General features: G+C 37.7%; 1 protein-coding gene and 1 pseudogene across 6 annotated transcripts; both read right to left on the bottom strand.

Moving 5' to 3' along the window:
* Positions 1-77,286: 77,286 nt before the first annotated feature.
* Positions 77,287-114,745, bottom strand: TMEM144 (transmembrane protein 144). Of its 6 annotated transcripts, none has more exons than XM_036069737.2 (12): positions 114,371-114,744; positions 110,041-110,212; positions 107,752-107,874; positions 105,709-105,808; positions 103,997-104,077; positions 97,733-97,814; positions 95,777-95,853; positions 93,669-93,787; positions 91,148-91,267; positions 89,931-90,028; positions 86,622-86,675; positions 77,287-78,802 (listed from the first exon to the last, which is right to left on the bottom strand). In XM_036069737.2, exons 2-12 carry the CDS (start codon positions 110,147-110,149, stop codon positions 78,719-78,721), a joined length of 1,047 nt encoding a protein of 348 aa, XP_035925630.1. In that variant the 5' UTR covers positions 110,150-110,212; positions 114,371-114,744; the 3' UTR covers positions 77,287-78,718. The 6 variants fall into 6 exon arrangements, with proteins under 6 accessions (XP_035925630.1, XP_035925627.1, XP_077925487.1 ...); XM_036069734.2 differs by lacking the exon at positions 77,287-78,802 and adding an exon at positions 79,391-79,658 and having other exon boundaries at positions 114,371-114,745; XM_078069361.1 differs by lacking the exons at positions 77,287-78,802; positions 114,371-114,744 and adding exons at positions 79,391-79,658; positions 108,454-108,565 and having other exon boundaries at positions 110,041-110,198.
* LOC118521292 (eukaryotic peptide chain release factor subunit 1 pseudogene) lies at positions 100,914-102,327 on the bottom strand (annotated as a pseudogene).
* Positions 114,746-144,179: the final 29,434 nt, after the last annotated feature.

Here is a 144,179-nt window from a genome sequence, read left to right as displayed (position 1 = left end):
AATTGTAATGCGCATGACAATTACTTGGGAAACTTGTTGAAAATGCAGATTCTAGAGTCCCTTCAGATAATTCTGATGAAGGCAGTCGTGGACCACTCCCTGAGAAATATTGTTTTAGTTTCTTCTACATGTAAAACTATAATTTACTCATTCTTTACAGGCTACATAAAATATTACATTATCTTCCTATTCTCCTTGAGTTGATTAGTTGATAAAGTCCTATCTTGACCACTGCTGGGCCAATAGTTAAGCCTTGACACTGAGGTGGTTTTAGAATGTCATAAACACTGATAAGGAGTGAAAACTGCTAGTTGCCAGATAAATTAGATGTCACTTTGGATTATAGGCAGTGATGCCATTTTAGAGTTAACTGTATCTACTGCCAAATAGCTTTCAACAGATTTGTTGAAATGTTTCATATTTTCCTGTAATATGTTATCACCATCTCTAGATGACAGTTAAGTTTTCCAGTCCTAGATGGGAGTAAATGCTTCTGAGGCAAGATGGTGCCCATCTTGTTGGCCCATGATTCTATTTCATAAAAATAGCCCTCCAGTGAGATAGCTATAAGTAGTTTTGAAGGAAAACAATAAAATTTAAGAGTGAATCTTTAAAATTCAAAGAGCAGGAAGATAGAATAAAGCCTTTTTATAAAACCAGGCTTATTTTCTACTTAATAGGGTACAAGTAAACCTTCAATAAACAAGTAAGCCTACAGCTTCTTCTTGTCTATTTCTTTCTGATCTCTATTACAAAAAATTTGTTAAAATATACTACAGTATATTTCTTTAAAATAGCTATTTCAGATTATCTGTTCTTCAGGTTTATCTATACACTTCATGTCAGCAGGTCATGAGAGGCATACAACCATCCTATAGTCTTTTTTTCTTCCATCTGATTCTCAGTTCAGAATTCATAGGTTAAGGTTTTCATGCTAAAATAAAAAAATTGATATAAAATTTTCCAATTTCTTCTGTTCTTTGCTAGGAAAAAGTCTCATTGCTTAATGACTCATTTACTTTTTTCCATTTCTTTTCTATTGTTATATGTCCTACAGATTACATTGTTATCACTAACCAAGGCATTTGAAATTTAACTTCTAAAGATATATAATTTCTATCCAAATGAGAGAAAGGAATCAGTGATCCCACTTCAAGAAGGAATTTATTTAAGGACAGCAAAACATTACAGTTGGAATCACTTAAAATATGAATAAACCTGCTACACATACAATTTTGGAGTGAGGGAAGGGAAACAAAGATTTATGATGTTTGTTTTAGGCATAGAATGCGTATGTGGGAGAAATAGGTTCAGCTCTAAGCTTCATGAATATTGGGTTATGCTGAATAGGATAGTCTGATAATAAACAGTAAATGAGTCATTTATTCATGATATAGGAAATACGTGGGGGTAGAAGAAAAGGAATGGGTGAGAATGTGATTCTTAGTGTCAGAATACACAAAAGGAAAATTAACAATAAAATTTGTATAAAGAGAGGCTAAGTCTATACCTGCCCCTCCAGGGAAAGAGAAGTCAAGATGAGAAATGGAACAGGACCAAAAGGGAATTAAAAACATAAGCCTATTTAGCAAGTATATCAAAGATCAAAGGAATATTGATTCAAGAATTTGCCAAGATTGCCTAAACAAATGTTATTTAATCAGTATGAAATTGTTTAAAATTCTAAATGGCATTATGGTTAACATGTATTGATAGTTGGAATGATTTTAGCACATTTAGCACATGATTATTGTACATTGTATGCTTTTATTAAAAGTTAAAGATAATGCTTGATTTCTCTCATTATAGGTTTATATCAGTTCAGTTCAACAAAAGATGACAGAATAACTTTTGGGTTCTAGGTACTGCAGTGGCATTAGAAATACAAAACATTGTTGAGAAAAATTAAGGAAGACCTGAATAAATGGAGAGATATACTATGTTCACGGATCAGAGATTCAATATTTTTAAGATGTCACTGCACCCTTCTCCCACAGTAATCTGTAGGTTCAATGCAATTTCAATCAAAATCTAAACAGACATTTTTGTAGAAATTGACAAGCTAATTCTGAAATTTGTATTGAAATGCAGAAGACTAGAATAGGTCAAACCATGTTGGAAAGAATAATGAAGTTGGAAGACATACACTATGTGACTTCAGGACTTGTTATAAATCTATTGTAATCAAGACACTGTACTAATGGTGTAAAAATAGATGTATTATGGAACATAATAAAGAGTCCAGAAATAGACTCACATATAAATAGTTGAGTTTTGACAAAGGTGCCATGGCAATTTTGGTGTAGAAAACATAGTCTTTTAAACAAATAGTGTTGGAACAATTAAATATCCACATGCAAATGAATGAAATTTGATTCATAAGTGGTACAAGACACAAAAATTAAGTCCAAATGAGTTATAAACCTAAATATAAAACCTATATCTATAAAATTTCTAGGAGAAAATTTTGTGATCTTGGATTTATTGGGGTGACATCAAAGATGGTAATCAAAGATTTCTTAGCTACAACAAAAGTTCCATCTATAAAAAAACAAATTGATAAGTTGGATGTAATCAAAAGTAAGACTTCTACTCTCCAAAATATACCATTAATAGAATGAAAATAAGTCATAGACCAGGAAAAATATTTGCAATACACATATCTAATAAAGTACTTCTACCCAGAATATTAAAAGATGTTCAACACAATAATAAGAAACAAAGCACTCCAAAAGAAATAGTCAAAAATTTAATAGACTTCATCAAAGATTTATGGATGGCAAGTAAGCATATGAAAAGATGCTCACTATCATGTAAATTAAAACCACATTGAGATACCATTCTATAGCTGCTAGAATTGCTATAATTAAAGACTGCTCATATCATCTGTTGGCAAGGGTGGAACAATTGGGACTTCCATAAACTCCTGGTGGGAATGAAAAATGGTACAACCATATAGGAGAGTAGTTAGGCAATTTTTTTAAAAAGTTAAACATACCCTTACCTTATAATCTGGCCATTCCACTGCTAGGTATTTATGTGAGAGTGATGAAAGCCTATGTTCATATAAATATTTGAACACAAACGGTCATAACAGCTTTATTTGTAATAGCCAAAAACTGGAAGCAGCTCAAATGTTTGTCAGCAGGTGAACGGATAAACAAGTTGTTGTATGTCTGTACAATAGGATGATACTCAGCAATAAAAAGGAAAGAACTACTGGTATACACAACAAATGGATGAATCTGGAGGTCATTATTATGAGTGAAAGAATCCAGACAAAAGAGGTAATGTATTTCATGATTCTATTTATATAAAGTTTTAGTAAATAAAAATGAATCTATGACAGAAAGTGGATTACTAGTTGTCTGAGGAGAGAGGAAAAACTGTTGGAGTGGAACAAGAGGGTAGGATTACCAATGGGGCACTAGGAACCTTTTGGGAGTGACATATTCTTATGTTTATAGTGGTGATGTTAAGACATATGAAACGTGCACTTCAAACACCTTAATAAAGCTGATATAAAACAAAGAAAGAATATTAGAATTATCTTTGATGTAAACAAATATTTTGTTTCTCAGATTATAAATGGGTAAATTATAGTCCTATATTTTACTTAATAAAAAGTCTGTTAAAGTAACCTCCCCCTCCCTTTTATGTAAATGTTAGTATAGTCACCAAATTGGATTTCTAAGAAAATATCTAATTCTAGTTTTAAAACTCTTTACCCAGATATTTGTTTTCACAAGGAAAAATTTCTTCCCTTTGCATTTTTAAAAATTTTTTGTTGTTATGTTAATCACATACATTACATCATTAGTTTTTGATGTAGTGTTCCATGATTCACTGTTTGTGCATAACACCCAGTGCTCCATGCAGAACGTGCCCTCTTTATTTTTATTTTTTTTTTTTTTAAAGATTTTATTTATTTATTTGAGAGAGAGAATGAGAGACAGCACGAGAGGGAAGAGGGCAGAGGGAGAAGCAGACCCCCTGCTGAGCAGGGAGCCCGATGTGGGACTCGATCCCAGGACTCCAGGATCATGACCTGAGCCGAAGGCAGTCGCTTAACCAACTGAGCCACCCAGGCGCCCCAGAACGTGCCCTCTTTAATACCCATCACCATGCTAACCCATACTCCCACCCTCCTCCCCTCTAGAACCCTCAGTTTGTTTTTCAGAGTCCATCGTCTCTCATGGTTCGTCTCCCCCTCCGATTTCCCCCCCTTCATTCTTCCCCTCCTGCTATCTTCTTTTTTTTTTTTTCTTAACATATATTGCATTATTTGTTTCAGAGGTACAAATCTGTGATTCAACAGTCTTGCACAATTCACAGCACTCACCATAGCACATACCCTCCCCAATGTCTATCACCCAGCCACCCCAGCCCTCCCACCCCCCCACCACTCCAGCAACCCTCAGTTTGTTGCCTGAGATTAAGAGTTCCTCATATCAGTGAGGTCATATGATATGTGTCTTTCTCTGATTGACTTATTTCGCTCAGCATAACACCCTCCAGTTCCATCCATGTCGTTGCAAATGGCAAGATCTCATTCCTTTTGATGGCTGCATAATATTCCATTGTATATATACACCACATCTTCTTTATCCACTCATCTGTCGAAGGACATCTTGGCTCTTTCCAAAGTTTGGCTATTGTGGACACTGCTGCTATAAACATCGGGGTGCGCGTACCCCTTCGGATCCCTACATTTGTATCTTTGGAGTAAATACCCAGTAGTGCAATTGCTGGGTCGTATGACAGCTCTATTTTCAACTTTTTGAGGAACCTCCTTACGGTTTTCCAGAGTGGTTGCACCAGCTTGCATTCCCACCAATAGTGTAGGAGGGTTCTTCTTTCTCCGCATCCCCGCCAACATCTGTCATTTCCTGACTTGTTAATTTTAGCCATTCTGACTGGTGTGAGGTGGTATCTCATTGAGGTTTTGATTTGGCTTTCCCTGATGCCGAGCGATGTTGAGCACTTTTTCATGTGTCGGTTGGCCATTTGGATGTCTTCTTTGGAAAAATGTCTGTTCATGTCTTCTGCCCATTTCTTGATTGGATTCTTTGTTCTTTGGGTGTTGAGTTTGATCAGTTCTTTATAGATTTTGGATCCTAGCCCTTTATCTGATATATCATTTGCAAATATCCTCTCCCATTCTGTTGGTTGTATTTTGGTTTTGTTGACTGTTTCCTTTGCTGTGCAAAAGCTTTTTATCTCGATGAAGTCCCAATAGTTCATTTTTGCCCTTGCTTCCCTTGCCTTTGGCGATGTTTCTAGGAAGAAGTTGCTGCGGCTGAGGTCAAAGAGGTTGCTGCCTGTGTTCTTCTTTAGGATTTTGATGGACTCCTGTCTCACATTGAGGTCTTTCAACCATTTGGAGTCTATTTTTGTGTGTGGTGTAAGGAAATGGTCCAGTTTCATTCTTCTGCACGTGGCTGTCCCATTTTCCCAACACCATTAGTTGAAGAGACTGTCTTTTTTCCATTGGACATTCTTTCCTGCTTTGTCAAAGATGAGTTGACCATAGAGTGGAGGGTCCATTTCTGGGCTCTCTATTCTGTTCCATTGATCTATGTGTCTGTTTTTGTGCCAGTACCATACTGTCTTGATGATGACAGCTTTGTAATAGCGCTGGAAGTCCAGAATTGTGATGCCGCCAGCTTTGCTTTTCTTTTTCAACATTCCTCTGGCTATTCGGGGTCTTTTCTGGTTCCATACAAATTTTAGGATTATTTGTTCCATTTCTTTGAAAAAAGTGGATGGTATTTTGATAGGAATTGCATTGAATGTGTAGATTGCTCTAGGTAGCGTTGACATCTTCACAATATTTGTTCTTCCAATCCATGAGCATGGAACATTTTTCCATTTCTTTATGTCTTCCTCAGTTTCTTTCATGAGTATTTTATAGTTTTCTGAGTACAGATCCTTTGCCTCTTTGGTTAGATTTATTCCTAGGTATGTTGTGGTTTTGGGTGCAATTGTAAATGGGATCGACTCCTTAATTTCTCTTTCTTCTGTCTTGTTGTTGGTATATAGGAATGCCACTGATTTCTGTGCATTGATTTTATATCCTGCCACTTTACTGAATTCCTGTATGAGTTCTAGCAGTTTTGGGGTGGAGTCTTTTGGGTTTTCCACATAAAGTATCATATCATCTGCAAAGAGTGAGAGTTTGACTTCTTTGCCGATTCGGATGCCTTTGATTTCTTTTTGTTGTCTGATTGCTGTGGCTAGGACTTCTAGTACTATGTTGAATAGCAGTGGTGATATTGGACATCCCTGCCGTGTTCCTGACCTTAGGGGGAAAGCTCTCAGTTTTTCCCCATTGAGAATGATATTCGCTGTGGGTTTTCCATAGATGGCTTTTATGATATTGAGGTATGTACCCTCTATCCCTATACTCTGAAGAATTTTGATCAAGAAAGGATGCTGTACTTTGTCAAATGCTTTTTCTGCATCTATTGAGAGGATCATATGATTCTTGTTCTTTCTTTTATTAATGTATTGTATCACATTGATTGATTTGCGGATGTTGAACCAACCTTGCAGCTCAGGGATAAATCCCACTTGGTCGTGGTGAATAATCCTTTTAATGTACTGTTGGATCCTATTGGCTAGTATTTTGGTGAGAATTTTTGCATCCATGTTCATCAAGGATATTGGTCTGTAATTCTCCTTTTTGATGGGGTCTTTGTCTGGTTTTGGGATCAAGGTAATGGTGGCCCCATAAAACGAGTTTGGAAGTTTTCCTTCCATTTCTATTTTTTGGAACAGTTTCAGAAGAATAGGTATTAATTCTTCTTGAAATGTTTGGTAGAATTCCCCCGGGAAGCCATCTGGCCCTGGGCTTTTGTTTGTTGGGAGATTTTTGATGACTGCTTCAATTTTCTTGGTGGTTATAGATCTGTTCAGGTTTTCTATTTCTTCCTGGTTCAGTTTTGGTAGTTGATACATCTCTAGGAATGCATCCATTTCTTCCAGTTTATCTAATTTGCTGGCATATACTTGCTCATAATATGTTCTTATAATTGTTTGTATTGCTTTGGTGTTGGTTGTGATCTCTCCTCTTTCATTCATGATTATGTTGATTTGGGTCATTTCTATTCTCTTTTTGATAAGTCTGGCCAGGGGTTTATCAATCTTGTTAATTCTTTCAAAGAACCAGCTCCTACTTTCATTGATCTGTTCTACTGTTCTTTTGGTTTCTATTTCATTGATTTCTGCTCTGATCTTTATGATTTCTCTTCTCCTGCTGGGTTTAGGCTTTATTTGCTGTTCTTTCTCCAGCTCCTTTAGGTGTAAGGTTAGGTTGTGTATTTAAGACCTTTCTTGTTTCTTGAGAAAAGTTGTATTGCTATATACTTTCCTCTTAGGACTGCCTTTGCTGTATCGCAAAGATTTGGAACCGTTGTGTTTTCATTTTCATTTGTTTCCATGAATTTTTTAAATTCTTCTTTAATTTCCTGGTTGACCCATTCATTCTTTAGTAGGATGTTCTTTAGCCTCCATGTATTTGAGTTCTTTCCGACTTTCCTCTTGTTTTTGAGTTCTAGTTTCAAAGCATGTGGTCTGAAAATATGCAGGGAATGATCTCAATCTTTTGGTACCAGTTGAGACCTGATTTGTGACCTAGGATGTGATCTATTCTGGAGAATGTTCCATGGGCACTAGAGAAGAATGTGTATTCTGTTGCTTTGGGATGGAGTGTTCTGAATATATATGTGAAGTCCGTTTGGTCCAGTGTGTCATTTAAAGTCTTTATTTCCTTGTTGATCTTTTGCTTAGATGATTTCAATTGCTTAGATGATGTCCATTTCAATGAGGGGGGTGTTAAAGTCCCCCACTATTATTGTACTGTTGTCAATGTGTTTCTTTGCTTTTGTTATTAATTGGCTTATATAATTGGCTGCCCCCATGTTAGGAGCATAGATATTTACAATTGTTAGATCTTCTTGTTGGATAGACCCTTTAAGTAGGATATAGTGTCCTTCCTCATCTCTTATTATAGTCTTTGGTTTAAAATCTAATTTGTCTGATATATGGATTGCCTCCCCAGCTTTCTTTTTGTGTCCATTAGCATGGTAAATGGTTTTCCACCCCCTCACTTTCAATCTGGGGGTGTCTTTGGGTCTAAAATGAGTCTCTTGCAGACAGCATATGGATGGGTCTTGTTTTTTTATCCAATTTGATAGACTGTGTCTTTTGAATGGGGCATTTAGCCCATTTACATTCAGGGTAACTATTGAAAGATATGAATTTAGTGCCATTGTATTGCCTGTAAGGTGACTGTTACTGTATATTGTCTGTGTTCCTTTCTAGTCTATGTTGCTTTTAGGCTCTCTGTTTGCTTAGAGGACCCCTTTCAATATTTCTTGTAGGGCTGGTTTTGTGTTTGCAAATTCCTTTAGTTTTTGTTTGTCCTGGATGCTTTTTATCTCTCCTTCTATTTTCAATGACAGCCTAGCTGGATATAGTATTCTTGGCTGCATGTTTTTCTCATTTAGTGCTCTGAATACATCACGTCAGTCCTTTCTGGCCTGTCAGGTCTCTGTGGATAGGTCTGTTGCCAGTCTAATATTTCTACCATTGTAGGTTACAGATCTCTTCTCCCGAGCTGCTTTCAGGATTTTCTCTTTGTCTCTGAGACTCGTAACTTTTACTATTAGATGTTGGGGTGTTAACCTATTTTTATTGATTTTGAGGGGGGTTCTCTGTGCCTCCTGGATTTTGGTGCCTGTTTCCTTCCCCAAATTAGGGAAGTTCTCTCCTATAATTTGCTCCAATATGCCTTTTGTCCCTCTCTCTCTTTCTTCTTCTTCTGGGACCCCAATTATTCTAATATTGTTTCATCTTATGGTATCACTTATCTCCCAAATTCTGCCCTCGTGATCCAGTAGTTGTTTATCTCTCTTTTTCTCAGCTTCTTTATTTTCCATCATTTGCTCTTCTATATCACTGATTCTCTCTTCTGCTTCATTTATCTTAGCAGTTAGAGCCTCCATTTTTGATTGCACCTCATTAATAGCCTTTTTGATTTTGACTTGGTTAGATTTTAGTTCTTTTATTTCTCCAGAAAGCGTTTCTCTAATAACTTCCATGCTGTTTTGAAGCCCAGCTAGTATCTTTAAAATCATCATTCTGAACTCTAGTTCCGACATCTTACTAATGTCCGTATTGATTAGGTCCCTGGCAGTCGGTACTGCCTCTTGTTCTTTTTGTTGAGGTGATTTTTTCTGTCTTGTCATTTTGTCCAGAGGAGAATAGGTGAATGAGAGAACAAAATGCTAACAGGGTAACAAGTCCCCAGAAAATATACACTAAACAAATCAGAAAAGACCTGAAACCAGGGGAAAAGAAAGGAAAAGAAAGAAAAAAAAAAAAAGAAAAAGAAAAAGAAAAAGATAAAAACAAACAAAAACAAAACAAAACAAAACAGAATATGATGAAATATGATCAGGCTGGTGTATAGATCAGTGCCACACACTAGATTTTGGGTGTATTTTGGTCTGTTAGAAGAAAGTGTCTCCCAAAATTTTAAAGAAAGAAAAACATATATGTACAAAAATAAGGGTTAATACGATGAAGGGATGGAATATGACTGTAAAGATGAAAATTATAAAAGATGTTATAAAAGGAATTGATAAGATAAGAAGTTGGTTGAAAAAAGAAAGAAGAGGATTTAAAAAAAAAAAGGGAGAGATTGTGATCAGGCAGGAGACTAGAACAAAGCCATACACTAGAGATTTAGGGTATATTTTGATCTGTTAGAGGAAACTGTATCCCAAAATTTTAAAGAGAGAACAACTTATATATATATACCAAAAATAAGGTTAACTACTATGAAGGGATAGAATATGACTCTAAAAATGAGAAATAAAAAATATTTTTAAAAAAAAGGATTGATAAGATGTTGGTTGAAAAAGGGAAAAAGAAAAATTCAAAAAAAAAATTAACTTTGAAAGACTAAAGAATCATGGTAGAAAAGCCATGAATTCTATGTGCAGTATTCCCCTCTTGCTGGTGTTCTGCTGTTCTCATTGATCGGTAAACTTGGTCTTGGCTGGCTGTTCTTGCTGATCTTCTGGGGGAGGGGCCTGTTGCCGTGGTTCCCAGATGTCTTTGCCGGAGGCGGAATTGCCCCGCCCTTGCCCGGTCCAGGCTAAGTAATCTGCTCGGGTTTGATCTCGGGAGCTTTTGTTCCCTGCAAGCTTTCTGTTCAGCTTTGGAGGACGAGAGTGAAAATGGCGGCCTCCCCATCTCCACCCTGGAGGAGCTGAGAACTCGGGGCCCCACTCCTCAGTGAGCCCCCAGAGAAAAGCAGTCAGTCACTCCCGTCTCCCCGGTCTCCGGCCGCACTCTGTGCTCACCCGGCCTGTGACCAAGCATTTCTATCTCTGGCACACGACCCCGTGTGGAGTCTCCAAACCCAGCAGATCCCTGCGGTGAGCTCCCGCGCTGCTCCTCCTGGGGGAGGAAGGAGAGTCTCCCCAGATCTGCTGCTTGTTGGGTCCCTGCTGGAGGAACAGTGGCCCGACTGTGCTGTGGATCACGGTTTATGGCAACCCCGAGCTGAGAGCCTGCGCCTCGGCTCTGTCTCTGCAGCCGGCCTCCCCGCTCCGATACCTGGGAGCTCTGCCGCACTCAGGCACCCCCGGTCTTTCTGTGACCCCAGGGTCCTGAGACCACACTGTCCCAGAAGGGTTCCACCCCCCGTTTAGCCACTGGAGCGACGTCCCTCAGCGGAGCCGACTTCTAAAAGTTCTGATTTTGTGCTCCGTGGCTCTATCACTTGCCAGAAGCGGCTGACGGAGGCCCCCTCCCCTGCCATCTATCTTCCCGAATATCCCCTCCGATTCACTTCTCTGCACGTCCTACCTTCCAGAAAGTGGTCACTTTTCTGTTCAGAGAGTTGTTGCTATTCTTTTCTTCGATCTCCTGTTGAGTTTGTAGGTGTTCTGAATGGTTTGATCCCTATTCAGCTGAATTCCTGGGACCAGACGAAATTTAGGTCTCCTAGTTCTCTGCCATCTTGCTCCTCCTACCTCTCTCAAATGTTTTAAATTTTCTTGTTAGAAGCTTATTCTTGCAGAAGCCAATGGAATAGGAAAAGAGAAAAAAAACTGATTGAACCTAAAGTAATAAATTTAAAGTTGTTTTGCAGGGACAATAGAAGAGCGTGGGGAAGAAAAAAAATTATATGGTTGATAGAACCTAAAGCAATAAATTTCATGGTAGTAGAAGCCATTGGGGCTTTTTGGCTCTGTAGTAGCTAATGACTTCAGTATTTCCAGCAACATGAAGATCTTATGTTTGATTTAAATTTAATTAATTGAACACTTGATTTATATTTTTATCAAATAGTGTATTTCCTTTGAAAAGGAATATGCATAATAAGCACAAAGAGAATGGAGAGAAAAGTTAATATTCCACTATTTTTAGACTGTCAATTCCCTGCCCCTCAAACACTAGAAGCTCTTTCTTTGTGTAGCCTGGAAACTTTTACCTTTTAAAGCTTGAATCTAAGTATTTTGGCTATTAGCAGATTTCTCCCTGATTGTTTTCACAAAGAGTGTAAATCAAATCATTGGTCATGGCGACCCTGCCTGTGTGACATTTATGCACATTTTATTTTCTGTTTCATAGCAACAGGTGATGGAGGCAATAAAAATTAAGTTGGGTAAAATGTTTTATGTTGAATAACAATCCATTTTTATGTGGACTATATCCTGCCATGAATGTAAGCATTCTAGAGTGACGTCTGTTTTTTCCCCCTCTTGAAACAAATTGAGAAAAAGTATTTTCCAAGGTCTTTGCCTAGCTTGGAGAATTGCACTTTTTTTTTTTTTAAAGATTTTATTTATTTATTTGACAGAGACACAGCGAGAGAGGGAACACAATCAGGGGGAGTGGGAGAGAGAGAAGCAGGCTTCCCGCTGAGCAGGGAGCCCAATGTGGGGCTCGATCCCAGGACCCTGGGACCATGACCTGAGCCGAAGGCAGATGCTTAACGACTGAGCCACCCAGGCGCCCCGAGAATTGCACTTTTGCAATTGTCTTTTCATTAGTAGCATGCATACAAAGTGAATACTGTTTGTGTACTCCACACATATTTTTAATAGAGCCCTTTGTGTCATGCCACTTTCCTGTAAATAATGACATTTTTAAGAAGAACTAAAACCTGAAGAATGTGTAAATCCATTGAAATTTTTATGCTCAATTAAACCAAACAATTACCAAGTTACCAATCCTCAGACTTCTTCCTTGGTTCCAAATACCATCCACACCCTGATGACTCTGAAATTTATACCTTTGTTCTCAAACTTTCCAGAATCCCTTACATATAACTATCTACACAACATCTCTAGTTAGAAATATAATGAGCACTTAAAAAACTTATATGACCAAAATAACTCTTAACTTTCCCCCTAAAATTTTCCCCATTTCTATTTGTGGCAACTTGTCCATCCAGATGCTTTAATTACAAACCTTAGAATCATATTATTATTCATCATAATAGCTCCAAGTTAGAAACTACCTAAATGTCTATTCATTGGTGACTGGATAAACAATTGTGATAAATTTATATAATGGAATACTACTCAGGAATGAAAAGGAACCACACATTGATACACTTAACAACTTGCATGAATCTCAAAAATATTATGCTAAGTGAAAGAAATCAGACACAGAAGACTACTATTCTATGATTTCACTGATATATTTTGGGAAAGGCACCATGTAGTGATAGAAAGCAGTCTAGTAGTTACAGGGTTTGGCATAGTGGGAGGGGATTGACTATAAAGGGGCTCAAGGGAATGCTTTTTGAGGATGGAAATTCATGGTGTGTTCACTTACCACTGCAAAGCCATTAAGAAGGTATAGGGAGTAAGATAATAAGAAAGCATGCTCCTTGGTAGGTTATAATTTGTGTAGCAAAAGATGTTATAAAGTAAGTAGTAATAAGCTTTATATAAAATTTTTAACTCCGTGGTCATAAGAATTTTGCTCTAATTAATAATTAACAATTGCTTTCACTGCTTGCTGTGCAACTGTTCATTATAGATCTCGACTTTTGTATAGTATAAAGAAATAAGAGGATCCAGATTCTTTGCACTTTGGTTTTGTGATGATCAAATAATAGCCTAATTACTTCAAAGAGTAAATGCTTACTTTTTCCTATGAATTATGAACTGAGGAATATACTGTCACACAATGTCTGTTCAATATTTTTGAGATAAATTTATGTCATTTGTGGGTCCTAAATTTATACAGTATAAGTAATTTTAATTTAATGACATATACTTTAAAAAGGAAGGCATTCAAATATGTATTCAACCATCACAGTGGAACCAAGATTTTCCCTATCCATAAACTTCATTTTAATTGTATTTAATTTATTCTGACTGACATTTGGTTTCTCACAAAGGAGATGCAATAAAAATTTTTATTCTTTCCATCTTGAGCATATGGTTTTCATACTCAAAAGTAAATATTTACTGTATAATAATATGTAAAAGAAAGGAAATGAGAGATGGGGGAAGCTTTTTCAGGCATAGGCATTTGCTTTGATAACTGCTCTGTACTATACTAAATATGTTAGTTTGCCGAGTAAAAATACACTTAAACTTTTCCATCTAAATAATCACACATTATTTCTTAATTACTAAATCTAGAAGTGTACTCTTAATCAAGTTAAAGAGCCATAAAATTAAAATAATATTGAAGGATACCATAATAGAGGAAAGCACACCAGTCATAAGAGTACAGGTGGATGAATTTTCAGAAACTAAATGTGCTTGTAACCAGCACCAAGACCAAGAAACATAACACTACTTACTGGTACCAAGAAATTCCCTCCAAACCACTCCAAATCACTGCACCCCTCCAGAGAGAATTCACTTTTCTGACTTCTTGTAGCATAGATTAGTTTTGCCTGATTTTGAACTTTACACAAAAAGAATATGCACTTTTTTTTGTATAGCTTCTTTCATTCAATATTATGTTTTTAAGATTCATTTTTGTGTGCAGCTATAGTTTGCTCTTTCTCATTGTGTTTGTATCCACTATGGAAAAATAGCACAACTTATTCATTCTGCTAAAGTAGATTTTGGTTTCATTGCAATTATGAATAGCTCTACTAAGAACATTCTTGTCCATATCTTTTGTTGAATAGGTACATGAAATTCTGTTGGGTATGTGTAAAATTGCTAGATCATAAGGTAGGTGTATGTTCAGTTTCAGCAAATACTGCCAAAGAGTTCTCAAAGTGTATCAATTTATATTCCTACCAGCAATGTATAGCAATTCTGGTTGCTCCATAGCCTTATTAATCCGTGTTATTTTTTGACTCAAAAAATTTAGACATTCTAAGAGAAAGGCCTTATAGAATTGTGGCTATAATGTGTAATTTCCTATGTTTAATAAAGTTGAGTACATATTTTATATGCTTACTGGCCATTTGGATATCCTTATTTATGAAATACATGTTCAAATTTTTTGTTCATTTTATTTTGGAGTTTCTTTCCTTATCTCCTTTTTCTAACATACTGAATTTAGGAATTCTGAATATGAGATCTTTGTTGTATATGGGTACCACAAATATTTTACTTTCCATAAGATTTTATGTATTAAAGAATTTTCAGAAAACTATCTCATGTATTAGAATACTACTCTACAGTTAAATAGCTCATTACTTAGCTCTTAGTTTAGCTCTGATACTGCAGTACAAAACCGGCTGAAAACAATATATCAACAAATGAGTGTGGCCAGAGGACCTAGATCTGGCCAGATTTAGCCAACAGGCCAAGGCAAGATGGGAGAAAAAGAGGAGTAAGAGGGTAGATACAGTCTCAAATATTTTAGCATTATATTAACTGTAAATGGACCAAATGCTCTAGTTAAAATTCTTTCTCTATTCTAGGGAAAACACACTAGAACTAAGATTGTCAGATTGTAATAAAAAGAAACTAATCAGTAACACACCTTAAATATAAGGCCCAGGAAAGTTGAAAGCAAAAGGATAAAAGTCATTCTATGCAAACACCAACAAAAAGAAAGCTTGCAGAACTATACTAGTAACAGACAAAGTAGACTTTGGAGCAAAAATTATTACTAAAAATAATAACACTCCTAATTTTGTATACATAGTCTTCAAACATGTAAAACAAAACTGACAGAACTAAAAAAAAAAAAAAAAGTAGACAAAACCAAGATCATAGAAGAGTTAAAATACCTGTATCACGAACTGACAGAACAGACAAAATAATCAGTAGATATAAAAATTTAGAACAATATGATTAACTTTACTACATCTTTGTGCATAAAACATACTGCTAAATCATAGTACTCAGCATCTGTATTATACATATGCTATTCAAGTTCACATGGAGCACTTACCAAAATCACATACATATATTTGGACTACACAGGAAATCACAACAACTTTTCCATGTTAAATCAAAGTATGTTCTCTGATCATAGTGGAGTAAAGTTAGAAATGAATAACAAAAATAGAGTGAGAAAATCCCTAAATGATTAGAAAATAAGCGATACATTTCTTTTTTTTCTTTGGAAACTTCTTTTTCCCCCATGACCCTTATTTCCATTTTCTGTTTAAGAATTTGTGAAAGAGAAATACGATATGATCCAATAATTCCACTACTGGTTATTTATGAAAATGAAAACATTAGTTCAAAAAGATATATGCACACATGTTTATTTTAACATTATTTTTAATAAGCAAGATATGGAAGCAATCTAAATGTTCATAGATAGACAAATGAATAAGGAACATGTGGTGTATATACACAATGGAATATTATGCAGGCAGAAAAAGGATGAGATCTTGCCATTTTCAACAACATGATTAACCTACGGTAAGTGAAGTAAGTCAGACTGAGAAAAACAAATACCATGTGATTTCACTCATATGTGGACTCTAAAAAAACAAGACAAAGGAATAAACAAAAAGCAGAATCAGAGAATAAACTGCTGGTAGCCAGAGGGAAGGGGGTTGAGGGGATGGGCAAAATGGGCGAGGGGGAGCAGGAAATACAGACTTCCACTTATTGATGAATAAGCCATGGGGATAGAAGGTACAGTATAGGGAATGATATGTAATAGTGTTGTATGGTGACAGATGCTAGGTACACTTGTGGTGAGCATAGCATAATGTATAGACTTGTTGAATCACCAAATTGTACACGGAATTAATGTAACATATCAACTGTACTTCAGCATAAAAAAAAGACAAACAAAAAAAAGAATTTGTGAAAGAACAGCTCAAGACCACTCGGTTGTTGTTCCTACTAATGGGCTGCAGCCCAGTCTTCAATGGCAGGCTGAGCACTCCAGTCTTTAATGAGGAAATGCTGAGTAGGCATAGAGAACATCTCCAAGCCTTCAGACCAGCTAGTGAACTCGGATTGTATAGCAGTATATTTGTGAGCTGGAACAGTCTATTCACCCTGAAATTCCTCCATGGCCACAGCCTTTCCAGCAGCAGCCTGCTCTTCCTTTTTAATCTGTTCAGAATCTCTGTCAAAGTAGAGGTCAGGCATGGTCCCCTTGGGTATTCACCAGAGATGGTGCCACTCATGCACAGAACTTCCCTGGCTATCTTCTGCCACATCAGAGCACTGAGTGAGCTCCCTCAGTGCAGTGTCCACCTATTGCAGGTGAGAGTCTGTGTTGCATAGAGCAATGTTAGTCAGGTTAACATAAGACACCTTTCTGAGAGGCTGGTGGTCAGCCATGGGATCAGTAACCATTGGGAGGCTGCCTGGATCTCATTGATGAAGGTTCCAGGAGTGAAGTGACCAATGATAGGAGTGGCTTCAATGGCAGCAGGAAACTTCAGCACAGCGCACTGGCCAGTATTCCTGGAGGATGTGACACTGACATCAGCTGGGTTTTTTTAAACTGTGATAAAACAGGAACAACACAAACCTCCCCAAAAGAAAATTCCAGGCCCAGAAGAACTCACTAATAAAATCTTCCAAACATCGAGGTAAGACTCATTAATATCTTAAACAAAATCTTTCCTAGAATAGAGAAAAAAAAGGAAAACATCCAATTCATTTTACAAAGCCATTGTTAACACTGGTCCCAAACCCCATCCAGGACATTTCAAAATGGAAGTCCAGTTTGTCGCATATGCGTAGATGCAGGAAACCTCAAGGAAATAACCCAGCACATGTAAAGTTATTTTGGGAAGGAGTGCAGCATTGCTTTAACATACAGAAAATAATTCACTACATTCATAGCAAAAAGAGGAAAAAATCCAATAATATTTAGATGCAGAAAAACCATTTGATAGAATTCAATACCTATTTTTGACCTAAGAATAAATCTCCTGGGGGTGCCTGGGTGGCTCAGTCAGTTAAGCATGTGCCTTCGGCTCAGGTCATGATCTCAGGGTCCTGGGATCGAGCCCCAAGTCATGCTCCTTGCTCAGCGGGGAGTCTGCTTCTCCCTCTCCCCCTGTCCCTCCCACCACTCATGCTAACTCTCTCTCAAATAAATAGATAAATAAAATCTTAAAAAAAATAAATCCCTTGGGAAAGTAGGGCTCAATGGGGAGTCCCTTAATGTAAAAAAACCTGCAAGAAACAACACACTTCATGGTAAAGTGATAAAAGCTTTACCCTTACAACTGAGGAGGGGAGAACAATGCCTAATACCACCATTCCTATTCAACTCTTTATTGGTGGTGCTCCCCAATGCCAGCCCTCAGAAACTGGAATATTTCAGGATCTAGCAATATCTCTGGATTTCTGATGATACTAATTCTGCATCTACCAGGAAGAGCTCTCTTCTCTACTGAAAAACCACTGGGATTTATCTTGAAAGGCAGAACATTTGCATATAGTACAACCCAGCAGTTTCACTCCTAGGTATGCCATGGAGAAAATTTTGTACCTATGCACCAGGAACAATTAGAAGAAAGTTCATGGCAGCACAGATCATGATATATATCTTTTTGTATTATGAAAATGGTAGTTGGGGGCCTGGGTGGCTCAGTAATTAAGTGTCTGCCTTCGGCTCAGGTCATGATCCCAGGGTCCTGGGATGGAGCCCCACGTCCGGCTCCCTGCTCAGCAGGGATCTTGCTTCTCCCTCTCCTCCCAGCTCGTGCTCTCTCTCACTATCTCTGTCTCTCTCTCTCAACTAAATAAATAAAATATAAAAAAAAAGAAAATTACAGTTTTTAACAGAATTGATTAATAAATTGTGGAAGTTTAACACAAGAAAGCATAAAATCATGAAAATAAATAAAATAAAATAAATAACCATCTGATTTGTGATTTGTGAATGTTTAATGTTGAATGCATGCATATATTTGTGACAAGAAGTTTTAAAAATTAAGGGAATGCTAAACACAAAATTTAAATAGTGATTAGTGCTGATCTGGACAGGAAGCGGGGAAATGGGATGAGGAGAAATACATGAGTAGAGGCAAATAACGTTTTATTTCCTGGTTGGGTGATGGCTTCATTGGTGTTCATTATGTCATTGTTTTATAATGTATATACTTTATGCATTTATCTTCTTTCTGTCTGTACACCAAATGACTATGTCTTTTATTACAAATGATAGTAAATCAGGGAAAAAGATTTGCTGCTGGATGATCCCTTGCTGTGGAGTACATGGCCATTCACGTGCAGTGTCTTATTTTATCTAGTAAATGAGGGTCATCTGAAATGCTTCAAAACTACCAGCTGCTGTGTCTTACTTTTGCAGGTAATACAAAGGCACACCCCAAAAGAAAAAAAATTACAAGACTTGATTGAGCTCTTGGCCGACTTCTATCATCAGATTACCTCAGAGGTTACTGGCCACCCTATGGATGGGCTTCTTTCGGGTAAGACACCCAGTGAGCTGTGATTCCATCACATGCCACGAGCTGAAGAAGGCTGTGGACATGGCCGGCATTCTGTGGCTTCTCTAGAAGAGAGAATATAATCGGCTAGCAGCTTGTTTTGTCTGTCCAGAGCATGGAATGAGCTCATCCAGCAAATATTAAGGCACAAAGTTCTAAACAGTGTGCCCTTTTCACCAGAGGGCAATTTGAATCTCAATATAATGTTTCTTAAATTTTAGAGCTTCCACTTACTTTCAAAACATTTCTTGTAAATATAAAAGTTTTCTGGCCTTAAAATTTTATAGTATCTGAAAGCTAGAGTTGACTGATGTAATATTTGTGTTTTTCCTCAGACTGTTCTGGATAGTTTAATTCACAGCTGCAACTGGTACCTTGCCTTAGTCAAGATTTTAAAACTTTGTCTTTAGGATAAAACTGCTCACATGTGACTAAATTAGCTTGAGTGTAAACATTCATTTATTTAAAATGTAAGAGTTAGAATTTACTTTTTTTTAAATAGAAAAAGCAATTTAGGACAATCATTTGGCATTGCTTTTGCCTAGCAAATTATCTATTGTGTTATGATTTTGCAATGGCTAGAGAAAAACCTTCAAAACAGATAAAGGATGAAAAAATTATTTTTCTTATATTTTTATTTTCCTTTTCTTCCTTATTATATGTACTAAATATTCTAGGGTTTGCAGGTTAGTGAAAGCATTGCAGCCATTCAAAGAAAAAGTAGGTGGCTCAAATAAAATACTTGTTTCTGAAAGCCTATATATTCCAATTGTTATAGTGTTTCTAAGAATAAATAAAAAGTCACACAAGTGTTAAAAATGTCCTGGATGGAATTAAAATTTTGGAATTTTAAAATATCAAACTTCTAGTTAACTGGTGACTAGAATGGACTTATACTTATCACTTGGAAAAATATTTTAATCTCAACTGGCTTTACCCAATGATAAATATTTCACAATATTACAAGTGACTTAAAATCTGTAGTACAGATCATTGCTAAAAGTTGCAATAAAAACTTTATTGATGATGTGACTTTCAGCTTTTACCTGTGAAAGGATTATAGTCTCCTTTAAGAAGAAACACATAGTTAAGTGTAATACTAAGCTATGATCAGCTCTGCAAAAACAATTAACCTTTCCAGCTCAAGCATACAGTATAGCTTCAGTTTAGATTGAAGCAAATTATTAGTTATGTAATACAAACTCTGAGGTGTGCAAGCTGACCCAGGATGGGGGTAATAGAACCACTGTGGATCTTCACAAAGATGTTTTAGGCTATCCTGCAGTGCTTGTATGCTAAAAGAGGAAACTGACTTCTGTATGTAACAGGACTGTGTTCAGGACCAACGCCGGGTTATGGCCTCAAGATACATTGGGACAGAATAAAAAAAATCAGCAACAAAGCCTCATCTGGCACACTCTGTCTTGATCCTGTGATTTTTTTGTGTGAGAGTTCAAGTCTTTTGAGTGCTTTTTTTTTTCTTTTTTTTGTACCAATTTGTGACTTTGTGAAATTAGCCAGGACATAAAAATCTTTGACTTGGAGACTGGACCAGCATTGACAATAATACACGCTTCATTAAAATTTATACATGTTTAGGTGAAAGGATTGGCCTGATTTTTTTGGTTGAACTGCTAAGGCGATCTGTTAGTGACATTATGACCTGTCCAGCCACATTTATCTGTGTTGTCCTTTATGACAACAAGCAGAAGTCAGGTCTGTCCCACGGATCCCTCTGTGTCTCCTAGCAATGAAGCCTGGCGGTGAGCCTGAGTTGTTGCTATGTATTGTGCAATCTAAACACATGCATGGGAATGGACTCAGCCTTATTAGAACCAGACTGAAGCAATGTGCCAGGAATTATTTACCAGGTTTTAAAAGTCCCAATAAAGCATGGTAAATAATAGATCAAAGGCATTCAAAAATCTGGTGGCTGTTGATAAACTGGACCAAGTTGCTTAGGACTTCGTAACTCAAATGTTTGTTTATATATTGTAAAAAGGGTTATTTAGTGGTGTCATCATCAAGGGAGAAGGAAAGCTACAAAAGCTGTAAAAATTAGTAAAGTCACCTTCAGTGAAATCTCTGGTCCAACAAACCCACTGAACTCTAATGAGATTGGATGAAATAGCAGAGCTAATAGCAGGTATCCTGGGGGCATATTTAAAGGTAAGAAAAAAAAACCAGTAAGATTTTTCTTCCTTTAGCTTACATTTGAACGGTAATAATGAAAGACCCAATGAGGAAGTCATCCCTGTGCTTCCTTTTTAGTACTTATCAAATCACACCATGAAAAACCATCTTCCTGTTTGGAGGATGGTGCTATTGGAGAAGCACGGAAAGGGCTAGAACGGGCTTGACTTCCTCGCCATTCATACCACCACGCTTGCCGGTTCCCCTGTTGCTCTTGAATGCAGGAAGCTGGTGTTGTTTGAGAGCAGGGAGCAAGACAAAAGCGAACTGGCTCATGTGGGTTCTAATTTATGAAATAGACTCAAAACGATATGCCCCCAATAAGTGACTGCAGCCTCGGGAAAGCATCTTGGATTTCTACTGAATTGCCATCCCTATGCAGTTAGAGTTAAGGGGAGCAGAGCAAATGTGGCATGGACACCGTCACTTACAGCACCACGTTCTCTGTGAGTAATTTTAAGGAGCGAAAGAGGACAAAACTAACGTTTGCTGAGAGGCTGGCGCCTTACATTTTTTTCTCCATTCTATGATGTAGCCCAAACTACTCCTATTTTTAGTAATGAGGAAACTGAGACAGAGAGAGCGAAAGTAATTTGCCAAAGATTATGCTTCTGATCAGTGACAAAGCTGAGATTTGACTTTCGATCTGTCCCCAAATATTTACATTATTCTAGACTAAGACCACCCACCAGAATCACCTTTGGAGATTCGAAAAAATACGCATGCCTGATAGTATCCTTGATGGATTTGAAAGGAGAGGGAGAAACAATTGATAAAGTTTAAACGTGGACTATGGATTAGGTAACAGTGATTTATCAATATTAAATTTCCTGATTTTGGTAATTGTACTGTGAAAATAATGCCCTTGTTTTTGGGAAATACACACATAAATATACATCCATAGATAGATATTCTATATCTGTATCTATGTGGAGAGAGATGAACAAATCGATAGAGACAATGACAAAACAAATGGGGCAAGATATAAAAAATTCTGAGTGTGAAGCACTGTATTTTGTGAAAATACTGACAATAATACCTTTCATCCCATAGTTCTTTTACTAGGATGAGGGGTGTATTTCCCCCCTCTGAATTTGGGTGGGCACGTCTATGGCAGAAGTGATGCTGTATGACTTTCCAGGCTACATAATAAAAGGCAATAGAGCTGCTGCCTGCTTCTCCTGCACGCCCACGCTAGGACCCCGGCTGCCATGCTCTGGGGAAGCTCAAGCAGCCTCTCTGGAAGCCGTGTGGAGAGTCCCCCCACCCCGCGCCCCCCGGAAAGGAACGGAGGTCCACAGCTCTCAGCACTGGCTGAGCACTGATCTCATAGCAACACCGATTTGCCAGTCAAAGGAAGAGCCATCTTGCTCAAACTACTCTAACCAGTACCGCTCCTGGTGCTGCACGGAGCAGAGACAAGCCTTCCCTCTGACACACACCAAAGGTCAGGTCTGTGAGTTAAAATAGAACTGTGTTTTTGTTTTTGTTTTTGTTTTTAAGTCACTACCTTTTGAAATGTTTATTATGTAGCAATAGAAAGCAAGAACTCTGAGTGAAGAGTATATGGCAGTTCTTTATACTATTCTTGTAGCTTTCTCAGGAGTTTACAATGGTATCAAAATGGAAGTTAAAAGTACACATACTCAGACTCTACCTTCAGAGGTTTAGTGCATGGAAGCATGTGTATTTTGAAACAACTAAACAAACCAAAACCAAACAAAAAGACTTCTCAGGAGATTCTGATAGATGTCTTTATAAATCACCAGTCCAGTTGGAAAGGAGAAAATTGAGAACTATGATAAAAAATTATGTAAGTCTCAAAATTATGTCAAATGAAGTTATGCTAGAATATAGTAAGAACTTCAATAAATGAATCATGCATATACATAGATGACTGGGATTTTTTTTAGTTATTACCTGAACTTTTTTTTTTTAATGTGATATTTCCTTCATTATTTGAAGTTTGAGGCCATTCTAATGAGAATTTTTAGGTTCTTTCAAGACTAAGGTTTGTCCTGTATGGCTATCAAGCTATGAATATTTTTTCTATTCTTTGTGTGAATTTGACATACTGAACACCTCTATGGTGAGAGTTTGGAGAATATGGGTCATATTCTTGTTATAGACCTGTACCCTAAGAAAGGTGACCAGCAATCCAGATCATATTCAAGTGATGTTTCACATTTTGAAATTTATCTAGATTAATGTCAATATCCAAGTGGTTGGACTTCTTGAGTCTACCACGATTGTCCTCTTAAGCAAGTCATAAGGAAGAGCAGGAGTTGTGTCATTTTGTATCAACAAAGGACTTCCACGCAGTGGCTGAGATAGAGAAATGACGTCCTTTGCCGAAGAAACATGTCAGGACCCCAGACAAGCAGACTGAAGCAGGCATCCAGGGTTGACCTGGAATTGAGCAAAAACCTGAAAGAGGTATAGGAGCCTTTTCATATTGACCAGGAAAACACATGTGAGAGTTGGATAAGGTGGCCATGGCCTTGGTGGGTGTGTTCATGCCAAGCACTATACATTTTACACTCCACCCACCAGTAGAGAATGGGATCTTACTATACTGTCAGATTTGTTTATCTCTGGTGTAGGGGCCTCTATTATTTCTTCTCTCTACAAATGGCACAACAATCTATCCAGTACTTCAAGCCAAAATCAGAGAAAAAAACCCTAGATTTCTCTTCTGTTCTTCGTTTCCAGATCAAATTTCCACGTCGTTTGGTCTCACCTAAAAATGCTTATAGTTTTCCTCCACTCATCTTCATTCCCACCTTTGATGCCCTAGTTCAGGCCTTTGTGGTCTATGACAACTACTTCAGTAGCTCCTAATTGGTCTCCTGACCTCACGTATTGACACCTTCTGATTCACCCATTCCTCTTTCCTGCCTGTCACATTTAATACATATAAACCATTATATATTACTCTTTTCTATAGATTTTTTTTTTTTCTTTTAGAGAGAGGGAGAGTAAGCAAGCACAGGAGGGGCAGAGGGAGAGGGGGAATCCTAAGCAGGCTCCATGCTCAGCTTGGAGCCCAACATGGGGCTCAATCCCATGACCCTGAGATCATGACAAAAGCCAAAAGCCAGAGTTGGTGGCTTAACCAACTAAGCCACCCAGATGCCCCATATATTACTCTTGATCAAAGTTTTTTGGTGTTTTTCATTATGTGCATATTCAATTTCAGGTCTTTTTTAAGAATCACATGACCCTTCCCAATACGGCTCTTGCCTACCTTTCTAATTTCATCTCTTGCCACTTTCTTTTGAATTTAATGTTTCATCCCTACAAACTTACTTCTATTCCTGAATATTCTATGCTCTCTCACACTCCTGTGCCCTTGGGCAAACTCTTCTCTGCCCCCTCTGTGTTTGTGTCCTGCCTATCTGGCAATTTCCTATCAATGCTTCAAGTCTCAATCCAAATGCCATCTTGTGGGTGCAGTTGTTAGCGTTATCTCCTTTAGAGCAATGATCATATACATTCAACATCCAGCACATGTTTATTGAACAGATACTGTATGCCTGGCCATTTTTAGGCATTGGGGATAGAGAATTAAATAAGAATATAAAAAGTTTCTGCTCCTGAGAAGATGAGTTCTACCACAATGGTTAATTTGCCCTCCGTCTCCTCACTAGTTAGTATATGATTTGAGATCAGGGTATTCATTTTAATGATCTTTGTATCCTCTGCACCAAGCACAGCTCCTGTCCCAAGCAGGAACTGAGCAAAATTTTATGATTATTTAATGAATAACCTGATATTAGTTTCCAAAGGACAAGTTGAATCAAGGAGAAAAGTAGTAGATGTCAGAGGACAGACTCTTTTTCAAAATCCTTGTTTCAAGTTTTCCTTTTAACATAGTCCAATGACCTTGTACCCTAAAGCAATCTCTATATGATGTTTTTTCTTTCCTTCTATGCATTTATATTGCTTTATCTCCTTTCCTGAGCAGTCCAGGTATCATGCTGCTATTTCTAGGATGAAGGGGTAACTTCTAAGGGGAGATGATCCCAGGAAAGTCATGAGGGAATGAAGGTTCCATTTCCCCTGTCCTAAAACTCTCCTTTATCCCAGGCAGAACCTTTTTTAGAGACTCAGGATACTCCCTTTCTCCATCACTAAATTTCCTTTCAGGGAAGTCTCAGACATGATGATATGACATGATTATTTACACCTTAGTGAGACTGTGAATATATGAGAGTATATCACCTCTTCCACTGAATTTGTCTTGATTCTAGTGGACAAATGGAAAGTTGTGAGTCTAAGAGAATTTCCACCAATAAGATATGTTTTTGATGATAAAAATTCTCCCTCCCTCCCTGAAACCACAAAAGATAAATGCTTATGTGCATATCCTTATGCTGTCCCTATTCCTTGTTTAAGCTGGTAGTACTTCTAAAGCCAGGAACTGAAAAAGCATGCTCCATCCCCACCCTGAAACACACAGACATACACACTTAAATTGGAGGTCTGGATGGAGTCAGCACACAGCCGCTGGAGGCTGGGCAATGGCCCTGGAAATGGTTCTTTAATGCTCTCTTTCTAGGAAGGCATGCACAGATTTGATTCACTAGAATGATTCTAAGTATCTTTAGAACAGAAACAGTCTCTCCTTGAAAGAACTACTGTGGGTTTATTGTTTTAGAGTTTCAGGCTGTAATGGTTCCATCCAGCAGAATTACTTGAAGGAAATGGCTGTAAAATCCTTTTAGTTCTTTTATTTACTAATGCAGTTTTACACCATTCAATCCACTGAACTGCAGCTTACAACAGAAACCATCACAGAGCTCCTACCATATAGAACAATAGCTATTGAAATCCTACCTGCGGAGCTCCTGATACTGTTTTCGTTCTGTGTTGAGAACCTTTTTATTCTTCGGGTTCTCTGTGTTTTATTAGAAGCAAGTATGCCAATTTCAAATATTAAAAATACATAAAAATATGTCTTTCTTTGGGCTCAGTGGACACATTCATGCTGAGAAAGTTGGGATAATGCCTGGAACTGATTCACCTCGTACAATAATCTTATAGTTACTGCATGGAGAGGGTTATTTTGGTATCCTGTGACCTTAAAAAGAATTGGAGATAAACATTTACTAGTCAGCCACTCATTCGCCCAGCGTGTATTGAGTACCCATCATGTATGCGGCACACTCTCTGTTAGTGTCTAGATATTCAGTGGTAAAGAGAGCAGTCTCTTCCCTACCCTGACAGAGTTTACAAAGAGAGGGCAGATTAAAACAGAAAAAGATGCCTCACAAACAGATAGATAAACACATGTAATAATTGCTAGGAGGAAGACACGAACCAAAAGATTATAGTCGATTCTAATTTACATTGGGGTCATGTATATACAATCAAGATCTTTTACTTAAAACCCCCAAAGGACTTTCTGTCACATTTAAAATCAAGTTCAAAGGGCTCGTTGATGCGCAGAAGGCCCTGCATGGTTTTGTAGCCCACCTGTCCCGTTTCCATTTGTAACCCCCTTTTCCCACACTCACATAATTTATTCACATGGGTCTTCTTTCTATTGCTTACTATTCCAAGCTTGATTCTGCTCCAGTGCTTCTGCTCCCATGCTCCTTTCTATTTGGAATACTTTTCCTTTGGGTTCTCTCATGGCTGACTTCTTCCCGAGAGGTCTCAGTACAATAGCCCCTCTTCAGGAAGTCTTTCCCTGATTATCCAATTCCAATAGCCCCTTGCTTCCACCTATCTTTTCACCACCACAGTACCTTAGACTTAGATCGTAGAGTTATGTGACATTCTTGTTTAGTGTGTGTGTGTGTTCCTTTGTTGACTTGTTTATTTTCTCTCTCTCTCACTGGAAGGTAAGCTCTGCGAGATATGTGAGACTTCAGCACTCACCCCAGAACTTAGAATTTGGCATGTGGAAGTTTTTATTACTCTATTCAGAACCACCTCTGAGTCATACATGCTAAATATAGCCAAATCCAATCCAGTGCTTTCCTGAAGTTTGCTGTCCAGCTTGAATCAATTGTCAGGTGGGAGATTCAGCTTCTGACTGATATCTATTGAGACCTTCTTGGCCAATCATATACACACATTTCAAGGAGGTGAAATTTAGTGTAGAGTCCCAGGACAGTTAAATCCACTTGCAAGTAAAAAATCTCCAAAACAATCAACAGAGTCAGAGCTTGGTGGAGACATATTTTCAAATTGCCTTTTTCAAAGAGTACACATAGTCCCTCTGAAACACCAGCAGGTTGCCCACTTTCAAGTTCTAGTGTGTTTTACCCAGAAGGGAGAAGGGACTTACCTTTAAAGTTTAATCTTAAGATACAGAAAAATATTTTATAGGAAAAAATTGTGGTGTTCCACTCTCAATCAGGACTACTATTTCCTCTAAAAAATTCCTGAATTCTTCATGTAATTGCTGATATTAACAACACAACAAATGTTTCATTTTAATGGCAAAGGCATCTGTGTTAATGGTGGCTTCCTTAAGTTAGTATTCTATAGCAGTAGCTAAAACTACATTTGGGAACATTTTTCTGGAATGTCAGCACATCTGCAGTGCATCTGTAACTGATTAAAGTCGAAACAAAGAAACTAATTTAAAAAATATTTTAAAGTCTGAGTATAGTTGACACATAATATTACATTAGTTTCAGGTTTACAGTGTAGTGATTCAACTTCTCCATACAGTAAACTACGCTCACCACAAGTGTAGCTCCCATCTATCACCATACAAAGCTATTACAATACATTGGCCAAATTCTCTATGCTGTGTTTTTTATTTCCATGACTTATTCATTTCATAACCAGAAGCCTGTATCTCACTCTCCGCTTCACCCATTTTGCCCATCCCCCATCCCTCTTCCCTCTGGCAGCCATGAGTTTTTTCTCTGTATTTATAGGTCTGATTCTGCTTTTTGTCTGTTTCAAGAAACTAATTTTGGAAGATGAATCTCCAGTTCCCTCATAGACCCTTACTCTTTAACTTGATCCTAGTATTTTTAGAAGACTAAAGAAGAGCTAGTGAGTTAACTTCTACAAAGAATGAAAACAATGGTATTAAAACCAAATCAGAATGGAAAATGAAGGAGAAAAAACCCTTTAGAATTCAAAACCTTATATAACCTGCTATATGCATATGACTAGCTGGTAGAAGGGACACTTGAGCCCATGGGAACCCAAACTTATTGACTCTTTCAACTCTTTTCAAAGGGGAAACTAGTAATGCCCACTTGGCATCATGTGGAGGGAGAGCTCCCACTGGTCCTCTTCCTTAGTTTTCAACACCACAGAGAAGTCTATGTTCAGCTGGTATGGCTGTATATCTCAGCTTTAGACATCCTGACAGTGCCAGGGGAGAGTCTCAGTGCAGTTGTACGAGGAAGGCCAGTGGCCCCTGCAATTAACACCCTTAGTCATTACGCACGATAGCTGCCTGCTTTGTCTTGATCAGCTGCCGTTTTGGGGCTGGGCTGACAAGGCTCTGTGAAGATGAAGCAGTGTCGCAAGGTGTCTTTTGTGTTAACAGGTGAGGACGGAGAAGGCTCAGGTGGAGTGCTGAAGGGTGCTGAAAGGATTCTCCATGTGAGAAATATATTTTCAATTTATTAGGGAATTCCAGCAACTGGGCTTATCCTTATTAACTTTTTGTTTATCAAAGACTTTGGTCATGTAATAAAAAGATATTAGTTTCTTTACCATAAGATAGTATAACATCTGTATTTTAACTGTAGATGTGTTTGGCATAAACAGACTTTTTATTCCCTCCCCACTTCAAATAAGATTTTACCAGTAACAACCATGGGTGTGTTAAGGGAAAATAAGGTAATAATGAGGATCCTTTTACTTCTTCAGGTAGCATCCATCTCCTACCCACAAACTGACAGATTAATATCAACTAAAGAAAGTGTCTTATTGCTTGTTAGTTACCTAAGTTAGCTTATGGTTTGTTAATTCTGCTTCACCAAGTTGCCAGAGGGATGCTGACACTCCCTTTTTATTTTCTTCTTAGGTATATGGAAGACAAATAAGTCGTTGACAGAATGCTTTTGATTGCTATGAAGGATTATCCTGAGCAGATAAGGGAAATCCTTCTCAAGTTTCAATACATAAAAATTATAAATAAAATATAACAACAGCAAAAACGAAAAATCCTTAAATATATACTTGAGCTCCAAAGAAAGGGGACTCCTCAGGTAAATGAATGAAGAGGGACTTGAAACTCAGGTCAGGGCATTAGATGTGACATGAGGCCCTGGAAAGGGAATGGAGACTTGAAGTGGGCTCTGTGTCTGCAGCAGGCTGGAGCTAAACTCCTCATAAGACTCAGAGCACCAAGATAAAAAAAAAATGCACACAAAGTTGGTCCTAGACTTGTGAGACCCATAGGGCTCAAAATTCAACACTCAAAAATTGCTCAGTAGGATTCTTCTCCAACCCAGGGAACGTTGGAAAATTAACTCCTCCCCGATATGTAGCTAAAAATGACAAGCGACAAGTAGAAACAAGTGCCACCAAGAGTCAGAGAATGCAATAAATGAGAGACTTTGCCTGCACAAATATTGTAGACATAAAATATCTGATAGACCGTAGGGGCAATAGCCTAGCAATATATAAAATAACAGGTAACCTTGGAAACAAACCAAAAAAGAATATTTAGGAATAATAAAATTTACAGAAACTGAAGCTTGAAAAGTGCAACTAATTAAGTAAACAGTGTAATCACTGAATTGGAAAAGTGAATGGAAAGACTGATTAAAAAATGGAGAAAAATTAAGCATAGAGAGATAAAGAGATGAAAAATATGAAAGAGATGCTAAGATCTGTAGAGGATAAAATAAAAATATCCATCAACATATGCTGATAAAATTCCAGGAAAAAAAAAAAGAATGAGAGAATATGGCAGAGCTTGGTATTAAAAGAGATAATAGCTCAGAAGAACTTCCTGGAATTGAAGACAGCTCTCAGGTTGAAGAAGTACACCAAGATCCAAAAGGAAAGAGAAAAATAAATTATACCCAAAAAAACCACAGTAAAATTGCAGAATATCAAGAAGAGAAAAACTTAGTTAATCAAAGGAAAAAAGCCAGCTAACTTCTAAAGGAACAATGATTAAATTGGCAACAGATTTCTCAGCAGCTGCAATCCAGAGATACAAAACGGCGAAATAATAGTTTCAATGTTCTGATGTAAAATCATTGTCAACCTAGAACTCTATACAGCTCAACTATGACCTGAGAGTGAAGGCAAAATTAAGATATCTTGAGTCATATAAATATAGAGAAGACATGTTTCCCAGGCATGGGTGTCAGCCTGTTATTGGTACTGATGCTCTCTTCTTTAGAAGTTTAGGTATTTTGAGATAGATGCTGAGTAACAGGAGTGGACAGACATGGATTCGGTGGACAGGTGCTGACCATCCATTACTCTCTCCTTTTAGGGTGATTTCCAGGGTGAAGTGGCCAAAAGTGGTATTCTTTTTTTTTTTTTTTTAAGATTTTATTTATTTATTTGAGAGAGAGAGAATGATCGCGGGAGAGAGCACAAGTGGTGGGGGGTGCAGGGAGAGGCAGAAGGAGAAGCAGATTCCCCGCTGAGCAGGGACCCTGATGAGCCTGATGCTGGGCTTGATCCTAAGATCCTGGGATCATGACCTAAGCCAAAGGCAGATGCTTAACCGACTGAGCCACCCAGGCACCCCCCAAAACAGGATTCTTATACATCATCTATGTTTCCCAGGATCCTTGCAATTAGATTCCCAGAGTGATTTATGCTCAGTCAGATGTACTCACACAGGATCTGCATTTGCTGTTTGTGTTGCTTCTGTTGGCAAGCTGAGTGGTGAAACTTTCACCCCGGTGCTGGAGTGTTAGCAGAGGCCCCAGGGACCACGAGCTACTTTTTTTGTCCATAGAGAGAGGCAGTGTGGAGATCACCCATATTTTTGGATGTAGTTGGAGCAGTTTGCCTTGGATCTCAAGACATATAGTAGCAGAGTTGCAGGGATTTCTATCTGTGGTGGCTGCGTGTGTGTGGTCTTTTCCTCATCGAAGGGAAAGATTGTAGCTGGGAAAGGACGGTTCTCGAACAAGTGACTTCCTGTATGTGGAAGAGGTACTAAGTCTTAGTACCCAGTTGTGAAGTGTAGTCATAGTGTGTGCTGCAGTGCTGTGCCCAAGTTGTTTTTATTCACTGACACACCCATGCCCCTGCTGCCATGAGTGTTGGCTGTTAGCAGCTCATAGATGTCCTTCTCTAAAGAAATGCCCCAGAAGACAGGATCTAGGTTACCTGGAAATTTATGCATCATCCTCCAGGGGCAGTCCCCAGCCAGTATCTGAAGGGCAATAGAGCACAAAAGGCCAGTCTTCTTACTGTGAGGGGGGACTCTATGGTGATTTGTGCCCTGGAGTTTCCCCATGAGATCAGGCTGAAAATCAGCCTTCAGCTGAAACTGTATTTTCTTTTTTGCTTTTTCCCCCTGCTCTAGCCTGCCTTTTGTCCTCTTCTGAGAATTCACTCAGTAAATCTTGAACAAGAATCCTTTTCTCAGGCTCTGCTTCTAGGGAACCACATCTAAGAGAGTTGGTGCCAGGAGTGGGCCTATGAAACAGACTGTAAGGATAGGATTTGCTTAATCTCAACTGGGTTGAAAAACGGATCCTGTTATGGATGGTGGGTGGAAGGCTGATGGTCACTAGAATGCTGTATTGATAACATTTGCAGAGACTCACTTGTGGTGGATTGGGATGAGATAGAGGTGAGAGAGGATGCACTAGATAGTGTGATTTCTTGAGCATTTGAAAGGGTTGGGGAGAAGAGTAATTCTAAGGACTATGGAATTGGAGGTCTACTGCTAACTGCAAATCATTTATTGTCAGGGAGAAGTGGCAAGCTTAGATATATTAATTAACATCCTGAAGTTCAGTGTGATGTTCAAAGAAACTTTTTGACAATATGTCAAGAGACTCATCTTCTGCAACCAGAGGGCCACGTAAACTGTGATTTGGGCATAGGACTGAATTGTACAGTTGGAAAAGACTTTAGAGGAGGTTGAATTTTTCAGCTCAGGTAAGTCTCCTATGTCAAAGTCAAGGCTGTGTGCTGTGGGAGAGGTGCGACCCCAGGACTTCAAATAGGTAGACTTGAATAGATGTACTTGAGAACCTTGAGTCCATAGATTCCCTCAAACTCTTTGCAGAAGAGGCCCATTTTCTCATAGTTGAGGACAAAGACACAAACAAAGTGCTTGTTCTCAGCATTGGCCCTTATATCCACTCCTGATCGCCAAAACAATAACTGGAGTCAAATCCCAGCATAGTTGAGAGAGAGAAGTAATGGGCCTGCGTCAGAGGCAAAGATAGAGACCAAATGAACTGCAGAACTTAGTTAGTTTGTATTGGCAGGAACCAGGAGACTATGAAGAATGTCTTGGAGGCCCCTGATAGATAAGCAAGAGTTTCTCAATATGGGGCATCCTTCCATGGTGCAGGTTTCAATACTTGCACATGAGCAGTTGAAATACCTTCTGGATTGGCACCTAGAAGTTTAGAAGTCTTTGAGCTGCACTAAAGGAAGTAAGAGGGCAGAACTGCTGTGGCAGATGGGGCAGGAGGGGACGGGTTCAGAGAAGTAGGAATGTGAATATTTATCCTCAGGAAGACCTGGAGGATACCGTGCTCACCAAGTCAATAGGAACTTCACTGATGAAGGCGAAACCAGATTCACTGAGATCAATGGTGCTTTTTTTCTCCAGGTTAGAGCTTATTCCTCCTGATACATCTATTTTTGAATATATAGTATCTTAGTAGGGGTCATAGCTACTAACAGGAGTTTTGTTATAATTTAGACTAGCCAATTAACTGAGAAGGTAAAAATTTCTTGATAAGGCTGTTGCGATTGGCAATAGTTTCTATTTCCAGTAATATTTAAACTTAAAATTTTCCTCAAAAAATTGTTATATTTTTATCATCTTAGGAAATTACAATGATAATTAATTGCTATTGTTTATTCTCATTCATTGCATTATAAAAATGTAACTGAATAGTCTTTAGCTCAGATATTGGACTTTGTACCTCAAGAGAAATAAATTGCTTAATTCTTTTTTATTTTTTAAATATTTTATTTATTTTTTGACAGAGAAAGACACAGCGAGAGAGGGAACACAAGCAGAGGGAGTGGGAGAGGGAGAACAGGCTTCCCGCGGAGCTGGGAGCCCAATGCTGGGCTTGATCCCAGGACCCTGGGATCATGACCTGAGCCGAAGGCAGACGCTTAATGACCGAGCCACCCAGGTGCCCCTCTTTTTTTTTTTAACTAAGATTTTATTCATTTATTTGAGAGAGAGAGAGAGCACAAAGGGTGAGTGAGAGGGAGAAGCAGACTCCCCGCTGAGCAGAGAGCCCGATGTGGGACTGGATCCCAGGACGTTGGGATCATGACCTGCACCAAAGGCAGACGCTTAATCAACTGAGCCACCCAGGTGCCCCATAAATTGCTTAGTTCTTAACAAAATTTCATGGATGGCCTCAAACTTAAGACAACCACCTCAGTTTGACTAAATCTATCTTTTCAAATAGACTGACTATCCTGTAAAACTATCAATGAAGTGTCTTTGGAAAGAAAATTCTCCCTAAAGTTTCAGGTAAATCCCTAATCCTTCCAAGACATCTTCCTAGTGGTCCATAAGGAAATTATCTTTTATAAAATGAGATTGGGAGAATTCTGTTAGTGGACCAATTTGAAGAGAACTTGTACCTTCCCTCAGGAAATTTGAGTTATATTTGGAGCACTTGCTGCAGTAATGTACTACTACTATTTTTTTTAAGATAATGAAACAAGTAAGTGAAGCAAAGTGATCTGACCTGGTACATCAGCCCTGGGCTGCAGGGAGACACTGCCTGGGCTCACAGTGCCCCTTAGCTCCTAGGACATGCCGTGACTGCTCCCCTAAATACAGGGTGGGGATGTTGTATCCCATAACAACCGATGCGGTGCCTCTTACAGAGTAAGGAGTCAACACTAGTTGACTAGTTCCATCTAACACAGAGAAATGTTCAGGAGTGACGTTGATCACATTGATCATCGAGGTCAATGTAGTTGACCATTTACATTTGGGACTTTATTTCATTTCATGCCAAAATGAGGTAACATTGTGAAAATAAAGTGCTATTTGCCATGTCTGGTTTGATCTGTGTATTTTAATCAATTTTTAAAGCCATTGTCTTTTCTCTGTGTGGATGAGGTTTCGAAGTTTGCCATGCACACCGGTTCCTCTGAAAGCTGAACATAATTTTAGACCTTAAGCATTTCAACGTATGGAACTAAATTATGTATCTTTAATATAGTTGTGAAACCTAACTAAATCCACATCTAAATGGGTACAGCGTTTTGACATCTTTCTCCTCCTTGATTGAATTAAAGCTATTTTTTATTAAGCCTAAAAAAGCCCTGGGAGATTGGAAGTAGCTTGCGCAATGGCTCCGTAAATCCTGATTATAATGTGTTTTATCATCTCATAGTTATCTTAAAATATAACAATAGAGAAATCGGAGTTATATGATAGAACGTGGGGAACTTCAACAAATGTTTGTGTTTACCATTACTACTTCACAGTAAATACTACACTAAAGTCAGCAAGAGCCCGCGTTCTCTGAAAACCATACCACCATTACCACTGCCAACATAACAGAAAACAAACCATTAACTCTTGCTTCTTTCACTATAACAGTGGAAACCAAAAGCAAAATATCCTTTATACTAGCTTTCTAATGTTTTTGTTCCCTGAAAATTACCAGGTTGCTTATTTTTGTAAGTTGTGTTCCGTAAGTTTTCAGAATCTGTGGGACAAGAACTGATTTTCTTGTAAAAAAAAAAAACACACAAATGAAAACTAAAACAGAAACTTTCTTTTCTGAAAGGACTATTCATAGAAAATCATCGGTATATAGTATATATTTTTAAATTCTACTCTAGATTGAAAACAGAACTTATATAATTCCCTTTTTAAAAAGGCCACAAACACTATCCCAAAAGGAAGATCTTAAAATGTTCCAACTTTATGAAACCTGGGATATTTGAACTTTTCAAATTAAAATTTCCGTAATATCTATCAAAGCTACAAAAGGTATAAACTGAGAGACTGCAATACATTTACTCCACTGGTTTTGCCGTGAAAACTGGAAATCACCTTGGCCTTCCCTAACCAAACCATTTATATTTATCATGGGATTATTCCACATAAGGATTTACTCAATATAAAAGTATTTGATATAGAGTAAACAATCTAGTCACACACACACACACACACACACACACACACACAGAGTTGAAGCTGATGAGATGCCCAGTGCTCATTCCATCAAGTGCCCGCCTTAATGCCCATCACTCACTTACCCCATCCCCCTCCACCCCCCTCCCCTCAGGCAACCCTCAGTTTGTTTCCTAGAGTTCAGCATCTCTTATGGTTAACTACTTGGCAGGTGTCTGCATTTGTCCATTAGTTGTCTCATGGATACAAAAGTCTTTTTCCTCAGCAAGGGGTCATCATGGTTGGATCTGGAAGGGGGCTAAGGAACTATAGGTAGATCCATGCCAGAGTCTAATTCCAGAGTTCCAGCCCCCAGCACAGAGGAATGGAAGGACATGCTGCATCTCTGTGTTGGGATAAAATACCTTATGAAAATTTTACAGATTTGCAAATTAGGGAATACCAATGAGTTGAAGCTGATGAGATGCCCAGGCCAATATACCCTTGGAAACTGCAGCATTTTTGTAAAGACTGTACCTTCTTTACTTTTTTTTTTTTTTAAAGATTTTATTTATTTATTTGTCAGAGAGAGAGAGAAAGCACAAGTGGGGACGGGGGTGGGGGGCGGGCAGCAGGCAGATGGAGAAGCAGGGTCCCCACTGAGCAGGGAGCCCAATGTGGGACTGGATCCTGGGACCAGGGATCATGACCTGAGCCGAAGGCAGACACTTAACCGACTCAGCCACCCAGGCGTCTCTCTTTATTTGTTATCTTAAGAAAGGTAGGACACTGGCCTCAGGTAGTTTTAATTATCAGACTTTAATAACAGTTTTATGAGAGGTTGCTTTCTATTAGGGGATTTGGCTCAAACTCCAGCTCTGCCATTAACAGTTCATTATGAATTAGACACCAAATCTCTCTTAACTTCAATTTCCTATCTGCAAAATGAGAGGTTTAGCATAGACGAGATGATCTCTAAAGCCGCTTCTGGCTCTATTTCTCATTTTCTCACTTCCTAGCGGCAGCCCACTGTGATATATGATTCTGCATGAACCGCACTGAATACATATCACCGTTCCTTCCTACTTCAAACTCTCCTACCAGTGATCTCTGTGGTCCCAGACTTCCCTGGTTTTCCTTGATGCCCCTTTTCCTTCTCTATCTCATTCCCTTTTTCTTTTCTAACCCTTCAAACTTGGGTATTTTCTACAATTCATGGTATTATCCTTCTTTCTTACCCTATAACTGCTCTCCTTGTGTGGTCTCATAAATTTTAGGCTATTACTAGCTATGTGCTGTGGACCCTTCTAACTTTACGAGTGTTTAACTGCCTGCTGTACATTTTCTTACTTCACATCAGCTCAGATCTGCATGTCCAAAACAAATTCACCACCTGCCATTCTTTTTTTTTTTTAAATAAATAATTTAAATTCAAGTTAGTTAACATATACTGTATTATTAGTTTCAGGGATAGAATTTAGTGATTCATCAGTTGCATACACCACCCAGCGCTCATTCCATCAAGGGGCCCTCCTTAATGCCCATCACCCAGTTACCCCATCTCCCCCCACCCACCTCCCCTCCAGCAACCCTCAGTTTGTTTCCTAGAGTTCAGCATCTCTTATGGTTTGCCTCCCCCTCTAACTTCATCTTATTTTATTTTTCCTTCCCTTCCCCTATGTTCATATGTTTTGTTTCTTAAATTCCACATATGAGTGAAATCATATGGTATTTGTCTTTCTCTGACTGACTTATTTCACTTAGCATAATACCTTCTAGGCCCATCCACATCATTGCAAATGGCCACCTGCCATTCTAAATTTCCTACTATTTGTTAATGTCACCATCATTCACCTAAGTCATTCCTTTATTGAGCTTTGAGTCTTCTCTTTCCTTCACCATTTCTATCCAGTCAGTTAACTCTTGAGCATTTCACTTTTTCACTGCCCTCATGGAGGATCTCTCAAGTGAAGAGCCACCCCAGCCTCCTGCTCTCCTTCTTTGGGATCTGGCTCTACCATGCAGTTCTGACCACCTCTCTCTTGGGTTTAAAATCCTTCATTGACTTTTAATGAGCTGCAGTGTGGTACCCAGTTTGTGGTCTACAGACCCTTATTTTAAAATTTTGGTTAATGTTTGCACATCTATACTGGCTGCGATCTTTATTTTTTCAAATTTTTATTGAATTCTAGTTAGTTAACATATAGTGTAATATTGGTTTCAGGAGTAGAATTTAGTGATTCATCACTTATATATAATACCTAGTACTCAACACAACAAGTACCCTCCTTAATAACCACTGCAATCTTTGATTACAGGCTGAACAAATAATATTTCTTACACATGTATCCATGACTATTTCTCAAAAGTATATAGATACAGGTTATGATTAGTAATATAAATAATAAACTCCTAAATGGCAGTGAATTTGTAGTAACTTTCTGATAGTGTATATTTTTAAATGTATATGTATAGTAAAAATACACTGATGATCACGTGGAAGCGCTAAATTCATCCATGCTAAAAATGGGAAACAAACTGAGGGTTTTGGGGGGAGGGGGGATGGGTTACCCCGGTGATCAGTATTAGGAGGGCGCATATTGAATGGAGCACTGGGTGTTATACACAAATAATGAATCATGGAACACTACTCAAAAACTAATGATGTACTGTATGGCGACTAACATAACATAATAGAAAAAAAACTCAAAATGGATGCTGATATTTAAAAAAGTTGGTAACCTTTGACTAAGCACCAGGCTTCTCAAAAAAGACTCACAGTTCCATGACTCCTAGCTACCTCTTCTGCTCATTTTCATAACTATCCACCTGGTATTTTACAATCCAGGGACACGTAACTCTTTGTGGTCCCCATTATACAACATGCTATTTGTCTTTTAGGTGTCTTTGCCACTATAAACCCATTCCCTCCTGCTTGACTTTTCACGGCTAGATCTTATTTTTTCTTGAAGACTCAAATCAAAGATTACTTTATCCAGGGAGTTTTTCTTCATCCTAAGAAGCTTCTCACCCCCAATTCTACATGCATATCTCTGTCTTTATACCCATCAAATTGTATTATACTTAAATACTTAAGCATCTGTTTTCCCACTGGACCATAAATTCCTCGAATTCTCTACCTTTACACCCTCTATTGGTACCCCCAGGCCTCTAGCACTTTGCCTGACATCAATAAGCATTCAGTGCCAAGCCCCTCTAGACTTTGTTGAAATATTATTACTTGTCTCCCAATACTATAATGTTTACAGGGCTATTGAAAAGATTTTAGTAGGAGACCATCTATTACAAACTGCTGTAAGCCAATTTGGTCGTTCAAAATTATGACATTTTTTGGTAGATATTGGTAACCTCTAGAGGTTAATGGTCACTGAGGGCTACAGTTGTCCACAATCTTGCTTACAGGTGAGGTATGACAACCCCTGTTGTCTCAGGTCAAATTCTGTCACATGTATAAACATTTATTACCAAAGAGGTGAAAAAAGGGGCAAAGAGTCCGTAAGCTTGAAGTCCCAGCTCACTGTCATTGTAGGCATTCTGTCAAGCACCATGAATGAAAGGTTCATAAGGCAATTGCAACAGTCTGCCAACAACTTTGTTCAGCTGAACTTCAAGTCAGATCAGGTGGCATGATCTTTTAGAAAGGGTATACAAAAGATTCAGAAGAGTCCTTAGGCTTAGGGAATGGCTCTCAAGATATTGGCTGTTAGCCTTTCTAAATCCTTCTCTTCTCCTGCAAGAGTTGAGGTACCTGTATACCGTTTCTAGTTGACCCACATCTTGACCATTTAATTTATTCCACCAATGGGGAAAAAAGTCTTATATTGCTTATGTTAAATAACAATCCCTTTAGCATCAGAGAAAAAGAAGGCTGAAACACTTGCAAGAGCTATCTGTGCAATGTGGGCTTCTGATTAGTTTTTCAAATGCTAACAAACCACTCTGAGTCCAAATTAAAACCTACGTGCTCACCTATTTATAGCACATTGTCTATGCTTAGATATTTTTAAAGTTTCACACAATAATATTTCCTTACAATAGATTGTTATGAATGGCAACTACCAAAATCAGAAATCATTTTACATTTTAGTAAGCAAGGCAGAAAGTAATTTAATGAAACATTATCTTTACAGTTAATGTTATCTTAATAAAGGTTAGAAATGCACATGTTGGTTTGGTTTATAAAATAGACCAAAATGTCATTTTTAAAAACTCTGATGTCAACAATTATTTTTAATGCCAGATATAATTTCCAGGTTCAGGTCTAATAAAATTCACTTTGTATTGTGAGAATAATCAGCAGAACTCAATCTTTGTGATCTCAGGATTGTATCTGATGGCTCTGAACCTGGAATGATGGGAAAAAACCAAAACAAATGATTTCATATTAATTTGTAGAGATGGCTTGTGTTGTACTTTTCCAGAGGCTGAAGGAGTCTGTAAATGGAAAATCTCAGATTTCCCCCCCACCCAGAAACACCCAGTTCTCTTTAACTATGACTTTCTCTCCTGTGTGTCTCCTTTACTAGTCACATGAAATATTTTGCTTCTGATCACCAAAGGTGTGGAGGTTTCCAACCATCCCCCTCCCCCAAATAACAAGCAAGTCTCTGTGAGCCAGCTAAGTGTCCTACAATTCAACTCAATTCTGGCACTATCTACCCAAAGACAGCGTCAGATTCCACAGGTTAAGGGCTCAGTCAGGAACACTGCAGGGATGTCCACTATCACCACTGCTATTCAACATAGTACTAGAAATCCTAGCTTCAGCAATCAGACAACAAAAAGAAATAAAAGGCATCCGAATCGGCAAAGAAGAAGTCAAACATTGCAGATGATATGATACTTTATGTGGAAAACCCAAAAGACTCCACCCCAAAACTGCTAGAACTCATACAGGAATTCAGTAAAGTGGCAGGATATAAAATCAGTGTACAGAAATCAGTTGCATTTCTATACACCAACAAGACAGAAGAAAGAGAAATTAAGGAATCGATCCCATTTTCAACTGCACACAATACCATAAGATACCGAGGAATAAATCTAACCAAAGAGGCAAAGGATCTGTACTCAGAAAACTATAGAATTCTCATGAAAGAGATTGAGGAAGACATAAAGAAATGGAAAAATGTTCCATGCTCATAGATTGGAAGAAAATATATTGTGAAAATGTCTATGCTACCTAGAGCCATCTACACATTTAATGCAATCCCTATCAAAATACCATCAACTTTTTCCAAAGAAATGGAACAAATAATCCTAAAATTTGTATGGAACCAGAAAAGACCCCAAATAGCCAGAGGAATGTTGAAAAAGAAAAGCAAAGCTGGTGGCGTCACAATTCCAGGCTTCAAGCTCTATTACAAAGCTATAATCATCAAGACAGTATGGTACTGGCACAAAAACAGACACATAGATCAATGGAACAGAATAGAGAACCCAAAAATGGACCCTCAACTAATCTTTGACAAAGGAAGAAAGAATGTCCAATGGAAACAAGACAGTCTCTTCAACTAATGGTGTTGGGAAAACTGGACAGCCACATGCAGAAGAATGAAACTGGACCATTTCCTTACAACACTTACAAAAATGGGCCATCATTTTCATCAAAATGGATGGAAGACCTAAATGTGAGACAGGAATCCATCAAAATCCTTGAGAACACAGGCAGCAACCTCTTCGACCTCAGCCGCAGCAACTTCTTCCTAGAAATATCGCCTAATGCAAGGGAAGCAAGAGCGAAAATGAACTATTGGGACTTCATTAAGACAAAAAGCTTTTGCACAGCAAAGGAAACACTCAAAAAAAACAAAAGACAACGGATAGAATGGGAGAAGATATTTGCAAATGACCTATCAGATAAAGGGCTCGTGTCCAAAATCTATAAAGAACTTATCAAACTCAACACCCAAAGAACAAAGAACAAAGAATCGAATCAAGAAATGGGCAGAAGACATGAACAGACATTTCTTTTTTTTTTTTAATTTTTATTTATTTGACAGAGAGAGACACAGCGAGAGAGGGAACACAAGCAAGGGGAGTGGGAGAGGGAGAAGCAGGCTTCCCGCAGAGCAGGGAGCCTGCTGCGGGGCTCGATCCCAGGACCCTGGGATCATGACCTGAGCCGAAGGCAGACGCTTAACGACTGAGCCACCCAGGCACCCCATGAACAGACATTTATGCAAAGAAGACATCCAAATGGCCAACAGACACATGAAAAAATGCTCCAGATCACTTGGCATCAGGGAAGTACAAATCAAAACCACAATGAGATACCCCCTCACCCCAATCAGAATGGCTAAAATTAACAAGTGAGAAAATGACAGGTGTTGGCAAGGATGCGGAGAAAGGGGAACCCTCCTACGCTGTTGGTGAGAATGCAAGCTGGTGCAGTCACTCTGGAAAACAGTATGGAGGTTCCTCAAAAAGTTGAAAAAAGAGCTACCCTATGACCCAGCAATTGCATTACTGTGTATTAACCGCAAAGATACAAATGTAGTGATCCAAAGGGGCACCTGTACCCCAATGTTTATAGCAGCAATGTCCACAATAGCCAAACTATGGAAAGAGCCTAGATGTCCACTGACAGACGAATGGGTAAAGAAGATGTGGTATGTATATACAGTGGAATATTATGCAGCTATCAAAAATGAAATCTTGCCATTTGCAATGATGTGGATGGAAGTAGAGGGTATTATGCTAAGGGAAATAAGTCAATCAGAGAAACAAGTATCATATGATCTAGCTGATATGAGGAATTTGAGAAACAAGGCAGAGGATCATGGGGAAAGAGAGGAAAAAATGAAATGGGACAAAACCAGAGAGGGAGACAAACCATAAGAGACTCTTAATCTCAGGAAACAAACTGAGGGTTGCACATGTTGGCGTGCATTAAAGAAAGGGCTGGTTCTTCCCCCATCCAATAAGTGTGCAGTGGTCTTCATTCTTTATTGAATGCATAGCCACTTGGTCATTTCTTCCTGGAAAACCTCATTTTGAACCCAGAGCCTAAATACTGTCTGACTCTGTAAATAGCAAATTTACAATAAATATCTGTTGAATATTTAAAACATCAAACTCTAATCTTGATTATTAGTTTTTTTCATCTTTACCAGACATTGAAACTATTTAAAAATTATCTTCTTCCTGAGAATTTCAAATATAGCTATTGGAAATCTACAGAAATCCTGAATCAAATAATTTTAAGAATAAAACATTGTTAACAAATGAAAATACTATATTTGGGGCTGGCTTAATGGAGTCTGAAATAATGAGGTTTTGAGTAACTTTAATCTTTTGATACAGTGTTATGTTAGTAGAAAAGCTGGAAAGTGAGGTTAGAGAAATCTATATACCCATTGCCTAAATCCCTTAATTGTTAGCTTTCTATCACATTTTCCATTGTCATTCTTTCTCCTTCCCTCTTTGTGTATGTGTATGTATATATAATATGTATTAAAATTTCACTCTTTGATGCTTCTTGCCTTGAATTAAGTGTTATGGCTGCTAAATGGTAATTTTTAAATTCCATTATTCCTTCAATATTTATTAGTAAAGCTCTAAGATAGAGCTTTTTCTTCTAGTTTAGTTATTATTTATATCAGTATGTATTCTTGTTTGATAAGTTCTAATTCATTTATGTCTTTCTTTAATTCGATTCTAAAATTTTATAAATTTGGCCACTTAAAACCTCTTCAAATTGTCTCCTGGGTCTTTTTGATAGGTTTTTATCATTCTTGAGAATTTCCTTGTTCTCTGGCACAAGTTGGTCTAGGATCATCATGTACTCTCCCTGCTCAGCCTCTGGATCAGCTATTTTTTTAAATAATACCTGGTTCCTTTCAGTGGTTAAGGATATTTAGAAAACGTCTTGTGGTTATCATTGGTCAGTTCAAAGGTGTCAATTTTATTTTAGAATTACTGTATATGATTAGTCTCACATCTGTCCTCCTTGCACGTTTCTGAATGTGAGACAACCTCTAAGAAAACTTACATTCTTTGTAATTATTAATATTTAAAATAACCCATAAAATAAGAATGCTTTACATTTCAAAATCCTGTTTTAAATCCCTAATTAGCTTAGTAATATACATTTCTTTGGGGGTCATGACTTATCAAGGGGGGAAGGTGGCACAGCATACTTTTTTCCATCAATTAAAAAGTTCAGGTCATTGTGTATTTAGAAAGTAAGTTAAAGTTATAAGAACAATTAAACATAAACTTTGTTTGCTTCTAAAATAATTGCCAGTTACAATTTATTCTACATTAATATGTGCAAAACGAACTACCAACTTAATAATAAACATTTGATAATTAAAATTGACAGGCAAGACTTGTCTGTTCCATTTATATTTGTTGCTGTAACATCTATTTTCATAAGTGTGTTTCTATGGGAGACTAATACTTAGAAGTGTTTGAAAAGTATAATTATGCTAACGTGGTTCAAGGCATCTTTGACATCTGTTTAGACATACAAAAAAATAGATTAGCTTTTCAAGTGAGTATTTTTGACAAAGGTAAATCGCAGATTCTCCCAAAATGTATTTTCAAATTTTGCAAGCAAATTCTTGACTTTAATTATGGAAAGTGGAGTACATGTGAAAATTTTCTTGACTTTGTGCTGTTTTGACCTTCTTAACTAAGCGCAGGCCACTTGACTCTCTCTAACTTCAATTCAGCCCAAGACTCTGGGGTGATCAGAGGCTTTGTGAGTCCTACAAGAGGGTCTCAGTGGCTCATTGTATCTGCTTTTCTGCCGAGGCAGCTCTAACGAATATCTGCCTTAAGAATAGGAACCTGCCAGGTCTATTAACTGGATACTTCTCTTGTCTCCAGTGCTGAATCTTTTTTAGTTCTTCCATCACTATAGTAATATAAATGTCAATAACTTAGACTAAACATATTTTTAAAATATTTGGGCAGATTTGAGTGTGAAAAATTTATCTCTGAATGCCAGAGTACATATGAGAGTTTGCATGTATAGAGGAGAAAAAAACTTTTCCTCTACTTTCCTAGGCTCAATAACTGGGCCTATGAAACAAACTGACAACAGGTAGATTAATAGAACATATATACAAATTTATTAATTTTAATAGCATGTGCTTGGGGTATCAGAGGAAAACAAAAATGAATTGGCAAAAAACAATGAGATTTGGGAGCTTATCTTTGTCTTAATAGAGACAGGAGAAGGGAGGATGTAGGCCACTGAGGGAGAGTAAATGATTTTTAGGAACGATGTAGGGCCCTTAGGGGAATAGATGGGAAGTAGGATCATCTGGGCCAAAGTTCATCTGGGTGTGGTGTCAACTTCTAGCATCCTCTCCTGTAATAAGAGTGAGTCTTCCCTGGTTGGTGAAACTCCCAGGGAGGGGATTATGACAACTGAGTTCCTTTTCGAGGCTCTGTCTTTAAGCAGCTAAAAGGAATTCAGACAAATCTCTGCATTTGTTCTTTCACAAATGCCTTCAGCTAAAAATAATCAATATATCAAAGTGGCATATTTTGGGCTGGCATGCCCTGAACATTTTCACATGTTGTGGATATACATGAAGAAAATCTATCAATAAATGGTATGTTTCATCCGGAGGGATTTAGACACAGTATAGTTCAGTTTCCTCACATTATAGATTTGTAGATAAAATGAAGATACAGCTTTATTATACAACTCACCAACTCTTAATTTCTTTTCAGTAAAGTATAAAGTAACCCTCAAGTTATAAATCAACCAGCTTTGGAGAAGTTGATTTATGGTGTAATGTTTCACCATGCAGGTAAGTAAACATTTTCTTGTCTTCCATTGTTCTTCTCTGTTCACTTTTCTTCTCTTTTAATTAATTTCAATAGCGTTAGTTAATTTCAGTGGCATTCTTACTAATTTTACTTGCCAGTAATTTCAGTCTTTTTCTACACTTTGGAATTTTGCTTTATTCTATTATTCTTTATTATAATTTTTTCTTTATGCTACTTCAATCTTTTAAACTTTTTGGAACTAAGGAGCATTTTGTGTGTGTGTGTGGGGGGGAGTTTAAGCTTTGCTTTTTTACTTCCTTGATTGATTGCAATTAAAACAATGTAGAAGCTAATTAAAAAATTTAAATTAAGGTAATTTTAATTTAACATATAAAAGCTCTAAAGAGAATATACCCACCTTAAAGAAAACTGAACTGATACCAAAAGCTTTCCTCACAGAACTAGAACAAATAATCCTAACATTTGTAGGGAACCACAAAATACCCTGGATAGCCAAAGCAGTCTTTTTTTTTTTTTATTTTTTTTTTACCCCAAAACAATCTTGAAAAAGAAAAAACAAAGCTAGAGGTATCAGAATTCCAGATTTCAAGTCATACTACAAAGCAAAACACTATGGTACTGGCACAAAAATAGACACATAGACCAATGGAACAGGATAGAAAGCCCAGAAACAAACTCATGATTATATGGTCAATTGATCCTTGACAAAAGAAGGAAGAATATGCAATGTGAAAAAGATTGTCTCTTCAACATATGATGTTGGGAAAACTGGACAGCTACGTGCAAAAGAATGAAACTGAGCCACTGTCTTACACCATACACAAACATAAACTCAAAATGGATTAAGTACCTACATGTGAGACCTGAAACCATAAAAATCCTAGAAGAGAGCACAGGCAGTAATTTCTTTGACATTAGCCATAGCAACTTTTTCCAGATATGTCTCCTGAGATGAGAGAAATAAAAGCAAAAATAAACTACTGGAACTACATCACAATAAAAGGCTTCTGTACAGCAAAGGAAATAATCAACAAAACCAAGAGACAGCCTACTCAGTGGGAGAGGAGATTTGCGAATGACATAAGTGGTAAAGGGTTAGTATTCAAAAGTATATAAAGAACGCATACAACTCAACATCCAAAAAGCAAATAATCTAATTAAAAAATTAGAGAGAAGACATGAATAGACATTTCTCCAGATACATTAAAAGATGCTCAACATCACTCATCATCAGGGAAATGCAAATCAAAACTACAATGAGATATCACCTCACACTTGTCAGAATGGCTAAAATCAAAAACACAAGAAACAAGTGTTGGCAAGGATGTGGAGAAAAAGGAACCTTTGTGCACCGTTGATGGGAATGCAAACTGGTGTTGTCCCTGTGGAAAATAGTTCGAGGGTTTTCAAAAAATTAAAAAATGGAACTACCCTATGATCCAGTAATCACACTACCGGATACTTACCCAAAGAATATGAAAACACTAATTCAAAAGGGTATATGTACTCCCATGTTTATTGCAGCATTATTTACAATAGCCAAATTTTGGAAGGAGTTCAAGTGTCCATTGATAAAGAAGATGTGGTATATACATACCATGGAGTATTAAGTCATAGAAAAGAATGAGATCTTGCCATTTGCAGCAACGTGGATGGAGCTAGAGAGTATAATGCTAAGCAAAATAAGTCAGTCAGAGAAAGACAAATACCATATAATTTTACTCATATGTGGAATTTAGGAAACAAAACAAAAGAACAAAGGAAAAAAAAGGAGACAAAAAAATGGGCTCTTAACTATAGAGAACAAACAGAACGTGACCAGAGGGAAGGTGGGTGGGGGGTGGGTGAAACAGGTGAAGGGGATTAAGAGTACATTTACCATGAAGAATGCTGAGTAATGTATAGAATTGTTGAATCACTGTATTGTACACCTGAAACTAATATAACACTGTATGTTAACTATACTGAAATTAGAATAAAAAAACTTAATAAAAAAACTGAACTGAACTGAACACAAAATTCTGGTAGTTATAACCTACTTTTTTTGAAAATCTGATGGAAATTAAAATAAATCAAATATGTTTTCTTCTTTCAAATACCTCTTTTCATGTCAGTAACTCAGACCATATTGTATAAATCAAAATTTATGGAAATAAAACAATTGGTGAAAATGTTTAAAATGAAAATACAGCAATTGCACATACTGTTACTGAGAAAACATTTAAAGATGTCAAGTTACTACTGAAGCAATCCATAGGATTTTTAATAAATTTGGTCTTAGAATAATGAAAAGGAGTGACATGATATAGAGTGGTATGTTCTCATATCCAAAACTTCAGCAGGATTTTAAAGGAAATTTTTGATGGCATTAAGGTTTAAAATGTAGACTTCCTTTTAGTCTTATTCCTCCCTCAAACACTCAGCATGAATATGTCTCTAGTTTCTAGCCGGAGGACAATCGCTTATCTTCAGACTTGTTCCAACTTCAACTTAATTATTGCCAAATATAATGGAGCCCAACTTATTATCCATAATAATGTCCATTTTTTTGTGAAGTGTTCCTATACTGCGAACTGATAGCTCTAATGGTCTGTCTAAATGTTGACATACAACTTGCTTTGTGTTCAAACTCCTGAGAACAATTAAAAAAAAATATCAGTCTTCATTCCACATAACAATATTTTTTCCAACATTCTGGAAACAGAGCTACTTCTGTGAATGGTTTAGTATTTATCATCAGAGATGTTTTGCAGAAACGAAATTACTTGGATTAGTTATAATCATACAAATTTAAAAGAAAAATGATCTTTCATACCACACTAAAAGACAATCATATGTTTTGCTGAAGTGAACACTATACATAGTAATGAATAACAGGTTGGTAGGACATATTTCTAGAAAAAAACAGAGAAGCATAGGAAAAATATCATACAGGGCATGTTGGGTGATAGCCTTCCAAAGTCTAATTCACTCCTAACAAAAGCTATATTAATTCTTCCAGACCAATGCCATGCTCCAAATCAGGATTCAGAAGTTTGTGGCTCCCAACGCCACCCAAGAGATGCTCTTCTCTGCTGTCAACCATCAGGACTCAGGGAGAGAAAGGAAAGAACTATAACATGCAGGGCTATAATCATGAAGAGTATGTGGTGGAGGTAAGAAAGAAAGAATATAGAACCTTGAGGAGTTGGTTCGAATGTTCCTGAAATTGCCGGAGGTACCACAGAGTGGCATGAATGGCATGACCTCTTGTCTGCAAATTAATTTGTACTTTTCTAACTCGCAAAGATTAATGTATTTCCATATGTGTTTAATACTGTCTGAGAGCATTTTTGCCATAGATAAAAATACAAATGCTAAAAAAAAATGCATTTACACTTTTCAAAAATCAACAAATGTTTATTAAATATCTGTTATATTCTGGTGATTAAAAACAGGCATAAGAAAGATGGTCCCTGTCCTGAAAGGCTTTCAGATGTCTAGATGGCTGCCATGTTTGCATGTAAGGAATCTACCATGAGGGAAGTACCAGATTAGCAGAGTAAATGAAGCATTACTGGGGGAGCAATTAATTCCCCTTAGTGCCTAGGGAAAGTTTTCTTCAGAAAAAATATTTCTATTTGAAATTGTCCTTGAAGACTGAATTGAGTTATGCAAAATAAGGAGGGAGTGATAGCAGTTAAGAATAGTCTATTGGTGTTGAAATACTGTTTTTCTTTTCCTTTCATACACTTTAAACAAGGGTTCTGAATTCAAATGCCCACAGAATCTGCAAGGTGATATTGTCAGGGACAGCTATTCAAACGATTTAAACATTTAATTCAATGATACTTTGTTTTATTGTCTTCTAAATGTTTCTTCATAATATTCAAAATGTTTTCAGGCAGTTCCTCAAAGTTGTTCTCTATCAAGTCATTGAAAAAACAGGATCTACCACGACATCATCAGAAAACGTGTCCACTCTTGGTATTACCTTATTATCACATTCACTTTGTACTTCTTGTAGGAAATGGATCACTCTACAAATATTTTGGTTGGTCAACGGTGAAAATAAGTCTCTAAAATATGCTGCTATATCAAGTAAGTCCTAGTCGAGCTTGTGCTCTCTCCAGTCAAATGTTCTGTCCAGAAAAACCTTGAATGTCTTGATACTGCAGACCAGTAAGGACTTTCTGGGCAAAACACCGGAATGGGACAATAACTGTTTGTAGATAATGCCAATATCTATAAAAAGTGGAGGAAAAAGTTAGAATTTAGTGACCTATGCATAAACATGATTGGCAATTTTAATAACACCAGGAAGAAACTAAATATTTTTCTTGAAATTTCATGGCTATCTTGGGTGGTAAGGGCTTTCTTTTATAGCCTAAGTAGCTTTGGTTTCCAATGCAAAAGCTTGTATATGTGAATCAAACTGCATTTTTAGAACCACTGTGGTTTTAGTACTATTTTCCATATCACATGCTACCCTCAAATAGTAATGGTGCAAAGTTCAATCACTGAAAATTGCGCATGTTCACGGAGCATGAATAAGGAGTATTACCACAATACATATTACCATTTTATGTATTTATATCTATCTCTATATTATCTACCTGTCTTTCCATCTAGAGATCTATGATATGCTTTTAATTTCTGTATCTATTCATATTGTGCATTTCTGGATCAAGGTAGATTATTATTACTTAGAGCAATAACTGCACTAGTTCTTGCCCTTTCTGTAGCAACGTGAGGGGGACCACATGGGCAGACCAGTATGTGCAAAGGGATTTTTAGGTCATTATAGGAAGGGAACCTCAAAACTGGGAACCTAGGAGCTTATTCAGGAGGAGTACAGTCTCTAGAGAGACAAAGAGAAACCCCATCTCCCTAATGTAAACAAATTCCATTTGGGAAGAAAAGGAAAGGTCTCTGGGTTCTTGCCTATGGAAATCTAAATAAATGTCCCCAGAGGGGAGATAAGCAATTCAGAGTTTATACTCCAGGGTTTTATATTTATAAGTGTCCAAATGAAAATTTGGCTTTTTTTTTTTTTTTTTTTTTTTCCCAGAGAATCAAAAAATGTTAGGCTAGGTGTTTAGAAATTTCTCTCGCTCACAAGTAGCCTCAAAGGTTGCCCATGTAGGGAGAACAATGTCTAGCCCCTTTTCGTAATGAGTATCTCTAGTGACTGCAGGAGGAAAGACTTCATATTTCTGTAGGTGTGAACGGTTTCCTCTGCTGATTCCCATTTGTTCGGTTCCACTAAGGTCACCTCTTTGCCACCCATTCCTAATGTGGTTGCTTCAAACTGTGCAGATTTGCATCTACTTTGTCCTCTGCAACTCGGCTTAATGTAGTCTGTCCACGGCCTGGGGCGTTTGCTCCTCAAATACCTGCGGTGGGAGGCTGAAGCCTACTCAGTCGGGAGCTCTCCCAGCTCCTCTCAAAGGCCTCGCTTCTTTTTCTGAGGCTTATTCCCCTGTTGATGGATTAGTGTTCTTCGGTTCACAGTTTCTTGCCTGTAGAGTAGCCATTGGGTTAATTAGTTAATTAGTTATGAATACACCAAAGGCTAGAAGAAGAAACTGTTCTCACTTAGAAGACTGAAGCGGGTCAGAGGCATGGTTTGTGTGGGGGAGCCGCCGACCGAGGAGGTCAGGCAGCTGTAGAAGTGGGTGGAAATGGTGAGGGGGACCATTATTCGCCACCGCCGCGGAGGAGGTCTCCAGATGAAAACGGTAAGTAGTTTTTACCTGCGATTTTGAAATTTTAAAAATGCCTTTCTCTTTGGGCCTCCTCTTTTCCATACCCCATTTTGTTTTTCTCTGTTTAACATAAGTAGCGAAGGAGAAGAAACAAAGTATTAAACAAATACTATGAATATAACTGCTCTTGAGTTCTTTCCTGCTCTTCCTCTACAACTCCTTTGAAAATACTCTTCTCCACGTTCCTAAACCTGCCATCAGTGAAACTACAGGTTATCCTCACCTTTTTGAAAGTTCATGTTTCCCCACTTCACTTTTATAAAAGACCTCTATGACTAAGCTGTTTTTGGCAACTAAACGAAATCTAAGGGGATTTTAACTTTTACAAAAAAAAAAAAAAAAAAAAAAGACAAAAAGCCAAAACTGCGTTCCGTGTGCGTTTTGCCCCAGATGCACAGGAGCAGCGGGGGCTTGGATCAGCAAGAGCGGCCCCGCCAAGCTTCTTGCTCAGGAACTACACTCAGCGTCTCAGCCTCAAGCTGCCAGAGCCCTGAATCGTGTCTGTGAGCATCCGTGCTTTATCTCAATTTTATTTTGTGCATTTGTTAGTACGATGTGTTCTAAAGTATCAAGAAAAGCCTAAGAACGGTTATTTTTTGGGGGTCCGGGAATGCTCAAACATTTTTCATATAAATTAATGGTGATTTCTTATTCACTTTATGCCATTTTAATTTATGGAAGTTTTCATCAGAATGCTCTACTTTTGGATAGTAGGAAAGACCTGCATTTTATTTTATTTTTTAATTTAATTTAATTTTTTTAAAGATTTTTTTTTATTTGTTAGAGAGAGGGAGAGACAGAGAACACTAGAGGGAGTAAGCACAAGTTGGGGGGAATGGCAGAGGGAGAGGGAGAAACAAGATTCCCCTCTACTCAGCGTGGTGCTCCATCCCAGGACCCCAGGATCATGACCTTAGCTGAAGGCAGACCCTTAATCCACTGAGCCACCCAGGCTCCCCAGAGAGACCTGAGTTTTAATATGCTCTTAACACTGAGGAGGTTTGTCTTATAGGCTGATTGAGTAGCAGCTACGAAGCAGTTTGGGTAGTTTTAGTTTTAACATCATTTGAGAGATTATAATTAGATTGTAAGCAAATGAGATTGCAGACAAAATTTGACTTTATTTCTTTGACGTACAGTATGGTTATAAATAAAGATAAACTCATGATGAGGAAAAATTAAAAAAAAAAAAAAAACCCTAGCATTTATCAAATACTTACTAAATACCAGGTAGTATGAGGTAGATATTTTAGCTAATGCTTGACCATGACCTGAGGAATGCACAAAAAACTGTGAAATAAGACTGCCTTTTGAGAGTTTATCTATAAAATCAGAAAAATTGCCCTAAAAAAGAAAGAAGAGCTCTAGGCCTAAAGGACTCCATTATAAAATATCTGAAGGTTAAAATGCCTTTCTTCATGTATTGTATCAATCAACAGGGAAGCTGATTAGTAATGGAGACTTAGGGGTGCCTGGGTGGCTCAGTCGGTTAAGTGTCTGCCTTCAGCTCAGGTCATGATCCCAGGGTCCTGGGATGGAGTCCTGCATCACATTCCCTGCTCAGCGGGGAGCCTGTTTCTCCCTCTCCTGCTCCCCGCACCCCCCCACTTGTGTTCGCACTCTCTGTCAAATAAATAAATAAAAATCTTAAAAAAAAAAAAAACATAGTAGAGACTTAAGAGAAAAACAAAAAGTGGAGGCCAATTTTGAGAATGCCCATCTATGAATGAATCAGGAGCCCTCTGGACTGGAATAGTATGACAACATGACAAATACAGCTGTAAGGGAAGAAAGAATTTTCCTAGACCCTTTTAGGTTCTGTGTCTAAACCTGCTCATTAAACTGACAAAAGACAGACTAGTAGGAGAAAAGCATACACATATTATTTGATGTTAATATTTGTACATGTGCACAGAGCTTTCATATGTAAGAAAGGAAGGCTCAAAGAAGCAGATGGACCTGAAAGCTTATATACCATTTTAACAAAGAGCAATATCTTGTGGTGACGTGACATGACAAAGGGAAAAGGTGTGTGTGCTAGGGGGGGTACACTGTGGGAAAGTGCCTGGCAAGTATAGGGGGAGACTAATGGAAGGTAAGGGTTACTATGGTAGGTTTGTTCGTATAGATGATGAGAATTGATAAGAATATCTTCTGGGAGAGGAAATATTTTTCACAGGAAATGTAGGCCCCAGTTTTTAGGTAGAAAGGGGAGATCAGAGAGCCTTTTCTGCATCTGCTTTTCTTCAATTGCCTTAGGCTCAAAATAATATACCCAAGCGGCATTTTGGGGGTGGTATGTTCGATCCCTTTCATAGACACATCGTGGAGAAAGATACGCCAGTTAAGTTGTATGCCCAAATCAAATAACCCACTTTCCTCATCTGATTCTTCACTCAGCAAGAACCTTTCTGTTCAGCTGGCTTTCTGTGTAGCGCACTTCCAGGGACAGGATGCCACAGAAGGGTCACGTGGCAGAGGCTCTCATTAAAACTAATATACAACTGTGTATACTTGTTTCTTCTGTGTTGATAGGTTAACTCAGAACTGCTGAGGCCAGTCTGTCTAAGGTCCCTACGACTTTTAGTTTTTGCACTTTCAGGACTGAAATCCAGAATGCAACTGTTGTAGGATCACTGAGACCAATGCCATTTGTGGACACCTACAAGGTGGGGCAGTTCACGAGCATTGACCTGATGACACCCTCTTTCTAGTATTTCATTCATTCTTTGAACTTCGGTAGGGATGATTTTCCCCATTTTACAAATGAAGAAGAAACTGAAGCTCAAAAGCTATAATATGCTAAAATTTACCCAGATGATAAGCGGCAAGACTGGAGTTTAACGAGGTCTATAAAGTATCAGAGCCTATTCTTATCAGTCATTACATCGTGTACCCTTTCATAAGCAGTACTGAGGTATCTAGAAGCAATAGGCAGGTAGGTCACTACAAATTATTATTCCATGTTCAATTTTGTCATACATGATTGTTGACCTTTGATGTAGTATCAGGAAAGCTCAGTTGCTATGTATTATGAAACAAACAAATAAAAGTAAATATCCATCAGAGAAAATAGAACATATAAAAATCCTAAACAATATAAACACAAGTGCATGATTTCATGTCTTAATCCTGTTTAACTTACGCAGCAAAGATACTCAGAATAACTATTAATTTGACTGCTACTTGCACTTATATTTTCTAGGATAATGTTGTAAGCAAAGATTTTCTCTTAAGTATACTTGATTAGAGCAATGAGAACCATAATAATGAGCACTTAATGTTCTAGCGCATTAGTTTACATGATAATGCTTTCATTTGCCTTATTTCCCTTGTTCCTCCAAATAACCAAGTGCCAGGCAGGGCTGATGTTGTGAAAACTGAGTTTCAGACTGTCAGAAATGGTTCTCAGACCCTTTAAAAAGTCCAGGATGTGGAATCTGGCACAAGGCAGTCAGAAAAAAAAAATTATTTGGAGTTCTGACAGGTACATTATGTTTCTTCTATTGTGACTTTGACATGCATCTGACACTACTTCATCATCCTAGCTGTTGTTGCTGTTTGCGTTGTCCCTTGCAACCTGGTTAAACCAATTTGGAGTTTGTTCTTTTTCTGAATTCATCTTGGTTCTAATGACTGCTGATATCACCTAGTGTTCCAGGCTCCCAGTTTAAGCATTCATCCTCTGCCTCTTGTTGTGACAAATCTCGGGAACTTTGCCATTCCCACTTCTGTGCTCTTCAGCAGTCTGGCGAATAGTGGGTCTTCATAATCGATAAAGAAACCGAGGCTTGGAGAAGTTAATTAAATTATCTAGTACCACATTAAATTATCCAGGTGGCAGGATTGGGATTTTAACTTTTACCTCTCTGGCATCAAGCTGTATGTTCTTCCTATTAGCTAGTACTGAAAATTATAGTTATGTTCATAGTCTTGAACATGAGTATCTGCACGATGCTTTGCATTAAATCTAATACAAATTCTAATATAAAATTCTAATACAAAGCTCTGCTTCCAGAGTTCAAGCAAAGCCTCAACTGTAACTTGTCCACATTTAAGAGACTAGTAGGGTTTAGTACCTTGTTGAAGCAACATTCTTTTTTTTTTTTTGTAAAGATTTTTTTTTTATTTATTCATTTGAGACACAGAGATAGAGAGAGAGAGTGAGCATGAGCAGGGGGAGAGGCAGAGGCAGAAGGAGAAGCAGGCTCCCTACTGAGCCAGGAGCCCGATGCGGGGCTCGATCCCAGGACCCCGGGATCATGACCTGAGCTGAAGGCAGACGCTTAACCATCTGAGCCACCCAGGTGCCCCTGAAGCAACATTCTAAGTCCAAGTGGTCCAAGGATCATTTGCATTCTCATTAGTTGTCCCTCATCAGCTACCTGTTCCATCGAGTAGAAGTTGGAACATCATCACAGCATGCACTATTTTAGAGCTCTGCCTAGCAGTTTGCATAGGCGGACTGCATAGGCAGCCCGGCTCCTGAAGGAATAGGTGTGATCACAGTGAAGCAAGCTGTTTGCAAATCAATTATATTAATTTCCTCTGACACTGTAATCTTTTTTTTTCAAATCTTTTAATTAAAAAAACATTTTTTTTTAAAGATTTTTTTTTTAAGTTTATTTATTTGACAGAGAGCGAGCACAAGCAGGGGGAGGTGCAGAGGCAGGGGGAGAAGCTGACTGCCCGCTGAGCAGGGAGCCCGACGTGGGACTCGATCCCGGGACTCCAGGATCACGACCTGAGCCGAAGGCAGACGCTCTCACGACTGAGCCACCCCAGTGCTCGAAACCTTTTAAATTTTAAAATGTTGCTGGTACTGCTTTTCAAATTATATATTAAAGAAAGGTAGACCTCTCTTCAAATCATTTTTCCACTCACAGAAGTTTAATCTCCATTCGAAAACTTTGATTCCCTTTGTGATTGGCTTCCTGTTGAGCCAGTTTAAGGTAGATTAATTTTGTGCTTTGGAAAATGACAGATTAAAAAAGTCCGTTGATACATTATTCTAATCATTAAACACATGTTTCACATGAGAAAGGACATAACTTTAATAAAACAATCCCCAGAGGGCAAAGCTTTTAAATGATTAACAAATATAACCTTCATAAATCTTGTAGAGCAGAATTCCTGAGCAGGACAAATAGCCAAAGCTCGGCTTCTATTTGGCTCACCCAGTAGAAGTTAAGCAAGGCCATTCTTTGGCCCAACTGTGAAGTCTTTTAGATTTGTCTTCTGTGAAGGCGAATACTTGACAATTTGAGAGCTAGTTCGATTCATGTATGGGCTGACTGCCTTTCTTGTAGTGAGTTTTTTCATTCACAAACAATTCTTGTTTTTTAGGCAGGGATTTGATTGTGAGCCCATTAACGCTAAGTTGTGAGAGAAAATGTTTACCTCTTGTTAGAGGCATTTCAGGCAATAGCATACCTGATTTCATTAAGTACAATACATACTATGTTCCCCTGGTGATTATATACCAGCAGGCAATATTAGTGAGTGAATGGACCACAAGCATGGCTTCTGGAGCCAGACTAGCTGTGCTTGAACCCCGGTTCTGGCACTTGTTAGCTCTATGTTCCTAGGCAAGCTGACCTCTTTGTGACTCAGTTGTTTAACCTGTAAAATGGAGGAAAAGTTGATAGTAGCTATATTATAGGCTTATTGTGAGGATACGTGTTAATATGTGAAAGCATTTGGGACACAGACTGGTACACGGGAAATATGGTAAGCTGAATATGCAAGGGTAGCATGACCACTTTAACTGAAAAACCCACGGGCACATGCACCCCAATGTTTATAGCAGAATTATCAATTATGAAGAGAGCCCAAATGTCCACTGACTGATGAATGGATAAAGAAGAGGTGGTATATATATACAATGGATTATTACTCAGCCATGAAAAAGAATGAAATCTTGCCATTTGCAACAACCTGGATGGCACTAGAGAGTTTAATGCTAAGTGAAATAAGGTAGTCAGAAAGACAAATATCATACTATTTCACTCATAGGTGGAATTTAAAAAACAAAACTGATGAACATAGGGGAAGGGAAGGAAAAATAAAATAGGATACAAACAGGAAGGGAGACCAACCATAAGAGACTCTTAACCATAGAGAACAAACTGAGGGCTGCTGGAGGGGAGGTGGGTGGGGGATGGGCTGTATGGGTGATGGGCATTACGGAGAGCACTTGATGGGATGAGCACTGGGTGTTGTGTGTGGGTGATGAATCACTGAATCACTCCTGAAACCCATGCTGCACTATATGTTAACTAACTTGAATTAAAATTAAAAAAAAAGAAAACCCTACAGAAATGCATTGAGTATATAACTATATATACTAAGCTTGCCTCACACTATGCACTTTGCCCCTTGATCTTGTTTTTTTTCCCTCTTGCTTATGGATTTAGTAGATCAAGTATGAAGCCTAAGCTGACCCATTCCCTGAGATGGGTAAATTGTTTAGAGCTGTGATGTCAAATATGATAATCATTAACCACATGTGGCTATTAAAATTAAAATTTATATTAATTGAAATCAAATAAAATTGAAAAATTCAGTGCCTTAGTCACACTAACCACATTTCAGGGGCTCAATAGTCACATGTGGCTAGTGGCTACCATCCTGGATGGTGCAGATACAGAACATTCCTAACTTTGCAGGAAGTTCTATCGGATAGTGCTGATAGGGAGTTTGGTAGTGTGTTATCTTTCTTGCTCCATTCTAACATGTGGCTAACATAAACAGCTTCTAACTTACAAACAAGATGTATTCTCAAAGTTCACTTGCAAGTTGATAGGGACCTTGAATAAAACTCTCTGTGGACCAATTACATTAAGATTACAGAAACAGAAAGCATATGAAGAGACAAATGGCTAACAAACATAAGAAAATGTCCAAGTTCATTAGAAATGGAAATTGCAACAATGAGCCTAGTTTTGATTATCTGACTGGAAAGATTAAAATAACTGTCAGGTACAATGCTGGTAAGTGTGCAGTGGGGCAAATGCACGTGGGCATATATTTTTGGTAGAACTTCTCTTTAAAACAATTTGGCAATACATATTAAAAGTCTTAAAATTGTTTATACTCTTTGGCCCTGTAATTCGCCTTCCCAGACTTTCATATAAGAAAATAGAGATGCTTACAAGATTCAGTACAAAGGTGCTCACAACAGTATTAATTCTAGTAATAATTGGAAACAACCAATTTGGAGAGGGTTAGCTCAGTTATGACTTTGACATATTGGAAAACTGTATATTCATTAAAATGTTTTTGTAGCATATTTGACAATGTAGAAAATATTTTTGTAGAAATAAATGAGAAAATTATATTTAATACTGTACAGTATGCTCAAATAACTAAAATATCCTTGGGAAGCGCTTGAAAATTAATTAAAATATCAAAGTAGTTAATCTAAGTTTTATGGGATAGTGTGTGATTTTTTTATACTCTCTATTTTCGAGTTGTCTACAGTGTACATGTGTTCCTTCTCTCAGAAAAAAATGCAAGAGTACCTCAAAACTATTTAGGATAAATTATTGGTAGGGAATCTAATAGTACTATAAATACAACTAATCAAATGAAAACAGTCAATAACAATTGGACACATCATCTGTACTTTGTCCTGTGTGAGATGCTTAAGTTAAAAAATAGAACTGAACAATGAATAAAATTAATGGAGCATGAATAATTAATCTGATTAGGGTTTTCAAGTGAGATACAGACATATCCTGCTAGGTTATGCTGTGGAAACAAATGCACCCCAAATCATAGTTCCTTACAAAAAAGATTTATTTCTGTTCATGTGGCAAGTCCCTTTTAGGCTGGCTGTAGCTATGATCCATGTCCTCTTCACTTTGGGGACCGAGGCTGAAGAAGGAGCCCCATATGGAACATTGCTGATCTTTCTGGCATAGGAAAAAAGAGAAGGTGAAAGCATTAATGGCCTTAAAGCTTCTGCTCTGACAGAGCTTCACTCCAATTACATTTCATTGGCCAATGCAGGTCACATGGCTAAACTTCATGCCAGTAGAGTAGGAAGTAGAATATTTCTACGGGAGAGGCCAGAAGTGGAAGTGATAGGATACTTCGATGTTATCACATTCAGCCACATTCACCCAGATGTGGAGATTTAAATTCTATAGATAAGGCTCAGGAAGCTGTACTTTTAACAGTGCTCTTTAAAATTTTGATGAGTCTAATGAGGGGACCCATGTCTGGGAGTAAATAAATTAGAATATACAAAAATTTATTATTACAATCTATGGCAATCATGGGATTAAAGTAGAGTGATTATAGGTCCTGACTTGCTAAGGCTTACTAGTTGGCCCAAGGTAAAGTATCAAAAATTCCCCCTTTTATTCTCCAAAGTATCCCAATTTATGTGATTAAATAATATGGCCACCCTGAGAACAGGTCATTCTTTCCTGAAATAGGGAGGATATATACAGCTTCTCCTTCTTCCTTTCACATTTGCTTAGCTCAGTATATTCGATATTTCCCTAGGCCAAGCATATAAACAGTATCTCTTTGGGTCCAATGGATGGTATTTCAGAGAAACTCTAGCCATGATATCCCCTTACAATTTACTGACACATTATTCCTAGGAGTCTTCAGAGATAGCTTACATTTCCTCAAAAAGACAGTTCTCTTTGTCCTTCTAATTATTGTGGTCAATTGTATTACTGAGAAAATAATTGCTGCCTCTCTCTACTGAACCACTTTCTACCAGGCATTTCTCTACTCAGCTGTCTCTGCTGAATGAGTATACTTTTTGCCCTGTTGATATCAGAGTTGGCCAGGACACTGACTGGGAAAAGGTGAGTGTGAGTGGAAATAATGGTGTCACTTCGGAAATTTTAAGCACCATCACGTGGTTCTGCTTTCTCCCTTTTCTCTCTTCCAGGAGAACAGAAGGTTTCAGATAGAAGCTGCTGCTTAAGCCTTGGTCTTGGAATGAAGATGATGTGGAACCCCAGAGCTCAAAGCAAGACAAAGACCCTGCTGAGTGAGCCACTGTGGTTCTGGGATTGTTTGGAGAGGCAGCATGACTTAGTCTAATACGGTATTAGTCTGATACGGTTTTCAGAGCTTTCCATTTCTTTTTCTATTCCAGCTCTCTCTCATGGTCAGTCTCTAATGCCATGAAGCTACATGAAGAGCCACTGATATGTTGGATTAGCAGATGCTGCAACATTTGATATAGCGATAACGATACCAAAATGTCTTGCCTCATATCTTCTGGGCCAGAGGTGCTGCTGTTATAAAAGCTGAGCTGTAGTGGGTACATGCTATTTTTGTTTGATGTGCCTCTTCCCTCTTTCATGAAGTGGTCTTTTTCTCTCTTCGTTCGTGTTCTATTGGGAGTGCCACTCACAGATTCTTCCCTCCTCATGTGGGAATTAACAGTCCACCCATTCATGGTATCCCATTCCCCCAGTCTAGTGATTGCTCCAAGGGTAAGCATGGGGCTGACGTTCTCTTTTGGGACTCTTCAGTTTCTAGCTGATGTAGAAGGTGCTTTTCTTAAGAGATGTTGGAGCTAGAATGGTAGGTAGCTGGAGCTGCTTGTGAAGTCTCACTACCATGTGGAGATAGCCTTTATAAGAATAAGGAAAATAAAAGTAAGCAAGGATATGTAGGGCTGAAAGACAGTCATAGAAAACTTAGGGGAGCAGAGGGAGACAGGAACAAGATGGGAGGAGGGAGAGAGACAGAGGACCCACCAATTCTGAACTGAGTCATGCCTGAATATCATTCTATTTATTCTCTCCCTATTTATATAAATGAATAAATTTCTATTTATCTCAAGCTGGTTTGTGTTGGGCTTTTTCCCTTGAAATCAAGAGAGACTTAACTAACACATAAGCTGTGCTAGGTGAAGCCATGCAGAAGTTATCCTGTGGCTTCTACCCAGATCCTTTATTAGAAAGACCGAGAAATAGAGTGAGGGTAGCCACAGGGAAAGCTGGAAATGCATCTGTGGGGCCTCTTCTTTGCCGCAGAAGAGCACGGAAAAGTGCACAGGTGTCCTCTTTATTTTGTCTGATCTAGACTCTTAATCCAGAGAAGTAGGCTGCTGAATGAAGTTGGAGGAACCAGAGATTAATAATCAGATGAACAGCTATGAGCTACACGCTTTCCCTTTGAGCCATGTCCATCTGTTGCTGGGGGCGTCTTCTCCCTCCAAACAGGAAACAATGGAAGATGAAAGGAGGTAACTCACTGAGACGGGAACACAGTAGACCTAAAAAATTCTGAAAGTGATTGCTGGAATTAAAGCTATAATTTACTAGCCCCAGCCCCTCCCCTACAATATTCTCAAGCAAATTGCATGTCTAAATATAACAGCCTCATTAAAGCCATGATATTTAAAAAGGTCTAACACATGACCTTTCCTTAGATAGGAAAAAAGTGTGGGAAGTAAATTACAAATGAAGAATACAGATAAGCAAAATGATTTCTCCAGTATGCAAGAGAATTAGACAATTCTTGGTTTCTAAATGTCATTTCCCAGTAAAAGGAACGAATCTCTTTGGAGAAAGGATTGATAATGGTTTGGATGGGAGAAGTACAGGGTGAGTTAATGTACCAGAAAGCTAAGAAGTGCACATTGAGGGGCCCTCCCAGCTGGCCAACTTTGAGGAACTGAAGTATTAAGAACAATGACATTTACAATAGATTTTGATACGTTGAACAACAACAACAACAAGTTCCTAAGTCCATAGAAAAAGAGGGAAGGGAGGAAGCAGGAAAAGTTTATTTTCACAGAAGAATACTGGGTAAAAAATATACAATTAATGATAGAATTACAAAATCACCTTTTTGCAGTCACTGATATGATTTATTCAGCGGGGGTCATCACTGGGTGCTATAGCCAATGGGTGAAAGTTAGTTGGGGAACAGGATATTTACAAACTTTCAAAGTATTTTTTTAATAATGTATAAGTCTGGTAGGAAACACCTTAATAAAATTATCAAACTCAGCATCTCTCTTGATATGATATAATGGGAAGTCTACCACATTAACTATTGTATTCTGACAAAAACATCTAAACTGCAGTTATTCACAAGGAAATGATCAGACAAATCAAGATTATAGACTATTTTATAAGACAACAGGCCTAGATTCTTTAATAAAAAAGTCTATCATTAAAGATAAAAACAGCTAGGACAGGGGACAGGTATAAATAAAAAGGCAGTAAAGAAACATGATGACTAAATTCAATGTGTAAGTCTTGAGTGGATCTGGATCAAAAAAGTGATAAGAAGCTATAAAGGACATTATTTTAACCACCAGAGTAATTTAAATATAGACTAAGAGCTGTTGCTCTGTAACGAATTAAATTCAGTGGCTTAAATATTGTTTCTCAGGGTTCTGTGGATGGGTTGGGAGGTTCTTCTGTTGATATTGTTAGCACTCGCTCATGCAGCTGGAGGGAACCACTGGATGGCTAGAATCCTCTCTTCATAGGCTTTTTTATTTTTTTTTATTTTTTATTTTTTTAAAGATTTTATTTATTTATTTGACACAGAGAGAGAGCGAGAGAGGGAACACAAGCAGGGGGAGTGGGAGAGGGAGAAGCAGGCTTCCCGCGGAGCAGGGAGCCCGATGCGGGGCTTGATCTCAGGACCCTGGGATCATGACCTGAGCCGAAGGCAGACGCTTAACGCCTGAGCCACCCAGGTGCCCCGGCTTTTTTATTTTCTAGAGGCCAGACCAGTGTCCTTGGTGGCACCAGCGGCCTTCCATGAGGCCGGGCCCCGGTCAGCATACGCGTATCTAGTCTCTGCTTGCAGTGGGTTCTTTTGTTGATGCCTCAGAGGTTTGCAGTGGCCATCAATGTAACAATCAACCACAGATGTCATATTAGATAACAGTTTTGGATCAATGTTAAGCTTTTCTGCTGTGTTAATAATATTGTGATTGTGAAGCACAATATTCTAGTCTTCAACAATAAAGGCTGAAGTAGTTAAAATAATATGACACGATTTGTTTCATGATTGGTGGAATTTACTTTTCAGGAACTCTAGGGAGGGAGGGCAGGAGAGAGGGAGGCGAGAGAGACAGAGAGACAATAAGAGAGAGGGAGAGCAGGTAAAGGGAGCAAAATGTTAACAATTATTGGAGTTAGGTGAGGGGTATACAGGTGTTTCTATGACTGTTCTTTCAAATTTTCAAACCTGGGTTTGTTGCACAAATTTTCAGTATGTTTGATACTTTGCAAAATAAGTCTTGGTAGAGTTCGAAAGAACCCTGCCAGGCAAGCTTGTGAAGAGCAAGCCCACGGCTTTTCCACCTCTCAGATCCTTGATTCAGGGGGCCTGGGATCTGTCTGTGTAACAGGAACCGAGCTGACTCTATTAGACTCCGGTTCACACTGGTTCACACATAGCACACCAGAAAAGTGAAGAGGGGCCCGTACACTTTATAATTACAAGGACAGAGGGTCAGAAAATAAAAAGACGGGGAAAGGGAAATTATGAAAAATGAAAAGGTAACATAAAATAAGATGGAAGAAATGAAACCAAACAGCGTTTATAAGGATAACAATAAATAGGATAAACTAGTTGGTTAGATAAAAAGACTATATTGGATCAAAAAGCAAAGCTCAGCTATAAGCTGCTCACAAACAACCCCTCTAAAGTTAGGTCAAAAAGTGCATTCAAAAGACACAGCGGAACTTTATAAAGATAAACTTTACCTTCTGTAACAAAGATCTAACTGGAATAAATTTTTCTGAACTAAGTAGTATAACATCAGGATTCAAGAAGCAAACCTACAAGAAATAGAAAAGGAAATGAACAGGGGCGCCTGGGTGGCTCAGTTGGTTAAGCGACTCCCTTCGGCTCAGGTCATGATCCTGGAGTCCTAAGATCGAGTCCCGCATCGGGCTCCCTGCTCAGCAGGGAGTCTGCTTCTCCCTCTGACCCTCCCCCTCTCATGTGCTCACTCTCTATCATTCTCTCTCTCTCTCAATTATTTATTTTTATTTATTTAATAAAAATTAAAAAAAAAAAGGAAATGAACAGAAAAACAATCCTTTCAGGAAACATTAACTGATAGATTAAATTTTAAAAATAATTATTTGGTTTAAAGGATGTGAAAAAGACAATAAATAAGGTTGATTTGATTTGTATATGCAGAATTTAAACACCTGAGAACAGTCATGGCATCTTATTTTCAAGCTTCCATTAAGCATTTATAGAAATTGATCCTATCTTAGTGCACAAAAGCTGCTTCAATGAATTTTAATAACTAGAAAATGGGTTACATTGCTTTTATGAAGAATAAAAATTATAAAAATAAAAATTTGAAAACTTTAACCACTTGGAAATTCTAAAAAATTATTTATTTATTTGAGAGAGAGAGTGCGTAGGGGAAGAGCAGAGGGGGAGGGAGAGAGAGAATCTCAAGCAAACTCCCCGCTGAGCGCAGAGCCAGATGCAGGGCTCCATCTCACCTGAGATCATGACCTGAGCTGCAATCAAGAGTCAGACGCTTAATCAACTGAGCCACCCACATGCCCCTAACCACCTGGAAATTTTAAAATGTTATCTTAATTATTCTTGTGTAAAACAGAGTATTTTAGTGCAGAATATCTAGAAAATGAAAATATAAACTAGTATATCAAAATTTAGGTGACTTGTCTAAAGTTATATTCATAGAAAAATTAATAGATGTAAGTACTTATACTTTGAGATAGAATAAAATATTGAATTAAAAACTTAACTCAGATTAAAAATAAAGAGGATTAAAATAGTTAAAACAGAAATATAAAAGACAAATAATAGAATTGATAAATAGAACCAAGAACTGTTTTTTCTCCCCAAAACTGGCATTTTAAACCAATAATAATAAAATATAAAACCATGCAGTAACACAACCAAAATACTAAAAAATTTGAAAGATGTCAATTGTCCCTGAATTAAATTTACAGATTTAGATGGTATCCAATCAAAATACCAATAGATGGGGGCCCCCTGGGTGGCTCAGTTGGTTAAGTGACCAACTCTTGATTTCCGCTCAGGTCGTGAGCTCAAGGTTGTGAGATCAAGCCCCATGTGGGGCTTCATGCTGGGCATGGAGACTATTAAGATTCTCTCCCCCTCTGCCCCTCCCCCCTCTAAAAAAAACCCCAAACAAAAAACTAAAAACAAAAACAAACCAACAGATGTATTGTTGCTGCTGTTTGTTTGCATGGAACATGACAGACTTATTCTAAATTTATCTTGAAATACAAACATATAAGAATAACCAGAAATAACCTGAAGGGAAGAGGAGTAACAGTGAATAAGCTAACCAGTTTTAAGATGTACTATTAAGACATAGTAGGGGCGCCTGGGTGGCTCAGTTGTTAAGTGTCTGCCTTCGGTTCAGGTCATGATCCCAGGGTCCTGGAGTCGAGCCCTGCATGGGGTTCCCTGCTCTGCAGGGAGCCTGCTTCTCCCTCTCCCACCCCCCCCCCCCCGCTTGTGTTCCCTCTCTTGCTGTGTCTCTCTCTGTCAAATAAATAAACAAAATCTTAAAAAAAAAAGACATAGTAAGTACAACTCTTGGTCCTAGCACAAAAAATGATTACATGATACAGAGATTGACTCAAGTACCTACAGGAATTTAGCGTACATTAAAAACATTTCAGAACATCAAAGAAAAGCAGAATTATTCAACAAATGGTGCTGAGAAAACTTATGAGGTTTTTGGAAAAATAACATTGGTAAATACATGCAAAGATATTAATGGCAGCATTGTATTTATTTTTTTAGTAACAAATGTAAGAAATAATCTCTAAGACTGTGTGCATGTGCCTGTGTGTGTGTGTGTGTGTGTGTGTGTGTGAAAGAAAGAAACTGAGAGATGGGGAGAGAATGAGAGAATGAATCAAGGTGCTATTTAATTTTCAGTTTTATACTTTTGTTTTTTTCATTGCTTTAAAATAAACTTATTTTATTGGTAAACCAATTTAAACAAAATCTATGTCCATTTCAGTGAGAATGAAGATGGGCATCATAAGTTATGTTAAAAAAACAACAAATTCTTATTCTACAAAGAAATTTCTTTTAGTGTAGTTTAAACTCCAGCCAATATGAATAACAGTTTATGTTGATGTGCTTCTCTCCCTCTTTCCCTTCCTTTCTCTCTCTCTCTCTCTGTCTTTCTCTTCCACAGCTAAACTGCCTAAGAATGGGCCAAAAGAAAAGCCCTGTTGGATTCTGAGAGACTTTTCTGAAAAGTTCGCCGGAATGAATAGTAAGTCAAACAGCTGGTGCTACAGAATCCAGTAAAACCACACAAAAGCTGAGGGAAATTACGTTGTCTTCCTTTGATTTATGATTTTGAAACATCTTTTCAGGAGGAGAAATCAATCCCACAAAGCATTGAAGTTCAGAAATAATTAGGCATTTTGAATTTTTGCAAAAGCCACAGAAAAGAGATCCACATTTACATAAAATGGCGCAGCATGTAGAGAGAGCCCGGTTTCTGCAGAAAATCCCTCCTACTGGAAAGCGTTCATTTCCAAGTTGTCTTCCAATTGCTCCCCCACTCCCCCACATAAAATGCACGAAAAATCTCCTGGAATATATTGTGAGATTTAGATTTTTATATATTCTCTTACCACGTATTTAAGAAATCTGTCACATTCCCATATTAAAGTTGATGGTTTTATTACCAAGACAACACATATATGTGATTTTGAATTTCAGAACTGAGGTCCTCAATAAGAAGCATCACAATTAAGATGGTACAAGTGAAGAGACAGGATTCGAAATGACTTTTGTTGTGTAAATGAAGAGAAATGAAGAAGGTTCTGGAAGATATCTCAGTTTATGATTTGAGTATTTTAGACATGTCCAACTTTCCTATCTCCATGGAATTTGCTTCTTGGTAATTTTCCACTAGGCATTTTAGAGCTGAAACAAACAGGATTGTTTGGTACCTGACTTTACCTCAGACATCTACGTTAGTAAAACATCATTCTGTACCCAGGAAATAGGAATTGAGGACACACTTTCCTTTAGCCAATCCACCCCGTGATGTTAAGAAGCGTAAGAATCCATATTCAGAATCCATCCAATTACAGCAAATGATTACTTAATAGCCTATTGGGAAAACATTTCCGCCTCTGGGTTGCCAAAAGGTCTTCAAAAATAGCAGGGCAAATAGTCCCAGGTCTTTGTGACCTTAAATGTCTAATGAAGCTGAGGAAGAATTATTAGAGCATCTTAGAGAAACCTGAAGCCATTCAGCCTAATGATTTAGTAAATGTCTCTGTCACTAGGTCAGAGAATAATGTGGCTGCTAGCTCAGTATTTATTCAGCCACATTCACCACTGCGGGTAGCACTGACTGAGAATTTTCCTATGCCCTGAATGTTCTCAGGCAACACACTCTTCTGTTTACGTAACTCTAAAAATGGATTTATTTTGTGATGCGTTCCACTTCTAGGAAATTAAATGATGAAGACTAAATACTAGAGTCAAAAAGTAATAAAAATCCAAGACTGAAAAACAGATGTCACACTGAGAATTCAACTGAGATATATGGGGTATGAGATAGAAAATAGTTTTCTTTCTTAGTTCAGATTTTTAAAAAATCCATAAATGGCAAAGTACAGTCATTTCAGAGGAGAGATGCGGGGGGAGGGGGGAGGGAAGAGAAAGACAGCCCAAACTTAAAAAAAAAAGTAAACATTTTTTTTTAAACATAAAGACTATCACAATTAAACCTGCACTGTCCTCTGGTGGTCAAAATTGAAAATGTATTTTTACAGATGAATTAAATGAATGATTATTTAATACACATTAATAACTAAAGGCGAGGCAAACAGATGCTTCACTTTGAGTGAATATTTCGTTTTAACCAACTCACTTGACTACGACATTTCTCCTAATTATTAAAGTTGAATGGCTCCTCTTTGGAGAGGTCATAATTGTTCCAAACTTTTCAACTATAATGCAGGGGCTATAAGTAGTAAGTTGTGTTGGATGACACCGCTTATATACTTGGGATTTAGGTTTTCATGTATGTTACAATTTATGTAGAAATAATAGGAAAGAATATTTTTCTAGATTTCTTAGGCTACCTCCTTTTAGGGAAGTAGGTTATGACTTATTTAATGCCTTATTTTATCATGCACATTAAAATGAAAATTTTAGGGACACAGACACATACATGATTGTCAAAGAATATCAGGATATAGAATCTTAACCCCGCAACCAAACCTAGTGCTTTTTGTTTACTGTATATAAACATTAGACATATCTTAGAGTATTGATCCTTAAGCAAAATAAATAAATAAATAAATAAGTAAATAAAATAAATATGTATACTTCATTACAGCTTTAAGAAATACAAGATTTTTAATTCTGAGATTACTTGGAATATTAATTTTTTTATCTAGAGAAAATTAAAGCCTACATGTATTTTCTTGGCTGTTTAGTTTTAACATCATCTTGGATAATTTCTTATGAGAGCCACAAAATTTTTTACTAATATATTCCTTGAGTCTCACAAAAAAGCAATCCTTAAAATGTATAAATAATTTTATTTGGCTCCTCTTTTTACTCTAATCATAAGACATGTTTTTAACTAAGGAAGATATGACAGAAACTATGTTTTACTTTTGTTCTTTCTGATCGAGGATTTAAAATGGTTTCCTGTTAAATTTTGTAAATTTTATCTACTGTATTAATTGGTTGCTAGCTCTTATTAAAAGAAGTTACACAGTGAAATTATAAATGGTCTTGAATTTTAGTATCTTAATTTTTCTCCAATAAACTTCTTTCAATATAAAACCTAAATATGTGATAGAAGATAATTTTAGCACCAAACAAGGCCTTAGGGATTTAGCTTATTTTAATTCATTCAATAAACATTCATTGTGTACTTTAAAAAAAAAAATATTGCGTTGGCTACCTAAATCAGTGAGGTGAAACTACAAAGATAAATCAGAAATGTATCTTGAGATTAAGATGCTTGTAGCTTTGGGGAGAGACAAGAAGGGTTTAAGGAAAGTGAGACTGTAAAGAAGAAGGTGAAGACATGTATTGTATCAAAGAAATGACCTGGAGTGTACTTAAGCTGAAATAAAAAGCTCCTTTTGAGGAGATGGGCAGATGGGAAACTAGAGAGAGGAGCATTATTTATTTATTTATTTATTTTATTTTTTAAGATTTTATTTATTTGACACAGAGAAAGAGAGAGAGATCACAAGCAGGGGGAGTGGCAGAAGGAGAGGGAGAAGGAGGCTCCCAGCTGAGCAGGGAGCCCGATGTGGGGCTCCATCCCAGGACCCTGGGATCATGACCTGAACGGAAGGCAGACTGAGCCACCCAGGGGCCCCGCATTTATTTATTTATTTATTTTTAAAGATTTTATTTATTTATTTGAGAGAGAGAGAATGAGAGAGAGCACATGAGAGGGGGGAGGGTCAGAGGGAGAAGCAGACTCCCTGACGAGCAGGGAGCCCGATGCGGGACTCGATCCAGGGACTCCAGGATCATGACCTGAGCCGAAGGCAGTCGCCCAACCAACTGAGCCACCCAGGCGCCCGGGGCCCCGCATTTAAAAAAAAAAAAAAAAAAAAATATGGAATGCACGCAAATCCAGAAGAAAACATTAATATTTTAATAGATCAAAGGATTGTAGTACAAAATGTCAATTCATCTAGGATAAAACTTCAACAGAAAAATGTTAAAACAAGTAATAAAGGAAAAGCAAATTAAGTAAATGACAGGCTATTTTTAGTCTACTGGATATTAACTTTAAAAAATGTTTTTAATTTTTATTAGGGAAAATTTCAAACATACACAAATGTGCAAATGATAACATAACACCACCCATCAACCACTTTCTGCAACTATCGATGAAGTCCAACTTTGTTATTAAAAGCCCCACCCACCTAACCCCACCCCTGTGGCATTTTGTAACAAATCCCAGACCTCATTTGATTTCACCCATAAGTAATTCTGTTTGAATTTCTAAAAAAGGACACTTCTAAAAAGTAATCAAAATACCGTTATCAAACCTAAACATATTTCAAGATAACTTATTTGGACAGTTTTCAAATTTTAATTGCTTTACTATTGAAATAAGGATTGAAATAAGGTCCAGATATTGCTTTTGGTTCACATGTCTATGAAGTTGTTTTAAATCTATAGACCCTTCTCTCTTTCTCTCTCTGAATGTACACCTCCACACACGTGTATATATAAGCAGCTAAATGTGTATTATATAGATGTACAGAAATACGTATGTACATACATGAGCACGTGCACAAACACACACGTGCATTTGTTGAAGGAATCAAGTCATCATTTGTCCCGTACAGTTTCCCACACTTACTGTTTTACTGATTTGATTCCTGTGGTGTCATTAACATCTTCCTCCTTTCCCTATTTTGTGTATATTGGTAATTACAATTAGGATTGAGACTCTGCTAGGTGGGTTTGGAGAGGGTTTAAGGATGTGGGGCTTTGTTCCGGATTGGATGCTCTCAGGAAATGGGTAATTCTATGACTGAGTGTCTTTATAAATCTTATGTAGGAGGGGGGAAGACTAGAGAGAGGCCATAGCTGTCATTAGCATCTCATCCAGAAGGAGAATTTTGTGGCTCAGACAGTATTTATGTTTTGTCTATGTTCAGACATGATTGTTTTTCTCTTGATCCATCTTGGTCACAGGGTGGCCTTGTCTGATGGTGATGTTCTGTGAAGTTGCTTCCATTCAACAGAACCCCAAGGCCTGAGAGTACTGGGCCAGTCAGTTCCTGAATATCAACCAGGGCCTCTTTTCTCAATGTTCACTCACCTCCACCCAGCAGTTCATCTCCTCAGTATATGTCTAAAAGAAATGCATGCATATATCCACAGAAAGTCTAGTGCAGGAGTGTTCGTAGTCTATGAAGAGAAGAGTGGATACACAAATTGTGGCATATTCATAAAAGGCGATGGAATACTACTCATTAACAGAGACAAACTATTGACATACAACAAAACATCTGAGTCTCAAAAACATTATGCAGAGGGAAAAGAACCAGACACTAAGGAAACGTATTTTATGGTTCCATTATATATATTGTAAGGGCAATCAAAATTTATAATGGTGGAAGAACAGTGATCGCCTAGAATGATGTGTGCGGGGTGTGGGGTGGTGTAGAAGGTGTAGGCCTGGGGAATTGACCACAAAGAGTCATGAGGGAAATTTCTTGGGTGATAGAAGCAAGGCTTTGTAACTTGATTTGTGTCATGACAGGTCAAATGTTTAACTTTGTAAAAATTTATCAGAGTGAGCATTTATTGTATATAAATTGTGCCTCAATAAAGTAAATGTCATATTCAATTACAATTTTTCTATTTGTTGGGCTATTACTGTCTCTTCAATGCTTCTTATCCATGTTCTATCAACATGCAAATTTAATAAATTGCCTCAATGAAACTAATCCTCAAACATCCCCCAAAACCTCTTTGTCTTACTATATCATATTTTGAACCAAATATAAACACTGTTTTTGAACATAGTCTTAACATGCTTTTACACTCAAAATTTATGGAATTTTATACATAATAAAACATTTTATGTATTTTTAAAATTTATCATGAATGAATTGACTACCAATCTCATAATGCTGTGTCCATTCAAGTAAGTGACAACTTAGTCTTTTTTTTTTTTTCTTTACTTTGTCTTTCAAGAGCTATATGTCGTGTTTCAATTGAGAAATACACTATGTATATGGAGAGAATATATTGAGTTTCCTTCTTCAGACTGCCTAATTTTTAAAAAAGTTCTAACCATATTTTTTTAGGTTCCTTACTTCCCTGCCTCCAAAGCCTTTGCTCAATATAAGCAAGTGAAATTCTAATTACTGTCAGACCAGGTAGAACCCGGAGGAAAACTTCCCAAGAATTCCACGTTCTTTTGTGTGTTTATAATAAACATGGTTTTACTATAGTCTCAGACACATTATAAAACAATCTTCACAGAATAGTAATACCAAGCAGTGTACTTAAGGGTTTACACAAAATGGCTTACCATACGTGTGATGGTTAATTTTATGTGTCAACTTGACGGGGCCACAGGGTGCCCAGGTGTTTGGTTAAACATTATTCCTGGTGTGTGTATGAGAGTGTTTCTGGAAGAGATGAACATTTGAATTGGTAGACTAAGTAAAACAAATTGCCCTCCCCCATGTCAGAGGCCTCATCCAATTCATTAAAGGCTGAATAAGAGGGAATTCACTGTCAGCCTGAATGTCTTTGAGCTGGAATGGGAGTTTTCTCCTGCCTTTGGAGGACCTGGACTCAGAGTGGAATTTAGTGTATTGGCTATCCTGGTTCTCAGGCCTTCGATGCAGACAGCAGTTTCCACCATCAGTGCTTCTCCTTCTCAGGTTTTTGACTTGGACTGTAACTATATCATGAGCTCTCCCAGGGCTCCAGATTGCCAACTGCAGATCTTGAGATTTCTCAACCTCCATAATCATGTGAGTCAAGTATATAAAGGTTACTCTAGCATCAGTGTAAACAAATGATAAGTAAGTCACAACACACATATTAAAATTCTCTGTTCAATTTTATTTTTCACTTCCTCAGGATGCTTGAAAAGATAGGAGTTAAATTTTTGTCCAGAGAGACAGTTTGTCTTCAACAGAAAATGAGATACATTCCCACATGAAGACTTCAGTAGCTGAAAAAACAACCAAGTTAGCTCTGATGTCCTTTGTCTGCAAGAATAATCTTCCTGTCAGTATCAAGAAACTTAAAAAAAAAAAAAAAAAGATCCTACTCCTTTTATCTAATTCCTGTCACTGCTTTTTCTATACGGAGATGTGTGCCTAAAATGCTTTATACAACATTCCAGGTCATTTTTTTCCCTTAAAAATAAACAAACAAACAAAAATCACCTGACATATTCTATTTCATTTTATAGAGGAAGAGAGGTATGCCCCATCCTGTACTATCTAAAGATGAAATACTCAACTCTATTAAGACAAAAAGCCACTTTTTGAGATCTTCACACCATGTAATTTTTCTACTTACTCTATGTTTGCTTTGCAGGTTAGCCAACATCTTTATCTGAGTAGTAGTATTGCCAGTATTAGAGGTTATGGGTTGCATTCGTGTGTCTTATTTTGTATGCTCATTGGATTAGTTTCCTAGGGATGGGACAATTATCACAAACTTGATGGCTTAAAACAACAGAAATTTATTCTCTCACAGTTAGTGGCTAAAAGTCTGGCAAGGTTGGTTCCTTCTAGGAGATCTGAAGGAGAACCCCTTTCCATGCCTGCCTCCTAGCTTTCAGGGGCTTCCCGCAATCCTTGACCTTCCTTGGGTTGTAGTTACATCACTCCAATCTCTGCCTCCATCTTCATGTGGCCTTCTTCTCTGTGTTTCTATATCAAATAATCTCTTTCCTTTGTCTTATAAGGATACTAGTCATTGGATTTTGAGTCCATCCTAAATCCAAGATGATCACATTTTGAGATCCTTAATTTAATTACATCTGCAAAGACCCTATTTCCAAATAAGGTCATACTCACAGGTACTGGAAATTAGGACTTCGACATATTTCTTGGGGAGCCATATTCAACCAACTACAATGACTAATTATTCTTTGATGTTGCTGTTCATGAAAATGTGTCAAAAGAGAAGTTGAAATTAAAATGTAACAAAATGCTAATCAGAGAATTTCTACTTCTGGTAAAGATGGAGTAACAGGAACCATGTTAATCTTTATACATTAAAGAAATAGCAAAATGGGTAAAATGTATGAAACACTGGACCATAGGCAGGATATGACCATGATCCCTGTCAGAAGGGGAAACAAGTAAGTTGAGAACTGTAATTTTTCAATTTTACTGCCTGGATAGAGTTTGCAGGCTGCAGTGCTGTAAGGGGGAACACAGGGCCCAACAGGCTCCCTGAATTGAGTAGATAGAAATAAGAATTTGGGAAGGTCAAGGCAGGCAGAATATATGTATGTATAATTGGAGATCTAGAAAAAGAGGAAGGGGGTGGAGAATAAGAGCAAGCTAAAAACTTATAAGAAACAGAATACATAATAGAAAAGAACACAAATCAATGAAATTGAAGAGGAAAACAGGGTAGGGCAAACTCAAGTAAATCTAGAGCTAATTTGTTGAATAGATGAATAAAATTGATAAACTTTTAGCTAGAATGTTCATAAAAAGAGAACAAATTACCAGTATCAGGAATGAGAAAGTGGATATCACTATAGATCCTATAGCTATGAAAAGGCGAATGAAGAAATATTATAAATAATATTATGCTAATAATGTCTCAATGTATACGAAATGAGTAAATTCCTTGAAAGACAAAAACTAAGAAAATTCACTCAAGAAGAAATAGATGACTTGAATCAACCTATATATGTTAAAGAAAATGAGGCCTAGATAGCTTTACTTTTGAATTCTACCGAACATTTAAGGAAGAATAGTATCAATTCTTAGCAAACATTTTAAAGCCACTACCCTGATATTACAGACCAATATCCATCATGAACACAAAAGCAAATTAAATCCAACAATTTAGAGAAAGGCTAAAACACATCATGACCACGTAGTGTTTACTAACGGAATGCAAAATTGGTTTAATATTTGAAAAGTAATCGATGTAATTTGCCATATTGACAGGGTAAAAAGAAAAACATGATCATCTCAAAAGATGCAAAAAAATTTTCACAAAATATAGCATCCTTTCTTGCAGTAGGATGTGTCATTCCTGATTATGTAGCCTCCAAGGTCAATTCCATGGTCCTACTGGATATTCTGTGAGCTACCTAAAACCCTTGTTTCAGAAATTTGGCCTCATTCACCATGAACGGCTCTCTCCTCTAATTCAAGCCATGCACCCTACTCTTGCTGGTACAATCACTGGCGTGTTGTTGGAGATTGATAATTCAGAACTTCTTCATATGCTTGAGTCTCCAGAGTCTCTCCATTCTAAAGTAGATGAAGCTGTAGCTGTACTATAAGCCCCTTGAGCTGAAGAGGCTGCCCAGAAAGCAGTTAACAGTGCCACAGGTGTTCCAACTGTTTAAAATTGATCAGGGACCACGAAAAGAAACTCGTGCTTCACCGAAGAAAAATATCTAAACATTGAAAAACTTAAACATTATGGAAAAAAAATTGCAAAATATAAAATAAATAAAAAAAGGAAAGAAAACTTTGAACCTTATGTACCGAGCAAATGCCAGGTCTAGCAAACAGAATGCTAGTCCTAGATTACTTACTGATTTAAAAACAACAAAAAAATAGTAAAATATAAAAACAAATTAATGTCTTATAGACCCTGGGAAAAAGAATTTTCAAGTAAAGTACAAAAATTTAAAGCATTCCTTTCTTTAATTTTGTAATTCTTTACTGTGGAATAGCTCAGAATGTCACTTCTGTTTTAAATAACAGAATTGATAACTGAGCAAGGAAACGTAATTTGGATTATAAAATTCTTGCTTTAATAAAAATTCCTTAAACAGTGAAAAAAAAAGAAATTTGGCCTTATTAAAACACACACACACACACACACACAAATATAGCCTATTTTAATTGACTTTTAATCAACTTTAATGAGGCATAATTTGCATCCAATAAAATTCTCCCACTTAGGTGGACAGTGTTATGAGCAAAGAAATACACTCATGTAATCACCACTACAACCTAGATACAGAACACTTCCAGCAACCCATAAAGTTCCCTATACTCTTTGTAGTTAACCCTCATGCCTCAGGCCACCATAATTTGTTTTCTGTCATTTTAGATTACTTTTGTCTATTTGGAGGAGGCTACATAATCAGGAACGACACATCCTACTGCAATGGAGGCTAGAAAAGTGAGTTTCTAGATTCTACCTTTAGACGGTGGGACTTTTAAGTTGGAAAATTTCTCAACTTTGCCTTGATCTCTTTTATTTGTGTGTGCATGCTTGCTCTGAAATTAAAAAGTACTAAAAAAATGAAGAGGAAAATAAAATACACCCATATTTTCCTTACTTAGTCTTAATTACTTATTTATTTATTTTAAGATTTTATTTATTTATTTGACAGAGAGAGAGGGAACACAAGCAGGGGGAGTGCGAGAGGGAGAAGCAGGCTTCTCGCTGAGCAGGGAGCCGGATGCAGGGCTCGAGCCCAGGACCCGGATCATGACCTGGGCTGAAGGCAGACACTTAATGACTGAGCCACCCAGGTGCCCCTAGTCTTAATTACTTTAACATTAGGCACATGTCCTGAGCTCTTCTGCTATTGACTCTTTAACACATATTAAAGAACAAATATATGAATTCATTGCTATAAAAATTAGAGTATTACAGATAATGCTCAAGTTTACATTGACCCCAGTGTTGCCGTTCTTATCTCATTCATCCTCACTAGAGTCAAATATTATTATGAGCTTTGTATATGTATTTTTCTAATTTTTTCCATATATAGGTATTTATAGGAAAAATATAAATTACTTTGATTCTTAAAAATTTACCTAAATGGTATCATACTGTGCACATGGTTCTACAATTTGCCTTTTTAACTCAATGTGTTCTTCAGCTCACCAATACTGATACATATAGGTCTAGTAGTTAGCAATTCTAAGAACAAATAAATGAATACAAGAGGAATACATGGAGATTTGGTAACTCCAGGGAAATGCTGTACTTAATAATTCCATAAAACTCATTAGGAATTTTGAGAAATTAGGAGTTTTTATTTTGATAATAAACAATTCCCATAATCTGGATGCCAGTCTCATTGGGCTACCACTTCCCTACTTAAGGTAGTACCTTCTCTATAAATAGAGACAGAAAGCCAAGCAAGAAAAAGTTAAAACACAAGAATTTGACCATACTAGACAAGGAAAAACAAAGCCTCAAAACTTCTAGAGAGGGGCGCCTGGGTGGCTCAGATGGTTAAGCGTTTGCCTTTGGCTCAGGTCATGATCCCAGGGTCCTGGGATCAAGCCCCACATCGGGCTCCTGGCTCAGCAGGGAGCCTGCTTCTCCCTCTCCCTCTGCCTCTCCCCTGCTCATGCTGTCTCTCTCTCTGTATCTCTGTGTCTCAAATGAATAATAATAAAAAACAAAAAAAACTTCTAGAGAGACAGGTGTTAACTTCTTAAATTGAGCAAGGAAAGTGGAGATTTGGTAATCACCTGTTTAGACTAACCTCTACGTAATAAGTTTTCTGCATGGTAACCATTTTGAAAAGCTTGTTTTTTTCCCCCCACACTACTCTTACCTCTTACTAACAATAAAAGCATTGTGTAGTAGCAGAAACTGTATAGTGGTAATAAGATTTTTTTTTCATTTTTCTTCTGCAATTGCCTTACTTCACATTTAAAATTTTGCATATAAATTGGTTTTCTCCACTACAGAATAATTAAACGCTATCAATATGAAATTTGAAAATATATTTAGGTTAGCAAAATAGCTTTTGTGTCATGTCAATTTATTTAAAGTTATCAACATAATTAATAATATTTCAGGTTAAAATTAAAATGAGTTTTGGTAAGGTGTTACAATCAAAGAATTCAATAATGAAATAGAGACTCCAGTAGCATTACTTAAATTGCACTCAAATAGAGGAATGAATAATAATTAGTTGTTTAGATGGGTTGGTGGTGAGGGCATAGCTCTTACAAAATATTCTCCAATCTATAGACACATTTTCTTTCTCAAACAGTAGATAACAAGTATAGCTAAGAATTATACAACGTTTGCCAAGTGCCAGATACTCATGAACATGTTACGGATTTTAATTAACCTGAACCTTACAATAACATTATCATTATCATTATGTCCATTTTATAGATGAGGAATCTGATACAGGAGGCTCAGGAACTTCTTCAAAGTCATACAATGAAGATGAAACCCATTCGGGTTAGTGGTATTCTGTCTCTTTTGAATATATATATAAAAATAACAGGTCCATTATTTTTTTTTTCCCTAATGGAAACCACCAGTTAAAAGTGGAAGAAAACTTCCAGTTTAAAAAGGGATTTTAGAAAAGTATATTTCAGAAAAAAAAAAAATTTTTACATACAAAGAAGTGTTTGGTCCCTGCAAATTCTTACTCTAATAAGCTAGACCCTCACTATAGCAACTCTAGAATCTCCCCCGTTTGGAATCATACAGACATATATGTGTGTATTTATGTGTAACTGTGTATGTCTGTATATGTATTATACACATATTCTCAATGGTTGGAAATTTTTGTTCTCTGAAGATGGATTTTATCTGGAGATAATCAAAAGCATTTTGAGCTAAGATGAGGGGGTGACGTGGAGTTGAGCAATATTAGTTTGAAGTAAAAATAAGTTTGGGCAAAAAATGAAATGGCCTTTTTCATATTCAGTTACCGACTCTGACGTTTACTTTTTCTGGCCAAGGATCTAGATAGCTTTGGAATCTAATTCCATTATAAGGTAAGGTCTTCTCCCCATTTCTCTCCCCAACATTTTTCTGCCTCTCTTCATTAACGAGGGTAATATGTTGGAAACTTTCATATACAAAAAATTCTTTGTGTAGATGAACTCCACACTGTTTTGCTGCTTACGCAACACCGAGCAATATTGTGGTAAAAGGAGCACTATCAGCTGTAATACTGTAAGGTGGACATTTTCGTCACCCCGTAAAATCCTACCATCATAAATAGTTCATTAGAAGAATTTTCCATTTTTATACTTGACCGAAACTTAGTTTTCCTTTATTCTCACATTTGTGGAAAAAAAAATGATTTACCCAGTCCAAGACAGGTTGAGATCCATTTGCTGTAAGAAAATGAACTCTCTTCTCAGCATGATCACTCGGAGCCCTGCAGCAGGGTTCTCTTACCCACTGCTGCCATCTGCCAGTCATGTATTGTTAGAGTTTAGAGAAAGCAGTGCATAATGCTCCACTCAAGATGATGAAAAATGCAAATATCATCAATAGGTAGTTTTGTAGACCCTGAATGATAAAAAAGGGTAAGTGTAATTAAGAAAATCTGAATCAAACATGCAGAAAGCACAGAATATCAAAATTGCTAGGGACCTTACTAACCATCTGCTCCAGCCACCTGTATGCCTTTTGCTATCCCTCCAAGTAATCACCCAGATTCTCTTGAGAACCCATTAGAACCTTCCTAATTCACCCACTCAGTAAATACATGTGGGCACCCACTTTGCATCAACATGCACTGGGGTTAAAATGGTGAGCAAAATGTGCCCTTATTGAGATAATCATATAATATGGGAGACAGAAGTTAATCATCACAGAAAAGAATGTTACAAAGCGAGAGGGGTGTTAATAAGTAAATGACCACGATTGTTTCTGAGGGGTGTTTCAAAGGAATCTTAGTGCGGCTGGTTTGGAGGGTGAGGAATTAAGCTTCTAACTGTAAGTACCAATTAATCGGGCAGGGAAACAAGTAGGGATTCCAGGTAGAAGGCATTTTATGTGCAAAGCTCTGTTGTAAGATGAAGTGTGATACCTTCCAGGGACTGAAAGGAAGTCAATGTGACCACAGCTCTGAGAGTTAAGTGGAGCAAAACCAGGTTGGAGGGGTATGGCCCGAGCTTATCGGGATCTCACAGGCCACGTAGACTTTGGGGTTTTATTTTTCCAAGTAATGGGAAGGCATTAAAGAAACAGGCAGCCAGATATGGTGAAAAGATGGGATTCACATTTCATAAAACCCACTCTTCTCTTGCAGATGGTGAACAGATTGGAGGGGTCCAGATGGATGCACGGAGATAATGAAGGAGGCAACTACAGCCTTCCTGGGCACAGATGATAAGGTGCAGATGGAGAGACAGAGATGGATCTGAAGGGTGAGGAAGAAACAGACTAAGTTTGTCTTGCCCAGCTATGGGTAGGTGCACTGGTCTTAAAGATGGGACACACTGACAACCACTTCCAACGTAGCCAGTCCATCTTTGATTAACAAAGAAATATCTTATTTTTTTAGGATATATTATTTATTTTAGAGAGGGGGAAGGGGCAGAGGGAGAGAATCTCAAAAAGACTCCTCACTGAGTGCAGAGCTTGACCGACCACCAGGCTCCATGGCACAACCCTGAGATCACGACCTGAGCTAAAATTGAGAGTCGGACGCCTAACTGGCTAAGCTACTCAGGTGCCCCTAACAAAGAAGTACCTTTCTGGGTTAAGTAGAGATATTTTATTTACTGTAAGTTCCTTTTTAAAAAAAATATTTATTTATTTGAGAGAGACAGAACGAGAAAAAAAGCACAAGCGGGGAGAGGGAGAGGGAGAAGCAGACTCCCCGCTGAGCAGGGAGCCTGATGTGGGGCTCGATCCCAGGACCCTGCGATTGTGACCTGAGCTGAAGGCAGACACTTAACCGACTGAGTCACCCAGGTGCCCCTATTTACTATAAGTTCTATCTATCTCCAGGGGTACAGATAGATTGATTCTAATCTCTCTCCTACAAGATAAACCCTCAAACATTAAAAAGTAACTGTCTTATGTTCTTAAAGCTTTTTTTTTTTTTTTTTCTGGATCAGTATTTTAGCTCCTTTGACCATGTTTCATATGAAATACGTTGAAGCTCCCTGGCTGTTCCCATCTGAATGGTTGCCATGCTGTCTATGTCCCCCTTTAAATATAAGTCCTCATGCTCTAAGGCAAGGTTTGAACATCACAAAGTAAAACAGGACCAGTACCTCCCTAACTTTAGATATAAATTCTAAAACAACACTGAGATCTCCTGACAGTCAAATCATATAATATTATTTTTATCTCTTATTAAGATTAATGCCAATTAATACATAGTCCAAATTCCAAAAAGCATATATCCTCTTTCTTCAAATTCATAAAGAATTGGGAAGAACTGGATTAAATGACCTCTATTTGATGACCAGAGAGAGGTCTTTTAAGTTGGGCTGGGGCCAACTGAATTTTCTGATTCACTGTGAGGATCAATACTACCAGAAGTCACTCTATTACAAGTTCCACAAATGAAAGCACCACAAAGCTTTGCCAAGTACAGAGTAGCTTATTTACACACACACACACACACACACACACACACACTCACTCACTCTCTCTCTCCTGCCAAGCTTTAAGGTTCCCTGACATCTTGTCAGTTTTAAATTCTACAACCTTTACCTAGATACCAGTACTGATGGAGAGTAGGCACTCAAATATTTGCTCAAAGAATGAATACAATCAGGTGATTTCCAAATGTCCTTTGTGAATTAGACAATTGCTACAATGACTTAAATAAGACAAACAATTATCAGCACTTTATACAACCTAATTATGTGACTACTTTGCTGAGCTCTCTCCTTTATTGTCTATGTAGTCAGAACAATGATGTTCTCAGAGAGAAATATTTTTCCCCTTTGAGGTTAAGAATCTGTCCAAACTGTCTAGTCTCCTAAAGACAAAGACCGATTATATTTGGGCAATAGCAACAGTTTCTCTTTGTCAAAGGTGAGTATTAAACGCTTAGAAAGATCATGCTAACGGGCGCCTGGGTGGCTCAGTTGGTTAAGCAACTGCCTTCGGCTCAGGTCATGATCCTGGAGTCCCGGGATCGAGTCCCGCATCGGGCTCCCTGCTCGGCAGGGAGTCTGCTTCTCCCTCTGACCCTCCTCCCTCTCATGCTCTCTGTCTCTCATTCTCTCTCTCAAATAAATAAATAAAATCTTTAAAAAAAAAAAAAGAAAGATCATGCTAACATTCTTCCCAAGGCACAAAGTTTTTAACTTGGATCTTTAAAACAGCTACTAAGATAACAGATCATCTTATTTTTTATCTGGGAGTAGCTACTGACCTACAAATTGTTGTGGTTGTAATTCCCTGCATTGGTATTTCTGTAGACATTGTGTCTAAAGTGTGTTTCTAAAGATAATAATGTACATCTAGCTTAAAATAGCTAAAAGTAAAATTCTAAAGCAAACTTCCCAAAGACGAACAGGTACCAGACATAAAAGAGTATTGGAAGTGGAAAGCCTCCAACTGGTGCCCGGATGGCATTAAGACTAACTGAAATCATTAAACTCTTTAGCACAAAAAGCGCTTGGATCTCAGATTAAATTCTTATTGCTGTAGGTTGTGGACTTTCAAATATGTGTCTTCGAGTACTGCTTCAAGACGTAACTGATAGGACCTAAAAGTCGTAAAGATACGTGTTTTGCTTTTGTTTTCCTCTAGGGTCTTATCTTGTTTCTAAGAAAAATACTTTTTAAAAATTCTGACAAAGGGAGCCTGGGTGGCTCAGTTGGTTAAGCGTCTGCCTTTGGTTCAGGTCATGATCCCAGGGTCCTCGGATCGAGTGCGGTGTCGGGCTCCCTGCTTGGTGGGGAGCCTGCTTCTCCCTCTGTCTGTCGCTCCCCCTGCCAGTGGCCCCCCTTCTCACTCTCTTTCAAATAAATAAAATCTTAAAAAAAATTCTAATAGGATTTTGGCTTCAGGGTTTAGTTGATAGCTCTTTCTTAAACGAGTTGGCATGTGAAGCATTTAAAACTTCCCTTTAAACCACCTGTGAAGAGGCAATTAGGCACCTGCACTGAATGATAAGTCTCACTGGATACTTCTTAAGTTTTGTTTGCAGACAGATTTGTAAATTGTTTCTTTTTAAGTCCAGAAGGTCAATAAAAGTCATTCTTTGCTTCCAGCTTGGTCTTCTCTCTCTTTATTTTTACATACATACTTGGCCAAACTTCAGAACTCACTCTCAAAATTCCAGATGGAACTCCATTGGAATTCTGTAGGAATCACACTGAATGTAATGGAAAACAACTGCCTACTAACAACGGTGAGTTGCTCCGTCAGGAATGTGGTGAGCTTCCCCATTTGTTCTGATATTTTCTTATGTTCTATGGTAAACTTTTGTGGTAAAGTGAATGATTTTATAAATCTAGCAATTCCTTGTTGATTATTTTCTTATATTTTATAATTTTTGTAGTTTTTAACAGCATTTATTTTCTTTTTTTTTTTTAAGATTTATTTATTTATTTGAGAGAGAGAGAGCACGAGCAAGGGGAGGGGCAGAGGGAGAGGGAGACAGAATCCTCAAGCAGAGTGCAGAATCCCGGCCACTTAATGCAGAGCCCCACGTGGGGCTCCATCCCAGGACCCTGAGATCATGACTTGAGCTGAAATCAAGAGCCAGACGCTTAACCGACTGAGCCATACAGGTAACCCTATTTTCCTCTTTTTAATTGGTTATTGGTGGCATATTAGAAAGCTATTGATTTTATATTTATCCTATATTTTGGCAGCTTACCAAATGACCTTATTGGATCTCAAGATTTTCAGCTGATTCACTCAGATTTTTTTATTTTTTAATTTTTTTAAAGATTTTATTTATTTATTTTGACAGAGAGAGAGAGACACAGCGAGAGAGGGACCACAAGCAGGGGAAGTGGGAGAGGGAGAAGCAGGCTTCCCGCCGAGCAGGGAGCCCGATGCGGGGCTCGATCCCAGGACCCTGGGATCATGATGTGAGCCGAAGGCAGATGCTTAACGACGGAGCCACCCAGGCGCCCCTCACTTAGATTTTTAAAGAAGATAATGTTACATGCAAATGACAATTTTCTCATTTTCTTTCCTACATCTATTTCTCTTTCTTAATTTTGTTTTACCACACTGGCTAGGATCTCCAGAAAATACTGAATAATAACAGTGATGGAGAAATCTCTTTCAACTTACAGAGAACTCCTTTTTTTCTTTTTTCTTTTATTGAGTTATAATTGAGAGAATTTTAGGTTTCACTTTAGCTATGTGTTTGCTATTGTTTTTTGATAGGCTGCTTTCTCCTACTTGTAGCACTTCTAAGAGGTTTTCTCTTAATTAAAAACTGGTTTTTAGGGCACCTGGGTGGCTCAGTCAGTTAAGCATCTGCCTTCAGCTCAGGTCATGATCCCAGGGTCCTAGGATGGAGTCCTGCATCGGTCTCCCTGCTCAGCGGGGAGTCTGCTTCTCCCCCTGCCTCTATCCCTCCCCCTTTGCTTGTGCTCTCTCTCTCTCAAATAAAAAAAAAACAACAACTGGTTTTTAATTTCAGCACATGTCTTTTGAATATATATTATCACATAGTTTTTCTGTTTACCTAATATTATATAACCCTGATTAATTTGCATATTATGAACTTTCCTGGCACTCCTGAATTAAGCCCTACTTGGTCATGGCTTATTATTTAAAAAAAATTCTTCTCTATTTGATCTTAGCTATCTTTTTAAAGGTGTCTTTTAAAAAAAGCTTTCTTTGAATGTCTTTTAGTATCATTTTAGAGGGCTCAGGAATTACCACTAGGCTCAATGGCTAGGGGTTCTCTCTCTCAAGTTCTTATAACTAGGGAAGAGGGTTTTTAAGTTCGTATCATTATTAAAGTAGTAGTGACTAAAATAATTTTCCAGATCCTTTACATTAAATCTATTCTTCATTTGTGCTTCTTTTTACCTCTAACTGCAAATAAGCTATGCTCACTTGTGATTTTCTAAGGCTTCAGGATGTTATACTGGATAATAAATACCCAATTCTTAAATAGCAATCATTATCCTTTGGGAGGGAGATGAAATATTTGCAAAGAGATTACGGCATGCTTTAGACATAGAATTATTTTTTGTGGAAAGCAACCCTGACTAAAATAAATGAGAAATGTGTATGGAAGCAATTTCAGTTGTCTGGGTATTTTAAAAAGTACAAAAATTAAGATCTTGGTGCATATCTCCTAAACAAATTTATTATTTTTTAAATTTGAGAATCCAGTATTATCAAATTATGGCTTTCTAAATCAAAACATTTCACTTAGAATAAATAAAATGATATTTTAAATCTAAAACTGGATAATCATTTTAAGGATTATCCAAGTACACAGTTTGCTTTTTGGTTGCCAGAGATTAGGAACATCAGATCTTTTTAGAACCAGGAATTATTTGTTATTGCAGCTGCACATGAAGACAGCAAGTATTAAATCTATGATACCTTGACAGAGTGTCTTTGATTTATGTGTATTTTTAGTAAAAACTATTACAAAATACTATTCACATATATTCCTCAAATAAAGGTAAGTAGGAAAAATTCTAAAACAATTAAAAAGTGTTTTAAAAATATTTTGTTTTTAAGCAATCTCTACACCCAACCTAGAACTCACAACCCCGAGATCAAGAGTCCCACGCTCCACCAACTGAGCCAGCCAGGTGCCCCTAAAACATGTTTTTTAATGAAAACACACACACACATCCTACAGCTATTTAATAAATGCAGTTTTAAATCACTATCATTTACACTTGAAAGGGAAGTGGTGGTAGTCACCTGCTACCATACTATTTCCCTATAAAATTGCTGGTTTTTTTGGGGGGGGGGCACTTATTTATTTATTTATTTATTTTTATTTTTTTATTGTTATGTTAATCCCCGTACATTACATCATTAGTTTTAGATATAGTGTTCCATGATTCATTGTTTGTGCATAACACCCAGTGCTCCATGCAGAACGTGCCCTCCTCAATACCCATCACCAGGCTAACCCATCCTCCCACCCCCCTTCCCTCTAGAACCCTCAGTTTGTTTTTCAGAGTCCATCGTCTCTCATGGTTCTTCTCCCCCTCCGATTTCCCCCCCTTCATTCTTCCCCTCCTGCTACATTCTTCTTCTTCTTTTTTTCTTTCTTAACATATATTGCATTATTTGTTTCAGAGGTACAGATCTGAGATTCAACAGTCTTGCACAGTTCACAGCGCTTACCAGAGCACATACCCTCCCCAGTGTCCATCACCCAGTCACCCCATCCCTCCCACCCCACCCCCCACTCCAGCAACCCTCAGTTTGTTTCCTGAGATTAAGAATTCCTCATATCAGTGAGGTCATAGGATACATGTCTTTCTCTGTTTGACTTATTTCGCTCAGCATAATACCCTCCAGTTCCATCCACGTCGTTGCGAATGACAAGATCTCATTCCTTTTGATGGCTGCATAATATTCCATTGTATATATATACCACATCTTCTTTATTCATTCATCTGTTGATGGACATCTTGGCTCCTTCCACAGTTTGGCTATTGTGGACATTGCTGCTATAAACATCGGGATGCACGTACACTTTCGGATCCCTACTTTTGTATCTTTGGGGTAAATACCCAGTAGTGCAATTGCTGGATCATATGGTAGCTCTATTTTCAACTTTTTGAGGAACCTCCATACTGTTTTCCAGAGTGGCTGCACCAGCTTGCATTCCCACCAACAGTGTAGGAGGGTTCCCCTTTCTCCGCATCCCCGCCAACATCTGTCATTTCCTGACTTGTTAATCTTAGCTATTCTGACTGGTGTGAGGTGGTATCTCATTGAGGTTAAAATTGCTGGTTTGATATGGAGGCCTTTGGGAGGCATGAGAACCGACAGAAAAATCTATTCTCAAATTCCATTTGCCTCAGGGATATTTTAATCTTTAGGATAAAAAAGTCTTCCATCTTATCTATCATATTTTACATTAAATAAAATTTCCCTCTATCATATTTTAGTGGATTATGTAACCAAAATCTCTTAAGGGAAAAAAAAGTCAACTAAAGCATTTTCCCACTGGGGGCTGGGGTGGAGAGAAACATGTTTCATAATAATTATCATATCTTAGTATTTTCTTTCCTTGTTAGGGATGATAACATTTTGAACATCTGAGTTTGTCAAATCCATTCATGTGTTTTCTGCCCTGGGCTTAGGGGTCACATACAGTTTTCAGAAAATGACACAAACATAGTATGAAATACCTTTCTTACGTGGCTCTATACCTGTTTTCTAAATCGCCCTTTCTTGTACATACCTGTATTTCCTTAAACATGAAGACACCCCACATTGCAGCTATAAATCCTGGGCCCTTGAATAAAAAAAAAAACAAACTATTAAATTGGTTATTTTTTCTGTGACTTGTACTCTACATAAATATAGTATATTGGAGAGCTGCCCTAATTCTTTCACTGAATAACCTTCTACTGTAAAAACAGTATAACAGTATTGTCGGGGAAAACTATTCATAATCTCAACCCTAACTCAACATTAAACTAAGGTAGCACTTGGTAAAAAATGAGGATTTTTTGTTTCTTTATGATTTTCATATTTATTACATTGATGATGCTATACTATTATGTGATCTACTTTAATAAATGTGATCTACTTATAATAAAATTTTAATAAGCAAGTGGTTTTTTTTTTTCTAATGAACTTAGGATACTAGAAATGGGATTAATAGGAGAAAGTGTAAGAATAATTTTTTTTTTAAGATTTTATTTATTTAGAGAGAGAGAGAGCGTGCACAAGCAGGGGGAGCTGCAGAGGGAGAGGGAGAAGCGGAATCCCGGCCAAGCAGGGAACCTGGAGCAGGGCTTGATCCCAAAACCCTGGGATCATGACTTGAACTGAAGGCAGACGCTTAACCGACTGAGCCCCCCAGGTGCCCTGAAAGTGTGGGAATAATTTATAACTTTTTTCAGCATGAGGCAATCTCAAGATGAACTACGTCTAACATTAAACTTCAATGGATGCTAACGACAGTATTATAGGAAGACAGAAAAGCCATGTAAGGAAAAATAAACAATAGGTTTATTCAGACGGGAATGAAATAATCTAGGAAAGGGAAATGAGAAGAAATGAGGTGGAAAGAAAGGATGATTCTGTAGTTTGAAACTTGAAGCTATTTAAGTTTATTAACATTTTTTAGCTGAGAAGGAAAAAAATTTGAATTTGGATTAATCATGGTGTTTGTGGAGAAGGTGTATTGTATCAGCATTTTTATGATTCCTTTTCAAGCCCTGCACAAACTCTGGAGGAGTTTCTCATAAACAATTCCAACATGTTTTTTCCCCTCCACTACTCCAACTGTCTACATGACTGGGTCAACAAAGTTTGACTCCACTCCAGGCATGTAAGCAAAGCAATAAAAATATATTACTCTCTGTTTATCAGTGTCTGGAAAATTCAACATCAAAAGCGCCAGAGAAATAGGTCAAAGGAACGGTCTTTTATCAATGACGTAACGTCCTAAGCCTCAAAATCCAAACCAAACAAGAAGCATCTGGGTCCTTTAGGCAATTCCACACTGACTTTGGACAGGATGAAAGGAAACAACAGAAAAAGGGGATATAATATTAATGTTATCAGGCCAATCACTCAAGAATTTTATCCTCTCTAATCTGGAAATTTATTTCCCTTCAGAGAACATGATAGAAGACAATGCCAAAAGGTATCACTGACCTTTGAGGCTTTGGCTGATGATTTCCTAAATATTAGTTTAGACATGGTCTAAGGGTTATTGCCAGGAGTAATGTGGTTATAGGAAGTGGTGCTTTGCCAAAGGTAATGCAAGCATAAGTCAAAGTGTGTACATACTCTTTGATTTAGGCAACGGAGAGCCAAATAGGAAGGACATCTTAGATAAGAGACATAGCTGTTTTGGCAATTGGGACTGCATATTTTCCTTTTGTAAAGTGAATATAAATTACATATTTGTAAATCAGCCTTTGAAAACAAGGTGAGCTTGAGTTACGTTGAGAAGCTGAACTTCTGGATAAAATGATTCAGCTTTTAGATTTATCAGTGAAGACATGGAGCAGAGGTAACAAGCCCTTGCTCCTGCTACATGGGTTTTTTCTTCAGTTTTCTTTTCTTACCTCCCTCCCGGCTCTCTTTCCCTCCTCTCCCATCCACTCCCATCTCTCCTCCCTTTCTCTCCCCTTCTCTTTTTCCTCCCTCCCTCCCTCCCTCCCTTCCTTCCTTCCATCCTTCCCTGCTCTCTCTCTTTCCTTTTTAATTAAATTTTATTTGCTAATAAACTATAGATGCTGCTTTCAAGGAACTCACAGTCTAGTTACCAGTGGGTATATAACAGTGGAAATATAGGTACCTGGGAAGAACAGCGCTACTAGAATTTTTTTTATAAAACTGCTCTTTTGATAAAATAAAATTGATCATATTTATAATTGTTGAAGCTGGGTGATGGGTATGTTTGAAGTTTTCCATGAAAAAAGTTAATGTTAAAAAAATCCAGTTCTTCCAAGAAATAAAGATGAATGTAAGATCCTTGAGGAAAAGACTGAATCTTTTCTGTATGTGGAAAAGGTTGTTTTTGACTAGAGTAACAAAGGTGACACCAAGCAAGAATCTAGTACCAATTTTGCCCAATTCCCTCAAGTCCCAGAAACACCTGTTTTTCCCAGGTAAAAATCCCCCAAGCACCAGAGGAAGCTATACCTGGTGGGTGAGAAGACTTTGCTTATATCACAGTGGTTCAAGAATAATCCTTCTGACAGGCAAGTTTCCAAGAGCCATAGTGATTACTCCCATCGACCGTCTGCCGATACCTCACCTACCTCAGCAATTTACTTCCACGGAATTAAGATTTAATGTTTTATCCTAAGTCTTTACCATAATTTAATACAAGAAACAGTGACAGAAAAACCAAATCTCTGTCTACTATAATTTTTTTTGAGGAATATTATTTATTGTTACTCACTGTCCCCTGTAAAAGGCCCCATATGATACATTCTATTAAGAATGTAGTACTAGAAAATAACTGGTCTCTTCTGAGGAAATAATATGTTACCAGCTACAAAGAATTAGCTAGCCCATTGTATTACTCCCTTTTGTAAGCACAAAGCAAAACTTAAGGTTTAATCACATAACTCATCCAGAGACAATAGTTTGCTTTAGGACTTCCTGAAAGCCTTTAAAAATACCAAAGTACCATATGAGGAGTCTGAAGTACTTTCTGTCTCACAAGGTTGTCAGAATATACTCAAAAGCATTTTTAATTTGTAAATGTTCTACAGAGATAAGTATGTTACAAACAGCAAATTACAACGTATCCAAAATGACGTTAGGTAACATTTTACCAGACAAAAACTGCAAGGATATCAAAGATGAACAGACCTGCTTCAACGAGGCTAGCGATGTTCCCTTAGCAATCAGGGACATGAGGTGAGAGGGTGTTGGTGAAGCTACATGAAATCTGTTACACAAATTGTACTCCTAAAAAATCGCACTCCATGACAGTCCCCAGTGATTCACTAAGAATGCTTCAGAAAAATCAGATTTACATTTGAAAAACAAAAATTTGGAAAAACATTCAGCTACTTACAGCAGTGATTATTGGAAAACTGACCACAGCACTGAGAGCATGATTAGCTATGAACCAACAGCAGGTGGCTATTGCCCAAAGAACTCCGGACAGGAATCCTGAAACACACGCAAACAGTGCACACTTACAACTCACGTTCCTCTCCTGAAAAATCCACACTCCAAATAAAGTGGGAATATTAAAGTGCTCATATCAATGCATTCCCATCGACATATTTGGCCAACATCGTTTTATGATCATTTTGGAAACCAAGTCATTTTTTTGTTCTTGACTCCTGTGGGTATAATTATCAAACTTTTCATTTTATTGACATTAAATAAAATACCCAAAGGTGTAGGTGACGTAAAGATTGGGTAGTGGAGAGGGACCTGGGGAAGATACTGGATCTGGGCATGCTCTGCGAACACCATTTACTTTAAACTTTCAACATAAAAATATGTGAAATTCAGAGTAGTGCTTATAGCTAAGGGAAAAAAAAAAAAAAAAGCTCCTAGAATTTGAATGAAAATACCAGATAAAATTTTCAGGCTACTTTAGCTAGGTGTTCGATAAATACCCTATCATTTTTTATACCATTATAAAAATACCCTATCACTTTTTATAACGGTATAAAGGGGCATACTTTGACCTAAATGAATCAGGTATTCAAAATGAATCTCTGATATATGCTTTATTTTGTTCTTAAAAATTTTTTACTTGTGAACTTATATTCCAAGTTGCTTTATGGCAAACTCCTAAATAAGTGAGAAATTATATGTATTTTTCACCACCAGTGCCGAATGGATTAAGTCCAAAGCATGTGCATTTATCATATACCCTTTTCAAACTCTAAAACAATTTCTCCTTATTTTCCAGAGAAAATGTTTGTTTACCTAAGTAACTACAAAGTTCTATTGACTCTGACTTTTAATAAGCATCCTTAGATAATGAAGAAGAAATAATAAAGTCTGATGGTCAATATACAATGTATTTTGGCACAGGAAATCATCTCAGATTCACTGTTCAAGTTTCAGGTTCTGTAATGACTGGCATTTCATATCAAGTTTCATGGATTTTAAATCTTTCCTATTTAGTGGTGAGTTGGGCCAAAGCAATAGGGAATGAACATATACACAGACACAGAGGATGGCTTGGTTTCCAGAAGATGATTATTCAAGCTAAGTGAGTAGAGAATACCTTCACAGAGTAAGAAGATTTTCTGTAGTAAATATTCTTACCTGGCAAGACTGCTTCAGGGTATAACTTAAGGTTATTTTTCATGGCTATACAGTAGGCCAGAAAATAGACCGTGCTTGTAAAAAAGATGCCACTGAAGTGTGCAAAAACGTAGTCTAAATCTGAAAATACAGATCATAAAACTCTCAAATGTATCCTTTTATTCATTTCAAATATATTTAGGTTCTAAAAATAAAACAAACTCACCAAAATTAATCTTAAAAGTAAAGGAACCATTAATTATATTTTATCATCCTAGTTTTCTACATGCTGTTTATATAGACTTTTAATTAACATATTTAAAACTTAGAAATATTAAGTAGTAAAATAGTTACTATAATCAGATCTAAAAGGCTGGTTTTTCTGATTATCTTGGAAAGATAAATAAGAAGCTATAAATATTACGTGAATATGATCTTGTTTTTAAGAATAGGCTTCAGAATTAATTTTACTAATGGCAATTGTAGCAAATCTCCAAGTAGACTGTGGTGGGGATGATGTGAAAAATATGGGGGAGTGCTGATTTTATATGGGGACCAATGTGGAGACCAGCATCTCTGTTGCAGATGACACCTACATGGAAGGATATTCAGGAAGTTATCTCAAAGAGGACTTTATTTAGTTGTTTACTATAGGCCTCATTACATGGGGGCAGTTAACGACACATGATGATGGTCCAATATCTGAGAAACCCCAACCGCACCGACTTTTTATACAGGTCGTCCTTTAGTCATACAGATGGGTATCCTACAGGTTCTTGGCTGGGAAGGTCACATTGGACTCAGTGTTTCTCTCAACTAAAATTTTGACAAAGGTGAGTGTGGTCATGTTTAAGGAGAAAAGCTTGAAGGTCAACGAGTGTGTCTATTCTTCTAAAAATCTTAAACCCTACTTCTGGATCATATAAGAGCAACACATGTACGAACTACCACAAGGGACAGCACAGCATAGTTAATAAAAGCACAGACCATCTCGGTGGGATCTGCAATCCACTACTTGCTAACTTTGAGACTTGGGCAAATTACCTGATCTCTCACAGTCTTAATTTTCTCAACTGTAAAACAAGGATGATAATGGTATCTAACTAATAAGGTTGCTATGAAGGTCAACTGAGTTATTATTGAAATGTGCTTAGAATAGTGTCTAGCACAGGGCATGTAATACTTATGTGTTTGTTAAATAAACGAAATAAAAAACTGCATCTCCCTAGAATTATTTTTTAATAAAGTGGAATAAAGTGTGTTCCTATTAGATGGCATTAAAGTTGTCATAAGAAAGGTCCCTAAGAATTGATTGTACTATTTATGTAAAGAGATTGTTGGCATTATTTATTATAGCCCAGGACCAAGAACAACTGTACTCCTGGATGATTAGTTCTTTTTATCTTGTGTTCACTGAATTGTGGGACTGATTTGATTTCCCTTGTGTCTATAAGAAATCTTAGAGCCAAATTTATGGCTCATTTCTAGCAAGTGTACAAATATGTTATAATTTTTAGACTCATTCCTGGTTCCATTTTATTTTTTCACTCGTGTTTTTCCTTGTCTTTTAATTTATCCTATGTTATTCTATTTTTATTGGTTCTTATCCTTTACAGAGGAAAATAAAACACAAAAAGTATTTGTAGAAAATCTTTAAAAACGATAGAAGTTAGTAAAAGGTTTGAATGCTAATTGGACTGAATATAAAAAGGAAGGAAGAAACAATGGTGTCTATGCAGTCTATCCACTCAAAGTCTTTCAAATTCCAGTTTTGTCATCAATCTCTCCCTCATGACTTCTGCCTTCCAAATTTCTCCCTTATCGGAACGTAGGTCACATTAATTTTCTGTATCATCCAATTTAGAACTTTATTACCTATGATCTCATTCTTTTATGAGTTCATGGGTGGAAGCCATGCTTCAACAAAATGATAGGACCCCTGAAGTAGACCCTCTTTCATCTCCTGACAGCCTGTACAAGGGTGATTGCACGGAGTGTTGAGTTTATACCAGATAGACTCAATCTATCACTGGAAACTGAGATAATCTGGGAGCATTATGTTGGGCTTTTCAATGCAGTACTCTATGCTTTAAAAACAATATCCTCTGACTAGGCTATACTTTGACCTTTAGGAAGGTTATACTTTGACCTTTACTTGATTTGACAGTGATATGTACTGCACTTTAGCTTTTTTTAAAAGAGCAGAAGAATACATATTTTCTCAGAGATTATCTAACTGGAAAATAATCTCCAAATCTTACTGTAAAGCCAGGAACTATGTGTTCAAATCTAAGTAGCCTATATAAACCCTGACTAGAATAAAGTTGATTATATTTGTATTTTGATGATCATATGAAAAGACTCAAACGGTCCTTTATTACTTTTAGTCTTCAGTGGTTTTCTAATTCACCACTTACAATGAAAAATAAGATCAAATCTATGTACCAGGATTTACTGTGATCACATTCCTTTTTTTTATATTCTTAAGTAGAAAAACAGGTATTGAATTTATTTACAAAGTAAAATAATGTTTTACTCTTACCATACTGGCTTGCCCCTGCGTATACGCTGTCATTTTTTTTGCTGTGGTCCTTGATATAAATGATGGGCACAAATGTAGACCCATAGAGTATTCCAGATATCACTGCAAGACTGCAGCCCCTTAAAAAACAAATATATCACTGTTAATCTTGGCCCACAGCAATATTTCTGACAAACACACAAATGGAATCATAGCTTAAGCATGCTTCAAAGTGTAAGTCACAGGCAGTTATGAGGAAATCACACATCTATCTCAAGCTCTGCGACTGTCAAAAGTCAAAGAAATACCCTGCAGGGTCAGAGTGGCATCAGAACTAAAAGTGCAACTTTTGCCCCCTACTGCCTAGTTTTGGAAGTATACGACTTACAGAAATTATAATGGATTATCATTATGAATTGTCATTACATAGATGTGACTATTGCTATCATTATACTGTCGGCATAATAGACTTGGCTCCCTAAATATGAACTATTTGTGGAGGGACACCATGTCCTTCGCTCCTTTTTTAAACACTCAGTAATATCCAGCACAGGGCTAGGAGAGAAAAAGTACTAAATGCATGCTTGTTCAAAACAACTATCGAAATCCCTGGACTAGCCTATGCCTTCATTGACTACGGTGTGGTCAAGAAGTGCTGACTTAACTGATTTGGATATTTCAGGTAAAACACTTCCTGTTGTAAAAAGAAAATATTTCGTCTTAAGCACTGGAGTCAAGGTGACTCCTCAGACTTTGCATGAGGTAAGTGTTCCCAATAATTTTGGGGAGAGATGATTAATATTTTGGAACAGTCCCTTTAACTTAATACAAAGGGCAATGGCATGAAACAGGAAAGAGTTTTAGGCAAAAACCAACAAAAAAACCCCAAACAGGGACGCCTGGGTGGCTCAGTCAGTTAAGTGACTCCCTTCAGCTCAGGTCATGATCCCAGGGTCTTGGGATCGAGTCCCACATCGGGCTCCCTGCTCAGTGGGGAGTCTGCCTCTTCCTCTGCCTACCACTCCCTCTGCTTGTACTTTCTCTCTCTCTCTGACAAATAAATAAATAAAATCTTTAACATAAAACAAACAAAATTTCTTTCCAAGCTTAAAAATAAATTCTTAAAGTCTATTTTAATAGGAACTCACAAGGCCAACCTGGCAATCAGCTCTATCCACAATGGAAATCCCTGTGTCATGGGGAAGAACGGACTCCATCGTCCTGAAAGGGGTGTCCCAGACACAGACCGACCAATAGACCAGGTCTGGCTAATCATGAGACAATCAAAAATGTTTTTCTTCACAAATATTCCCTCAGAAGGGAGAAGCTTTGTGAAAAAAAATTTTTTTTTTTTTTTTGAGAGATCTGTTTTACTCTGAAGCGAAAACAGCAACATATTTATCTTCCAAAGCTTGTTTCTGAGCTCAATCTTTCATTCACTCAATTGACTCAAATATTTATTGAACATTTATTATGCACCAGGCACAGCCTCTTTCCCACTGTGAGGTTAGTGTATATACTAACAGAGGAAATGCTTTATATTCTTGAAGTGCTTATGTGTGTCACAACATAAAAGTCCCAGACAGTCATCAATTGTAAAATGCAAGCTATCCACTTACATATTATCATATTTCTCTGCTAATCCAAAAACATCCCACAAGAACCTTGAAAATATAAGGACTGCTGGTGAGCCAAACTCTCTCAGTCTCTATGACAGTGAGGGGTATAACTACATGGACCCAAAATATTCTACTATATTTGAAAATGAATATCTTGAGATTATAAAATTGTCTAACACATGAATGTATGGACTTCCAGGGGAGGTCATTATATGCTGTGGCTGGTATTACCGCTTTTACTTTAGGATCAAAAGTGTTGCAAAATGATGCTTTTGTCAGCTACTTATTGGCTAGAGATACTGGAGTGACTTAGAAATTTCTGGAAACACTGAGATCATGGACCTCTGTACCTAAAAATCCAGCAGGGCACAAGACAGTCTGTCCACCATGGAACTATGAGAGTCAAAGCTTATGTTACCATTTGCTTCTTGCATTTAGATGAGTATCACTTCACTCCAGTAATCCTTGCTTTAACCAAATATGAAAGAGAATAACAGAACCTCTTCTTACACTGTGCGCTGTTGTACTGTGGAAAGTTTATCCACCCAGGAATAATCAGGGCAGGAATCTTGAGTGTTGTTGATCACCTATTGAAAATATTGGCACAAACCAAGATAAAAACAGCATTCAGTTGATAATGACTATGGTGACAAGAAGATTTTCCACGTTTTTCTCTTCTTTCTCAAACATACTTTACAATATGAGCACGTGACACTATGCAATCTGATTCTGTGCATATCTCCAGACTCAAATGTTTCGGATTCTATTCCTCTTCCATTCAGAAAAGTTTGGCAGTTGGCAACTTCTCTGTTTAAATTTTTTCAGTTTAATATATGGCTATTTTGATACACCTATCAAAAGTAACAGAAGTTAACAATGCTTGTGTTTCATCTGCATATTTTAATAATCTGTAAAAAAAATTAGAACCAAGGAAAACTCAGACTCTTCTATGGAATACTTAAGATTGATAGGTACTTTTTAAATTTAGTTTTCTTTAACTGAATTAGTTAATAAAACATTTCCAGCCATGGTTCATGATTAGGTTAATATTCTTTTTTTAGGTTGATATTCTAAGTCAGGAAAAATTATAAGCCAATTTATATTTCTAATATTGAATGTAATCATCTTTGTCTTTTAGCTGAAATTTCTTTAACGTGATACTCCTAATGCCTTTGTAAGAGATAAGAAACTAGATTTGAATTCTTTGTCATGTGTTAAGTCAAGTTTAGCAATAATGCTTTCTTTCAATGACGAGGAGCTCATAATGTATGGTTGCATAATACCCAGTCATGCTGTTTATGTATCTTTACACTTGGTTTGCTTATATCCTTCCAACGTGCCTAGAAAAATCCAAGGCGGTTAACCTATTTTGTATCTTTTTCCGAGTTGCAGTTTTCTTTTTCTCTCCCTTGGTATGAAGGGTGGTTGGTCAGGAGGTATCTGAATCCCTGGGGGAGGCAAGGAATATTGGACATGTTCACTCTGTCCCAATTCCTCCATTCTCTCTCTGCAACATTTTCTGGATTAGAGATGTCTATGGGTTAATAAATCTCTTTTCTCTTATCCTTAAGCTAATTATTAGTTAACTTTAGTGTCAATTTAACTAAGGTTTCAGTCACTTTATTTGACAAGGGTTTTGAGAGGGGAAGAAAAAAGGGAGAAGAAAAGGTTAGTTTTGGAGTAAGGAGTAGAAGCAGCACCTTCCGGGGAGGCAATGCGTCTTTCTGTCGGGGTGTAGGGCTCTGGTTGCCCAGGGCAGCTGGATAGCACTGGGAGGAAGGACTGGAGTCTGGGCTCCTGGCCATGGGAGCTGGCCCTGAAATCACTTTTGTATATATAGCCACTGGGCCTTGTGCTTTGTCAGATCTCTTATAGGTTGTCCCTGTTTAATCTAGATTTGCTACGCCAGACTAATTAAGGTTCTTCAAGGTCAAACAGCAACTTCCTACATATTTCTTGTCTTTACCTTTGAGTGGAACAGGATGTGGCAAAAGAGAAAAAGGAAAAAACTCTAAGTCCTACTCCTCCTTTCATATGATTTGATTTTTCCTTTCATTGGCTGCCTCTGAGCTATTCCCCACTGCTCTTCCCAGGCCTACTTTAAGACCTGCCTCCTCCCTATTTCTAAAGTAACTTTCATATTCCTCTTCAGTACTTAGGATCCTCCCATTGCAGAAATCCTTAAGCCATTCCAAAATATGGGGTTGTATATACATCTTCTAGTTGGGATCTACCATTAATAGATATAAATAGACCTTTGCGTTTGCTGAGAAGCTTTCCTGTGGCAGTCTTGACTGGTTGCTATGTAGACCTAACTATAATAAATATGCAAACATATTGTCGATGGCCCTGAATGAAAAAAGAAAAAAAAAAAGAACTACCGTCTCATCTGTGTTTCAAATCTATGCATTTTCCTTTTATCTTAATTTTATGTTTCAACCATATTGTTTCTCATACTCTACTCACATGATCCGTCATTAATGGCGTGGTGTCCACAGAACACGTGCTATTTGGTATTTCACTTTTGATGAACAAAAATATGAAAGCACTGTAAAGAAAATAAATTTTAGTGATGTTTTTCATAACCCTGGTTCATAGCAAGCTGCCTGAATTTTATGAGAAAACAGAGCTTAAATCCAGTCCTAATGCTACGGCGATTACTGTCACACTGCCTCTTCAGGGACCACTGAGGTGAGTAGAGAACTGTACAACCCCCATGGAAGAGACGCTGGGGCCTGAGAACACTGCTACACCCACACTCAGATGACGCATTCTTCATGGTCACACAGTGGAATGCTACACAGATATAAAAAAAGAAATGAGGACACCCTCTGTGCTCTGATACGGAAAGATCTTCAGAGTATATTTTAAGAGATAAAGACACATGCATGAGCCTGATGACTTTTCCCCCTTTGACATTCTCACATAATGCATTGTCTATTCATGTCCAGTATCTTTGTAACAAATGCTTCGCTTACCATTGACTTTTGAACCATGCAAATATGTTAAGATGTGTTAAAATATTAAATTAACTTAAGGAAACTAACAACTCTGGTAGTATGCCTTTGACATTCCTTTTTAAAAACATGTTTGCATGGTTCAAAAGTTAAAGCAATATAAGTTTTCAAAATACAGAGGAGGCTGAAATAGCGTAGGTAGCGAAGTGCAGACGAGTGCTTATAATGTGTGATTTTTTGAATACAAATTTAAAATTTCTTAGCTTCCTTAGTTCGGTCTCTTACTTGCTTTAAAAACTTGTATGGTTCCATATTCCCTTCTATAGCGAATTTAACTATCCTTTTTGAGTTTTATTACCCTCTGCATTATGTTTCCCATAACCTGCTCCACATAATTCTCTACAGGGACTTTCGTCTCTGACCTATCCCTGCTCCGACCTCTTCTTCGCCGCCATCTTCCACAACCACCTGCTCTTGCTTGTTTCTCTTTCTTAGCTGAACACAGCATATACTCCCCTCTTCTTATCCAAGCTAAAGAAGAACTGAAGTGCTGAGTGTGACAAGAAACCTCCCCCCTCCCAGCTCAGTCCTCACTGACTCTTCCTCTTCTCTGAATTCCCACACCACTAAGAATAGTCATCGCATAACCCAGACCATTTGCCACAAGTCCTTGGAAACTTTTTTCTCTACAGATTTTCTAATTCAATGGAAGATAAGATCTTCTTCAAGGTCCTCAAAGTGCTTAACACTCTGTAAAAATGAATGCATAAAACCTAATTATTTTTTTAAGATTTTATTTATTTGAGAGCAAGAGAGATAGAGATAGTGACAGATAGCGAGAGAAAGAGAGAGCACGAGTGGGGAAGAGAGGGAGAAGCAGGTTCACCACCGAGCAGGGAACCCGATGTGGGGCTCGATCCCAGGACCCTGGAATCACGACCTGAGCTGAAGGCAGTCACTTAACCGACTGAGCCACCCAGGCACCCCAATAAAACCTAACTAAATGTGTGTATCTTAGTTAAATGTGTGCTTACATACATGCTAATTTGCAAAGCTATTATTAGACATCTCAACTGCATTTTCTTCTCAAAATTACCATGAAAACCCTCAACCCTGTATAGACCAGTGTGTTTTCCTAATAACAATACAGGATGGTATGTTAGAAATACTTGAAGGGTACCAATGAGAAAGCCTTTGAGTGTTTCTTCAAACGACTGTAGGACCCTCCTGCAAAAATCACTTAGCCTCTCTGAGCCTCAACTTTTTCCATCTAAAGCAATGGGGATGTGCCCACTTTACCTAGCTGTGATGAGAATTAAATAATAATGCATGCAAAATTCTTAGTGTACTTTTGGGAACTGGTAAAATCTCAAAACATGTTAGGAAATAAAGAGCCTATTGGATGGGAGAGGGGGTTTTGAGCATGAGAAAGAAAACTCAGGACTAAGAAATCAGTGGTTTTGAGCTTGTGTGGCTAGTGCTTGTCACAAAATAGGTAAGTCAGCCCAGTTAGGTCAAGAGGGGGTACAGGGCACTAAGTTAGGACAAGGTAATGAAATTTATCTTATGTGTATGAACATAAGACCAAATAGATCACAAGGTCTTGTGGGCTGTAGACTTACAGAACTTGGTACAGTGTGTCAGACACAAAGGTCCATGATAAAGTCTATGAATATTGTCAAAAGCATGGAAAGTTTTTAAAAAATCAATCCGTTATACCCAGGAGTGCTTCTCTACATTTTTGACCTTTCCAGTTTCCCTTAGATTTGTAACTTTATACATCTTACAATTAGTAGAAATTCTGTGTATGTGTTTACCCAGACAACTTAATTTAACACGCTTTAGTGAGCACCTATTAAGTGTCAAACACTGTGTGGCAAAGTCTGATGGTGATGGTAGGAGAGATGGTATTCAAAGAAAATAACAGACTTTGTCCTTCAGGATCTCACAGTTCAAAGATAAAGGAATTGTATGAATAATACAAAACAGACCCTTCCATAATAGAAGAAGTTCAAGATGCCATGGAAGTTTAGGGGCAACTTATTCTAATTAGGAAGAAGAGAAATCAAGAAAACAACCCAGGATGGAAAATCTCAACTGATATATTTTTTTTTTTTTAAAGATTTTATTTATTTGAGAGAGAGAATGAGATAGAGAGAGCATGAGAGGGGGGAGGGTCAGAGGGAGAAGCAGACTCCCCGCTGAGCAGGGAGCCCGATGCGGGACTCGATCCCAGGACTCCAGGATCATGACCTGAGCCGAAGGCAGTTGCTTAACCAACTGAGCCACCCAGGCGCCCAATCTCAACTGATATTTAAGGGAGGCCAAGGAAGCTGAGGAAAGGGTCTTTGGGCTGGGGGAAGTGTCTGGGGTATGGTCCGATAAATAATCCTGGATCAATGAATTGACAATACAGGGAGAAGGCTGATCTAGGAAGAAGGGTTGAATCTGTGACTGTGGGGGACATACCAGATTAAGGAGACAGATTTATTCTGAATTCAATGGGAGTTTCCAAGGTTCTTAATTAGAAGAGTGATGACTGATTTGATAGCAGATACAAGCAGGTTATACTGGCAATAGGAAAAATGGAACTAGGGAAAGTAGATGTGAGATTTTTTTTATGATCTCATTTCTATTAACTTTTGAAGGTTTACAGTAGTCAAAGTATTTTTGATTCTATGGATGAAGGTTAAAAAAATCATTCTTTTTCATAAAATTTAAGAGCAACCAATTTCACCATCAAGTAAAAGTAAAAACTGTAATTCTTTTCTAAATTAGTCCAAAGTGGCATTTTAGGAACTTAGTTCTAGGCTGTTGCACTGACACCATCACAAATCAAAGTGCAGGATTGGGTCTGGTGTTGTTTCGGTTTTCTTTTCAATGTCCAGTGCTCACGGATTAAGTTCTGGATATGTTCCAATTGTAAGGCAGGGATCTGTTTGGATTCCACCAGAGGTATGCTTCTTGGGTTGGATGCTGGAGGGTGAGGCACGTTTTGCCGGACCCATGTCCACTACCTAGTAGTCATCAAGGTCAAAAAATTCATCTTCTCCTCCTTGGTATTCCATTCTCTGGAAATCTACTCGGTACTACAAGATAACCTCTAATTCCACCAAATCCTTTCACAACCTGAGATCCTTCCTGTGACTTATCTGTGACAATTTCCAACGTAGCACCAAAATTTTGTTATAGTTGTTAGCAAATCATTCCAGCAGGGGTGTGCTCTCAATCAGCTCATGTTCTTGTCCTGTCTCTTTGTCTGTGAAATGAGATTTATCCTTCTTTTGTTCTAGAGTTAGATAATTTTCTCCTTTTCTATGCTTTGGCAATGAAGGCTGTATCTCATTATATCCAGATTTTCATAGACTATGAGAATCTCTACAGCTTCCATGTCTAAAGTCTTTAGTGTGTCTTCAACTCCAAAATAGTACTTGCCCGTGTCCTGGCTGATTTCATCAAAATCTTCTCTTGAATGAATTTCACGTCGGAGAGGACTTCAGTAGATAATAGCTTGGTTGAATCCATTTCACAACCATAGGAAATATCAACTAATTTTAAAACTTTTGATTGCAACCTCTGATCAAACATATCAGATTGATTTAGTTCAGTTTTAAAGTCAGCTGATTCAGCTAAAACAAGACCAGTCATATTCACTTTATCCCCAGAAATAAACAGCTGAACAGCAGCTCAGCTACTTTCTGAACATAGTTATGTCGCTTTTTCACTCTTTTTTTTTTTTTTTTTTTAAGATTTTATTTATTTGTTTGACAGAGAGAGAGAGACAGCAAGAGAGGGAACACAAGCAGGGGGAGTGGGAGAGGGAGAAGCAGGCTTCCAGCAGAGCAGGGAGCCCGATGCGGGGTCTATCCCAGGACCCTGGGATCATGACCTGAGCTGAAGGCAGACACTTAACGACTGAGCCACCCAGGCGCCCCCTTAGAGTGATTTTAGTTGTAGAAACTGACTGATACCATATATAGGAAAAATGTAAGGCTAGAAACAGTCTCACCTATCCTTTAAAAACTGGACTGTACAGAGGATAAGATCAATAATTTCAATTTTAAAAAGAAAAGCAACAGAAGGTGACCAAACAAATGTGACCATATTCCAAATTTCCTTATACTAATGGCCATGAAACTCCAAGCTTATTCAATGAATGCCCTTTGAACAAACTGATTTAACGGAGTTAAAATAATGAAATAAAAGTTTCCAGAAGGTCCTCTTGGTAAAGAAACCTAGAAGGAAGCCGGAATGCGCTACAGGAAGAGATCATTGCATTTCTGTGCCACACACCGAGCTCCAAACCAAGCCACGTGATCCTCAAGTGCACTGACAGTTTACCACAGAGCTGAACAACACACACCCAGAGGGAAACCAGTAATTGAACATGAACTAGCTATTGATACAAATAATGATTATTATAATAAAAATTACCCAATTTATAGAGCATTAGCCATATACCTAGCAGTATACAAAGCACTTAGCATATTTCTTTTCATTTCATCTTCAAAATATTTTATAAGGCTGGCATAATTATTTCCCTCACTTTAGCCCCAGATGAAGAAACCAAGGCCTGGAGAAATTAAGTAATTTGCCCAAGGTCATACAGGTAGAAGTGGGTAGGACATGAATAATTTGCAGTTTTAGAGAATGTACACGTTCTAAAGAAAGAAGAAATATGGAGAAAAACAATGCCTGACGGACTGAGTAAACTGGCCTTAAATTACTATTAAGTCAAAAAGAAGGCATGCTACATTACAATTTTGGGGCATAAAGAAATTGTTTTTGAGAGAGCTATTCAAAGCTAGGATGCCATGTCAGTTGTGCAAAATACATAAAATTGCCTCCAACCAAAAATGTCAGGAATCTGCTTTTTTAGAATCATCTATGTTATTTCTTCTCCAGTTGGCCTAGGACCACTCTCTTAGGCAACATTTCAATGACAAAGAGATTGTTCCTGAATGTGGCTGGGGAAAAGCCATCATTGCAGGAGGAAGAGAAATATAGTGTTCTTTCCCTGAAGAATAAAAAAGTATTAAAGTCTTTCCAGGCAGGGCTATCCATTATGTGAAGCACTGACAGGGAATACAAATGGAGTCTACAAGGGAAAGGGGACTGAATTTAAGGTGACCTAATTCCTGCTGGAGGTTTATTGATTGAACACTGCCATATAGAGATTTAAAGTCATTTTCATCCTCATTCATGTAGTGCATACGACTAGACACAGATACATCCCAAAACACGTATTTAAGTGGATACGTGTTTTCATACGTGAGAGAGTAGTTATCTGACTGGGATAAGAAGAAGAGATGAGGGGATAGGAATGTGGAAACTGGCAGGCAAAGAGGAAGTGCGTAATGAGAGGAGATAAGAGGAGAGAATCAAGGGCTATTCCAGAGGCATCGGGGAGCCAGCATAACATTTCTTTACATGGTATTGTTTAGTTTGCAAAATAATGTGCCATTTGATTCTAATTTATGAGCTAGGTACTATGATTTTTCTAAAGATCACAGATAAATGAAAGTGAGCTTCAAAGCAGCTCAACGGTCTTCCGGGAGTCTCAGAGCTTTTGAGAACTAAAGCTGGGGCTTGGGACCCCAGAGTTGGCCCTTTTTGTCCTTGAAAGCCAAATCTGTGAATGTAAATGAAGAATCTGAGGACAAATCATGTCACTTTTATGAAATACGGGTTTAAAAAAATGTAAACACATTGGGATCTCTAAAAGGTTTTCTAAATGTTTGGAAGAACAGTTAAATCAGAAACGACTGTGTACCTCACTACTGATAATCCAGCTCCAACATAATTCAGCACCGGTTTTGATACTTCTTCTGCGTCCATTCCAAACCAGCCAAACCTGGAATTGAGAAAGTTACATCAAAGTAAGTACTTTTGAAAATGTGTTCATTGTAGTGTTCAAGAGCATGGACTCAGGGTCAGATTCCTGGATTCAAATCCTAAATCCCTCTCTTACTAATTGTGACTTGAACAAGTTAACTCTTTACCATACCTCAATTCCCCATGTTTAAAATGGGGTACCTATAAGATAGGTATAATTATTATACATATATATCCCTTCCTTTTTATGAAGATATTTTAAATGAGTTAGTATATGTAAAAGTACTTGGGAGTGTCCCTTTCTTATTAAGGAAGAAGGAAGACAAAATAGATTAGTGGCTAAGTGAATGCTACTTAATTGGCTGCAATTTTGTATAGTATTTATTGAGACAGACTTTTAAGTAACTGCTTGGTTAAGGATCACCACTTTTTGGCATCACCTTATAAATATATATATATTTTTTCATGCCTTGACATTGTAGCAATCGTTACTAACAATTACTGTGAACCATTCAGGGCAAGAATGAAAGGCAAGTAGAAAAAGCAAAAGAAAATAGCACTTGTAAGAAGCTGGTGGAAGCATGGGGAAAGGCCAGGAAAGAACAGATCGGAGGTTAGTTCATTTTGTCATTACTGAGGTTGTTATAATGCTTTGAGAGGGAGGAGGAGCCCAAAAAGTAAGGTAAGAGTGACCTCCTCCCTTCTACTCCTCTTCCCCAAGCTCAACTTGAATGTTAATTTTCATGCTGAACAAGGGCAGCAGAGTCAAACAGAAGTTCCTACGCTGATGGGGGTCTTCTGTGGCGCACTGGGTAATGGGGTCGTTTCTAGCCGTCTGTGGCTATTGAGCACTCGATCTATGGGCAGTACAGCTGTGGGACTGAATGTCTAATTTTATCAAATTTTATTCATATAACTTTAAATATAAATGGACACCATGGGGCTTGTGGTGAACCTGCTGGACCCCCCTAGAGCTGGGGTTGGCACACTTTTCCTTAAAGGGCCAGAGAATAAATATTTTAGGCTTTGTGGGCCAGACGGTCTCTTGCAATTACTCAACTCTGCCACTGTAGTGTAAAAGCAGCCAGAGACAATACGAAATGGATGGGTTTGGCTGTGTTCCAATAAAACTTTATTTACAAAAATGGCTGGGAAGGTGAGCCATGTTTTGCTGACCCTGGCCCAGGCTCCGGGAGGAATATGTGCTTTAGAACCAGAAGACCTGCGTTTGAAGCCTAGCTTATTCATTCTGTGATATTCAGCAAGTTACCCAATCTCCCTGTCTTTCAGCTCTCTTATGATTATAGGTAGTGCTTACCTCACGTTTGTGAAAATGAGAGGAGAATGATGCATATAACACGTCCAGCAAATTGTCACACAATAAAAAGGGAAAATACACATCAGTTCCCCTCCTCTCTTCCTTCTTCTGTTCCAAGGAGATAATTCCTTACTGTATCTTAACCAAATATCTAGATCAGATATTAGAATTTAGGGCAAATAATAATTAAAAGTAGCATATTTCACGTGTATGTCTTACCAGCTGTAATCTCTGTGAGGGTAAAAACCAGGGTATCCCTCTCAGCTAACCCAATCCCTAGGACTTGCCTTACATCAGTGTAGAGAATCTTAGTTGAAATTGTTTTGTGTTACCTTGAGCTTGCCCAGCCAGTTAAGGTATTAAATGATCCCCAGATTAAGATTCCAAGGCCTAAACCAATGGTTTTGATAATCGGGACAACAGCAATGTTCCCTGGAGATGTAACATACAGGAAAAAATATGTTATTTCTAATACAAAAATACATGTATAAATTGAATTAATTTTTAACTTCAAATGAAGCTTATGGGATTTGGACAAATTTAGGAAAGCACAATTCCTCAGTTTTTAAATAAAAGAACTACATTTTTTTTTTGGTATTAAACTCAGGTTTATGATTCCTAAAAGAACTAGGCATAAGACAAAATCCTACAAAGAAAAATGATGAATTAGCTCTTTGCCTAATTGCACCAATGCTCTTTATCCTTAACATAGGTCTCTATTCTAAAACTTTTTGCAGAAACTGTCAATGATAAAATTAGTAGTGACTGTCCTCTTAGACTTGAACCAGAGCCAAGCACTGACAGAAGTCTTTGACCCAATATGGCCCCAGACTTTGCTCTTCCATGCTCATTGAGTTATCTTCTAGAACCCTGCATTCATTGCTTTGTGGTCTGAAAGGTTACTCAAGGCCAAATGCATGATTATTTTTTTATAGTTCTTAACCTCCTAGCAGTCTGGCCTCAGTCCTACAATCTTCTCTGGAAAGGTTTCCTCTGGTGGCTTCCAAGATGCCTTCATTTCCTGATTCCCTCCTGTCTCTCTCTTTCACGGCCTACTCTTTCTTGTCATACTCTCCGAATTTAGGTGCCCCCTAAATATTTTCCCTTGAACACATTCTTCCTCTTGCTATATATAGTCTTCTTTGGGCACTTGACCTAATTTCAGGATTTCAGCTGTCAATTAGAGACGCATGCTCCCAGTGCCATTGCTCTAGCCAGGACCTTCTCCAGAGTTTTAGTGCTCTGCTCCCACCAAGAGACCTCCAACCAGATGTCCCCCACTGTGGGAACATCAGGAACTTCAGTCTCAAAAGATCCCAAACTGAACTCATCATTTTTCTTTTTGGACACATACTTCTATTTTCATCACTCAATGATAAAATCCCTACATCATCACTGGCTGCTCCCTTCCCTCTACTCCCCATCTCCACTCAGTTACTATGACCTATAGCATCCATCCATAGCAACATTTCTCAAATTACAGCCCTCCCCCACTGAATCCCAACGGAATCTGCTGGGTAATTATAAATACTATAGTTGTTATAAAGATCTTAGGCTACATGGAGCTTTCTGTTTCCCTCTCCCCAGTAGACACGATAAACATAATCATACCAAGTGAGGTATAATAATTTAAATCCCAGTGGAGATTTAAAAATGAACTCTTTTGTCCTCCGAGTCAGGACTTCACTAAATCATTTAATTCTGCAGAGATTCAAATTAAGTGGGTACCCAATAAGTTTTTAACATTTTAAAATTTATTTGCTTTTAATCAAATTAACCTCTAAAAATCCTTGATACTTGGAATTCTTTTTGCTAAAGAGAACAGAATTCTCCTGGGATATATTTATATTAATAGAAGGAAAACCATCCTGACCAGTCAAACAAAGGTATAAATTCTAGTGATATAATTCTAGGTATTCATAAAGCAACAAAGGGAAGATTTTTGTTTGCTTTTGTTTTTTTGCCAGTGCTTTTGAAATGACAATGTGTCTGTTTTCCTACTTTTAAGGATAAGTCTTAAATATTATATTAGTAGAGACTACTATTTAAAAAATATTTTCCGATTAACATAGAGAAAGAAAGGCTGGAGCACTTAAACTAATATATGAGTTATGCTTGAACAGAGAGAGAGCAACTGAAACATTTTTGCTATAATCTTCTATCAGGAACTAAGAAAGAAATCATTAAGAGAAAAAAGTCAGGAAATGTACCCAAAATACTTATCGAGCATCTGAATGAAAGAAACTAAACTAATTTCTAGTATCTATGCCTAAGGATTATTCAGAATTGCTGTTTGTGCTATCTCCTTTTATTATGAACCAGTTATTTTGACCATAGTATTAAATGATTACAGAATAAATTATATCATGCATTACCTGTTGCCCAAATGCAGCCCCCAACCATTGCAAAAGGCCAAAATTTAGGGCAATGTAATATCAGATTGACCACCAGGGCAATCAACCATATGGCGGCACAAAGCACCCACTGGAGAAACATTCCTGGAAATAAAAGAAATTGGTTTCAGTGGTTCAAACTGATTTGAGTAAATTAACGCTTAGGAGTATCAAAGAGATGTTATTATAGGAATGGTCACAACTTACTGAAAGCCTATATGCGGGTACTTTGCACACTTACTATAATTTTTACAACTATTATGCATCATAGTCAACCCTAGTTTAAAGACGGAGAAAAGGAATGTGAGATGAAGCAACTTGTCTCAACAGCTAACGGTTTGTAGAGCTGGAATTTAAACCTATGCTGTTTACTCCAAAGCATGCCAAGCATAGTGCATTCCTGGTTAAAGTTCTTTTGTTTGTTTCACTAATTAAACAAATCTAAAATTTTCTACCAAAGAGTACTGGCAAGACCAAGTCTATATATTTTTATTTGAATGCCACACCGAGTGCCACCTCTCACCAAAACACGGGGTATTAAGAACTTCAGAATAGCACAAGAGTAATTTAAGCCTTTTGGGATCATTTATGCCACCTTCGGGATAAAAACAAAGCCACTTATGGGCACATGCAGACCTCTCACACTTAGAGTTGAATGCCTGTGATGAGCCAGACAGTACAAACCTGAGAATTAGCATTCTGGGTCAGGGCATTCTTCTTTCTGGGCTCCGGGTTGCCGTCTGCCAGTTAGCTGAAGATGACATGGTGATATGAGGTCTATCTGTACCTGAGGCTTCTGTTCCATCAAGGGTTTAGGGATTAAAAGATTAAAGAAAAAGTCGATATAGGAAGAAATACTCAGTGTAGCACTTCTGACTCTACCTGTGGAAGATTTCTGCCTATTTCAATTCAATCTCATGGTGGAGGAGAGGGAAAAAAAAATGGCTGTCAGCCTCTAGGACAAAAAAGGAAGATCACAGAGATGAAAGCGAACTTCATCTTACAAGTTCTCCACTTCACAAATGAGAAACTGAGAACAAAAGAGCTGATAAGACTTGTCTAGGATCACAGTTGTTGAGAGACTCCTAAAAGCCAGTTCCTCTACCCCTTAGTATATACTTTGTTCTTCTTTTAGTAGTTTCCATTTCCATCCTAACTCCAAAGAAAAAGAGAAGAAAGGCTCTGGAAGAAAAAGATTTGTAATTCTATTGTTTAAGTAGTAGCAAGATATAAGGAAATGAGGTGATAAAGTAACTGCTTCCCACCAGGTGTTCAGCATAACATTGGAACATCTCCTTCTCCTGGCTATCGTATTATAGGCAGGTGGATTAAAAACCAAAAACCAAAAACCAAAAAAAAGCCTCTTGCTTCTCTTTCCCTGAAGTTCACATTACGGTCAGGTCAACTATAATGTGTCACTTGTGTTCCTAAAAGCACCGCACTTTGCAAAATCACATAATAAAAACCACAGAGTTTTTATGGGGAAAAAGGGAACAACGCTCAAAAAACATTTCATCAACAACGTATTTAAAAAAAAAAACAGGAACTTAATAAAAAAAAAAGACAGGAACCTAATTTAAAAAAAAGTACCATTTTACACTGGCTAAGTGGTTAAGAAATTCACAAGCATTACAATAAATATGGCACCTCAACCTGAAAAAGACTTGAAGGTTGCTTATGGGAGTGGGAATCGGAAGTGTGGCAGCTTGTGAGCTATTGTGAAGCTGGTGGATGGGGGGATCCTAACACCAGATGTGAACAGGTGTGGTGCTGAGGGAGCTGCGGGATGTTGAGGGGTGTGTGTGCAAGCACATCTCGTGCTTTCCCAAGCATCTTTATTCATCTGGGTGTGGTTGTCTGTGCTCACCTAGTGTATCAGAGTCAAAATGCCACATAAGCACAAAATTCACGTTGTGCTCAAACTGTTCTCTATTATACGAAGCGTGTTTGAAATTCATGTTTTCATAACAAGTGTGTATTAGTAGAACTAACTTTCTTCTTTGTAAACATAACAGGTAAGGCTAATAAGCTTTCCTGACAGTCACTCTCCCAGCTTTACCATGAAACACAACCTTCAGACTATTCCATACTGAATAAATCTCAGATCAACTGGCATGAGCATTATCGAATGATTTATCATAAGCTCTATTCATTTGGCGCCAGGTACAAGAAAATTTGTAGCCATCATTAAAAAAAAGAAAGACAACACCAAAAAAAAGAACTTCACATTTAAAAGTAATTTAAAGTTAACCATGAAGGAAAAATAATTACCATCACCAGTATCGTATTTTTTAAGTGGTACAAAGTTTGAGCCAAACAAAAGGACAGCTACAGAAGAGGAGATGAAACCAATGGTTGGGTCTGTTCCGTTACTGCTCATGGTTCCAGTACTGTCTGAGAATGAGCCGGTTCACTTTACACTTGATGTCCTTTTCAAGAGCTTCTGAAATAAAAGAAAAACAAAACCATTAAGAAGTTGTGCATCAAAAACTAATGATGTAATGTATGGTGATTAACATAACATGATAAAATAAAAAAAAGTAAAATAAAAAAATAAAAAAATAATAATTAAACTAAAAAAAAAGAAGTTGTGAATCTGTGAACAAACTGTGATTTCTACGTGATATTTATTGAGCTTTTTGAAAGTATGCTAAGATTCCTTCTTCCAGATAAAAAGTTAGGACACTATGAAATTATGTATTATGTTCACACTCCATGTTTATTCATTTGTTTTTTCTTTAATTTTACCAACAAATAGTTTTTGATCATTAATCTACAATTAAAAAAAACCCAAAAACAAACTTTGTCTTCAGAGCTTGAAAATCTAACTTCTTCCAAGATCTGGAGATAATTTTTTTTTTTTTAAGGTTCATTCACTGATTTGAGAGAGAGAGAGAGAGAGAACAAGTTGGGGGGGGGGAGAGGGAGAGAGAGAATCCTTAAGCAGCCTCCCCACTGAGCTCGGAGCCCAACGCAGGTCTCCATCCCAGGACCCTGAGATCACAAACTGAGCTGAAACCAATAGCTGGATGCTTAACAAACTGAGCCACCCAGGCCCCCTGCAGATAATTCTTATTATATTATTAAAAAAATCTCCTGTGTAGGTGGATTGGTATAATGAAAAGATTTATGGACCAGGACTCAATTTACTTCAATTGGTTGTTGTGACAATCAAATGAGAGAGCATGTGTGAAGACTTTCAGAACTTCCAGTCCGGGGCGCCTGGGCAGCTCAGTTTAAGCATCTGACTTTTGCTTTCAGTTTAGGTCATGATCTCAGGTCTCAGGGTTATGAGATCGAGCCCCGCTTGGGGCTCTGCTTAGGCATGGAGCCTGCTTAAGATTCTTTCTCCCTCTGCCCCTTTTTTATATAAATACATAAAAAAAGAACTATCAGTGCCTCAAAAGCAAAAGCTTTTTAAAAATTTCAGATAGGAGCTTAAGGGCACATGTAGATTTTATTGCTGCTACATACTCAGGATTACCTAGAGGCAAAGGCACTTTCCTCATCAGTAGTACCCTCATGGTGTGTATTACTTTAAGTAGTTCATGAAACCTTATATCTTTATGACTTAAAAAGAAAAATAACTGAACAGATAGAAGAATCCATTAAAGATCTCTTCAAGAATTTTTTAAATCTCTTCAAGGTTTAGGTCCTTGAAGTATCCCTTCAGGAATCTCCTAGACTCTTTTTTTTTTTAAATATATTTTTTTAAAGATTTTATTTATTTGTCAGAGAGAGAGAGAGCACAAGAGGGGTGGGGTGGCAGGCAGAGGGAGAAGCAGGCTCCCCGCTGAGCAAGGAGCCTTATGCAGGACTTGATCCCCGGACCCTGGGATCATGACCTGAGCCGAAGTCAGGTGCTTAACTGACTGAACCACCCAGGCATCCCTCTCCTACTAGACTCTGAGGATAGAGAACAAACTGAGGGTTGATGAAGGGAGGTGGGTGGGGGATGGGCTAGATGGGGGTTGGGCGTTACGGAGGGCACTAGTTATGATGAGCACTGGGTGTTATATGTAAGTGATGAATCACTAAATTCTACTCCTGAAACCAATACTACACTATATGTTAACTAACTAGAATTTAAATAAAAATTTGGAAGAAAAAAAAAAGGAATCTCCTAAAGTACAAGATCGACAGTGGGTATGATGCACAATACCATCACCTGGTCAGCAGAACAATGTGAGGCAGTTAGCCATCTGTTCAATTTCATAGCCACTAGCCACATGTGGATAACTAAATTTTCATTAAAATTAAGTAAAAAAGGGACGCCTGGGTGGCTCTGTCGGTTAAGCGGATGCCTTCAGCTCAGGTCATGATCCCAGTGCTCTGGGATCGGGTCCCGCATCGGGCTCCTTGCTCCAGCAGGGAGCCTGCTTCTCCCTCTGCCTGCAGCTACCCCTGCTTGTACTCTCGCTCACTCTCTCTCGCCCATGCTCTGACAAATAAATAAATAAAATCTTTAAAAAAAAAAATTAAGTAAAAACAAATCAGTTCCTTAGTCAAACTAATTAAATATCAAATGCTTGATAGTCACATATAGCCAGTAGTTATCTGAACAGTGCAGATTATAGAACATTTCCACCATTACAGGAAGTTCTATTGGACAGCACTGCTAAGCTTATTAAAAAGTTCTGGTTCCCTGTGAAGAAAAGGACCCAAACCACAAATAGCCAAGAATCAGACATTTTTCATAACATTAGAAAAGGCTATTGAACATAATTCACTCTTTTAGTTGTATAATCTACATGAGAAAAAAATAACACAAAAGAGTCATTTTATCACAGGAGGTAATCAGAGTCTTTCCACAATACCATTTTGAAATCATATTTTGTACATTGACTTTTTGGTTCACTTCATCTCCTTAAGCCTTCTGGAACGGAAGATAATCAATCCGGTCTTTTTTTCCCTCCAAATTTAATGTTGTGATGACTTCTTGTGGATGTGTGTTGAATAAAGTACATCTGAAATCACCTTTCCTTGTTATTTTATTTTACAATATTTACTTTAAAGGTATTTTGCAGCACCTGGGTGGCTCAGTCAGTTAAGCGTCTGACTCTTGTTTTAAGCTCAGGTCATGATCTCAGGGTCCTGGGATCGAGCCCTGCATGGGGCTCTACATTCAGTGGGGAGTCTGCTTGAGATTCTCTCTCCCTCTTCCTCTGCCCCTCCCTGCACCTGCCCATGCTCGCGCTGGTGCACTTTCTCTCTCTCTCAAATAAATAAATAAATCTTAAAAAAATAAAGGTGTTTCATTTTTCCATGTTTTGTTCCTTATGTGTTCTTGCAGAGAATATTAAATATAGAACTACCTACAATATATATTTTTTGGCATTATTAAGAACAATTTAACTGAAAACAGGGATGACATCAAAATTACTCAATAAATCTTCGTAAGAAAAACATCTATTTGAAATTGTATGTGCTTTCTTAAAACAAACCAAAACAAATGCTAGTAAGACAATATCCTCTTTGGGGATGTAGTTGAGGAAGAGACTCTGAGACATACTGAAACGCTGACACAATACTACTACTTCAATAAAAATAATAGTCTTACTGTCAGGCGCAAAGAAAGTTTTAGCCCTGCAATGGCTTACATGGACTATTGCTCAAGAGTCAAGCAGGTGTACTGCTGCTAAGATATCAAAACTATAGTAGGTCAGGGAACAGGGGTTATCTGGGAAGGATATCACTGGACTAAGAAGACACATGATTTAGTGATAGCTAAGAAATTTTTTTTTTCGTTTAAATTAGAATAAGCACACTGATAAGAGAATGCCTAACTTTCAGAAGTGGCAAATTATTTTAGTGAAAAGATGGCTTTATTAAAGACTACTGACAGCCCTAAACCTCTTAGATTTCATTCCAATTGAAGTAATAATTTGAAGTGCTAATCAGAGTGCATGAACTGCATTTTGCCTGCTGGGTGAACATTATCAATGTTAATTAAAGTTATTACCAGCAAATAAATGAAATTTATTGCATATAGCTCTGGTATGTTTCGGAAAGCAAGTGATCTAATTTCAATGTGGGCTGGCAAGTTGGCATTATGCACTATCTTTAAAGAAGAATCTACCTTTCTAAGTCAATAAAATTTATATGCAAAAGTAAAGCAATATCACTTTTAGCGCATTACTCCCAATTCTTTTTAGTGCGGACTTGTTGAACTAACAAGTCTCAAATCACTTAAATAAAAGTAGTTTTGAAAGGCTTGCTTTCAAGTGTCCTCTGAGATTTTATTAAACTACATTCATTCATTTTTATTTTTGTACTTTTATTTCATTTATTAGTAAATGTTTTTTTCTCTCAATTTTTCCTGTCAATTTAAACTTCTATGTAGAACTTTTTTTGTTAGTACTTGGCACGTTCTGATCAATAATGCTTGTTCTAAGGCAACTAAGATTTCAGTTTTAGTTTCATGTTAATTTCCTCAACTCCGCTGGCAACCTCTGCCAGCCTCTTGGCTAAAATTCTGTGCTTGAATATACTTATTCTGAGCTTTGATTTTTTTCTTTTTAATCATCAGCGCATTCTGAAAAAAATCACGAGACACTCCGCTGCAAAGCTACTGGGTTTCCTTTGAGTTGCCTGTACTCACTGCGCTCGGGCTGACGCTGAAACTTCCTCCGGCTCAGCACCCACTCGATCAGTCTCCACTGCGCCGCTGCGGAACCTGCACCCGCCTATTCCCCCAGCTGCTGGGACAGCCCGGCCGGCCTTCACTTCCTGCCGGGACAGATTACCTATGACTGGGCGGGAGAAGGGAGGGCTCTATCTAGCACCTGTGACCCAGGTCGTGCCTCGGCGGGACCTGGCTGCCCGGCCAGCCATTATTTCCTGCGGGGACAATTACGGACAGACCTGCGGGAGGAGGCGCAGCGCTACAATAAAGGAGACCTGGAGGCCGCCCAGGGCAGCAGGTTGAGAAACGCCTTCCTCCAGCTGCAGCGTAGGAGTGCATGGTCTTGTGACTCACGTGACCCTGAGGAGGCGTCCTCAGACCGTGTGTCAATCAACCAGCAAACTGAAAGGCTTTTGTGTATTTGAAGAGATGCTTGTTCAGGGAGCTCCGTGCGTGTTACCCTCTAAATGTCACAGAGCTAGGTAGTGTTTGTACTGTTGATGGATGAATCAAAAGGCCAAGGAATTTCGTACAATCATAAAAGGCTATCTAAAGCTGAACTTGTGATCACCATCAAGAGATTCATCTGAACCACTAATGTCACTAACATCTCTGTGCCATCACAGGATTTCACTTGTAATCACTAATCCTTTCTAAATGCACCCAGACCCTTTTTTCTAATAGGTACTGAGTACCATGTAAGAACATATATTCTAGGCCTCTGAAACTTGAGATTTTCTGTTTTGTTTAGTTTTTAAAATACAAACACCTGGACCGCACAGCCGACCAGCTGAAATAGAATCTCTGGAAATGTGGCTTAGGAATCATTTTCTCCTCCAGGTGATTCTAATATGTAGCCTGTCTTGAGAATCACATTCTAGATCAATAGTCAAATTTTATTGCTGGGAAGAATTACCCGGAGAATGAGTTAAAATACAGATTTCCTGACATCTCGATTTAGATTTCGAGAAACATTGCTCTAGTCCTCCACTGTCGGGTAAGTAGCCATTAACTGCATATGGCTATTCGAATTCAAATTAGAATCAAAATTCAGTGGTTCATTTGGACTGGACACTTTTTAAGTGCTCAATAGTCAAACGTGCAGATTACAGAACATTTCTATCATTGCAGAAAGTTCTGTTGGACAGCACTGTTCTGGACTCAAGAGCCCTGGGAGTACAGCAGTGACCTATAGGAGTCCTACCTTCATATGGATTCCAGAATAGCAAGAGACACAGATATGAACAAATAAGTTCAGGAAAGGGGAAGTGCTGGGTTCTGTCCTAGTCTCAGGGATCAAGGAAGGCCTCTCTGAGGAAGTGACAGTTAACAGAGACAATTCAGTAGTTGGTAATGACTGTAGAGTTACAAGAGGAAGAAAGCATAAAGGACTGCCCAAAGATGAGGTATCCTGGAAGGAAGTCCTGCTTTAAACATTACTCATATTCATAAACAACAGTGAAAGAAGCAGGGGCGGCTGGGTGGCTCAGTCAGTTAAGCAGGCGACTCTGGATTTGGGCTCAGGATATGATCTCAGGGCTCCATGCTGAGTCTGAAGCCTGCTTGGGATTGTCTCTCTCTCTCTCTCTCTCCCTCTGCCCCTCCCTGCTCTTGCTCTCTAAATAAATAAATAATTAAACAAATAATTAAATAAATAATTAAATAAATAAAATATTTTAAAAAACCCAATAGTGTAAGCAGCAGATGGGAAGGAAAAATATCATGTCATTTAAAGAATTAAGGAAGCTAAGGTTTTTCACCTAAGGGAAGAGATTAATTAAAAAATTCAGAGTTCAGAAAAATTTTGAGGAAACAAGTTCCCCTTTCCTCACAAACTCTCCCTCCCTGCAAAATATAGGGCCTAAATCCAACCTAGAATTGTTTCACTTCATGATTACAGGAGACCTCAATGATCATGTGGTTCATTCTTGCTTCAGATTCACATTGAGAAACTAAGACTCACATTGTTGTGAATTTCCTAAAATCTTAAAGTGAGTTGGGGGCTGAGTCAGGATTGAGGGCATTTATTACAGGATGTTCCAAGTCCAGTGCTTTTCACATCATGCCATAGATCCAACCCAAACATGGATGATCCTCTGCTTAAACTAAACTAAGATTCTTCTTTCAAGTTGTTTCATATGCATTCATGTCTAAATATAAAAGTCTATATGGGAAGAATTTGGGGAGGCACTAGAAAATCCAAGTTAGTTTCATATACTAGCCATTCATCTCTGGAAAAGTCATTTAATTTCTCTAAACCTGTTTCCTTATATATATTATTATTGACATAATAAGGTCTGTATACCTCACCCTTTTATGTGGTCAAAAGATAAAATGTATTAAAAAATACTATTAAGATTCTGGTTTTTGCTATGACATTTGAAGATCTTGGGAGTTATCACTCCTGTCATCAGGATAAGAAGAAAGCTGAACACATTGAAAATCAGCAACTCTTCTTATATCTACCAGATAATTGAAGTCACAAGGTAAATCACCTCCCTGAAAACTGCAGACGTAGGTGAATGCAGAGAACCATACCTTATGACCACCAGAGCCAGTAATGGGTAGAGGGCTCTTCAACAGTAATGGTGAGGACCCAGTGTCCGGAGAGCACCCATAACTTCAGGAGTTTACCTTCAGGAGTCCTGCTAGGTTCTCACAGTAAAGATCAGAGAAAAATTTCCTCTTGCTTCTGGAAAGGGGAGGGAAAAAGTAGCCATTATGAAACATGCCCAGAGCCTCTGTTTTCTGAAATAAAGACTAGCCTTCTAGGTAAACATCTTTATCAGAGCTTTATCAGACTTGGAAGAAGAGCAATTGCATGATTTGAGCCCCTTCTAGTTTTCCTGTCTCTCATGAGGAGGGAGGGGGGAAAGGGTTACGAAACTTCTCTGAAGGTTACAGTCCCAGGATCCTGGCTCACTAAAAATGAAGATTTACTCATAAGAGTAGATGGGGGCGCTGGGGGATAGACACTGGGGAGGGTATGTGCTATGGTGAGCCCTGTGAATTGTGCAAGACTGTTGAATCACAGATCTGTACCTCTGAAACAAATAATACATTATATGTTAAAAAATAAGAAAGAAGAAGAAGAAGATAGCAGGAGGGGAAGAATGAAGGGGGGGAAATTGGAGGAGGAGATGAACCATGAGAGACTGTGGACTCCAGGAAACAAACTGAGGGTTCTAGAGGGGAGGGGAGGAGGGGGATGGGTTAGCCTGGTGATGGGTACTAAAGAGGGCACGTACTGAATGGAGCACTAGGTGTTATATGCAAACAATGAATCATGGAACACTACATCAAAAACTAATGATGTAATGTATGGTGGTTAACATAACATAAAAAAAAAAAGAGTATAGAGTGCTTCCATTCCACAATACCTTATGACCATATTAAAAGTGTTCCAACAATAACACTGGATTACAACTGAGAGAGCTGCAAGACACAGACACTGTTTAAGGAGTTTCTAGGAAAACCCAAAGACAAAACAGGAGACAGAAGAAAGGACATTAGGGGAAATTGAAACCTATGACACCTACAGCTATAGCAAATATTAAACACAACCTAACTTCTGGTGAGGTAAAAAGAAAATCTCACACTAAAGGCCTGCTGATAACAGTGCCTATTATTTGATACATCATCTCTGGCTTGTAAAAAAAATTACAAGGCATACTAAAAGGCAAGAATAAACACATCTAAAGAGATAAAGCAAGCCTCAGAACCAGACTCAGATATGGTAGAGATTTTGGAATTATCAGACTTCAGATTTAAAATACCTATTATTAATATGCTAAGAGCTCTGTTGGGAAAAGTTAACATACAAGACAAGATGTGTAATATGAGAGATGAAAACTTTAAGAATGAAAAGAAAACAAAAACACTGCAACTGAAATGAAGAATGCTTTTTTACAGCCAAGAAATAGTCAGTGAGCTTGAAGATATGTCAATAGAAACTTTGCAAATGTAAATATAAAGAGCACATAGTATTGGAAAAACTCAACAGAATATCCAAAAACTGTGGAAAATTACAAAAAAAGTGTAACACAGAGGTAATGAGAATACCAGAAAGAAAAAAGAGAAAGGAAGAGAAGTATTTGAAGTAATAATGGCTGAGAATTTTCCAAAATTAATGACAGATGATACCAAATCTTAGGTCCAGGAAGCTCAAATGCTAAACAGGATAAAAACAGAAAATATCTACATGTGGGCATATCATATTCAAATTGCAGAAAATCAGACAAAGAAAAAAATATTGAAAGGAGCCAGGGGGTAGAATGCCTTATCTACAGAGGAAAAAGGATAAGAATTTTATCAGACTTTTCTTCAGAAACCATGCAAGCAAGAAGAGAGTATAGTGAAATATTTCATATTGAAAGAAAATCCATCAATTTAGACATCTGAATTAAGTGTAATTATTCTTTTAAAAGTAAAGAGGAAATACAGACTTTCTCAGACAAAAACTGAGTAGTTTTTTTTTTTTTTCTTACCAGTAGACCTATCTTGGAAGAAACGTTAAAAGAAGTTTTTCATAGAGAAGGGAACAAATATAGTTCAGTAAGTTGGATCGAGAGGAAGAAAGGAAGAACATTAGAAAAAAAAGTAAATGAGGGAAATAAGATCTTTTATTTTTCATTCTTTTTTTTATTATGTTATGTTAATCACCATACATTACATCATTAGTTTTTGATGTAGTGTTCCATGATTCATTGTCTGCGTATAACACCCAGTGCTCCATGCAGAACGTGCACTCTTTAATACCCATCGCCAGGCTAACCCATCCTCCCACCCCTCTCCCCTCTAGAACCCTCAGTTTGTTTTTCAGAGTCCATCATCTCTCATGGTTCATCTCCCCCTCCGATCCCCCCCTTCATTCTTCCCCTCCTGCTATCTTCTTCTTCTTCTTTTTTTTTTTTTAACATATAATGTATTATTTGTTTCAGAGGTACAGATCTGTGATTCAACAGTCTTGCACAATTCACAGCGCTCATTATAGCACATACTCTCTCCAATGTCTATCACCCAGCCACCCCATCCCTCCCACCCCCCACCACTCTAGCAACCCTCAGTTTGTTTCCTGAGATTAAGAATTCTTCATATCAGTGAGGTCATATGATACATGTCTTTCTCTGATTGACTTATTTCGCTCAGCATAACACCCTCCAGTTCCATCCACGTGTTGCAAATGGCAAGATTTCATTCCTTTTGATGGCTGCATAATATTCCATTGTATATATATACCACATCTTCTTTATCCGTTCATCTGTCAATGGACATCTTGGCTCTTTCCACAGTTTGGCTATAAACATCGGGGTGCACATACCCCTTCGGGTCCCTACATTTGTATCTTTGGGGTAAATACCCAGTAGTGCAATTGCTGGATCATATGGTAGCTCTATTTTCAACTTTTTGAGGAACCTCCATACTGTTTTCCAGAGTGGCTGCACCAACTTGCATTCCCACCAACAATGTAGGAGGGTTCCCCTTTCTCCGCATCCCCGCCAACATCTGTCATTTCCTGACTTGTTAATTTTAGCCATTCTGATTGGTGTGAGGTGATATCTCATTGAGGTTTTGGTTTGGATTTCCCTGATGCCGAGCGACTCAACACCCAAAGAACAAATGATCCAATCAAGAAATGGGCAGAAGACATGAACAGATATTTTTCCAAAGAAGACATCCAAATGGCCAACAGACACATGAAAAAGTGCTCAACATCGCTCCGCATCAGGGAAATTATTTTTCATTCTTAATTGATCTAATAGATTACTGCAAAAACAATAATAGCAACAATGTATTAGGTGGTTATAGCTTATACGGTTATATAGCTTATAGCATAAGTGAAATAAATGACAACAATGTCAGAAGGGACAGGAGAGAAGAACTGGGAATAGTCTACTATAAAGTACTTGCACTATCTGTGAAGAGGTATGGTGTTATTTGTAAGTGGATTTAGATTGGTTGTAAATGTATACTGCAAACTCTAGGGCAATTGCTTAAAAAATGGTAAAAAGAAGTATAGCTGATATGCCAAGAGAGAAGAGAAAATGGAATCATAAAATGCTTAATTGAAACCAGAGAAAGTAGAAGAAAAAAGGGGGCAGACAAAGGAAACAAAGAACAGGACAATGAATAGGAAACTATATACGGTAGGTATTAATCCAACTCTATCAATAATCATTTTAAATGTGAGTGGTCTAAATACAGCAATTAAAAGATAGAGCAAATAAAATACAGAACACAGATACATGCTGTTAACAGGAAACCCACTTTAATTATAAAGACACAAATTAAAAGGGATGGAGAAAGATATACCATGCTAACATTAATCAAAATGAAGCTGGGAATAGCTATTTTAATTTCAGACAAAGAAGACTTCAGAACAAGGAAATTATCAGGGACAGAGAAAGGCATAACATAATGATAAAGGGGTTGACTCTCCAAGAAGACAAGACAATCTTATCTATGCACATCACAGCAGAGTGTCAGAATACATGAGGCAAGAACAGTTAAACCTGTAAGAAGAAATCAACACAAATTCACTGTTGTAGTTGGAATCTGCCACACCCCTCCATTAGTAATTGACAGATCCAGTGGGCAAAAAATCAGTAAGGATATAGTTGAACTGAATAGCACTATGATCATCCAGATGTAATATTTCATCCAACCACAGGAGACTGCACATTCTCCTCAAGCTCACATAGAACACTGACCACCATAGACTATATTCTGGGCTATTTAATACATTTTGACAAGTTTAAAAGAATAAATATCATAGAAAGTATGCTCTCAGGCCACAGTGAAGTTACACTAGAAATAAATAACAGAGAGATAGCTGGAAAAATCCCAAAGCATTGGACTATAAACAACACACCTAAATAAGTCATGGATCAAAGAAAAGCTCTCAAAATAAAGTTCAAACTAAATGAAAATGAAAATACTATTTATGAAATTTATGAGATGAAGTGAAATCAGTGCTTAGAGGGAAACTTAGAGAATTCATACATCAGAAAAGAAAGCTTTGAAATTAATAATCTAACTGTATACAACAGGAAACTAGAAACTGAAAAACAAATTATATCCAAAATAAGGAGAAAAAAAAAAAGGTTAGAGTAGAACTCAATAAAACTGAAAACCAGAAATCAATAAAGAAAATCAATGAAACAAAAAGCTGGTTATTTGAAGAGACCAATAAAAATAATAAACCTCTAGCTGGGCTAATTAAAAAAAGAAAAGAGAAGACACAAATTATTATTATTATAAATGAAAAAGATGCATCACTATTAATCCCCTGGATGTTAAAATGATAATGAATTTTATGAACAACTCTATGCCCACACATTTGATAACCTAGATGAAATAGACCAATTCCTTGAAAGACACAATCTGCCAAAACTCACTCCAGGAGAAATAGATAATCAGCCTATATCTATTAAAGAAATTGTGTCAATAATTTGTAGCCTTCTAAACAGAAAGCATCAGGTCCAGATGAGTTCACTGGTGAATCATACATTTAAGGAAGAACTTACACAAATTATCTATGATCTCTTCCAGAAAACAGCAACAGAAAAACTTCCTAACTCATTCTGTGAAGCCAGCATTATCCTAATACTAAAACCAGATAAGGAAATTACAAAAAAGGAAAATTACAGATGAATATCTCTCATAGATGCATAGATGCAAAAATCTTCAACAAAATATTAGCCAATATAAGCCAACAATGTATAAAAAAGAATTATATGCCATGACCAAATTGGATTTATCCCAGCTATGTAAAACTGGTTCAACAATCAGAAATCAGTTTCCATAATCTATCATATTAGCAGGTTAAAAAGGAAAAGTTGTATGATCTTATCAATAGATGCAGCAAAAGCATTTGACAAAATCCAGTACCCATTCATGATAAAAATACTAAAAAAACTAGAAAAAGAGAGGGAACTTCCTCAACTTGATAAAGGACATCTACAAAAACCTACAGCAAACATATTTAATGGTGAGAAACTAGATCTTTCCCACTAAGATCAGGAGCAAGATAAGGTGACCCCTCTCACCACTACTTTTTAACATTATCCTGAAAGTCCTAACTAATATAATAAGACAAGAAAAAGAAATAAAATGTATACAGACTGGGAAGAGAGAAATAAATCTGTCTTTGTTCAGAAATGATATGATTGTATATATAGAAAATTCCTAAGAATTGCCAAAAAGAACTCCTGGAACTAATCACTTATAGAAAGGTTGCAGAATACCAGCTTAATATAGAAAAGTCAATTGTTTTCTTGTATACCAGCAATGAACAATAAAATTCATAATTAAAAACACAATTCCACTTACATTAGCACTCACTAAAATAAAAAAATGGTATAAATCTAACAAAATACTAGCAAGATCTATATGAGGAAAAATACAAAATTCTGATGAAAGAAATGAGAAAACTAAATAAAAGAAGAGATAGCCCATGTTTATGAATAGAAGACTTAGTAATGTTAAGATGTCACTTCTTCCCAACTTGGTCTATCGATTCAATGCAATCCCAATAAAAATCCTAGCAAGTTATATTTGAATATTGACAAATTGATTCAAAGGTTTATCTAAGGTTTGCCTTCTAAGGAAAGGCAAAATACCCAGAATAACCAACACAATACTGAAGAAGAACAAAGTTGGAGAAATGACACTACCCAACTTAAAGGCTTACTAATAAGTATTGCAATGAAGACAATGTGGTATTAGTGAAACAATAGACACAGATCAATGGAACAGAATAGAGAGCTGAGGAAATAGATTCCCACATATATAATCATCTGTTCTTTGACAAAGGAACACAGACAATTCACTGGAGAAAGTATTGGCTTTTCAACAAATGGTGCTGGAACAATTGGACATCTATGTGCAAGACAATGCTAGATGCAGACCTTACACTTCTCACAAAAATTAACTTAATATGGCCTATACACCTAAATGTAAAGCACAAAACTTAAAAACTTGTAGAAGATAACATAGGACAAAATCTAGGTGAACTTGGGTTTGGTGATGTGTTTTCATAAACAACACTAAAAACACAATCAATGAAGTAAACAATTGATGAATTGGACTTATATTAAAATTAAAAAACTACTGCTCTGCAAGACATTATTAAAAAAATGAAAAGGCAACCCTCATACAGGAGAACATACTTGCAAAATATGTACCTGATAAACAACTTCCATCCAAAAATATTTAAAAGACTCTTAAAACTCAACAATACAACTTGAAAAGTGAAATAAAGATCTGAACAGATATCTCACTAAAGAAGATACAAAAATGGCAAATAATCATTAGAAAAGATGCTCAAAATAATATATCATTTGGCAATTTCAAATTAAAACAGCAAATGCAAATTAAATTGCAGTTTAAAACCATTGCATATCTACTAGAATAGCTAAAATCCAAAAATCTGACAATATGACCAAAGCTCTCATTCTTTGTTGGTGGGAATGCAAAATGGTATGGTTCCTTTGGAAGACAGTTTAGCAGTTTCTTACAAAGCTAAACATAGTCTTACCATATTATCTAGCAATCACATTTCTAGATATTTGCCCAAATGAATTAAAACTTATGCTTACACAAATGTTTATAGCAGCTTTATTCATAATTTCTAAAAACTAGAAACATCCGAGATGTCTCTTAATAGGTGAGTGGATAAACAAATCATAGTACATCATACAATAGAATATTGTTTAAAAATAAAAAGAAATGAACCATCAAATTACAAAAAGACATGGAGGAATTTTAAATGCATATGCGCTAAGTGAAAAAAGCCAATCTGAAAAAAATGACACACTATATGAGTCCAACTATATGATGTTCTGGGAAAGGCAAGACTATGGAGATAGAAAAAGGCCTGTGTTTGCAAAGAGTTCAAGGAGAGGAGGGGATGGATGAGTATGTGAAGCACAGGGATTGTAACGGCAGCAAAACCATTCTGTATGATACTGTAATGGTGGATATATGACATTTGTCAGAACCCATAGAACTGTACAACCTAAAGAGTGAGCCCTAATATAAACTATGGACTTTAGTTCATAGTAATGTATCAATATTGGCTCATCGATTGTAATGACGCAACACATCATTAATGTGCAATGATACACGCTAATGCAACATGTTAATAATAGGGGAAATGTGAGAGGGGAGAGAGGAGGTATATGGAAACTTTGTCCTATCTTCTCATTTTTTCTGTAAATCTAAAACTCTTCTAAAAAATAAAATCTATGAAAATGTTATCATTTTAAGTTTGTGATTATTTTATAGCAGTTAGTTACACTCTTTTCTCAGTCAGGTGAAGCATATCAAGTACATCAAATTTAAAATATGGTGATATAGATATATATATTTTATATATTATTTGTCTTTTCAACTATTCACTAAATATGAGAAGTATTTACAAAGTGAGACTTCTACTGTCAAGTACTATTTTATTCTTTCCTATAGAATCAAAACCAATGTTTCCCATATGTAATCTCTGAACTTGTTTGTGTTTATCATTTTATGACCCTTTGGGGTATGTATGGATATAACAGCTTTAAAAAAAATCTCAGTTATTTTCTCTCCTTTCCCTAGTTGCTAAGTGATCCTAGAGGACCCTACAAAGTGTGTGCTCCTGCTCTCCATTTTGAGGGTCTCTAAATATGATGAGAAATTATGAATTGTGTGAAGGCAAAAAAAAACCCAAAAACCAAAAAACAACTGCTGATTCATCAGATAGTGTAATCATGTACTTTAGTGTTTAAAAGAGCTCTTCCTGGGTTCTTTGGAAAAGGAGGAATCAATTTAACACAAATAATTTTTAAGAGTTTTATTATATAATGAAAGCAAAGTTTTCCAAGAATAATTTGAAATTGGATAAAATATACTACGGTACTGAGAATTGATGACTTAATGTTGAAATAAATATTCTCGTCTTTACTCACAGCATATTTGTCAGTAAAATATTTCACAATAAAGTTTATCTTGATGAATAATAAAACTATTACCTTATGTTGACTTTTTAGAAGGGCTCACAAAAAAGTTAAAGCTTTGTTCCTTAAAAAGTTCACATTTCTATAAGTATAGTAAACCAATGATGGTTTCAATCCATTCTGAGTTTAAGAAAACACAATTTACTTATTTGTTTTTGTTTATATTAATTTCATAATGTCTTTGAAGCAGTGTAGGATGAGAACATACAATGAAATAAGAATAAAGGATAAAAAACAAGGAACTCAAAAGAAAGAAAAAAATCAAGATGAAACAAAAGGTACAGACCCTAAGGACTCATATAATTACTGTAATTTAATTTCAATTTTGGTCTGAGTTTCACAAGGAAAATGGCAAAAAAAGGCAAAAAAAGGTTAGGATAGTTTACCATTTAACTGCATTTTTTGTGAAACAATTATTCAGGAAAGAAAAGCCTTTTCTAGCAGTAATTTTAGAAGCAGCTTTATAAATCAAAAGGTCTACGTTTGAAGCATTTTTCATGTTACTATTAATTGAGCATTCTTACAGCCTTAACATTCATATACTCATTGGACAAATCTTTGCGGAGTATGTACTCTAACAAATCAGGCACTGCCCTAGGCATTGGAAGTAGACAAAAATCCCTGCATCGACTCAGCTTTCGCCTTAATAAGGGAGCCAGATAATAAGCAATATATATAGTATATTAAATAGTAATATACGCTAGGGGGAAAAAAAAAGAGGAGAAAGGGATAATGGAGAATGTGTGTGGGTGTGAGTGTATGTAGGGAAGCTGTATTTTTGGAAGGCTAGCCAGGAAAGGCCTCACCCAGAGAGAGACATTTGAGTAAAGGCCTGAAAGAGGTGAGGCAGGGGTGAGGGAATGGGGTGTACAGGCCCTGAGGCACATTTGAGGAATGACAAAGAGATCACTATAGCTGGGACTAAGGTGAAAGAAGGAAAGTGGTAGGAGATGAAATTGGAGAGATAATGGTGGAGAACAGGATATAAGTCTTCGAGAGGACTTTGGCTTTTTTCTCTGAGGCAAATTGGGAGCCACTAAAGTATTTTGATCACAGGAGATGTACTAGTTATCTATTGCTGCACAACAAATTATCCCCAAATGTACTGGCTTAAAGAACATCAAACATTTATTATCTCTCACAGTTTCTGTGAGTCAAGAATGCAGGAGCATCTTGGGCAGCCTCTCACTGAATCTCTCATAAAGTTGCGGTCAGATGTTGGCTGAGGTTCCAGTCATCTGAAGATGTGGTTCTAGAGGCTCTACCTCCAGGTTGCCTTACTCACGTGACTGTCAAGTTGGGTCTAGCTGGTGGTGGAAGAATTCAGTTCCTCTTCACATGGGCTTACCCAAGGGACTGCTTGAATGTTCTCATGACAAGGTGCAGCTTTTCCCAGGGTGAGAAATTCAAAAAGATGGAAGTGTCATTGTCCTCTATGACGTAGCTTCTGAAGTCACACACCATTGCTTCTGCAGTATTCTATGGGTCACACGGTTCATCCCTGATTCAGTGAGAGAAGAGACTACATAATGGCATGGATACCAGGAGTGGAGATCACTGGGGACTGACCTGGATGCTGATGACCAGCGAAAAAAAGAAGAGAAGTACTGGAACAATGCCCTTGCATGGGCATGAGCAGATGGGATCTAGCACGAAAACAGAGGGGATAGCCCTTGTTAGGTGCACAGAGACGTCATCCATAGTAACAGTATCCAGTTGCAATCCAGGGAGGGTGGGAAGAAGTGGTGGGAGTTGGAGCATATTCTCTTCCATTTTGTTTTTTTTATTTCATTTTTTTTTCTGCTTCTCAGCGAGATAGAAAACAACGTCATAGGTCAAGAATGAAGACTAGGAAGGAGGTTTTTGGAGGTTCATATTTCAAGTTTTTCAGTATCTCTCAAGTGATGCAGTGGTCACATCATATTACTTGCTTCATCATATAAATGAGGAGAAAACCCCCTCTTGGTGACCATTGTTGTATTCTAAGAGGCACAGCCTGATTTTTAGCAAAGTGAAAGGAAACCAACTCTGTTTATTTTGTTTTGTTTTAACTTTAAAGACTGATTTTTTTTTTCTCTTTGGTCTTAAGAATTTTTTATGTTTATCACATGGAAAGTTTTAACTATAAACATACTTTGATTTGCAATCAGATCACTTTTTTACTTCTGCTTATGAAATAGGATAAAATACAGATAATTTAGTGTGCTTAAAGGAAACTCTAAAATATAAGACATGGTCTTTTCCTAGCCCAATCAGCCTGAGACCCTGTGGGACAAACCTGTACACTAAATAAGTCAGGTTTACTGACTCATTGTGAGGTGGGGGACTGCACATCAAAGGAATTATGGAGTGTTTCAGCAAAGGAAGGAAAAGAGTTAAGGATTTTGCAAAAGAGTGGAGTTTAGGTGCAGTAGAGTTTTGATGGGCTCAAAGCAAAGTACCGCTGTATGTAAAGAGGCCAACATCAGTCCTGAACTGTGAAATGGACCTTTCTTGGAAACAGTGTTAAAATAGATGTCAAATCCCTGCATCATTGGTTCTATAAGGACCTCAGAGGATGTCTCTTCTCATTATGATATCTTCTGGATCTTGGAGCATTCTGTTCATGCTATCTTTCAGGGAAGTTGCTTCTGTCTTCTGAGCCTCATCTCTTACAAGTAATCCTTGTCAGATGTTATGTGCAGAGACCCCCCTACTGAAATCTTTTCCAACAAAAGTGTTTCTGATAATCTATGATTTTAGAGAAGAAGCTTTCTCAGTAAGAAATCAGTAGATACTCTAAGAATTGGACTTTTATGGTACTTTATGCCTGCAGCATGTATTTGGGAGAAATATTGTTTTCTGATAAAGTTGTGCTTGGCTTTATCTACAGTTCCAACTGTGGACTGATGAAGGGTAGAGAAGATTTTTGCTTTATTTTACTTTCTTAGTTGATATTTTTTTTTTTTAAAGATTTTATTTATTTATTTGAGAGAGAGAGAATGAGAGAGAGCGAGTACATGAGAGGGGGGAGGGTCAGAGGGAGAATCAGACTCCCTGCCGAGCAGGGAGCCCGATGTGGGACTCGATCCAGGGACTCCAGGATCATGACCTGAGCCGAAGGCAGTCGCTTAACCAACTGAGCCACCCAGGCGCCCCTTTCTTAGTTGATATTATTATAATATCCTAGAACTGAAAATATTGATGCACAAGTCGCGGCCTCTTCCTGGGTAATCTTGGTCAAGACTCTTAGTTTGTACTTAATAAGGAGGTTGGAAAAAATCCTCACCAGTCTTTGTATATAAAATTAGACCAATACCCAAAATTTTTAATACCCAAATTACAGTGCCTCCCACACTATGTTTACAAGACCTCAGCATCCAAGTGTCTTGCCAGTCTTGTCTGCCAGTCTCCAAACGGAGCCTCCCAGATGTTCACACTCCCAGTGTGACATCTTCATATTCCTCCTTTCTTATTCTAGCTTCCCCAGGCTAACAACCACTACCATCCAAGTAGTCTAAAAAAGATCTCCTGTTGCTGTGACTGATGAGTATGCGGCACCATAGCCATGTTCTCAGAGCTCTAACTTACCAAGGGAGCAGAGCATCGTTGGTTCTATAAGAACCTCAGAGGATGTCTCTTCTCACTGTGATATCTTCTGGATCTTGGAGCGTTCTGTTCATGCTATCTTTCAGGAAAAGATGCTTCTGTCTTCTGTGCCTCATCTCTTACAAGTAATCCTCAACACTTATAATAAACAAACAAAAACAAAACAAAAACAAAATCAAAGAAACTAAGTCAACCAGTAATAATAATAATAATGATAATAATGATAATAATACTAATAAAAGAAATGAAATCCAAAGTCTTACAGATCTAGCTCTGATTCTACCTTACACAATGACTGATCGAACCACAACCCTTGACTTTAGCCTACAGGTCATCATAATTTTTCAAGAACAAAGGACTTGCCTTAAATTTGTATACAGGGCTCACCTGTTGATTTTCTAAAAACAAGGGAACAGTTTATCTAGGTAATTTAAAGTCTACATCTTTAGAAGACCAACAACTTATTACATGCCACATTCCATTAAAAGGTTTTACTTAGTTTTATTCACCAGAAATATAAAATCTCTTGAGCCCAATATTAGCCAGGATATCCTTCTGCATAAATAATATTTAACATGCCCTCCAATGAACATATATGGCCTCTTATACCTTGCTGGTTGGCATGACCATGTGATTTTTCTCAATAATGTTTCACAGGGTGGAAGTCAACATAATACTTATGGCAGAATGACAAAGGAGAAGGACCAAAGGAGTGGATGAGAGTCACAGAAAAGAAAAAACCCTGCATGATCTCACTTATATATAGAATCTAAAAAAAATCAAACTCAGGGAAGCACAGTGTAGAATGGTGTTTGCCAAGACCTGGAGGGTAAGGAAAATGGGAGAATGTTGGTCAAAGGGTACAAATTTTCAGTTATAAGATGAATAAGTTCTGGTGATGTAATGTACAGTGTGGTGACTAGTTAATAATACTGTATTGTAAATTTGAAATTTGCTACAGAGCCTGTAAGCATTCTCACCACACAAGAAGGTAACTGTTTGTATGGTGATGGATATGTTAATTAGCTTGATTGTCGTAATCATTTCACAATGTGTATGTATATCAAATCATCACGTTGTAACCTCAAATATATACAATTTTTAATTGTCAATGATACTTTAATAAACCTGGAAAAAACATAATAAAAAGAACCCATGAAGGTGAAAAACTTAACACAGACAACAAATCCAATATGAGTATAAAATGTAGTTCCTTTAGTTTTGTCTTTACTAGATTTGATTTTTCTCTCCACTGCTATTAAGAAGGAAAAACATTAACTTTAATTTAAAGCTTAGTCTGATCTGTTCATTTAAACAGAAGCTTTATCTAATACTCAGTCTCTCTTAGCAAAATAAAAGCCATACAAATAGTGCTCAGTTTATCAAATAACCTCCACAAACCTGATTTCCTCTCTCTCATGGTGTCTCTGTGAATGGGGGAAGTGTGTGGCTTATAGGACATCATGAACATGGAAAAGTCAGAGTCCTGAGATGTTACATCTTATGCATCCTCTGGTTTCCAGAACTGTGTTTCATTTAATTTCAGTCTTTTCTGCTGGCATCCATGGCTAAAGTGTAACTTTTGTTTTTTGCTTCCATCACTTAATGGAAACTGTCAAAATCACCAGTGGCAGCCACATTGCTGCATCCAACAATTACTTCTCTGTCATTATTTATGTGACCCTTCAGCAGGATCTGTCACAGCTGATTTTCCCCTTCTTTTTGATGTTTTTCATTGATGTGGTTTCCAGAACACCACATTCTCCCCGTTTTTCTCCTATCCTCTGAAGGCTCCTTCATCAATCTGGTTTCTCATTTCATCCCTGACCTCTTAATATTGGGGTGCCCAGATTGCTCTTCTGAAATCCAGTCACATTTTGAATAGCTTACCTGACATCTCCACTTAAACATCTGAGAGAAAACTGTAACTTACCCCAACTCTGCCCTCCTCATGATCTTCCCTTTCTTGGTCAATGACAATCTCATTATTCCAGGTGTTCAGACCAAAAATCTTGGGGTCCTGAGGCTCTGCTAGTCCATGACCATGTCTCTTGGTCTCTTACCCAAGAGGGGAGAGACATAGATCAGGATTTTTTGCTCCTAAGGTCCTGCCTTTGTGATTCCCAACTTTTTCTCTTCTCTTACCTCACAATGCCACTCTACTATAGCACATAACCATATTAAATTGTGCATGCTTATTCTGAACATTGGAGTTCTAGGGAATCTTGGGGTATATTTATATATAGGTTACAGTTTAAATTTGTAGTTTATAGTCTGAAGTGATCTGTTTCATCGGAATCTATGATATCCAGACACTGTCCTTGATAGACCTGACTGATAATTTTAACAGGCCACATTTCCTTGGCCTCCTTTTGGCCCTGCACTGGGCCTCAAAGTCAACGTGTTTAAAACATCATCCTTCCAGTAAGGGACGCTGATAGCTATGTTTGCCCTTCTTCTGGGAATAGTACTTCGATTCTTCTTGGGATTGTTCCTGTGCCTCCTCCTTGAGCTTCCCTGAGTGTTGCTATTTTCTTACAGGAATCTGCCCCACTGGCCTCATCTGACTGGTTCAGGGATGTCAGCCTGGACACTGATAGCTATGTTTGCCCTTCTTCTGGGAATAGTACTTCGTTTCTTCTTGGGATTGTTCCTGTGCCTCCTCCTTGAGCTTTCCTGAGTGTTGCTATTTTCTTACAGGAATCTGCCCCACTGGCCTCATTTGATTGGTTCAGAGATGTCAGCCTGGCCCCTACTAAGCCAATCACAGTATTTCAAAACCCTAGTTACAATTGATTGATCTATTATTCTATGACCCTAGGTGGGTCAATTAGAATCCTTTCGTAGAATTTTTGCACTTGGAAGCACAGCTTCCAAGTTCAAAAATAGGGATAAAACCTAGTTTAAAAATAGAGATAGAACCAAGTTCAAAAAATAGAGATACAACCTATGAAAAGTAAAACTAGGGAGCTGTTGTGGCCACATTTCCAACTATGTAAAAGAAAGTGGTCTGTAGTGAGAGAGAATAAAACCAATGTCCAGAGAGAGGCAGGTGAAAGGTGGAGGACTAGTGATATTTCAGTCCCTGGATGTAGTTTTTCTGAGGCTCAGTTGTATCTCTAGCCTCCTGGAGGTCTTAACGGAGAATCTTATACTTTATATTACAGAGACCCTTTGCTAACTAGCTTAGGGGAAAAAAAAAAGGAATTTGTTTTCTTATATGGTTGGGAAGGAGTTTAAAGTAGCTAACACGATCAGTGAATTAAGTACATTAACCAGGCCTCTATTTATGCCTGGACTGACACTTCAGAACTGCTGGATCTCTTTTTATCCATTTCTCATCTGCTTGCCTCAGCGTTTGAGTTGGTTTCAACTGAACTTCATGCAATTAGACTTTTTCTAGGTTGCTGAGGAAGAGAGCTGCAAGCTGCTCCAGTCTTCCATCCTTCCTAAATGGTGACCCCCAAAGACAAAAGCTCTAGGGGAAAGTCTCTGCTAGTTTTAATGAAAAGTCTCATAAGGGCCTTTGATTGGCTCAGCTCATGTCTTATGACCACCTCTGAGCTAATCACTCTGGCCAAAAGCATGGGGTCCTCTGATTGGCCAGACCCAGCTCACATGCTACGTCTGTGTGCGTGAGTAAGTCAGACATAGCTGTGCTCAAAACCTGAGACCCCTTATTAGAAGGGGTATTAAGATATGTTCTAAGAAGACAACACCATAGCTATCACGGTTCATTATGCTATTGTTGGTTTAATCCTTTCTTAGATTCCGTGCAGCAAGAAAAGCCATTTTTCCCCCCTAAGCCAATTGAGTTATTTTCTCTCATTTGCAATCAAGAGTCCTGATGAATATACACTTTCTCATTTCTTTTTTTCTTCTCAAGTACCTATCTCCCTGAATGAAAGTGTTTGCTGAGTCACCCTTGTTGGACATGTGGGGATCCTCTTCAATTTCTGCCTATTCCTACCTCTCCATACCCAATCAAATATCCTATGTGAGTTCTAACTCTAAAATATTTCTCAAACCAACCTCACTCTTCCATCCCTATTGTCACAGCCATTGTTCATGCCTTTATCATCATCTGCTTAATTTGCTCCCTTAATTAGTTTTTTTACTTTCAGTCTTGTTTCTTTGCATTTATCCTCCACTCTATTGTGCAAGTAGAATGGTGGTGTATTTCCCTGAATAAAATTCTCTCTTGGCACTCACTGCCAAGAAGCTGAAAACTTCTTGGTGATGTGTACAGGAGCTTTGGTGTAGTTTTGCTAAGGCTGCCTTATATGTCCCTTGGTGTTCGGGTCTCAGCATCAGTTCTTACTTGTGGATCACATTTACTTGGCTGCCGTATTATCTTTGTCCCATTCGTTTCAGGTATTGCTGTCCTGGCCCTAAACTCTAATCTCATAATTAGGTGTCTCTTATTTGGTCTTGGGATGCCTTGATAACCTGATTCCTCCTGCCTTTATTCTTTACCAGGTTCTCAAACCCAGTATTATATATAAATCACTTATGGAGCTTTTAAGAAAATGCGTATAATAAGAAGGACCTTACCCAACCCAGACACAATGCATCAGAAATATTTTTAGAATGTCTTTTGGAGATTCAGAATCAGATGGTTTGGAGAAGCACTAATTTGACAAACACTATGCTTGAGTCTCTTTTGCTACTGCCTGCTATTGAAGTTTTTTTTATTCCTCTTTTCTACATTGACTGGATTCCTCTACTGACTCCTGAGACTTCTGATTGGCTGAATCCTACATCCTAATCATCTCTGCTCTGGACCCTTGTGCCATCAACCAGGAATCAGCTATTTCAACCACTGACCTCTCCTATAGTTATGTAGCCCCTTCATTATTCCACATTCTTGGATTTATTCTGTCTATTCTTGCTTTATCATCTATACTTCAACTTCTAGTTCAAATGGAAATTACTTTTCCCAGCTAGTTTGGCTATGTCTCCAATCATAAATTCTCCTTCTCATTTGAGAGCCCTGAATTACCATTGCTAGATATTCACTAGCACTTTAAAATCATTGTAAATGTTCCAATTAGTGGTGTGTTATAGCTGAGGGCAAATTGTGTACATATCTTCCAAATTTCATATTCAATAAAACTGTGTTGTTTGAAATTGGCTATGGTGAGAATTTTTGCATCACAGAAATCAACAAATGCTCAGAAAATGCTACTTTATTTTTTCCCCTGAAGGACTGGTAAACGTTACTAGCATACCACCATTTCCAGTGGAAGCCCAAGCTGTGGGAGTCCTGGTGCCAACCTAGAGTACCTGGTAGGTAAAAAATATATACTATGAACTAATAGCAGCTGAAGGCAAAGGTGGACTGAGCCTGGACAGTTAGTGGTCTCTAGACCTTAAAAAGTAGAAAAGTAAGCTTCTAACGCTGTTCCAAAACCATTCTACTCCCACACTGATCCATATCAGTTAATGGCAACAACATTCACCAGGACCTTGCACAAGTTATTTAAGCAATCTGTGTAGCAAATTCCTCATCTATAAAATGGGAATGCTAATAACATCTATCTCATAGGGTTATGAGGGTTAAGGGAGTTGTGATTGGCAAAGGGCTTAGGATAATGCCTGGCACAATCATGATTTCCTGAAATAGTATATAAGTGTTTAAATAATTGTTCAGATCAAAACCCATAGAATCAGCCTTGCCTCCATTCTTTCTCTCATACCCTATATTTAAACTGTCAGGAAATTCTTTTGACTTGACTACATATATTTGGACCTGACCTCACCTTATCACCTCTACTGTGACTGATGTGGGAAACAAAGGCAAAAGAAAAATTAAATTTCTTTACTACTTACAGCCCACTGACAAGTCCTTGAAACGGGCAGAGAGACAGTCCTCTAGCAACTCAGCTGCCTCGATGTTACTACTTTGCTAAGGGCAAGAGGCAATCTTAGCCCAACCCCCAGGATCCTGTAAGTCTACTTTAACATATAAAAATTCCTTTGGAAACTTCCTTTACCTCTATCCTCCCAAGATACATGTTGACAATCATCCTCCAAGCGTATGACCCACCGATACACATCTGAAGAGTCTCATGACTGAGTTTTTACTAAACAGTAATAAATGACATTTTCCTAACAATAGCTACATCCCTCAGAATCCTGGAAACCTTGTTTTCAAACCACCTGGAGGCTTATGCTATCCCTAACCCCCTCCCAACTTGAAAATATATAATAGGCCACTCCTCCCAATCCCGGGGCAACCTTTTCTGCCCATGGGTCCTGTCCCCGTGCTTTAATGAAACCATTTTTTTTACACCAAAGACACTTCAAGAATTCTTTCTTGGACATTGGCTTCGAACCCTAACATCTTTTCTACATCATGACCACCTTGGATGAAGCCTCCATCATCTTAATCTGAATTATTTTGTTTGACCTACAGATGGTTTTCTGGCTTTCACTCTTGTGCCCCCACCAACCCCCCAGACTGTTCCTAAAAGAACAACCAGAGTGATTATTTCCCATCATTTTTAGACCATGTCCATTCCTTAGCTGAAAACTTTCTAATGGCTCCCCATTTCTTTAGGAGTAAAAGCCAAAGTCTTTACAATGGCCCACAATGCCTTGTCCCTACTCTAAGCTGTCCTCTGACATTTCCTTCTATGACATTCCCTCACTTAATCCAGTCTAGCCCTCCTAGCCATTCTATAATGGACTAAGAGAAGGGAGTAGAGTAGGATTGTGAAAATAAGAATGGGTGAGAAAGCAAGAATGGACATAGTGGATGAAGTGGGGGCAGGTGTGGAGGGTTGTGTTTAAGTTGTACAGAGCGAAAAACAAAGAGGTAGAGTAGGAGCAAGTCAGGAATTTTGTCCAAAGCAAATCAAGTAAGAACAAGATCTGTACCCAGCCACCTGGAAATGGGCCTAGTATGAAGGAGCCAAGAAAACAGCCCCAACTAGTACCCTGCAGAGAACCTGGCAAACTTGAATGCCCCTGAGTCCTAGGTAGAAATGGGCCAAATGTGGGCTAGCTTTGTTGTGGAAGTATTCAGTGTGAGAAATCCTATGCATGTCTTGACAAAAAATATTTCAAAACCTGGTGGTATGTAGAGCACACTCCACTAATAATATTGACCTGCTTCTCTCCCAGAAAAATGATGGGAACTGAATGTTCCTTGGGAGCAGTTGGGAGGGGGCTAGGATGAGGGCAAGGGTTAACACAGCACAGAACAAAACTGTGGCGAACAGGGCACTTGGGAGAATCAGGCTTGATCTTGCTCATGGATAGGCTTCCTTTTTTTTGGTGAGATGGAGAAGGCATAGACCAAGAGCAGACAAAACTGTGTGTCATCTTTAAAATATCATCTTGGTAGGGCCAGGACTGTAGAGCAAAGAAGCAGCTAGTTAAAAACAAAACAAATCCAAAAAACAAATCTTCTGCTTCTCAACTTAAAAACATGGCACTAAGAAAAAGATCCCACGAAGGAATCTATTGGAATCCTGCAACAGAATCAGGGTGGATCCTGACTGTTGTCTTACAGCCTAGCCTCATCCCCTGGCTCTTCTTTTCTGGTGCTGATTTCAGTCTATAGGCCCTGTTCCAGTCGGTATGTGTACTTTTTTGCTTTGTTTCTCATCCATGTGCTCCTTGTTATCTCTTTGTTTCTAAGATTCAATACCCCTTATGATTAATAGGCTGTGCCTTGTCTACTCACTACCCACTTTGCTTAGGTCTCTATGCTTTAGGTACTGTTGATACCATTGGATCTTCTCTTGCTTCCCTGCTGTCACCTGCATCTTCTCCATCTTGGCTTCTTCCATTCCATGTCCTTGGGTTAGCCCAGGTTACCCTCAGAAATATACCCATAGAGATAGACTGTGTAAACATCTCATGGCAGGATGGAAAATTCCATAACACGTATGTCCACCGAATAAAAGATTCTGGAGTGCCGACAGGGTCAAAGCTTGGTTTTACACTATGAAAATTGGTTCCGGCAGAGAGTTTAGGACCTGGTGATGAAACATTTCGGCTCATATGCAGTCGATGCTGTTGGTTTCCCACATAGCTTCCCACACAGCCAATGTATCCTTCTCCCAGGTGCTGAGAGTACTGAAGCTAAGGCTTAGATCTACAACTTTTTCAGAGACTTGCCCTTGGCTGATGGGAGCTGCCTCAGCCAGAGATACTTGGGAAGTACTCTTCTCTTCCTCTATCAGTCTACCTGGATTTGATTCCAAACCTCACTTTTTGTGTAGGATGGAGGTGGGGAGGAAGCATCCCACGTAATCACTATACATGGCTCTCCGAGAAAGGTTATGTGTCTGTGACTTTGTGCTGAACGAGTTGTGCCAATTAAAATGATCCTTCCTCCCATCTTGAAATAAAATTTACCTTGTGGCTTGGAATTTTTTGTCAATTCAAGCATGAAAACCTTTCTTCAGCTCTGATTAGGGGATTATTTCCAGATGAGAGCTCTGATACATCTCTTAGACAAGCTGTCAAGCCCATACTTCATCAAGTATGCCTTACCCCAGTAATGACTTGCATCTTTTGAGGTATTATATCTCCAGACTTATAAAATACAGGTAGGAGGTAGTATGTTAGTCCCCCACATCAAATTGCATTGATGTGAGGCTCTAGAGAGAGGTATTGGATTCTGTTTCCATGGCAACTGCTTCACTGCTCAAGGGGAAAACAGGACAGGAATTGAAGTCTGTGTTAATAGCAACTCTAAAAATAATCGGTAATGTGTTGAAACAAAGTGAAACACCCAGAAAGCAATAGGTAAAAATTATAACTATGCAGGGTGGGATTGAACAATACAGTGTTGTGCAAATATTATAACTACAATATGTTTTAAGAATTAGAAGATTGTTGATGACAAATACATTTCTGAGAAGAATCAGTTATTTTACTTGTTCATTCATTCAGGTGACTATTGAATACTGATTATATCTGCCAGCTCTGAGGGAGGGCCTGAAGATACAGAGATATGTCAGTACTGTCTCTATCTTCCAGGTTGTCATGGTTTTACAGAGACAATAGAAAAAAAAAAACCCCCCACAGTTATAATGGATGTTTTGAGTGTCTACCCAATGCCATTTTGTTTCCCATTGTGTAGCAGCCAGGAGATTAAGGATTTGTGTGGGATGGACATCACACCCAACTCCAGGGGCAATTCAGAATCATTTACAACAGTTATTATTTCAGCAATAAGCATATAACCAAAGTGTAAACTTATATGCCATTCTTTTATCTATAGTGATTGCCTTCTGCACAGAGCCGAGAAATCTTGTTTGATGGCTGTGAGATGCTTGTAATCTTTTTTTTTTAAAGATTTTATTTATTTATTTTACAAAGATAGAGAGAGAACACAAGTACGCAGAGCGGCAGGCAGAGGGAGAGGGAGAAGCAGGCTCCTCACTGAGCAGGGAGCCCTATGGGGGGCTCTATCCCAGAACCCAGGGATCATGACCTGAGCTGAAGGCAGACGCTTAACTGACGGAGCTACCCAGGCATCTCGCTTGTAATCTTTTTTATCAAGATGTGAAAGAGGGATCACGCAGAGTCTGTTGCATCAAGAAGCCACCTTGTGATCAGGAGGAAAGTCAGCCAAGGATACAGCCAAAAGGACCACAGAGAAACTCAGCCAGATAGGACTAAACTGCATTGAAGCCTACTCTTCCTCTGGAGGTTTGAGTGAAACCAGCCAATAACATTTATTTTTGTGGAAACTTGAGTATGGTTTCTGGGTTTTCTGTCACCTGAAACCAAGAAGAGCATCCAACTAATTTCAAATGACAATACCATTGGGAGGAGTGGAACTAATAGAAATAAGTAGAGGGAATTACTGGATGTACAGAGGAAGAATAAATCAAGGGAGGAAGAAGAGGTAACAACTGATTTAATCTTGGAGAAATGAGTGCAAGAAAATCAAGTTTCCTGTATTATGAGGTGGAGAGTTCAACTTTTCTGTCAGCATAGTGCCTCATTGTCTAACTCTCTAGGACTGCTGCCTACTGGCAAATGGGTCTCTCTTAGCCCAGGCTTCTCTGCAGATGTAGATGTACCATGAGCCTAAAGAAGCTTCAGCTCAAGTGCCCCTCACTTACACTTGCCCCTTTGGACCTGGGGTCAGAGTAGCAGCCCCAGCTGCACATTAGCAATCTGGCTGCCCCAACTTAAAGATCACTCTCTAAAATCTGGCGGTGTCTCTGGGCTGAGGGCAGGGTGAGGGTGGGCTAATGGCACTATTGCACTATTTCTCTATTTTTCTGGCTTCCAGTTAAGCCCTGGTAAACCCCATCAAGTACCTGGATCTTATATTTGACCCTGACGATAAGGGTATGAACAACTCCCCGTTCTCATCTCTGCCTTAAAAACTAAGAACTAGGATTCATGGCTACTTAGCACAGCACCTCCCCAGCCTGAAAGAGTGCAGAAAATAGGCGAAATCTGGCTGAGCTAGATAGACCAGCTGCTGCAGAAGCCGTGTGTGCGCATGCGCACACGTGTGCAAATTATTTCACAGCGTATGCATATACCAAATTATCACATTGTTTACTTTAAATATGTACAGTTTTGTCAATTATACCTCAATATAGTTGGAGAAAAAGGCATTAAAAAAACCAGAAACTGTATGAATCACAAAATAATAATTGCTAACGTAAAGGTAAAGGCACAGGAGCTTGATGATCTTAGATGCAGTGCACTAGTTCTATTAAAAACCAGCAACACCAACAACAAGCTGGATGTGAAAAATGCTCTGTGATTGAAAGTTCAATAATCTGAATCTCTGCCCTGCTCTACCTCTAACATTAAGAAGCCTGGGCAAGTGATAAACCTCGAATTACTTTTTTACATTGTCAATCTATTTGGCAATACGGAAATCAGCAAGAAAGATTTAAACATAGTTTAATTAAGAAAATATAATTTTAAAATGATAGAATGATCTATATCTTTGGATAATGCTGCTGACATATAAAGTTAAATAAGACAGAAAATCTTGTATAGTAAAAACATCACGTAATCCGAATTCAAGAATTCTGATTCTGGCCATGTCTTATCTGTGCCTTTCCTTAGGTCAGTTGCTTGTGCAGGTGTCGATCTGCTTCCTCTCTAAAATCAGTGTGTTATATAGTTTATCTCTCTGACCTCTCCCAGTTCTAAGATTCCATTGTAAAATACAACTATGCTTCAACTGTTCAAACTTTATATTGCTTCCTTCATATAAAACGTTTGTTTGTAATAATCCTTCCTGAGGTTTATAGCATTTCTTGAATCTGAAAAATCATGGCCATTGTTTTTTTTTCTTCAAATACTGCTTTAGTCAGATTCTCTCTCCTTTCTTTTTACACCTCAGATTATTCTTAGTTTAAATCCTTTCTCATCACCATGTCTAATGTGTCTCTTATGCTTCTTTCTGTATTTTCTATCCTTTTAACTCTCTGTGCTTCAGTTCGTCTTTTTCTGACCCACCTTTCAGTTTACAAATTCTCAGCTGCATCTATTTTGGTTTTTGGTAAGTTGACTATGAGGTGTTTACTTATAGTTTTCTTTGACATATCTTTTCTTGATTTCAGTGCGTTTTTCTGGAGCTTTGAATTGCTGTTTTTGCCAGTTTGAAAATTCTCTGTCGTTATCTCTTCCAGTATTGTTTCTGCCACATTGTCTTTCTCTTTTCTTCTGGACATCCAGTATACATTAGATCTTTGAGCTGTGTCCAATGTATCTCTTAAACACTGTTTTTATTTTTCCTCATTTTCCTCTCTGACACTTAGTTTTTTTTATATTTCCTAGGGACCTGTTTCCGATTTTACAAACCTTGCATTTTACTTTGTCCAATCTGCCCTTTAAACCCACATAAATTCTTTATATCTATCTATCTATCTATCTATCTATCTATCTATCTATCTATCTATCTATCTACATTTCAGATTAAGAATGTCCATTTGATTCCTTTTTATAGGTCCCAATTTCCTGTTGAAATTTTCTCACTCATCTTTTTTGTTCATCTTTTGCTTTTTTAAATTACTAATAGTATTTTAAAGTCTGAGTCACCTGTGGATTCTTTATATCTCTCTCCCCCCCCCTTTTTTTAAATCATTATCTCTATTTTATAGCTCAGGAAAATAAGACATGTCATAAAAAATGAAATCCACTGTATAACATGTAATATAGTTATTATAGGTCTTAGTTCAGGTCTTGAAATAGAATTTGGTGTCTTAACCATCATTTCCCACATTTTTAAAAAGATTTATTTATTTGAGAGAGAGAGAGAGGAGGGGCAGAGGGAGAGAGAATCTCAAGCAGACTTTTGTTGAGAGTGGAACCTGATGCAGGGCTCCATCCCATGACCCTGAGATAATGACCTGAGCCAAAATCAAGAGTGAGCCACTTAACTGAGCCATCCAGGGGCCCCTTTCATTTCCCAAATTTAATCAATAAACATTATTCCTCTTCCCAAAAAAGTTACCCATATTAAACACACTGAAAAGAAACATTAAACACTATTAAATGATGAGTAGCTCTAAATCTCTCTAACCTCTTTGCATTCATTAACTAGCACTCCAGAGTAAAAATAATTACGGTTTCCTATTTCTTTAAAATATTGACTGAAAAAAGATTTCCAATTTTGAAAGCAGATTAAAAACTAATGGCATGTGGTTTTAAACAGAAATATACCTTAATTATCAAGCTAAAGCCATAGCAAAAAAAATAACGACATTATCACCTGACGTTTGCTTCAGCCTACTGTTCACTTTCGAATCACTCTTAAATTAATTCCACAGAAAGTCTGCTAGTTCATGGACTTGTCCCACAGCACATCAGGGAATCACTAATACACTGGACAGTTAGAAAGAACAATGGCAGTAGAACATCTTATTTTACACAGAAGTGGGAATTGTTATGAAAATTTTTTCTTGGTCAGTAACAAGATTATAATCCTTTATAATATGGCATATTTTAATGTTGAAAGAATAAAATAAGCAAGTGAGCACCATAATACACTTGAAATAAAAAAGACTGCTATAACTTTCACAGGCACAAATTTCCCATTTCAAGCACATCTAGTAACCCTCATTATTTATTAGGACTATTTCATATATGCCAGCTTACAAATAAGCAACACTTTACAAAAGGCTCTTACCTACTGCATAAGTCTTAGGATAAATGTGTTTATACTTTGAACAGTCATGTGGATACTATAAAGACTACAGCACACTACAGTCATGTGGATACTATAAAGATTACTATACTTGGTGAGATTTGTTGCTTTCCCTCATAATTTCTTTAATCTCTTTTTACAGTGAACAAATAATCTTCTAAAACATCTGGATCTTGTAAGTACAGGTCATCTCCTGGTTAAAGCTGGAGCACCTCACAGCAGTTAAAAATGTGATGGGCATTAAATGTGTCGATTGCTCTAGGTAGCATTGACATCTTCACAATATTTGTTCTTCCAATCCATGAGCATGGAACATTTTTCCATTTCTTTGTGTCTTCCTCAATTTTTTTCATGAGTATTTTATAGTTTTCTGAGTACAGATTCTTTGCCTCTTTGGTTAGATTTACTCCTAGGTATCTTATGGTTTTGGGTGCAATTGTAAATGGGATCAACTCCTTAATTTCTCTTTCTTCTATCTTGTTGTTGGTGTATAGAAATGCAACTGATTTCTGTGCATTGATTTTATATCCTGCCACTTTACTGAATTCCTGTATGAGTTCTAGCAGTTTTGGGGTGGAGTCTTTTGGGTTTTCCACATAAAGTATCATATCATCTGCAAAGTTTGACTTCTTCTTTGCCGATTCGGATGCCTTTTATTTCTTTTTGTTGTCTGATTGCTGTGGCTAGGACTTCTAATACTATGTTGAATAGCAGTGGTGATAGTGGACATCCCTGCCGTGTTCCTGATCTTAGGGGGAAAGCTCTCAGTTTTTCCCCATTGAGAATGATATTCGGTGTAGGTTTTTCATAGATGGCTTTTATGATATTGAGGTATGTACCCTCTATCCCTATACTCTGAAGAGTTTTGATCAAGAAAGGATGCTGTACTTTGTCAAATGCTTTTTCTGCATCTATTGAGAGGATCCTTTGGTTCTTGTTCTTTCTTTTATTAATGTATTGTATCACATTGTTTGATTTGCAGATGTTGAACCAACCTTGCAGCCCAGGGATAAATCCCACTTGGTCATGGTGAATAATCCTTTTAATGTACTGTTGGATCCTATTGGCTAGTATTTTGGTGAGAATTTTTGCGTCCATGTTCATCAGGGATATTGGTCGGTAATTCTCCGTTTTGATGGGGTCTTTGTCTGATTTTGGGATCAAGGTAATGCTGGCCTCATAAAATGAGTTTGGAAGTTTTCCTTCCATTTCTATTTTTTAGAGCAGTTTCAGAAGAATAGGTATTAATTCTTCTTTAAATGTTTAGTAGAATTCCCCTGGGGAGCCATCTGGCCCTGGGCTCTTGTTTGTTGGGAAATTTTTGATTATTGCTTCAATTTCCTTAGTAGTTATAGGTCTGTTCAGGTTCTCTATTTATTCCTGGTTCAGTTTTGGTAGTTGATACATCTCTAGGAATGCATCCATTTCTTCCAGGTTATCTAATTTGCTGGCATATAGTTGCTCATAATATGTTCTTCTAATTGTTTGTATTTCTTTGGTGTTGGTTGTGATCTCTCCTCTTTCATTCATGATTTTATTTATTTGGGTCATTTCTCTTTTCTTTTTGATAAGTCTGGCCAGGGGTTTATCAATCTTATTAATTCTTTCAAAGAACCAGCTCCTAGTTTCGTTGATCTGTTCTACTGTTGTTTTGGTTTCTATTTCATTGATTTCTGCTCTGATCTTTACTATTTCTCTTCTTCTGCTGGGTTTAGGTTTAATACTATCAACTTTTTTCAAAGAAATGGAACAAATAATCCTAAAATTTGAATGGAACAAGAAAAGGCCCCAAATAGCCAGAGGAATGTTGAAAAAGAAAAGCAAAGCTGGTGGCATCACAATTCCGGACTTCAAGCTCTATTACAAAGCTGTCATCATCAAGACAGTATGGTACTGGCACAAAAACAGACACACAGATCAATGGAACAGAATAGAGAACCCAGAAATGGACCCTCAACTCTATGGTCAACTAACGTTTGACAGAGCAGGAAAGAATGTCCAATGGAAAAAAGACAGCCTCTTCAACAAGTGGTGTTGGGAAAATTGGATAGCCACA

The sequence above is a fragment of the Halichoerus grypus genome, chromosome 3, assembly GCF_964656455.1.
Source record: "Halichoerus grypus chromosome 3, mHalGry1.hap1.1, whole genome shotgun sequence".
Classification (NCBI taxonomy): domain Eukaryota; kingdom Metazoa; phylum Chordata; class Mammalia; order Carnivora; family Phocidae; genus Halichoerus; species Halichoerus grypus.
Note: the sequence above shows the minus strand (reverse complement) of the source record. Positions and strands in the feature narration are given on the sequence as shown.

Excerpts from the sequence above, each read along its gene's own strand:
- TMEM144 (XM_036069734.2), bottom strand. The coding sequence starts at position 110,149 with ATGAGCAGTAACGGAACAGACCCAACCATTGGTTTCATCTCCTCTTCT. Across the intron at positions 97,815-103,996 it reads GCTGGATTATCAGTAGTGAG|TGCTTTCATATTTTTGTTCA; the intron begins GTACACAGTCGT and ends TTTTCTTTACAG. Across the intron at positions 95,854-97,732 it reads CGCCATTAATGACGGATCAT|GTGATCAACAACACTCAAGA; the intron begins GTGAGTAGAGTA and ends TATTTTCAATAG.